Source organism: Rhinolophus ferrumequinum, chromosome 6, assembly GCF_004115265.2.
Source record: "Rhinolophus ferrumequinum isolate MPI-CBG mRhiFer1 chromosome 6, mRhiFer1_v1.p, whole genome shotgun sequence".
Taxonomy (NCBI): Eukaryota; Metazoa; Chordata; class Mammalia; order Chiroptera; family Rhinolophidae; genus Rhinolophus; species Rhinolophus ferrumequinum.
In genome coordinates this window covers 73,787,892-73,922,006 of record NC_046289.1, presented here as the reverse complement: position 1 = coordinate 73,922,006, position 134,115 = coordinate 73,787,892, and the positions used below count along the sequence as shown (strand labels likewise).

At 50.8% G+C, this 134,115-nt stretch overlaps 7 protein-coding genes and 1 pseudogene across 9 annotated transcripts; 4 read left to right on the top strand and 4 right to left on the bottom strand.

Moving 5' to 3' along the window:
- Positions 1-15,033: 15,033 nt before the first annotated feature.
- NGDN (neuroguidin) lies at positions 15,034-23,758 on the bottom strand. The gene is made up of 11 exons (XM_033107013.1): positions 23,729-23,758; positions 23,339-23,398; positions 21,939-22,010; positions 17,865-18,002; positions 17,555-17,639; positions 17,416-17,468; positions 17,048-17,171; positions 16,784-16,952; positions 15,866-16,022; positions 15,662-15,719; positions 15,034-15,219 (listed from the first exon to the last, which is right to left on the bottom strand). The coding sequence occupies exons 1-11, from the start codon at positions 23,738-23,740 to the stop codon at positions 15,200-15,202; spliced, it is 948 nt and encodes a 315-aa protein (XP_032962904.1). The 5' UTR covers positions 23,741-23,758; the 3' UTR covers positions 15,034-15,199.
- LOC117022839 (60S ribosomal protein L7-like) lies at positions 20,737-21,918 on the bottom strand (annotated as a pseudogene).
- A 20,312-nt stretch (positions 23,759-44,070) lies between the features above and the next one.
- On the top strand, positions 44,071-66,166 carry MYH7 (myosin heavy chain 7). The gene is made up of 40 exons (XM_033107211.1): positions 44,071-44,163; positions 45,507-45,560; positions 45,995-46,203; positions 46,493-46,636; positions 46,928-47,084; positions 47,182-47,209; positions 47,816-47,924; positions 48,001-48,093; positions 48,197-48,260; positions 48,712-48,810; positions 49,011-49,114; positions 49,765-49,903; positions 50,006-50,124; positions 50,233-50,382; positions 50,670-50,840; positions 51,445-51,754; positions 52,036-52,103; positions 52,478-52,565; positions 53,197-53,314; positions 53,460-53,583; positions 54,278-54,414; positions 54,657-54,912; positions 55,569-55,811; positions 55,955-56,131; positions 56,918-57,063; positions 58,184-58,274; positions 59,014-59,403; positions 59,628-59,754; positions 59,944-60,062; positions 60,751-60,947; positions 61,499-61,682; positions 61,873-62,038; positions 62,172-62,296; positions 62,858-63,166; positions 63,381-63,584; positions 63,691-63,816; positions 63,919-64,194; positions 65,076-65,171; positions 65,298-65,432; positions 66,036-66,166. The coding sequence occupies exons 3-40, from the start codon at positions 46,003-46,005 to the stop codon at positions 66,051-66,053; spliced, it is 5,808 nt and encodes a 1,935-aa protein (XP_032963102.1). The 5' UTR covers positions 44,071-44,163; positions 45,507-45,560; positions 45,995-46,002; the 3' UTR covers positions 66,054-66,166.
- A 4,676-nt stretch (positions 66,167-70,842) lies between these two features.
- Positions 70,843-95,771, top strand: MYH6 (myosin heavy chain 6). The gene is made up of 38 exons (XM_033107210.1): positions 70,843-70,958; positions 71,296-71,514; positions 72,709-72,852; positions 73,017-73,173; positions 73,272-73,299; positions 73,583-73,694; positions 73,971-74,063; positions 74,742-74,805; positions 75,077-75,175; positions 75,615-75,718; positions 75,804-75,942; positions 77,391-77,659; positions 77,947-78,117; positions 79,304-79,613; positions 80,278-80,348; positions 80,637-80,724; positions 80,812-80,929; positions 81,075-81,198; positions 81,913-82,049; positions 83,357-83,612; positions 83,739-83,981; positions 84,127-84,303; positions 84,590-84,735; positions 84,962-85,052; positions 87,099-87,488; positions 87,896-88,022; positions 88,114-88,232; positions 88,582-88,778; positions 89,309-89,492; positions 89,687-89,852; positions 89,951-90,075; positions 90,995-91,303; positions 91,518-91,721; positions 92,579-92,704; positions 92,909-93,184; positions 94,365-94,460; positions 95,185-95,319; positions 95,695-95,771. Exons 2-38 carry the CDS (start codon positions 71,314-71,316, stop codon positions 95,716-95,718), a joined length of 5,820 nt encoding a protein of 1,939 aa, XP_032963101.1. The 5' UTR covers positions 70,843-70,958; positions 71,296-71,313; the 3' UTR covers positions 95,719-95,771.
- Positions 95,772-97,974: 2,203 nt separating this feature from the next.
- Positions 97,975-100,701, bottom strand: CMTM5 (CKLF like MARVEL transmembrane domain containing 5). The gene is made up of 5 exons (XM_033108696.1): positions 100,321-100,701; positions 99,252-99,404; positions 98,601-98,693; positions 98,330-98,414; positions 97,975-98,231 (listed from the first exon to the last, which is right to left on the bottom strand). The coding sequence occupies exons 1-5, from the start codon at positions 100,444-100,446 to the stop codon at positions 98,218-98,220; spliced, it is 471 nt and encodes a 156-aa protein (XP_032964587.1). The 5' UTR covers positions 100,447-100,701; the 3' UTR covers positions 97,975-98,217.
- A 661-nt stretch (positions 100,702-101,362) lies between these two features.
- Positions 101,363-105,905, bottom strand: IL25 (interleukin 25). The gene is made up of 4 exons (XM_033109039.1): positions 105,819-105,905; positions 104,447-104,620; positions 104,006-104,250; positions 101,363-102,099 (listed from the first exon to the last, which is right to left on the bottom strand). Exons 2-4 carry the CDS (start codon positions 104,453-104,455, stop codon positions 101,844-101,846), a joined length of 510 nt encoding a protein of 169 aa, XP_032964930.1. The 5' UTR covers positions 104,456-104,620; positions 105,819-105,905; the 3' UTR covers positions 101,363-101,843.
- A 5,280-nt stretch (positions 105,906-111,185) lies between these two features.
- Positions 111,186-120,367, top strand: EFS (embryonal Fyn-associated substrate). Of its 3 annotated transcripts, none has more exons than XM_033109644.1 (6): positions 111,186-112,944; positions 116,275-116,553; positions 116,774-116,908; positions 117,103-117,726; positions 118,111-118,200; positions 119,395-120,367. In XM_033109644.1, the coding sequence occupies exons 1-6, from the start codon at positions 112,927-112,929 to the stop codon at positions 119,827-119,829; spliced, it is 1,581 nt and encodes a 526-aa protein (XP_032965535.1). In that variant the 5' UTR covers positions 111,186-112,926; the 3' UTR covers positions 119,830-120,367. The 3 variants fall into 3 exon arrangements, with proteins under 3 accessions (XP_032965535.1, XP_032965537.1, XP_032965534.1); XM_033109643.1 differs by having other exon boundaries at positions 111,188-112,944; positions 117,004-117,726; XM_033109646.1 differs by lacking the exon at positions 116,275-116,553 and having other exon boundaries at positions 111,187-112,944; positions 117,004-117,726.
- Positions 120,368-123,770: 3,403 nt separating this feature from the next.
- Positions 123,771-129,993, top strand: SLC22A17 (solute carrier family 22 member 17). Its single transcript, XM_033109417.1, has 8 exons — positions 123,771-124,049; positions 124,219-124,722; positions 124,816-124,919; positions 126,961-127,115; positions 127,661-127,826; positions 128,026-128,171; positions 129,109-129,220; positions 129,371-129,993. The coding sequence occupies exons 4-8, from the start codon at positions 127,052-127,054 to the stop codon at positions 129,657-129,659; spliced, it is 777 nt and encodes a 258-aa protein (XP_032965308.1). The 5' UTR covers positions 123,771-124,049; positions 124,219-124,722; positions 124,816-124,919; positions 126,961-127,051; the 3' UTR covers positions 129,660-129,993.
- The last annotated feature ends 4,122 nt before the right edge of the window (positions 129,994-134,115 follow it).

The following is a 134,115-nucleotide window of genomic DNA, read 5'->3' as shown; positions in this document are numbered from 1 at the left end:
TTGTGTTTTATCCCAGCACCCAGCAGTGCCTAATACACAAAGCGTATCAGAAAGTTAGAGCATGCCTACAAATGCTACCTGTTGCAGACACCGTGCTGCTCAAATCACCCATGCCTAGATGTGCTTCTCTTACTTCAGGCATTAGTCACCTCGAAGGATACCATGAGAAATCAAACTAATTAGCAGGGATTAGCTGATTTCATTTACTCACTGTCTCCTGACAGAAATAAGGCTTTTGGGAATGAGAGTGGAAAAAGATCAAATCTGATCAAGAAAGGCAGGTAAAGGTCCAGAGCACAGGGTACGACAGTGACGGGAGCTGGCAGCCTAGTCAGCACAGGATGTAACAACAGTCCCTGACAGAAAGCTCAGGAAGGAGTGGGTAAACGTGGCCCACTTCATCCATCCAGGGCGGTCTCTGCACGGAATTTAACAATAAGGGAGCCAAGGATTCCCAGACATTTGTATCTCTTTGATGAGGCTAGACTCTCAGCCTTGGACCTTCCAGTTTCACCTCCTCCTCCCTTCTTCCTGCTGCAGATTACAGAAAAATTCCAAAGGCCAACCATTTTCCTCTCTCAACAGCTCCTGGTTAGGAGGAAACAGAGTTGGCCAATAGGATGCTGGCTCAAATCAGCCTCATCCATTTGGAAGTGCTGGCCAACCAGAGCCTGCAAGCACAGTAGGAAATAAGGGGTAGCGAGTGGAGGAGCTCCAAGCATAGTCCTCACTGCTTACAGCCAGAGCTGTACCCAGAATCACTGGTTCACTGCCAGCTTGGCAAGACCTTCTGATAAGCTGGTCAGTGAAGTCTCTCCAACAGAATACCTCCTCCTATCCTGTATCTGTAGGGTTCCCGTCCCACTTATCTCCGTGTACACAAAGAACAATGTGTATGGGGGCGGGGGAGGAGGTGGAGGGGTGGTGGCGGCATGACTTTTCTTTATTCTTTTTTGAATAAAGAATGAATGAAAAATAACTGCATTTGTGGGGTGGTAGAAAGAAAACTGGGCTGCAAGCCAAGAAATCTAAATCCAGGGCCTGGCTCTGTTCCTCACAAGCTCATGAGCTTGGGCTGCCCACTTCACTTCCCTGAGCTGGTTTCCTCATGCAAAGGATGGTGCTGTCCCATGTGTTAACCACATGTAATAAGTATCTTCTATATGCTAGGCACTACGATAAATGCTTACTAGTTATTTCTATTCTTCATAAAACTCCTACAAAGTAGTTATTACCTTCATTTTGCAAATGAAGTAACTGAGGCTCAGAGATGATTAGGTGACTTGCCAAAAGCTACACAGCTAGAAAGTGGTTCAATTTCAAGGTCAGTTTTTTTCTTCAGATTCCAAAACCCATTAAGCCATGTGTCGTTGTTAAACAACTTCCATACTCCCTTTCAGCTCAGATGCTCTGGAATTTCTTGAATGATCCCTCACTCTCACTCTTTTCTTCCTTCATCAGTTCATGGCATTAAGATCTGGAAGCTAAATTACTCAACTTGCACTTTATATGGCCACAGAAGCAAACACTCCAAATTATTCAAGGAACCTAGATCCCCAGGGCCGGAAGAGGCCTCTTACCCCCTTCACATATTTACTCTTCCGTTACTCACACAGGAGAAAAATCAATGAATAAAAAAGGCTTCCTGAATTCACCTATCTCCTTTCTTTTTTCTCGAGTAACTATTAAAGCAACTGAACCTCTTAATGTAGCAAACAATGTTTATTTCTTCTTGTGAAATATTAGTGTTACTTTTCTTTGTTGTTTACTTACTCCTCTCTATGTGATCCAAAAGTCTGTAGGGCTTGAAGTTGCCTGCGCCCCTTCATCATTAGGGCAGGCCCATTTTCACTCTGGATGCAGCCAACGCTGCCCCTACCATCAAGAGGCCTCTCGACGAACTGGTGATCACCCTACCTCAAGGTAGTCTGACACACATTCTAAACAGACCGCAAAGAGGGGAAAACAATACCTACTAAACAAAGTGTTAAAACAGAAAATAAGCAATTGGTTAAAACAAACTCTTATCTAATTCTTCAACTTGCCTCTCTCTCTGTGTCAGTAAGAAATTGAGAAAAGTCATTCTGGCTGTAAGTAGGGTTATGCCTAAACCATCCCAGGCATACTGGCGACTACAAAAGGAAGATGTAGACGGGCATGAGGATGTTCCAGAAGAGACACAAGATTTAGACAATTAGACTCTAAAAAAAAAAAAAAAAAGTCTATGTATCTCAGAGAACAGGCCCAGGACAGAGGTCAGAAATAATAGGGGAAAAGTTACCCTAGAGTTTAATCAAAAGAGATCTGTCAATATTTGGCTTGCTCTGTAAGAGACCATCCAGAAGAAGCAATTAACATAAAGCAAATTCAGGGGAAGAGCTGCAGTGTGTCTGTGCTGGCAAGGGAAATGGCACTCATACACGCTGGGGGAAGAATAAACTGGCTTAGCCTTGTGGAGGGCAACTTCAGTCTCCATTAATATTCAAAACTTCTATCTAGCAATTCTACTTCTAGGCATTTATGAGAAAAATAATTCAACATTCTTTACAGTAGCACTGTTTATAATAATTCCTATCATTAGGGAAATAGTTACATTTAACTGCTACATAGACGTTATATAGCAGTTAAAAAATTGAGGAAGATAGTCAGAGACAAGGCAAGATTTTTAAGATATATTAAGATAAAAGAGCGAGTTACAAATCTCTATGTATAGTGTCCTCCCGTTATCGTAAAAATAAAACAACTACAAATACTCACAAAACCACCTATTTCTGTACATATCTAAATTTGCATGAAAACAGGTCCAGAAGGTACACGTGAATTTGGTAATACTGGTTATGAGAATTGGGGACGTAAGGATCAACGGGGTTTCCCTTATCTGTACTGTTTGAAATTTGTTTCAGAAATGTATTCATGTGCAGTGAATAATGACAAAAAAAACCCAAACCCTAAAAATGGACTAAAATATAAAGGCCACCTTTCTATGTGAAATGAAAGTTGTTTAAAATATGCTTTCAATGAAAAAAAGCAAACACCAGGCATAGTATAATCTCATGATGGGGGTGGGGGGAGGAAGGGAATGAGTATTAGCCTGGAGTGAGAGGCCCGAGTTATAATCTTTATTCTGCCACTTAATGGCCCCTTGACCGTGGGCTCGCTGCTTAATCTTTCCAAAGGCTCGGTTTAAGAATTACATAGTACACAGGTGCTATTGAGTTTCAGTGAGAATGTATAATGTACTTTCCACAGACCCTGGCACAGATAAACACTCAATAAATGGTAGCCATTATTTGTATTAATAACAATAAATTTAGTATCAAAAATTGGATCCCTGAGATCATTTCAAAGGGAATCTTTATGATACCTGATTATGATTTAGTTGTAACACTAATCATTATTATTTTTTAAATTACTAATTCTGTAAGTTTCTGTCATTAAATTTTAGAGCTGGAAAGGATCCCAAGAGTTCATCTAACTTGGTGGTTCCCAATCTGGCTTCACAGTAGAATTAGCTAGAAAGCTTTAGGGGGCGTAAAATAGGCATTCCCAGGCTCCATCTCAGACTACATTCGATTTTCTGGGAGGTGGGATCAAATGAGCTCTATTTTTCACAAACATTCTGTATCTACACCTGTGCTTATACATGCATAGTACACCTCTGGGGAGGGGAAAAGAGGGACAAAGGTGGGAGGAAATGTCATTGGAGTCCCTTTGTAGTGTTTACATTTTCTACCTATTCAAAAAATACATTCTTTTAAGAAATTAAATAATAGTAATAAGCTTCCCCAGGTGAATCGAACGCAGTCAACCCACAGACCAGAAATGGGGGCCTTCATCCTTTCCCCAGAAATTCTATTTCAGAAAATTATGAAGATTTACATACAAAGATGTGGGTATCCATCATACAAGGGAAAAGCTACGGCAAAAAAACTTGGAAACACCTTAAATGTCTAACAAAAACAAAACAATGGCTTTATAATTATGGTATATCCATAATGAAATATTACATGTTTATTAAGCATCTTTTAATCTGATTTTTAACGGCATAGGAAAGTATGACACAATATTAAGTGAATAAAACAGGACATAAATGGGTATAAATAGCCTAAACATAATCGTGGAGTGTGAAGATGGTGGAAAATGGCTCTAAAAAAGTTACAGGAAATACAGCACATATAAAAGCAAGCCTGTGCCCTTTGCTCGAGATTCCTCTCCCTCTCCTCAGCCCTGGCCCCTCTTTAGGAACTGGCTACAGATCCCACTGGGAGCCTAAGCACTCTTACCCTGTTTAGTGACCCACCTTACCCATCACATAATTACCTTACTCTGCATCATGCTTTTTGTAACTTTCAAAAATAAGTTGCTCCCTTCAGAGGACAAATATTTGCCATAGCGAAGAATGTCACAGACTCTAAAGCAACATTTACCCCCTGACGTATGGTTGCATGGTAACCAACATATTTACTGAATACCTTTGAGTGTGTAAGGCTTTAGGCTAGTGCTCTGGGCACCTCACTCTAAAGAACTGGGTTTCTGCCCCCAAGGAGCTACCATCTCTGTGGACAGACAGGACAGAAAGTTAAGAAAGAGTAAGTAACAATGTAGGAGGACACAAAAGCCGCACAATAGGTGCTGTAGCTCACACACATTTGCACACATACACACAGTGAGTCACTGCACTGTATTGTATACGTTCCCCGCTGGCCCCCTGAACTAAAATATAAACCCCTCAGGTGTGGTAGTTCTATTTCATTCCTTATTTTTATATCTAAACCTATGCCTAGTGTCTGGCAGATAGTAGGTGCTTAATAAATGTTCTTAAATTAATGATAGTCTATGCTCTGCACGGTTAATATACGACTATTTTTTGAGTGAATTAATTACTCCAATATGAATAACAGCAGGGAATGCCATCCAAGTGAACAGTGGTTAAGGGTGCAGACAAAATAGTACTTGCTTCTGGTTTATTTCAGACTGAAAAAGGTTGGGGAACACTGGGGGAGCTGCCATCAGGAGACTGCTCCCAGACATCAGTTCTTGGTGGGGGACTAGAGAGAGAGAGTTTAGATCTGTACCGAATCTAGTTTTCCTAACTTTTCAGGGGAGGAAAGCAATGACAAGCAAGCCGTCCCTCTTTTTTCAGGTTGGGCCACAGTCAGGACCTTAATGGAATCCAGCGTGCCAACCATACTCTTGGCGATCCACTCCCCAAGTTCCATTCTTCTGATCCATATAGAACCCTAGCCACCCTTCTGTCTCCTCATCCCTTAGGCGAGGACAGAAGCCATGCTAGCCACCAGGCAGTCACCTTTCTGAAGTCCTAGCTAGAAATCAGTGCTCTAAACCTCCCAGGGAGCAATTATCTGATTGAACAGAAGGTTCATCCCTAAAAAGGTGACAGGACCACAAAGAGCAAACTCCAAGTTCACCCGGAATACAGTGAAGAATGGGAACTGCAAATGAATCCCGAATTTTTCCATCGTGGATTTTCTTGGTTCTCCAGGACACAGTACACACTTAAGGATTAATATTTGTCTAGCTAGAAAAAAACCTTCACAGTTCATCACCTCCCGTGATTTGGGGCAAACTTGAACCATTCTAGACAGATAAGGATTTATCTCCCGAAGAGTTCCTCCAGGAGAGATGCCACAGCCCTCTAGGAGGAAGTTCTCCTTCATTTCTAACCTAAAGCTCTACTATTAAACTTGAGATTGCTTTCTTTAGAAGCCATTCAAGGCAGCAAATTAGCATCCTCTGTATCATTATTTCTCAGGTTATTCAAGCATGCTAATGTTGGAGACCCACAGCTCTCTACCTCTACCATTTGGAGGCTTCAAGACACTTTCATTTCTCCAATGTGAATAAGTCTAATTATTTCCCTTTTTAACAGGTTCCACTCATCAACCCCTAATTTCCCTTGCCCACGACCTCCCCATCCCTAAATCTCCTATCCTAAACGGACAGAAGCCTTGCTTTACCACCCCCTACTTTTCTGACCTGGCATTCTTCCCTGTAGGAATGTTAATTAGCATGTGGGATTTAATTAATTCAGCAGCTAATTAAAAATGGGAGCGGAAGAGTGGGAGAGGAGGAGGGCGGGAGAGAGAGCCCGCCTCAGTGCAGAAGGCACCGCAGATGGTTCTGGGTTGGCTGGCACCATGCCACCGCCCTCCACGCCCCCAACAGCACGCACACAGAGGTGGGAGGGGCAAAAGTGAGGGGCATAGACTGGCAGAGCCTTTAGACAGACTCACTCAGTCCTGCCGCTGCTTTGTACTGGGGAGAAACAGGAAGAGGGAGCAAATGAGATAAAGGGAGGAAGAAACACGGACAGACCCACACTCAGGAAGAGTGAAAGAAGGGGGCATCGGAACTGAATAACTCCTCTCCTCTTCAACACTGGAAGAAGTGAAGAGGAGAGCTTTTTCATCCCAAAAGAAAGCCAGCATCTTGCGGTTCCCTGGCTCCTAAGGACCACTGAGGACAAGACGGGAAAAGATAACCACTGATCCTCTGGAGAAAAAGGGACAGCTTCCTCTGACACCAGGGACCCACTCTGCAGCCCTTCTTCCCATACCACGCTGCTTCCTCAGCATGAGCAGGCGATGAGGAAGACAGCTATTGAAAATGAAAGATGGGGGTGGCGGGAGAGGGCACAGATGGGTGACGGTGAGGAAAAGCACAAGAAGGAGATTCAAAGGAAGAAGAATGAAGGGTATATGTGAGAAGGGAAGGGAGAAATGGGAGAAGGCGAAGGAGAAGAAATAAACACTGGAGAAGAAAGAGGAGGAAGTCAGGAGCAGAGCCATGCTTTGTTTGCCAAGACGACAGAGGGCTGGAGAGTCTGTGCAGAGGACTTCCGCATATTGATCCCGCCTAGCCTAGGCCAGGCAGAGGGGGAATGGCAGCACTACAGGGAGGAGACAGGAGCAGATCCCTCTGAGGGTCAACTAAGGTGCCGGAGACAGGGAATTCATCCCGCAGGATCTTCCTTAAGACTGGATATTTCTGCCAAACGGGGAATTTATCAAAAGCAAAGGAAAGCAGCTTCCAAATGAACAGAAAAGGAGGCTAGGATGACAGGAGGCTGCAGAATCCGGTTCCAGGAGCTCCAGCAGGGAGATGGGTGAGGAATGGGATTTTTAGCAGCACCCAGATGGCTCTCAAAGGGTGTCAGCTGATACGCTGAGGGAAATACATCCATTAGGAGACTGACTTGAGAATTTGAGGGATGAGAAAGAGAGAAAAGGCTGGGTTTCAGAAAGCACCCCTTTGCAGGGAGGCACCTAGGAAACTTCGGAGCTTAAGGCCTTGAGAAGGAATAAGGGAGGGCAAGAAGTCTGCCATCACTGATTACATAAGACGTGACTGAAAGAAACTGAGAAGGAGGGTGTAAAGCCAGATGAAGCTTTTCTGGTATGAACTGCCATAGAGCTGAATGCGACGGCAGACAAGGGTCATTGTAGCTAAGAGACAGGGTTTTCCTGGCTAGGAATTCTGATTTGATCTCTTTACCACCTAGGGCTTCCTGTAAAAGCTAGCAGTGAGTGAATCAAAATTGGGAGAGAGGATGTAGAAACTCAGGGGCTTTTTATTCTCCAGAGCTAACCCGTGAGGCTAAACCCAAGGCTGGCAGGTGAGACAAAGCGGTTCTCAGGGTAAGTCGCTACAGGCTCAAAGTGGGAATACATGAATGCTTTTTGAGTTTATTTTCAAGCCTAGGTTTTAATTAACAATAAAAACTGCAAGAACATTTATTAACATAGCCACAGTGAGAAATTCTGTAAGATTTAGGATTATCAGTGCTAGGAAGACGAAGTAGGTCCATAGAGCCTTTGTTAATTTTCGTGGACCTGGGACTGAAGAGTTAGTTGCAAACGAGCAGAATCCAGAGTTTCCAGCATCCACAACCATGTGCTGTCCAACCCCAAGATATTTTTGAGAGGAACAGGCTTAGGGGAGGGGTATACTAGTTAGCAGTAATGTCACACTAAATCTGGAATGGGAGAGAGAAGCCAGGGCTCTGGAAATTCCCTACTGTGGCACTGTGGTGGCCCCTCCAATAGGCTGGACTGTGTAACACCTGAGGGGAATGCCAGCACCTTCCTGGCAAGCCAGGTACCCTCACCGACACCCCTCCCCCACAGCTGATGCTTTCCCTCCGCAGGCCACGCAAGGCCGGCTTAGACACAGAACCTGACTTGCAGCTGGCTGCAAGGCTGTCGGTGACCCCGAGGATGGAATGGGAACATTGGTTTCCAAGAAGTAGTCAACAAAAAGTGAGACGTAGATGTCCAAGATGGTACAGATTCTAATGCCTGTTCTGCTAATAAATTATTTCTACAGTTTTGGACAAATCACTCCCCCAATAGGGCCTGAGTGGAAGAAAACAAAAACCAACCAATTTTAGCTATAGCACCAATAAGCACCTAGCAAAGAAATAGCTAAAATTTCATTTATAACCTCTGTAGAAAAATATGAATACTAAAGCTAAAAAGCCCCTACCATTTACTGCAACAAATATTGAGCCTTGCTTTTAGAGAGGAACCTTAAAAGGGACCACTGTTCCTACTACATGAGCCCACAACTCTAACTAGAGTACCCTGAAGAGGACAAGAGAGGTCTCTGAAAAGGGCAGTAGGAAAATCAGCTGAGGAAACAAAGAGGCCACTGGCCCATGTGACTCCACAATATATACACGTTGGGAAGGCAAGAGAGGTTTCCACAAGCACCTCCAAAGCTCAGATAACAAAATAAAGTGAAGGGTGTGGTGTCCTAGGCCATTTTTCACTGTGGCTCTTTCCAGGGCTTGCTAGGCAGCCAACTCTGCCTCTTTCCACAGTCCAGAAGTCAACCTTGACCCACACATGCCAGGGACATGGAAGCCAGTCATTCTGGGGCTGCCACTTAAGCTAAAAAAAATCTCTGTCCACCAGGGAATGAAGGAAAGAGACCACACTGTCCACCTTGTGGACAATTCCTAGGGCATACACAAGGCTAAGACTCAGCATGTTATCCAGGGAGTTACTAGGATACTATTAATCCATAAAAATAAGAAGGGAAAATTAGCCGTCTTAAGACATTAATAACTTTACAATCAACAACCTGCTGAGTTAGCTGAGGGCTCATACTGGTCACACAATGAGCGGTCCCCAGACAGACATAGCAGCAAGGTGGGGCAAGAGCTAGAGTAACGGTCTGATGAGTCTGGGCTACATTCTGGAAAGACTGTAACAATAAAGAGAGCTATGGCTGAGTGGGGCAACCATGTAAAGTTGGCTGAGTGAAAGGAGAGACGACGACCAGAAGGAAGAAGCTACAAGAGCAAACTGAGCTGTGCTCGCAGTGACCAGCCAGCCAGGGTGCCCGTCCAATAGGCTTCACAGCTGCCCTGGCAAGGACCTTCTGAGGACTCAAAAATCAGGAACAGGAATTTCCTAAGGGACCACAGAACAGATTTTAGAGCATGATTTTCCTCCAGAGTCTTCAAAATACAGGATAACAAAAGCACAGCTATCCTTTGCCATCTAAATCAGAAGTTTCTGGATGAAACCCTTATTTGAATTCTTGTGACTCTCTCTCTCTCATTTCCCAGCACATGAGACCAAATTCTATAAATTCAGATAAAAACATAGTGTTCCCTGCCAGCTGAACTCTCACTATCCAAATCTAGGAACTAAATAGATTTAGACAGCAAAGGATACCTTTCCTTCCCCATCTCCATTCATTCCGCTCAGAGCCTTGTCATTCTCCCGACCTAACCCTTAACACGGATCCCTTAGCTCCCCTCACCCTGTTCTCTTCTAACCCATCTCACCCACAGCCCCCTTTCATTAGGAGAGCCATCTGTAAGATGCCAAAGGGAGAAGACATAAAGAGAAAGAAAGGCAGTAAGGAAGAGTGTATGTAGATTTTTAGATTGGGGAGTGAGATGGAAATCCTGCAGTGAGAAAGAGGGAGAAATAGAAAATGCAAGAAAGCTGGAGCAGGGGGGGAGGGAAAGAAGATGGCACTGCAGAAAAAAAGAACGCCACAAAATTAATTTGAGGAAGGGAACAGTAGAGAAGACGTTGGTGGAATAACAATCAGGCAGTAGAGGGCTGGGGACAGGGGGAGGGTGCCAGGGAGTGGGAGGAATGGTGTTGGAGAGGAGGACCCTGCAAGCAGAGCACCAGCAGCACCACCTACGGGCATGGCAAAGGGTTACAGACAGTAACAAAAGAGGCCCCCCGCCTGAGCATGGGCGTGTGGGGTGCAGGTGGGGAGGGAGAAGCCATGGCTTCTGCCCTTCAAACCTCTCAGTAACACAACACACAGGCTAGAAGAATAAATTCTATATGGCTCTCCTGGGAAGAAAGGGACTTAACAAGGTAAAGGAGGGAGGGCAGAGAACTCCTGGCTTTTTCCATTCTAAGGGGGTTTCCCCCTCACAATTCAGGCAGTAGAAAGGAAAACGGTACTAAAGGGGAGGAATGCCAAGTACGAAAAGGAGTGTGTGTGTCTCTTTCTTCTTTCGTTAGCTGGAGAAAGGATTTCATCTTTATTTCCAAGCGATTTCCTTTCCCCACTGGATGTTGGAGTGCAGCTCCCTCCCTGGGGCCATGGATGCCCTCACTGGCTGCTACCTCCCAGCACTGCCTTGTAACTCCCAACCATCATTAGAAACCCCCGGGGAGCCACCAAGCTCAGAGAAGGAAAGGGAAGAGTCCTGCCAACAGTCAAGCAGACCTGGGGATGGGCGGCGTAGGGTGGAAAGAAGGAGAGAGAGAATGCAAAAGCTCTGCAGAGGGAGGGGAGAGAGAAATGCGATCAGTGGTATTTGTTGTGCTTCTAGGGAGGGAGGATCCTTCACATTTTTAATAATAATAAATACATGAAGACAGACTTGCCAGCATTGCTCTGGCTCCTTGGGAAGTGTGGGGGAGGGGAGCCAATGCAGCAGCACAGACCAGTATCTCCCTCTCCCCTCCTCCACTAGATAAGCTCAGGATTGCAGCAGCCACCCCTCCCCCTCTAACCGCAGTCCTCCCCCTCACAGCCCACCCTCTCCATGGTGCCTTCACACAGCTCTGCCCCTCCCTCCTCCACCTCCCTCTCCACTCCCCTCAACCTTAGACTCTATCCTTTCAGGACTGGTCCTCCTTTCACAGTCTGACTCTAGCCCTCGGAAGCCCCAGCACCCACACAGCACTCCCCCAATCCTGAGGCCCTGCTCCTTCCTACCAGTGCCCCTCCCAGCTGACAGCAATCCATACCACATCCCCAGAGGTAATCCAGTACATTTCAGCATTTCCTGGATTCCAACAAAAAGCATTGCTTTACTCCCCATTTTTATTTCAATGTGACCTCCTTTCTCATAACCTTAAGTATAATGGCCATCAAATGTGCTGGTGTTCAGGGGGTGTCAGGGCCTCGGGACTAGGTGACTACTGCCACCTATTGACCCAAATTTGTTCCAGATAGACCTTTAATACACTTCTTACACAGCGACGCTCTGTTATTTCAAAAGCATCAATAGCTTAAACATGCAAAGGCATGGCTCTTGGGGTTTCTCGGAGACCCTCTGAACAATGAGATCAAAGAAACACAAAAGCAAGACTGGGCAGAGAGCCAGCGCAGTGATGCCTTTCTCCATGCAGAGGCAGAAAAAGAGGCAGAGCCCAAGGAATGAAAAAGCAACTTTAAGTCTTCTCAAGGGTCTGTAAGCAAAGAGTAGGAGACAGAGAGTTTTTCTCAAGGACTGTTAAAAAACTTTGTGCATCACAATATGAATGTTACCAAAAGAGCAGAAGACAGGATTCACTCATGTCTCTGTCAAGTTGGCCAAATCCTTGGGTAAGTCTAAACATGAATCTGAGGTTTGCACTCCTACTAGATCCCAGGGAGGATAGGGAGACTCAGGACTGCAGCTGACTCCCACTGAATCTGGACCAATCAGAACTGGGGACTGGACAGATAAATGTAACTGCAAAAGGGGAGGTCTAGACCATCCAGCTCTGTGGACTGATTTAGCTCTGTACCTTCCACCAACCCCAAACAAGGAATGAGCTTGAACTCTCCGTGGTGCTGAAAATGGACGCAATCAGGTTATTCATTCCTTATACACAAAACTTATTTTTCTAGTAAGATACCCATGAAGACTGCTGTGAACTCCTGACAGACACTTCCCCAAGCCTTCATAAAATCATAACAAAAGCCTGACAGGCAAAAACAGACCTTGTTCAAACATTCTTCCCCACCCCCAGATGAAAATACTAAGGCAGAGATGCGAAATTACTTGTCCAGAACAAAGCCAAGACTCTCTTTACCATCACTTGATAAAATTGAACAGATGCTCATGTGCATTAAATGACAGACGTTACTTAATGAGCACTGGGAATGAATGATCCACTGTTAGCACTGCACTGAGGAAATCTGACATTCACGTGGTCTGAGCGATAAGAGAACTGAATCTCTGTGTAGGAATAAGAGAAAGAGGCAAACAACAGCAATAAAGAAACCCTGAATACCGAGGTCTTAGTGCCCTTGTCCTACTACTGTAACAGTGTTTTTCAAACTATATTCTATGGAGTTCTACAGGTTCCTTGGAGTTCCTCAGAAATCTCGGGGAAAGCAGGCCATGAGAACATGGAGCTCCAGGACCCCTCCTCACCCCCACTTTAACGAAAGTAACTTCACTTATACCTGTTTTACGCATTGAGAATCCATGTAAAACTTTGTACAACAATGAACTCTAAACATTGTTTGATGACTCTGGTGCAGATATTCTTGGAAATTACTTAACTTTTTGTTGAAAGCCTTTCAAATAATGCTTGTCATGTAGAAGGCCAGGGATAACAAGATGTTCTGAGATTAACGACTAGATTGAATTAATATAAGATCTACAAAGACAGGGGTTTTTGTCTGTTCAGTTCACTGCTGTACCACCAAGAGGCCAGAGAGTGTCTGGAACTTGTGGTTTCTTTGAAGGCGGGGCCTCGAATAGAAATGGGACAGTATGGAGGGAGGAGCAAGGTACTTGAGGTCCTCCATCCTGTGTTCCCAGACCACTGGCTCTCTAACTTATCAACCGTGTAACCTTGGGCAAATAACCTAAGTGTCTCAGTTTCCTCACTAGCAATCTAGAGATGACACGTATTTTCTAAGGATTAAGTGTAAAGTACTTGGATCAGTATGTAACAAAGTAAGATCTTTAAAAATAAATAAATAAATACATAAATACATAAATAAGCATCATGGTGTAAGGGTTAGATACCTGGACTCTGATCCAGGCAGCCTGGGTTTGAATTCCAGCTCTGCCACTTACTTGTGTACTTGACAAAAGCATTGGGCCTGAAGCGGGCTGGGTTGGCCTGTGGTGCAGAGGGTTGGGTGGACCTGCACGAGCTGAGGGAGCCTCTGCCTAGAGACTGATGTGTCTGTACCTCTTGGCTCAGTTTCCCTGTGCCCCAGGACTCTTGCATCTCCTGTCTTCTCATTGGTTTGGAATTGTCCCTATGGTTGGAGCCTCTGTGGGAAGGGCCTAGGCCCAGGAGGAAGGGGACGGGTGGCTGACTGTGGGTCTGAGCAGTAGTCTGAGGTTTTGGGGGGACAGCCCTCACCCCAGTCCTGGTGCCAGTCATCTTCCAGTAAAAAATGGGGGGGTGGGGGAGAGAAAAAAAGCACCTCCTATCCCTTGGCAGTTCCCATAATCCAAAAATCTTAATAAACTAGAAGCAAATGCAATAGTTAGTCCTAAGAAGCAAATGTAGTGGTCCTAACTAAAGCATTTTTTAACTGAACCTCTTGTCCAGTTAGTTCAGCCAGAAAGCGGCACACCTTGGTGTCAACCATGAGAAACAGCTCTAGGCTCTTTGGTTTGGAGGGAATCTCAGAGATTTGGTCTAACACGTTTATTTTTCAGCTGAGGAAAATGAAAAGACCAGAGATGTTAAGTGATTTGCCCAAGATCACCTAGTTAACAGAAAACGGCACGAGGCTGTCTCCTTACTACTTTCTACCAGGCTGCAGCTGACCGAAAACAGACCCTACCCTAATCAGACAGATCAGTATAAATCCAGATTCACAGGAATCAGAATCAACAAGGTTTTAGTGATGTAATGACCCAAATCATATCCTTCTCCATGGCACTGCCCAGGAATGCCAGACTCGAAAATTAGGTGTTCATGAGACTCTTAAACTCCAATGAATTCTACAGACTCCTCAACTTCTACCTCTTTCTATTCCTCTTTTCCCTTTCTCTATTATCCAAGGCCTGAGAGATTTCTCACTAACAGAGGTCATTCTCTGAACAGAAATAAAGATCTCAGATATGTAACTCTCACCAGCCTCCTTACTTGGGTTGATATTCATTCTTTTGGTCTTTAAGCTAGGAATTTTCTGTCTGCTGCTTGCTGGCACTTTTCTGCAAGCTCTTTGTAAAAGGTCTGGCCTTTACCGACAAGTAAACTGAGGCCTTAGGTGAAGGAGGGTCAAAGAGGCTGAAAAACACAAGACTATACCGATTCTTCACACTCTAGCCTTTTCCTTCACTCTACTATCTCTCCAGATACACTAACTTTCAATAACTGACCTAAAAGTAGCCCAATGTTCATGCTATTTTAAAAACAAAAGAAAAACATTCAGGGAAGTGGAGACAAGAGTAACTCGCTGATGAGGAAAGGTTCTCTCTTGCTTTTGATTAGTCAAGCACCACAAGTTTTCTGAACTACTAACGCCACCTGGTGGCCAGCAAGATACATTAATAAAACTTAAAATCCACGTGTTTCAGATTATCTATATTGTAACAAATGCAGGAATTTGGGGCAACTGTAGGTTGAACAGTTGATGATAGTCCTCTAATCTCCTGACTTTTGTTGTTGTTGTTGTTGTTAAATAGCCAATTTCTAGTTTCTATTATCAAAGAAAACTATATAAAGCCAAACTTTTCCCACTCTCCCCAAAATCTCATCTTTCCCTATTATGGCCCTCTCCCCAAAAATACCCCACACACAGTGACTGAGTCATACAATACATGTGTAAAAGGGGCTTCAATTCATTAGTAAAATCAATTTTATTAATAAAGCTCTTTCCACATGTCCAGAGGAAACATATTCCAAGGGGGGAAAAAACTATAATACAGTGATATTAGAAGTATCCCAGGATGACCAAAAAAAAAAATTTTACATATATATGTATGTGTGTATATATATATCCATAATCACCGCCGCCTCCGAAAACCTGAAAGGAAGGGAAACCAAGAATGAGGCAAAGGACAGCTGGAAAAGCTGAAGGGACAGAACAAAAAGACATCTAGAGAGAAGGGCTCAATAAGGGTGCGTCCCCAGGCAGTACTCTATATTCTCCCAGGACAAAAGACTAGAAGTAGATGGAAACTGAAATGGGACAACGGTTCCTTCAAGTGACATGTTTACAGTGTTTATAATTCTATTTAAGGAAGCCTGAACAGGATCTGTGGGACCTTAGAGAAAGAATCCAGAAATCTCTTCTGTGAATGATGATGATTTTCAGGTTGGGAAAGAAGAAAAATAACAGGCCACCTCTAAAGAGATTAATGCCCACTATGGACGAAATACTAAGGGGTTGGTAAGACCTACGATGGCATCCCAATTCGTCCTCCCCACCCTGCTCTTGATCACCTCCGTCCTAGCCATTCACTGACCTTTTTTCTTTCGACTGTTCTTAGGTATCTTCTTCCGCTTCTTAATAGGATTCTGATCCTGGAGACAGATGGAGAAGTGAAGGAATGGCAGTGCACTTCCAAGTGTTAGTATTCCTTCCCAAGTTCCTCATGGTAACAAAAGCGCCATGTACATTTGGCTGAAAGCATGAAAGTCACCTCCCCCCCAATGTATCATAACCTCACCTCATCAAGATGAGGGGTTCCTCCTGTCAAGGCACTGATGTCGCTGAAGTGTGTGAGGGAATGAAGTTGTGAGCTCATGACATTTGCTCGTTTTCGCCGTCCTTTTTCTCGCTTACTGACACTTAAACGCACCATCATGCTCTCCTCATAGTTAATCCTGCCAGAGAAACACAGACAGTTTCCAGCATGCTCGGTCCGTAAGATAGAAAGCTGCAGCCAAGAAGCTGGGCCCAGGTATTTACTCACTCCTTATTCAAACAGTTGTCAAGAAATTTCATAGCTGGTCAATATAATATTCAGTAAGGACATACTGAATGCTCAATACTGAGCTTCCTCAAGGAAATGCTATTTGTGCTAGAACTCCCCTCCTCCCTAGAACTCACAGCGCATCCATAGAAATATTTCAAGCATTTTATCAGAAAATTCTAAAATTTCAGCTCTATAAATAGGATTCTCTACATGGGCCTTTTCACTCAAACCTATCAACTGTAGAGATTGCCACACGGGCAAAGTTGATGATTCTGCATTCAAGTTGCAATCACTTGTCTACTTCCCTTCCCTAAACTTATCTAGTCCTCTTGATGCTATTAAAAACCAGCCTATACTGCCTTCTGCACAAAAGCAAGAGCTGTGATAGCGACATACAGAATGTTAAAGCCCTACTAGGTAGAACTGGATATATCCCTCTTCACATAGCATTTATTCTGCCTGAATAGCTGGGGGGAAAACACTTTGATTTTTTCCTGGTTCTTATTCTGTACTTTCAAACCTCTAATTCTTAAACTGTTGTCCCACATTTTCACTCCGTTTTCTATATAATGTGGGTTCTCTTGGTACCAGACTTGATCCTATTCACCCAAAGCAGAAAGACAAGTCTCTACAGCGTCGGAAACAACGTCTAACTGCAGGGCCTCAGACCTGTGTTGATCCTCCTGACTCTGGCGAGTAACATGTGGGTGCCGAGCATCACGGATTTCTTCAGGAGCATCTGAGTACTGCTCCTTAAGTTCACGAATGACAGAGCTGCTCAATGCCCGCCTCTTGGCTCGATCTAGGCGCTTCTTCTCCCGCTCAGCCTCTGTTTCATCTACGTGATAAAAATTAGCAAGAGTTATCCCAGAACAGAGAAAAGGAGAAGAGAAACACAACTTGTGCTGAGGAAGCAGTAGCCACAGTTCATACCGTAATGTACCGGAACCAAGCGTGGTGGAACATATTTCTTAACTGTTCCATTTGCAGATTTCTTCCCTGAAGCTCCAGACTGGCCTTCCTCAGCTTCAACTTCCTCCTCATCCTCAGAGCTCAACTACAAAAAGAATACAGTGTCTGCAAACTTAGGAAGTGTTAGTCAGACAAGCGACTGAAAACAAAACAAAACCTAGAAAGGCGGAAATACAAGCAAAAGGGAGAAGAGGGAATCTCATACTCAACATTCTAAAGCACGAGGTGGGAATCAAAAGTAATAAAAGAATCCCAGAAGATCCAGAATCACCATGAGGTTCATCCAGGCTTAGATTCTTCAGAAAAATCAGGATAAGAGCACCCCCTACCTTGCTCATCATATTGCTGGGATGAGGCTTAAAACGGAGTGGGTCATTCTCACCTGAAACATTAAAAAAACCAAGAGATTTTATAAGATTTTGGACTTTATGATGGTTGCCGCGTAACCTTCCAGCTTCCCCCACTTACTGAGGCTGCCTGTCACTGCAGTCTTAACTAGTTTGTCAATTTGATACTTCAGTTTTTGGTCCAAGGGACGTAGTTTTTCCAAAACCTATAACATGGTTAAAAAGGACACATCAGAGTCCCTACATAAAATTGCCAGATAAAGCACCTAAAATATGCACAAAGCTGAGCAAATAAAGAGAAGATTACTTTTTTTTCCATTTGGTTTCTTCACTCAAACATGAAAAATCCACTTAAATGAGAGCTGGTGTGTTCCAGTCCTGGAGTTCAGGATTTGGAAACCTAGAACTCTAAGATGCCAAATGTTTCATACCGTGCGAATTTCCACCAGTCTCAAAACTGCAGCATGTCCCTGAAGAGACCCTCCTGAGGCTTTTTCCAGGATGAGATGGCTCAAATCCATAAGGTACATGAGCAGCAGCTGGTCTTTCACTTCCAAGAGGCTGAGACCCTGAGTTGAACAAAACAGTAAGACATGCAAATTCAGTTTTAGCCAAAGATTCAGAAGGAGAGTCTGGAACAAACAGGATAATTTTTTCCAAGTTCCAGTTTTTCCCCATCAGTTCATATAAGGTATCTGGAGTAGTCTCAAGGCAGTGACTGTACCTAAAATGGCCAGAGAAAATTATGCTAACATAACATAAGCTAAGCTCAGAGCAGTACTGGAATACAATAAGAGCAAGAAAATCAATAAAGTAGCCCCCAGAATGACTACAGCAGCGTCTCTCAACCTCAGAGCACTGCCCTTTCGGGACAACTAATTCTTTGTTGTGGAGCGCTGTCCCGGCACTGGGGGATGCTCTGCAGCATTCTTGGCTTCTACCCACTGATGGCCCCGCAAGTGTGACAATCAAAAATGGTCCCCACCACTTCATGGACCTGACTGCTGCAGTGCACACCTGAAGCTGAATAATGAATGTCTACTAGAATTTAATATATATACATATATATATTATGTCACAGGATGTGGAGTACAGCATAAGGAATAGTCAGTGGAATTGTAACAGCTATATACGATGTCAGAGGGGTAGAAGATTGGGGGAGGGGGTTATCACTTCGTGAGGGGTATAAATGTCTAACTATTACTGTTTTGTACACCTGAAACTAAAAAAAAAAAAAAAGAAAGTCTCCAGTGTTGAACTTTAATCTAATTTAATCAAAATAATTACTGATTTTATTCCCATATAATGGAATTATAGGATACAGGTAAACACAATGATCTATACATAATTCCTGTGATACTAACTTAATTCCATGTCAACACACTTTCTACAGTATGTAAAGTATGTGTAATATGGTTCCAACCAATGGGGGGGGTGGTGTATGATGCATACATTTTATATGTAGAGAAAAATGTCTGGAGAATAACACACAATTAACAACTGCTAACCCTGGAGATCGAGATGAGGAAAAGGAAAAAATGGAGTGCTTGTGCTGTGAGACTGTTTTTCCATCAAGCATGTATTACTTTTATAACGAAATCTTCAAAACATGTACCCTAGTGGTTATCTCAGAATCGTGATTATATTGGTTTTTAATTTTCTTGTGTTTTTATGTATATTCCAAACTTCGTAAAATTAAAAGTTAATTATATTTATAGGCAGAGAAATCAAACATTATGTTTATTCTTTTAAATAAAAGAAAGTGACATGTGTGAACAATGACTTAAGTTATAGTTACTTTTTAAAAAATGAGTCACTGTTGCATAACGAAACTGAAAAAGTCCACCAGGCTGGGAAGACCTACTATGTCTGACAGGTTAAATTCTCTGCCTAAGATAACACTGTAATAGGAGTAAAGCTGGTATTCAAACTCAGTCTGACTCCAACACCTAAGCCCTGGGTATCTTTAAACCAACACGCTAAGCTCTTAAGACCAGCACTAGTGTAGTACAGGAGGATAAGCAAAGGATTAAAAGACAGACAAATTGAGTTTCAGTTTTGAATCAGGCATTTAGTAGTCAAATATTGGGTAAGTCACTTAACCTTGTAACATCAGTCTCCTCATCTGTAATATGTTTAGTATTTCTTTCTCTATGAGGCTCAAATAAGGTAACATGAAAGCACTTTGTAACCTATAAATCACCTAGATTGGTCATGAAAGTTTGGTCATGAAAGCTAGTAAAGATTTGTTCAACGAATAAACAAATATATAGTGATCTAAGACACATGCTGGCAGCCCACCTCAAAAAGCCATTAAAATGGAGCAAAGCATAATGCCCAAAATAAAGACAGCCAAGAATTTGAGAAGTAAGCTCTTCTGACAGGCCTGGGCACTGTCCAGTACAAACTGAGTTACAAACACATGACAGAAACGCAAAGGAAGAGAAAGCAAAGATAAAAAAAATCAGAGAATATAAAAATAGACAAGAACAAAACTGAACGATGAGAAAGAAAAGGTAAAAAGAGAATGTATTAAAAATGCTGTTAGCTATGTTTCTAAAGCACAAACCTGCTGTAAACCCCATGTTTAAAAATCCTTATTATCCTACTGCAATGATTTTCATTCTTTTGTTGACCTACGGAACATTCTGCTTTCATAACATCTTAGCACAAAAGCTCAATATATAAAACAGGTAACACCAAAGTTTTCCAGTTCAAGTATGAGTGATCCGTAGCCGTCTATACTGCCCCACACTCAATGATCTGAGAAGGTTCTACAAGACCTTAATATCAAAACTACCACATTCAATTTTAAGATGCACATCATTTTCGTATTTTGACATCTCTGAAATCAGGATGCCTCTCTTTTTTTTTTAACTTTTATTTATTTTAAGTGTGTTTTTCCAGGACCCATCAGCTCCAAGTCAAGTAGTTGTTTCAGTCTAGTTGTGGAGGGCTCAGCTCACAGTGGCCCATGTGGGGATCGAACCGGCAACCTTGTTAAGAGCACACGCTCTAACCAACTGAGCTAACTGGCCACCCCAGGATGTATCTTTTAATCAATGGTGTCTTAGCATTATGTCACAGATTAACAGACAGCATTTTTTTTCTTAGTAAAAATGAGTGGTATGTCGCCACTCACCATCATCTTAGATTAGATGAAATACAACAGTTAACTACTCAGCTGACAAGGCTTTTCACAGAATGACTCCTTTCCCAATCATATTTTCTATCCCTAACACATACACACACACGAAATATACATCCAACCACACTAAATGACTTACCTCCTTCCCCAAAATATCACCATGCTTTCAGACCTTTGTGCCTTTGCACATTGTTTTTCTTTTTCAATTTGAAAACAGTCGCTGTTTATTTTATTAACTGACCAGATTACAAAAATACCCATGGTAGATACCTTAGTTCATCCTCCTAATAAGCCTGTTGATCTGGTCTTCCCTGTTGCCAGCATCTCCCCCTTCTACAAAGTGGGTGGTCTTTTTCTTCATTCCACCTCGTGGAGAAGATAATTTGAAGGGCCACAAGAAGTTGTTTGCTTGTTTGAAGCATTTTCCAACAGTATAGATCTCATGAATCAGGTCCTCCATGCAGATGTTGCCATATTTACCAAGAGATTGAGCAATCAATGTGTTATCTGTCAGGGCAATTCGCTGTTTGATTTTGCCATAACCACGCTTGCAGATCAATTCATTTAATGATTTCAGGTTTGGGTACCCCCATGCGATGTTATGGTTCCACAATCCTCAGCATGTTAATGGAAGTCTTGTTGAGCTTGACAAAGGTGTCACTGAAGATCTGGCGAAGGCGAAGAAGCTGCAGCACCTTCCGGACCTTTGGGCTCACACCATGGATGCCTGATCCTGATGACAAATGCCAATTTGGGTTCCGCAGGTACATAGAAGTTGCCGGCTTTTCTTGCCATCCTTGCCATCTGAATCTCAGTCCTGTACATCTACCTATATTCTTTGTGGTAGTGCTTCGCTTTTTCATAGATAAGTTTCCTTCTCACCTTCCGAAGCATCTTTTGAGCAAACTTCTTTCTCAGGCACTTGATCTTCAGCTCTGCGAAATTCCTTCGGTTTTTCTTAAGGGTTTCTGGCATAGCAGGAACCTTCTTCTCTTCTGCACCCTCCATGTTCCAACCGGAAAAAATACACATTCTGTTTATGTCCCTCTCCTATTTATTCGTCACAATCCTGTTACCTCTTCTGAGAAGACTTCCCTGACTTCCTCTGCTCCTCTGCCAATTATTTCCCTCTCTTCTTGGCTACTACAGCGCTCATTATGACTCTGCAACATCTCTGCTACTGCTTATACCTACTGGTTTAATCTGTCTTCTCCACTACATCTCAACACAGAAACTGGATTGTATTCATCTTTGAAGGTCCAGCACTTAGGACATACAAGACACTCAATATATCTATGATGAAAGAACTGTTGAGAACGTCAAGTCAGAGGATGCTTACTCTTCAAGTATGTCTTACCTTCTCTGTAAGATAGGCTCCAGCTCGAACTTTTTTGGTCAGAGCTTGAACTTGTGCAGTTACAGCCATCACCTGAAATTAGTCCAAATAAAACAGCTGACTGGAATACATCAAGTGATCTCTGTGGGCTGTGAAGGGTAAAAGCTAACCAATGCCACCTAAAAATTATCTGAAACACTGCCCAACGTACAATACTATCTTCTTTTCAATTCTGGGGAAGTATAGAAGGGATGATTTCTGATACTTCTTCAAAAGGTAGAAAAAACTTTTCACTTCTTATTAAAGCTAAAGAAACCATCTTAGGGGCCGGCCCGGTGCCTCAGGCGGTTAGAGCTCCATGCTCCTAACTCCGAAGGCTGCATCCGAAGGCTGCCGGTTCAATTCCCACATGGGCCAGTGGGCTCTCAACCACAAGGTTGCCAGTTCAATTCCTCAAGTCCCGCAAGGGATGGTGGGCTTCGCCCCCTGCAACTAAGATTGAACACGGCACCTTGAGCTGAGCTGCCTCCCGAATGGCTCAGTTGGTTGGAGCACGGGGTCTCAACCACAAGGTTGCCAGTTAGATTCCTCGACTCCCTCAAGGGATGGTGGGCAGCCCTGCAACTAAGATTGAACACGGCACCTTGAGCTGAGCTGCCGCTGAGCTCCCGGATGGCTCAGTTGGTTGGAGTGCATCCTCTCAACCACAAGGTTGCCGGTTCAACTCCCGCAAGGGATGGTGGGCTGTGCCCCCTGCAACTAGCAACGGCAACTGGACCTGGAGCTGAGGCAACTGGACCTGGAGCTGAGCTGCGCCCTCCACAACTAAGACTGAAAAGGACAACAACTTGAAGCTGAACGGAACCCTCCACAACTAAGACTGAAAGGACAACAACTTGACTTGGAAAACAGGCCTGGAAGTACACATTGTTCCCCAATAAAGTCCTGTTCCCCTTCCCCAATAAAATCTTAAAAAAAAAAAAAAAGAAAAAAGAAACCATCTTACCAAACCATGAAGAGGTCATGGAGCCTGGGACAGATTGGAGGGACTGTAAGTTTATCTGTACTAGTTGAACTTGCAATGCATAGAACTATATAAATGGATGGATATTAGCTGGGCACCCAAAGGGCAAATCACATCACCTTTCCCTGGCATTGATTTCCTTAGTTATAAAAACAAAGGAAACTGATTCCAATTACTTCTTTTTTGAGCTTTCTGTGTTCCTTTGGATGCAAAAACCAATTACTTTTACTAAAATTACTACTTCTGTAGCCTGAAAGTTTTCATCAAATCATTTCGCTCTTATGGTATTTGGTAGCATTCAAATATATGCCCCCAAATCACCAAAGTTTGTGGGTGAGGCACACGAAGTCAAAGCCAATCAGTGATTAATTTATTTCAAAGGAATGATATTACTCACCTGCTCCTGGAGGTTTTTCAAAAGTGCCACGGCACTTGGCAGGTCTGACTCCAGCACCTCCTAGAAAAGAGAGTAAAGAAAAGCCACTGTTTCCTTAGGAATATGAGAAAACAGGACGTTTGAGATGGAAAAGCCCCCACTTTTCCTTCGAACCTTCCTACTCCAGTGAACAAGCAGCCTCGCCTCATACCCCGCCAGCCCCTCAGGTTACTGAAGAGTGGTAACTCCACCCCCGTCTCCCTACTGTTGCTTTTACCCCGCTGTGCCAGGAAGGTCCCTGAAGCTACTTTCATCACCACCCTTCCTTCGGCCAATAATTTCCCTCAAGCTACTTAGGGGAAAGGAAATGTTCACGATAGCAAGCCAAGAAAGAAGGCACACCATACTCACCGGCGCCGCCATTTTCACAAAACCCGCCCCTTCCGGGACCGTACTTCCTGTTGATAGGCTAATAGACAACTGCCCCCTTGCAAATCTAAGCCAATAGGAATAGAGGCTGTCTCACTTCCTCCCAAACAGGATGTACGAGAGGAGAGGCCGGGTCCAGCCAATGGAATAGAAGAGCTGACTAAATTTATCAGGCTTAGAGGACAGCTAATGACGTAAAGATACTCTTGGAAAGAAGCATGTGATTGAGGTTGAATAGAATGATTGAAGCTAAACCAATAAAAACTTGGCAAATGATTGATTGACAATTAGAGAAGCCCAATGGAAAAAAGAAGCCAGTGGAGCAAACTGAGAGTGTATTGGCTCCAGGTTGCCGCAGTCTTTCCTCGAGGTTTCCCTTGCGGGACCTCAACCGGCTGCTAGGTGGCAGGTCTTGACTTCGTTCAGAGGAGGTGACCACGTTGTGCAGCCGCCATGTCCGGCTGTTGCTCCAAGGCGAGCCGCGCCAGATTCTTCAAAGACCCCAAGGCTCTTGGATCTGTTTTCTGACAGTATTCCTGTGTGATCATGGAGAAGTCACTCGGTCTCTGCACTTTCTTTATCTGTATATAAGAGAGTTGGACCAGAGAAGCCCAGAGCCAAGGTTTAGATGCGGACAACCAGGACACTCGTCGTGCGCACCTGGGGGCGCTACGGAAAGACCCCCAGATGCTGCCCCAACACTCCTCACTCCTACCGTGTTTCCCCCGAAAAATGAGACCTAGAGGGGCAATCAGCTCTAATGCGCCTTTTGGAGCAAAAATTAATATAAGACCCGGTCTTATTTTGGAGCAAAAATTTATTTAAGACCCGGTCTTATTTTAATATAAGACAGGATCTTTATAAAATAACATAATGTAATGTAATATAAGACCGGGTCTTAAATAAATTTTTGCTCCAAAAGGCGCATTAGAGTTGATTGTCCCGCTAGGTCTCATTTTCCAGGGAACACGGTACCAGTTTGGGGACATGAAAGGGAGTACAGTTTTACAAATTAAGGAAGTGGGTTCTGTTTTGCCTGACTTGCCCCTGTCACACAGTCCACTGTAGAACTTGATTTAAACCCAGCTTATGCATATTTCATTATGCCATACCTCAAATTTTCTGAATACTCTCAAATATGTCAGCTCACTCCTGCTTCTCACCGGTAGAGAAAATTTGATGGGTATAATTGTTCCCATCATCTGCCTTAGGAAATAAGCACTGCAAGGACAAAATGATGGTCTTGAGTTTGTCCCGCAACTGCAGAGTGGACCTAGGACTAGAAATCAGATCTGACTTGGAGCTGCCTTTTGGAATTAAGCAATAACCCCCGTATTTCAGTAGCCAGGGTGGGGGAAATTCTGGTTTCTAAATCTTGCTAGACTCAGGAAGAGGGCAGGGGGTATCCAGTCCCCATGCTTCTGCTTCTAATATTTATTAGCTGTTTCAGGCCCAGCATGGAAGCTCAGTGTGCTTTAACTGCCTACTCAGTCATTTAACAAAAACTTTTTGTCCTGTTTATCAGGATTTGTATTATGAAATGTTTCCATTTCAACATAAATTCTCATACTTGTCTAGTGAGGTTACAGGTAAGTTTTTCCTTTCCTTGGAACTTGAAATTTAGTCTGTTCATACGCATTTATATCAATGACAAAACAAATTACACTGCCTTATTTTTTTTTTCCCCTGGCCTTTGAGAGTTTTTTGACCAACAGAATGTAGCAGAAGGGATTGCTAAGATTAGGTCACAAAAATCCTTGATGCTTCCAGTAGATTTATTTTAAAACTCTTAGGGGGCTCTGAGTCTCCATGTAAGTAGTTTGACTACCCTGAGTCTGCCAGCTATAATGGTCACGTGTAGGACCTCTAGCCAACTGTCCCAGCTGAGTCCAGCTTTCTAGTCATCCTCGCCAATATGTCAGCCATGTGAGTGAAGCCATCTTGGACTCCTCAGATCAGCTCATTTGTCAGTTGAAAACCACAGCTTGACCTCAGTTGATGTTACGTGGAACAGAAGAATTGCCCAGCTGAGTCCTGCTTGAATTTATGACCCAGGAATTCATGAGCTCCTTGGTCATCTTGCCTCCTCCTCTTCTGTGTGTGTCAAATCTCCTATTTTGTTTATGATTATTAAGTACTTGTTATCCATTTTGTTACAAGAAAATCTTGCCGTTAACAGTATAGTAAATCTTTGCAAAACTCTTCCAGGACTCAACCAACAATTATTGGCAAAGAACACAAGTTTATTAACTTTATTGTTTTCTATTTCTTTCAACAGTTCCATAACATCATTCATAACATTTGCACATACATACTGAGTAAATTTTTTAACAGTTTTATTAAGATTTACGTACTATATACACTATACCATACCATATAAATCATACCATGTAATTAATCCATTTAAAGCATACAATTCAGAGATTTTTAGTATATTCACTGAGTTGGGCAAATATCACCACAATCAACTTTAGAACAGTTTTATCACCTCCTAAAAGGATGTACCCATTAGCAGTTACTCTCCTTTTTTCCCCAACGCCCACCCCCACGTCCAGTTTTAGGCAACCATTACTCTTTGTGGTCCTATAGATTTGCTTATTCTGGGCATTTCATTAAAATGGAATCATATAATATGCAGTCTTTTGTGACTGGCACTGTCACTTACGATTGCTGAATAATATTTCATTACATGGATATACTACATTTTATTTGTCTATTCATCAGTTGATGGACATTTGGGTTGTTTCCACTTTTTGGCTATTGTGAATAGTGCTATAAACATTTGTATACAAGTTTTTGTGGAGACTAATATTTTCGTTTGTCTTGGGTATATACCTGGGAGTGGAGTTGCTTGGCCATATGGTAACTCTGTTAAATCATTTGAGAAACTGCTAGACTGTTTTCCAAATAGGACCCAGCATTCTACAATCCTATTAGCAATGAATGAGGGTTTCGACTTCTCCATAGCTTTGCCAACACTTGTTATAATCTGTCTACTTAATTATAACCACCCTAGTGAGTATGTGGTTGTGATATTGATTTGCATTTCCCTAACGGCTAATGATGTTGAGCTTCTTTTCATGTGCTCATGAGCAATTTGTATATCTTCTTTGAAGAAATGTCTATTCAGATCGTTTGTTCATTTTTTAATTGGATTATTTGTCTTTTTATTATTGGTTGTAAAAATTATTTGTGTATTCTAGATCCAAGTCCCTTATCAGGTATAAGATTTGCAAGTATTTTTCCCAGTCTGTGGCTTGTCTCTTAACTTGCTTAATGTGTATCATTTATATCATTTAAAGCACAAAAGTTTCTAATTTTGATGAAGTCCAATTTATCTAATTTTTCTTTGGTTTTTTGTGGTTTTGGTGTCATATCTAAGAAACCATTGCTTTATACAAGATTATGAAGGACCAGCCTGGTGTCTCAGGCAGCTGGAGCTCTGTGCTCCTAACTCCGAAGGCTGCCAGTTCGATTCCCACATGGGCCAGTGGGCTCTCAACCACAAGGTTGCCAGTTCCGACTCTGACAAGGGATGGTGGGCTGCGCCCCTGCAACTGACAACGGCAACTGGACCTGGAGCTGAGCTGTGCCCTCCACAACCAAGATTGAAAGGACAACAATTTGACTTGGAAAAAGTCCTGGAAGTACACACTGTTCCCCTTCCCTAATAAAATCTTAAAAAAAAAAAAGATTATGAAAATTTATGCTTATGTTTTATACTAAGAATTTAGCTATGTCTTCAATCCATGTTGAGTTAATTTTTGTGTATGATGTGATATAGGGGTCCACCTTTATTCTTTTGCATTTTCATATCCAGTTGCCCCTGCACCATTTGTTGAAAAAACTTTTCTTTACCCATTGGATTGTCTTGCACCCTTTTGGAAAATGAATTGACCATAAATGTATGGGTTTATTTCTGGACTCTCAATTCTATTTCATTGATCTATATGTTTGTCCTTATACCAGTACCATACTATCTTAGTTACTGTACCTTTATAATAAATTTTGAAATTAGGAAGTGTGAGTCCTCCAAGATTGGCTATTCTGGATCCCTTGCATTTCCATGTGAATTGTAGGATCAGTTTGTCAGTTTCTGCAAAAAAACCAGCTGGAATTTTCAGAGGGATTGTGTTGAAGCTGTAGGTCAATTTGAAGAATACTGCCATGTTAACCATATTAAGGTTTTTAATCCATGAGCAGGAGGTGTCTATTTGTTTATGTCTTTTAAATTTTTTTTCAACAGTTTTTTCTAGTTTTCAGACCATAAGTTTTGCACTTATTTTGTTAAATTCATTCTTAAGATTTATATTCTTTTTGATGTTGTATTAGTTTTCAATGTCTGCTTTTACAAATTACCACAAACCTGGTGGCTTAAAACAACATAAATTTATTCTCTCACTGTTCGGAAGACCAGAAGTTCAAAATCACTTTCACTGGTCCGAAATCATGGTGTTGGCAAGGCTATGCTCCCTTGGAGGTTCAAGGTGATAATCCATTCCTTGCTTTTTCAAGCTGGTAGTTCCAATCTCCGCCTCCTTGGTCACACTGCTTCCTCTTCTCTGTGTGTTCAATCTTCCTCTGCCTCTGTATTATGAGGACACTTGTGATTGGGGCCTTGCATTGTGATTTTAAAGAAAGAATGGAAAAGAAGGGAGGAGGCAGAACACGTTGAAGGTGTAATCTACAGAATCATAGAAATGATATTGGGTGCCTTTCTCCTGAGCCCCTTTCCCTTTCTCATCTCTAATTCCCAGCACTTCTAGAAAGTTCTCTTTGTTACCTACTTGTCACCACAAATCTAGAATCCCCTATACAAATGAATCAGAAAAGTTCGTGTCACTTTTCCCAAGAATAACTTGTTACACTACCTATTCTTAAAATCAGATAGCACCACTTCTCCCTCTTAAAACACATTAATGGCTGCCCAGTGCCTGTAGGTTAAAGTGTTACACTTTAACCTATAAACTCCCTTAACTTGGTTCAGAAGGTCCTTCATGAGCAGCACTCACTTGCCTTCCAGACTTTTCTCTTGTCATACTTCCCCTGATTACTTCCATCCTTTCGTCACACTGAACTCATTTCATTTTCTCTCAGACCTTTGGACATGCGGATCTCTCTACTCAGCTCCTTCCTTTTTTGACCTCTTCCAGCTCACCCTTCAAGTCTCACCTTAAAAGTCATTTCCTCCAGGGAGCCTTCCCTTTCCTCCAGATTAGACAGCTTTTGCTTTGTGCTCCAGGACTTCTTCCATCATAGCACCTGGTACTTCTTCCATCATAGGACCTATCACGCTGTACTGTCACTGCCTTTCTGCTTATCTGCCCCTCACAGTCATCTGTGAGTTCCTGAAGTCAGGGCTGGGCCTGCCACATAGTTGGTGTTTGATCAGTACTGGTGGAATGAGTATTCATTCCTGGGCTTTGGTGAGGCAGGCTCCCATTAACATGGTTGGGCCCGTGAACAGTAGCTGAACAGTCAGACTGGAAGGAGCTGGGATCTGGAATGATTAGACAGGGCCCACTGACATGGGGCAGATCCTAGAGGACATTGTCATTGCAGCTGCTGGAAGGAAGTCCAGACCAGCCTGGCAGCAGATAAAAGAAGTTAGTCTATTAAAGCAGTCAGAATCAGGAAGATATTCTAACAAGAGGACACTGGAACAAGTTTGAAAAGCCAAGCAGGAAAGTGACAATAATAGTTACCACTTATTGTGCATTCACTGTGTTGGGAACTGGGTCTGTAATTTCTTTGTTTTTCATCTCTATGGAGGTATATTTGATAAATAAAAATTGCATTTATTTAAGATGTACAACATCATTTTGATATATGTATATATTGTGAAATAATACTACCTGTGATCAAAGTGATCAGGTCGTTATACTTCATCTTAGCCAAAAGGCCCAGAAGCCACATAATCAAGCTAGTTAATATATCTATCAACTCATATAGTTACCATTTCCTTCCTTCCTTCCTTCCTTCCTTCCTTCCTTCCTTCCTTCCTTCCTTCCTTCCTTCCTTCCTTCCTTCCTTTCTTTCTTTCTTTCTTTCTTTCTTTCTTTCTTTTTTGGTGAGATCAATTAAGATCTACTGTCTTAGCAAATGTCTGATACCCAATACAGCCCTGCTAACTAGTCACCATGCTGTACATCAGATCACCAGAACCTATTCATGCTTCATATCTGAAACTTTGTACCCTTTGAACAACATTTCCCTCGTCTCCCAGTCACTGGGAACCACCATTCTACTCTCTGCTTCTAAGAGTTCAACTTTTTTAGATTCTACCTATAAGTGATATCATGCAGTATTTGTCTTCCTGTGACTGGCATATTTCACTCAGCATAATGTCCTCCAGGTTCATCCATGTTGTCACAAATGACAAGAGTCCCTTCTTTTTAAAGGCTGAACAATATTTCATTATATATGTGTGTGTGTGTGTGTGTGTGTATTTTTTTTTGTTGTTGTTGTTGTTGTTTTTGTTTTTCTTTATCAATTTATCTGTCAGTGGACATTTAGGTTGTTTCCATGTCTTGACTATTGTAAACAACGTTGCAGTGAACATGGGGTGTGGATATCGCTTCAAGATAGTGATTTCGTTTCCACTGGATATGTACCAGCAGTGGGATTGCTGGATCACATGTTAGTTCTGTTTTAATTTTTTGAGGATCTTTCATACTGTTTTTCATAGTGGCTGTGCCACTTTTTTAAAAAAATAACATCATATACACCATCTTAAAGCCAAATATATGGGGTAGGCATTACCATCCACATCTGACAGGTAAGGCTCAGGTTTAATGCTGGGATTCAAAGCAAGACCTTCCAGGAAAGCCTGTGCTCTTTCCTTTACATTAGTGCTTCTCAAATTTTAAATCACCTGGATGGTCTTATTAAAATGCAGATTCTGTTTCAATACATCTGGGTTGGGGCCTGAGATTCTGCAGTTCTAACGAGTGAGTTTCCACTGACGTGGATAGATCACACTTTGCGTCACAAGACTCTGCATGATACTTCACTTTTTCTCAGAGAGGTTAAGTAACTCAGCCAGGTCATACAGCTGGTCTGTTCTAGAACCAGTGTTTTTGAACACAGGTCTATTTGATGTCAGAAGCTACTCTCTTGGTCATTAAGATATGCTGTCTCCCTCTATCGGCAGAAAACAGGGCCCCCAGCCTCCATTTGGGGATTAAAGGAAAAACCTAATCCCTGGTCAATAGTCAGGAGCCAGAAAAACTAAGAGGATTACAAAGACAGGGCGTCTGGCAGAGGGAACAAGACCAAGTCTCAGTTACCAGACTGGGGCACAGGGTGGGGCCCAAGTCTTGGGAACAAGATAGAAGCTGAGTTTCTAGAACAAGCAAGGGCACAGCAGCAAGGATAACTTGATGCTGAGACCCCAACTGTAGACAAGAGCTCAATCTATCCCTCCTGCCTGGGGCCTGAAATGGGGCCACATTTGGGAGCAGGACTGACCCTACAGGTATGACAAGACATGGGAGAGGAGAAAAAAAGTGCAGGGTGGGAGCCAGGCCACCCTTCATACCCTCCTCCCCAGAATCCTTGGCTAGGCCTTCCTAAGGCTGCCAGTATCCTCTGGGGCTGTAGGCCCCATCCCCTGCATTCTCTTTTACTTCCCTCTGTTCTCTTGATTTCAAGCCTTCCTCCACCCCAGTCCCCCACATGCACATTCCCTGTTTGCACGAAAGGACGGTTTCATTTTTCAGGCCCGTATCCTACTGACCTTGCTCTGTCAGAATCTATAATAATTGCCTTAGAATTTTTTTCTTTCCTTTTTTCCATCCTGACTTGTTCCCTTTGATTGGCCAGGACATAGGTCTCTGGGAAGTGGCAGAACTCAGAAATGCTAGTATTGACTCAGTCTGGGGGAGCGGGGGACCCATGGGAGCAGCACAGAGTAGGATGACAGTAGGGAACAGAGTATTTCAGATACTTCTGGGCTTATGCTCTCGCATCAGGAATCCAGCCATCCACGCTATACCAGCTGTCAGCTCAAGGTCTGCATCAGCGTCATCAACTATATTAGGAGCTTGGTCAGAACTTTTGATTGACTTTTAGCTAAAGGCCACTTCAGGACTTCCACAACAATGGACAGGTACAAATGTGACCGAAAGGATAAGTTACAGAGCCCCAAACCAAAAAAATGACCAGTAATTTTCCGAGCATGAAAAATGTGACAATTCAGAACTGGCTTTGCAAAACAAATGATCAGGCATCATTATGTTAGTGTTACTGTTGTGAGAGAAAACGAACGAACAAACAAACAAACAAAAACCTCTTTTTCACAACAGAGACAGATAATAGCCTCTGCTATCTTACAATAATTTCCCATGATCTGAGAGCCCACCATGTACCTACAATCGCTTCTTTCCCCAGGCAGAGTGTCTCCATCCAAATGACCCCTACTCCTGAAAGGAGAATGTCAAGGGGCAAAGAGAAGCTGAGACAGAAAGGGAGTGTTTGCCGGCATCCTCTTACGGATTCTTCCTCAACCTCTCTGATTCATTTTTCAATTCATTTTGGTTCATTTTTGAAAGCTGATTACTATTTAGCCTCTGGAGACTCTGGTAAAGGAGGCACCCTTGGAATCATTCATGACTTGAGAAGCCTCCAAAAACTACAAACATTTCATTTTTGTATATCCCAGTTAAAAAAAAAAATCCCAATATGAATTTTATACATTACATAAAAGGGTCTAGATGGGTATATTCCAGCTACTGACCATGGTTACCTTTGCAGATTGGGACTATGAATAGTAGAAGGGGCTTCATTTCTTTTGCCTTTAGAACATTCACTGTTTGAATTTTTAAAGTAATGAACATTACGTTTTTAAAACTTATTTTTAATTATAGTTAACATACATTATATTAGTTTCAGGTGCACCACATAGTGATTCAACATTTATATACCTTATAAAGTGGTCACCGCAATAAGTCTAGTAACCACCTATCAAGGTATATAATCGTTATATTATTGACTCTCTTCCCTATGCTATACATTACATCCCCGTGAGCATTGCTTTATAACTTGGGAGGAGGAAAAGAGGAGGAAGGGAGAGAGGAAGGAAGGAGAAAGAGATTTGAGAAAGAGAAGAAAAGACAGAAAGACAAAAAAGCACAGAGAGGGAGAGAGGGAGGGAAGGAGGGAAGGGGAGAGAGGGGGAGAGAGAGAGAGAGAGAGAGAGAGAGAGAGAGAGAGAGAGAGAGAGAGAGGAGCTACCTCCACCCTCTCCCTGAATAAAGTCCAGGGAATCTCATCTATGTCCCATATCCTGCAGGAACAATTGGAGCCCTCATAGGAACAGAGAACAGCAGCTGTTCACGCTCTTTGGTACATTATTCATCATGTATTTTATTTAGATTTGTCAGAGTTGAAAGAGCTCAAGATAAAAATATACATAATAAATTTTGGCCATTTAAAATTTCAAAACAATGAACAATATTTAAGGAGACTAGAGGGAGGGCAGGGGGCAAACATAAAAAGAATGTATTGGGCCAGAAAGAAACAGTAGTTTCATACCAGCCTGCTTAACAACGCTGGGGGCTGCTACTCCATGTTTGAGCTAGTATGACAGCCTTGCTTCCTTAGAGGCTGGGCCAGAAAGGTCGGCACAGAGCCTTTGTCTCCCTTATTTCCTCCAGAATGCTGACCGCATTGGCCATGGATGGGGCTGCTCGAGACCCAGCCCTTTCAGAATCCACCTCCCGCTTACCTTCCACAGAAATCTCCCTAATTGCCCTCTCCCCTTGCTGCCCTGCCATCAGTGATAGCGCCTCTGCATTCCTATATTTATACTCAAAAATTCATTTATTTTGCACATGTTAACTGTTTTCACTCTGGACCTGTGATCATGTTGGCCGTGCGTTCATTGATCTGAAACCTCTTTAAGGACAAAGAATCCTTGGACCTGCGTCTTTACCCCTCGCAGTGTCTAGGTGCTGCCTGGTCCAAAGAGGGTGCACAGTGACCTTCTCATCCCCTCCAGTCACCTCTCCACACTCTTCTCCAGTGACATTGCCAGAAAGACCATTGTTAGCAGATGACCACGCAGGCACGTCTGTCTAATTCTAGCCAAGGTCATGGGGGAAAGGACAGAGCCTGGGGAACTGTGGCCTCTTCTCTGAAAGGACGCAGAGCTAATAATAGGAGGAAAGATTAGGGAGGGATTTGAACTGCATTGTTATCTCACAGGAATGGCTTTTGAGAGCTTTTTTTCCAAGCTCTTCCAAGAGCTGCACCACTCCCTCCTCTGCCCAATGTCTGTAGGAGTGCTCACCATCTTCACTTCTCTTTCCATCTGCTCTTCTCTGTTAAAGCCCATCCGTCTTCCTCCTCCTGTCCCCCTCCCCACCTTCCTCTCCAGTCTTGCTAATTCCTCATCCCTTTTTTCTTCCTATGCTCCTGTCTCCTGCACTTATTCTTCCTACTTCTCTGCCTTGCTCTGCTTCCTCCTACCACTTTCTACAGGTCCTTCCCACTTATCCTTCTTTCCACTTATTACATCTCCCTCCTGCCACTTTGCCCCACTCCCTCTCTTCCCAGCTTTAGGAGCCAGATTTGGTTGTCAGGCTGGTGGCTTTTGTCTCCCTTTCCTAAGACATTTAGTCCCATTTCTTGTCAGCTCCTCCCTCTGCCCTGTTGCTATGCCATCCCTCACAGCTGAGCTGGACAAGCGCAAGTACCAGAGGTCAAGGTGGGCTGACAGCCTCCTCCCCTAATAACTAGCAATCATCACCACCAGACGCCAGGCATAGGGACACCTCTGAAAACAAGACCCAGGATGTGCAGCCCATGGGAGACACCTCCCCAAGCCCAACCAGAGCTATTCTTAGGAACCTAGTACCACAAAAGGGCTTTTTGCTTTGTTTCACACCACCCCCATGGAGTTGCTCTTGACAGCCAGGGTTGTAATCTCAGAGACAAGGGGCCCAGGCACGGAGAGGCTGGGCTGGAACTTGTACCCCCTGCCCTGACTTCTCAGAGCCACGAGACTCTACCCTTGGAGCAAGGTCACCTCCCCTCACAACACACATAGACACACTGTACACAGCTCTGTCACTTTCTGCAGTCTTGGACTATTCATTCCTCAGCTGAACCTTCACTCTGCCAGCCCCACTTTCTGCTCCTCTGCTGTACCTCCTGGTGTGCCCCTCTCTCCATTTCCCCACGGACTCTTTCCTGGCTCTCCCCCACCCCAACAAGCCAACTACCTCACCATCTTGCTTCCTTCCCACTCTTCCTGCTCAGAATGAGTTGGGCTCTTTTTATCTAGTATATCCAAAGCCCTTTGATAAAGGCCTTTCTTTCCTTGCTGCAGGTGGGGAAACTAAGACCCCAGCTCTGGTCCCTTCAGACACCAAGGAGCCTGACCAGCTCTCGGTCCCTAGTCCAGTCCATGGTTCTGAGGCCATCTGGCAGTCAGGCTGCCTGCTGCCCCTGAGAAGCTCCCACAAGAGAAAACAGCAGCCAGTTCCCCAGGATCCCCCATTCCAAATCAGATCCAAGGAGGTCACTTTGCACCACCATGGCTGGGAGGACCTGCATAATGTGTGCGTCTCTGTGCATTCTTAATTAGTTTCTAATATTTGTGTAGAACTTTGAGGCACGTGTAGCAAACGACTGGATTTAAAGAGCTGCACGAACCCAGGTTTGCACACCCAGCAGCAGGAACATCAGAGAAGGGTCAGCCTTCCTGCCACCTTCTCTCCTCTTTGAACACCAGCAAGAGCCCCACTCCCAGAGACAGCAGTTACCCCATGGCCCAGCTGTGGGTTGGGGCAGGGAGAGGCACCTGTACTGTCAAACCAGTAAACTTCAAAATACTGAGGCATAAGCAAGCAGAAGGAGCCAAGTCACTGGTGCTGACTGTGTTTCCAGATCACTCTCCAGGGCTACTCCCTGCCCTCCAGCACTGCGTTAGTTAGTCTTCAGAATGCAGGAGGCCAAGACCTGTCTCAGGCCAGCTGAGAGCCAAAGGATGAGGGCCAGGGCCGCCCTGACCTCTGCTCTGAGCTCCCTACATGTGTGTTGCGCTCGTGTTTGTGTATTTGTATCTGGAGATGAGGAGAGAACCGGCTGATCCTCCCATTTATAAGCGCACTTTATGGTGCTGAGCTCGACTCTCCAGGTACTCCCAAACCACCGCTCAGGCTTCCAGAAAGAGAGATGGGGATAAGAAAACAGAACCAGAACATGTAAAAGAGAATGAGGAAAAAAACAAGGGCACCTTTTATCACTCCCTCTTCATGTGTTCGGGATTGCCTGCTCTCAAAAACAAAACACACCATGTTACTTGGCTCTCTTCCCATTCTAGTTGCCATCTAATCTCTTTTGTGTCACTGCCAAGCTCCTCACAGGCACAGTGTACACCCACTGCCTCCACTTCCTGTTCACTCATCCTTTTCTTAATACCTCACTGCAGCCTGGCTCTGCCTTCCGACTCTACAGAAGGCACTTGCTCCGAGATCATTCAAGCTCCTCTTCTCTGTCTCCCTGACACGCTGTCTTTCTTTGGCCTCTGACACTACAGCCACCTGTTGTCCTTCTTGAAACACTTCTGGCTTCTAGGAAACTGCCCTTTCCTCATGCTCCTTGGCTGTCTTTGAGTCGCCTTCTTGTTCTCAGTGGGCTTCTCTTCCTACTCCCGTCTTAGTACCATGCATATCTCCTGAAGCTTTTCCTCTTCTCTCCAATCTTATGGCATCTTCCACTGTCCCCGAGGCAGTTGATCTCGTTTGCCAGCCCTATCTGCCAGTTTCATAATTCCAACTTCCTACAGAAATGCAAAACATCTTTTGTCAGCATGCGCAAGGAGAAGCACGTCTACAGCCACTGCGAGGTCTTCTGCAAAAAGGAGGAGGCCGGCAGCCCAGGGGGAGGGAGGGCCTAGCAGAGGAGGACACCAGGGACAGCAAGGTGGGGAAGTTCATGCCCAAGCTTCTGGGTATGTTCAAAAGCAAGCAGGGAAGCTCCTGGCCCACCAGCCCAGGCTGGGGTGCCACATCACTGCCACGCGCCAGGTAGAGCACCTGGCCCTCACGCCACAGCAGTTTGGAACCTGGCTGAGCACAGCCAGAGCTCAGCTCTACTTGGGACTCAACCAGTGGACACCCTGCCTCTCGCCCCTGGCCCCTCCTCCCTTGTGGCTGCAGCCCCTCACTGCCCCATGCCTTACTCCCCCAACTCCCATCTCAATTTCTGGGCCCCCGTCTCCCCTTCTTGTGCATCTACCTCCAGCATCTCTTTCGCTTCAGTTACCCTTCAAGACTTCATTCCGCTCAGGGACCCATCTCTTTTTGCCTCAGTCCCCGTTGTTTCGGGGCCTGTTTCTCAGGGCTTCTGTGTCTCAGGGCTCCCCTCTGCTCACAGCCTCCTGGCTACACCGTCTCTTTGCCGTCTCCTGGCAGCCCAATCCTCTCTCTCTGGGCTTCCCACCGCCTCAGGGCCGCTGTCTCCATCTCATCTCAGGTCACTGGGGGCTCGCTACCTACCCTGCCCATCTCCCGCTCCTGACACTTTTCTGGTGGCCCATCCTTTCACTGTGGGGAGGGGCAGAGGACCCCAGAGGGACTTACTTGACCCAGAGAACTGAAGCTGACCTGGCCACCTCTCCAGCAAGACCCCTGGTGAGGAGTAAGGGCACCAGGCTTCAGTGGTGGAAGATGTGTGGCCCCAGCCTCATGAAGGGTCCCCGCACACCCTGCCAGAAACCTTTACAGCTGAAACGGGGCTAGATGTGGAGTGTTGGACTTGGAGTAGGTGAGGGCAGAGGACTCATCCCCCTGGTCCGAGGGGTCCTGGTGCCCCAGGAGCGCGCGTGGGCCTTACCCTGCAGGTGCCCAGCTCCATCCTGTCCTGCCTTCTTTCCTCTGTCACCAATCCACAAGCTTATCTTTCTTGTATCTTTCTCACCTCCAGAGGGCAACTTTGATTTGGAATAACACATTCTGGCACCAAATACTTGGAAAGCCCCCCACCCCAGGTGCTAGAGTTGTGAAATTAGCATTTCTGCTATTTGTTCAGTTTTGTTTTGTTTTTTTAAGGATAAGAAATCCCAATCACTCGGAGTGAGAAAGGGTTTAAGAAACAAGGCCACTGAGCAAAGGCAGCAGTTCCGATTCAGGGGTCACTCTCCGGTTACCAAAGCCCCAGCCCAGGTAGGGGTGACCCCTGGGACTTTCGATCAGGTGGAAAAGGTCGTGGGAGTCCAGGTGAACTGGAGCATTTCTTGGCCTTGATGTGCTTGCTGTCAAGTGCATTTCTGCATGGCCTGGGGCTGCTTGGAGCAGGCCGGTGCAGGCCTGGGGCTTAAGGGGAGCCCTTGCGGGAAGTGGAGAGTTCCGATCACCAGAGGCCAGTGGCTGGGACTTTTGGAGCCTCCTGTCTGCATCCCCCACGTGCTGAATAAGATAGCTCCTCAAATGTGATTCTGCGCATTTTGGTACGAACAATGCAACACAAGCACAAGATAAAAATTACAAACAAGACAACAAGAAAATCACCTTCCGTCAGATGCCCCATTGTTACCTCCAACTTCCCTGACCACTTAGTCCTTCCTCCTGCCTGCCGAACAGTTGGCTTCTTTTTGGCTCTGTCCCCGTCCTTGCCAAACATCATGTAGTCATGAGTCTTCCTTCCTCATTTCCCGTGTCCATCTGTCAGCAAGGCATTTTATTTCTTCCTTAGAAATCCTTCCAGCTTTGCCCTTTTCTCCTCATGTCTGCTGGCCGTGCCTCCTTCCGACCTTGCCAGCTCTGTCCTCCTCTCTAGTCTCCTTGCCTCCAGCCTCTTCTCCCTCAAAGCCCCAATAATAACTTATGATGTCACATTGTCTGTGGTCACAGTGTCACAGTGATTGCCCCTGGTCCAGAGCTTTAGTCATGCTTCATTGCCTCCAGGATGCTGTCCATTTTGCTGGGCTGGGAAATATGGTAGTGTCGTAGAAAGTGCCGTGTAGCAAGACAGACCTGGGCGTAAATCCCAGCACCACACTTGCTGCTTGATCTTGAATAAACATCTTAGCCTCTCTGAACCCCATTGCTCAACCATAAAATGCAACTTGTAACAGGCACATGTGGGCATGAAGGGAGATGACGTCCATCAAACACCACGCGTGGTGCCCGGGAGGCACACCATGCGCGAACAGCCCTTTTTCCTCTTCTACAATATGGCCCCACCTGAAATCTCCGGACCCCTCGCGTATCCTATGGGTCCTTACTACCTCACCATACCACCCCCTGCCATGGCTTGGGGCACGCTGTGATTCTCACCACCTAGACCACACCCCCATTCCCTCCCTCCAGGCCCCAGTTTCAGGCCACCACCTTGAAACTTTTGACTGTTCCAGCCCACACTGAACTAGAGTTTCTCTGCCTCTGGGTTGCTCTGGATGTGAATCATACTGTTTAGCCCTGAACCATCCTTCCTTGGTTTCCAGTGTGTTCCTCGTGGTTTCCCGACCTGGTTGGAATGCCTGTGAGTCAGAGGTCATGGGATCCTCCTGTGGCCCCCGCAGAGCTGGGTGTATAGCAGGGTTAGCAGGGCGTCTGAGTCAGTGACTGACAACCCAGCTGGGAGATGGAAGGAAGAATGAGATAGGTTGGAAGCTGGGAGGGAGACACTCCTGGCCAGTTCATCAAACACCAGTGCTCCTTAACATTGCTCCAGCAGGTACTTCAGACCCTGTGCCATAGGCATTGGTGCAGACGTGTATGCATATGCACATATATGTGTCCTCATCTGCATTTATGGTGGGGAGACAGGCGATGGTCCCAGGAGGCCTGCTTAAGGAAGTGGGACTTCTGACAAAAGGAATGAAGTACAGAATCCCCTCTCTCCCCGGAAAGGGGGCTGCTGATTACCCAGCCTCTGGCTCCTCACTGAGCAATTACCATGCACTCCGAGTAAATCCCATGGTTTCTCCATATCCTGGGCTGATCCAGGCCTAGCAGCCACAGGATGCTGCCCATGGGGTGCCTGGGAGCAGAGCAGAGGTCCTCAGGTAGAGGAGCAGGGAAGTGTGCTGGGTCCCTAGCTGGGGCCCCAACATAGAGAAAGCAGTGTTCAGGGCTCCAGGTCTACACACCAGACTGTCCATCCAGGATGCCGTTTTCAGTTTGTCCAATTATTTCACATCACAATACCCTGGCCATTCTCCTTCCTGAGCCCCACTGCATCCTAAGTCTGGCTCCAGCCCAGGGGGGGCTGGGACGGCTGAAGGAACCTGGGTCACCCCCATCTCTGGGGGCCTCAGTTTCCTCTGCCTTCCCTCCACACTCCAACTCCCATCCCCTAGGGCCAGTGCAGCTCCACAGGCAGCACCACCCAGGATCCCTAAGATCTTAGGGAGGACACCCCCCCCCGCCCGCAAATCCAGTTGATGGTCGCCTCTAATGGCCACACAGCCTCTACCTCAGAGCCTCTGATCCTCGCAGGTGTCCTTGGCCAATGTCACCCCTCGGCCTGGGCCACTCTGGGTGGGTTTCAGCTCAGCACATTGGCCTGTCATGAGGACCAGACTGTGCAGTCAGGCCTCTGGTGCCTCTCCCAGCCTCAGGGCTGGGCTCTGAGCCTGGACTGAGCCTGTGTCCTGGTCATGATGTGTCCCAAGGGCAGCCACAACCTGGGTGGAAGAGACCACAGGATCGCTGGGTCTCTGATCCCCCGGGCCCAGACCATCCCTGGAACCCAAATGGCTTAGTGGAGCATAAGGGAGGTGTGGAGCAGAGAAGCTATGGCGGGGTAACGGCCCTACCTACCTGCAGTCGAGTCTGTGTTCCTAACGATAAAAGCTGCCACTTAGTGAGAATCCGCTGTGTGTGGGAGGCTGTGCTGGATGCTTACCTGTGCGCGCCAGTGGTCTTAACAGCCCTGGAAGAGAAATGTGACTATCCCCATGTTACAGACGACAAAACTGACTCAAAGAGTTTCTGTGACTAACTTCAACCACACAGTGAGAAAATGGAGTGAATCTTTGTGACTCACCCCAAAGCTCCCCAGGCTGCCCCTTGCATGCACTCTGAGGCCTCAAGCCCTGGATTCAGACTGGCCACACTCACAAAGCCACCCTTTGGGTGACTTATACCCCTCCAAACAATCCCTGATGGCAAGATCCACCTTCCCAAACACCTCAAACGGAACTGGGCCAGCCCCAGTCCCTGCCCCCCTCCCTTTTCCAGTTGTCCACTGTCTATTGTAAAGCAGAGACTCTGGACTTGGAAGGCGGGCGGGGTGCAGAAGGGGACAAAAGCTTTTGGAGCCAGGAGGAAGACAAAAGAATGACCAGGAGGAGCAGCTGTTTGTAAAGGGAAATCTGAGACAGGCAGAAAGCTCAGGCCATAATCCTAGGCTCATGTGGAGCCCGGGTAAGGGTGCCCCCAAGGTCAGGGAACCTAGGGGCAGGCAGATAGGAGCACGCATCCCGACTCCAGGGTGGGTCCCTTTTCTCATGTGCGCAAACTGGGGCCTCATTCCTCTTCTTGGGCCAACCTCCCTGCTTCTTTCTGCCCCTCTCCTGTTCCCGTCCCTTTGGGTTTGGGGGTCCCTTTCTGATTTCCATCTTTCTACATTGGGGTCTCCTGTAATTCGCCCTAGAGCACCCCTCGTTTCCCCATTCCTCATAGTAATTTTAGCAATTTTTCCTCTGAACTCCCGCTGGCATGTTCATAGCAAGTGGCCTCTGTTTGGGTCTGATACTTGATCAGGGTGGTGACAGAGCCCAGACAAAGCAGGCACAAGGCCGGGGAGGGGAGGGGAGAGAAGGGCCGGGGAGACAGATCACCTTCCTTCCAGTCCAGGCCTTATTTGGTCTACCTTGGTGAAGCAGCCCTCCCTCCAACCCCTCTTTATTTATAGCATTTTGCTCTGCTCTCCTTTGTCTTGTCTGCTATCACTCTGTAGGGCACGCTGTGCGATCCCCACCCACCCCCACCCAGTGGGGCCCTGGGCCCCTCTCTCCTCCCCACCAGGAATGTGCATGTGAGCAAAGACACTGACTATAAGCCCAGGCTTGGATTTCAATTCTGCAAACAGTTGGATAGAGCTGCCCAAAGGAGGGGTCTTTATTTTGGTCACCATTAGATCCTCATCGATTAGAGCAATGCCTGGTACTCAGAGGAGCCACTCAGTAAATACTTGTTGAGTGAAAGAATCAGCACAGCTGCTCCGTCTTCAGACAATAGGGTGCAGAAGGAAGACAATCATGATGGAACCAAGAGCAGGTGCCAAAGGGCTGGGGAACGAGTAGGGGTCTTTAAGGACATCAGGCCCTCTAATCTGTTTCCAGATTAGATCTCTGAGGCAGAGAGCCTAGAGGCAGGGATGTGAGTTCTATTCTGCAATGGGGAGTAGACAATAGGAACACTGTACCAGTGCCCCGCAAACCCGCCAAGAGGGAAACAAAGTATGATCGATTAATTTGTTAAAGGTAGAAAAGGCTCCCCCACGCTGCGGCCACAGAGGCTGGCCCATGGTGAAGACACTGACTTTGAAATGGCCCAGTCGTGTCCTAAGCATCCTTGGTGCCTCTCAATTGCCTGCTTCTGTGCCTGAGCCCTGGGAAATCAGGGAGGGGCAGCAGCTTTGAGCTTGGAAAGCTGGAAAGGGTGGATGAAGAGAGATGTTGCCCTTCATTGTGAGCCCTTGGGCCTAATTCCTCAGTACCTGGCAGGGCCCAGGAGGGACACGCAAAGTTTGTTTTGTGGGACATCTTAGCAGCTGGGCCCCAGCAGCTGTGTACCACAGCACTGCAGAGCTGTGGCTGCACTGGACCAGGCATCTGCATTTGTGGTCCACACCCCAGTTGCCTGCACCCCCTCCACAGATGCTCAATGCCCTCAGGCTGTGCCGTGGTTACCAAGCAGCCCCCACTGAGGCTGTCACCTGGACTTGGCCGTCCCTGCAGTGCCCACCCCACTGTTAAAGTGTACCTGCTCTACCCCCATCCCTGAGGCCTGTGGCTCTCCTTCCAAGCGGACAGGACTGCTAATCAGATGGGTTAACCCACATGCACTGAAGAGCTGCGTTTGGGAAGGAGGGGGGATTTCAAACCAAACCACGCAATGGTTGCCTGGACACGGAGCCAGTGAGGCTTGCACCCACGCCCCCCCATTGCTGGAAGAGCGTGGCATTGGCTACGGCCTGTGCTCACAGACTGAGCCCCAGCTCCCTTTCCCCACCTCCTCTGTGCTGGCTCCTGAGGTCTGCAGGAAAGGGGGAGATCTTCCCTGTGCTTCTGCTCCACCTGCCAGAATACCAGTCGCACCAGGTCTGGACAGAGACGGCCCCACAGAACACAAGAGGGTGGATGGCCAGCTGATGACTGTCTTGGTTACAGGTCTCCGTCTACAGGAGCGGTGTTATCTGTGGTTCTGAGAATGTATGGATATGGGCTAGGTGTTTAGTACCTGTGGGCAGAGCCAGGAAAAGGAGTCAGGCAAAGGTTCCAACAGGTAGGACCAGCTGGCAGCCGGGCCCGCTCTCTGTACAAAGTGGGTTCTTGCCTCCTTACACTCCCAGCTCTCCTCCACAGACTGGGTTCCATCCCCAGTCTGCTGAGTTTTCTCCCCACCCTTGAATTTTGCTGCCCTGACTGACTAGCTGGCCTTAAAGAAGGCACTTCCTTTCTCCATCAAATGGAGGGCTTCGACCCATCACCTAGACCTGTCTGGCTCTGACGCTCAGTGACATCAACATATCACCTGGCTGGTCCAAGGAAATCACCAGTACCTGAGTCAGAGACCCCATCTCCAAGCTCCCTGGTTGTTATTCTTGTCGCGTGGGTGCGAAACCTCCTTCCAGCTGCCCCAGTCTAGCCCATACCTTGTTGCCAGGCCCCCAACTCTGCCCTACCCCTCTGCTGCTGACACTCAGCCCCCTCCCATCTCACAGTTGGCTGCAGGACCCAAGCCAGGGAGCAGGGAGGACACTGTGCAAGTGGGGCCAGACCAGTGCTGGGGGCAAGGGGCTGAGGGGCAGCAGTGTCAGGGGCCCGGAGAGCCCTGGGGGAGGGCCAGGGCCCTGCCTGCCTGAGGTGACGGTGGTCTGGTCAGTTGTGGTCAGTTCCCTCCTCTGCTAGCTGTGGAATGTGAGGCCTGGCCTGGGAGATATTTTGGCTGCACTTTGAGCCATCTCCACCCCCTGGAACTCAGACCCTGCACACTCCATGCCATAACAATGACGACCACTTCCAATTGTTTCCTAGCTAGAGGGGGGAGGGGAGCACTGTTTAGGAAAGGGGGGGAGACTGGGGGAAATGCTTCTAGTGACAACAGCCCTTTCTAAATCCGGCTGGGGACTGGGTGCAAGTGGGGGTGGGGGTGCCCTGCTGCCCCATATATACAGCCCCTGACCTGGTCAGGCTCCACAACTCTCTCCAGCACTCTATCTGTCCTGGCTGCTCTCAGGTAGGAGTGCGGAGCTGGAGGCCTTCTCCTAGGATAAGGGGGCCCCAGGTTTAGGAAGGGGCTCCTCTAGGAACAGCAAGCTGCCTGCAGGGCTTCATGCAGAGTAGTGGGTCTGGGCACTGAGCACACATGTACAGGTCTAAACATGCATGTATGTGCCCCAGGAGAAGTGGGGGGGCATGTGTCGCAGGGGGATATCTGTATCTGAGTATATGGGATCAGAATGCATTAGAGGGTGTGTGTGTGTGTGTGTGTGTGTGTGTGTGTGTGTGTGTGGTGTACACAAGTAGGCATGGTCTGAATGTATGGTGAGAAAGGGTGTGTACCTCACTGACTAGCATATGGAAATATCAAGTGAGAAAGGTGTGTTTATAATCATGCCTAAGGACAAGCAGGTCCATTTGGGGGAGGAGGAGGGGATGAAGATGGCAGAGAAGAATTAGAAAGCGTGTGTGCTTAAAAGATAGTTCTGTGAGGTCTGCAATGTGCCACTACCCATGTCCACGCACATGGAGGCATTCGTGTGCGCATCCAGAAGTCGAGACTGCTGCAGTGTGTGTACAGCCTGCAAAAGGAGCTCATGGGCACGCGGTGTGGCTGTGCCAGGTCTCTGTATACTCGAGAGTGTACAGTGACGTGAGCCTATTTCTGCTGTACACAGGTTCCACATGTGTGTCTGTTGCTGAGGTGTAATGGCACACTGGGGGCGGTGTGTGTGTGCCAAGTTTTAGGAAGGAAGCAGGTCTGTGTGAGGCATGAGCAGTGTACAGCCGAGGACATGTGGAATGTGTTCAGCTGTGTGATGTGTGGGTTCATGAAAGAATGCCCACAGGGTGTCCTATCTGAGAATGTCCACCAAGACTGACAATCAGATGGGGACAGGATAGACGAGAACCGGCTTTAGAGTCATGAGACTTGGGTTCAAGTGCTGGCTCCACTGCTTACTGCTTTGTGTTTTGGACAAGCAAGCCCCTTAACCTTGATTTCCTCATCTGTACAATGGGGTGAGGGTTGAGTAAGAGAATGTGCATAAAAGTGCTTTGAAGGCTGTAAAGCTCTGAACAAATGTGACCTCAAAGAAGGCAAATTTCATGAGATAGGATTTAGACAAGGGTGGGACCATCTCCTAGGAGGAAAGGGGATTAGGGCTCAGAAAACTGTTAGGACTAGTGCTCAGGGGGGAAAAGGGAATAGCTTAGAAAGCAAGAGAGAGGACAGGACCAGAGAAGCTGACTACCACCTCCCACCTGTTTTCAGGCCTGGGGGAGGGTTGGGTGGGTGCTGAAGGGCAGAGCCAGGGAGCAGCAGGGAGGTGGCCCTGACATAGCCTTCCCTCTCTCCAGATCTCCTGCAGGCTTGAGACACTTTCCTCTCATAGACATATTTGAGAAGCCAAGGTAAGGAAAGCCGAAGATGGGATGTGAGGGAATTTGGGAAGATGCGGAACTCGGGTTTCTGCCTTGCCTTGGGGGAGAATGCCTTGGCAACCAGGAGTCCTTATCTGTGACTAGTGAGGGGGCCAGGGTGGGACAGGGTTGGAGATGGATACAGTCAGCTCCCTGCTTCCACAGAAGCTTAGGGCGCTCTTCCCTTTTTTAGCATAGCCCCAGGCTGAACAAAAGTTCGCCTTCCCTCTGCCCAATGGATTTTGCTAGGCATCTCAGGTTCAGGGACAAGCTCAAGGAACAAGGGACTTGCAGGTGATCCCTCCTGACTCCTGAGCATAGGCCTAGGCTCTGGGGTCCCACTGAAGAGGAGAGCCCAGGGAGGAGAGCAGAGGGGAAGGAAGGTAAATGGGAGGGCAGCCAACTCCTTCTTCTGTACACTGCAGGTGCAGTCATGGGGGATGCAGAGATGGCAGCATATGGGGCCGCCGCCCCCTTCCTGCGCAAGTCCGAGAAGGAGCGGCTGGAAGCCCAGACCAGGCCTTTTGACCTCAAAAAGGATGTCTTCGTGCCTGATGACAAAGAAGAGTTCATCAAGGCTAAGATTGTGTCTCGAGAGGGTGGCAAAGTCACTGCTGAGACCCAGAATGGCAAGGTGAGTAGCAGGGCTGCCATAAGAGGCCGTCCTGACACCCCTCAACCCTTGGGTGCAGAATGGGATGCCACCAAGATTCACTCACACAGATCTGAGGACAGTCCAATTTTCCCTTCCTTTGGGTAGGGATCCACGCCCTCCAAAGAGCCCTTCCTGCTCCCAATATCCAGTCTATCTTCTCCGTGATCCTGGCTCCTTCTCTCTTGAACACCATTATCCTGTACCTTGCCCAACTCCTATCCCTGCTGAGGGAGGGTTGACAGGAGGGCCTGCATGTGGGCTGTTGCAGACGGTGACCGTGAAGGAGGACCAGGTGTTGCAGCAGAACCCACCCAAGTTCGACAAGATCGAGGACATGGCCATGCTGACCTTCCTGAACGAGCCCGCGGTGCTCTACAACCTCAAGGAGCGCTATGCGGCCTGGATGATCTACGTGAGTGCGTCACCTGGGAAATGCCTCTGAATCTGGTCGCTTCCTGATCCCTGCATAGCCACCACCTGGAGACAAGAGATGCTGTTCTTTGTGCCCAGGCAGTACTGTACTCTGCCCTAGTCCCTACATCATTTGATTCAGTTTTAATAACCGAGGGCAGGCATCATTCAGATTTTGCGCACTCATAGGTTTTCCGTTCTCTTCTTCCTCTCCCGGGATCTTTTCTAACTCTGAAAACTGCCGTCCCCCCTCTTTATCCCTGGCAACTCACTGCTCCTTTTCTATACCTAGACCTACTCAGGCCTCTTCTGTGTCACCATCAACCCCTACAAGTGGCTGCCGGTGTACAACGCTGAGGTCGTGGCCGCCTACCGGGGCAAGAAGAGGAGTGAGGCGCCACCCCACATCTTCTCCATCTCTGACAACGCCTATCAGTACATGCTGACAGGTGAGCCGAGAGCAAGGCAGCGGATGAGGGGTGCGGGGCACCAAACAAGAGCATCCTGTGTGGCTCCTGACTATTCCTCCCCATTTTCTCTCCACAGACAGAGAAAACCAGTCCATCCTGATCACGTGAGTATGGCTCCTACCCTATTTCCTTGCAGAATCTCCCTGATCCCAGCCCCCATCAGGGCCCCCAGTCTCTATGCACACCCCACTCCTTACCCTCTCCAGCTCCACGCCAGCTCCTCTTTCTTCTCTGGCCTTTCCCCTTACCTTCTCTTTGCTCTCTCCCTTCCCTCTCTTATTTTTCCTTTCCCATCTCCTTCACTCACTTTCCCCCAACTCATCATTTATCCTTAAGCCTCGTATCAGCGTGTCTTCTTCACCTTTTCACGTTCTTTCATCTTTCCCTTCAGAAACCTTCCCCAGTCTTCCAGCCCCACCCATTCTTATTCAAAGCAGTCCAGGCCCACGTCTTCTGATTGCCTTTGACCAGCTAAGAGCAGGTTCCATCTGCCCAAATCCATCACCTTCTTGTGGCATCCTTCCTGGCTGCTACCCCTGACCCTGTGTATGTCAGAGTACAGCTGTGTGTTTGGGATGCATTGTACCTGCCAGCTGCCTGCGTCAGGGCTCCCACTGTCCATAGGACCAGGCACTCTCTCCTGACTTGAGGCTTGTTGGCTTCAAGCAGTGTTTGTGCACTGCTTAATGAGCCCCTGAATGTCCTGACAGCGGAGAATCCGGGGCTGGGAAGACAGTCAACACCAAGAGGGTCATTCAGTACTTTGCTGTTATCGCCGCCATTGGGGATCGCAGCAAGAAGGACCAGAACCCAGGCAAGGTAGGCCTACTGTCCCTCAAGGGACCAAACGGCAAAAAGCGAGCCCTCTAACATGGCATCTTCCTGACCTTCACAGGGCACCCTGGAGGACCAGATCATCCAGGCCAACCCCGCCCTGGAGGCCTTCGGCAACGCCAAGACCTTACGGAATGACAACTCCTCCCGCTTCGTGAGTGGTCCCTGACCTTGGACTTGGGATTTGGGCTGGTCAAGGAATGGTATCAAATATGAGCCTTCCTTCAGCTCATCACTACATTGCTCCATCTCTCCAGGGAAAATTCATTCGAATCCATTTTGGGGCAACCGGAAAGTTGGCATCTGCAGACATAGAGACCTGTGAGTGCCATGAATCTGCTAGGGCTCAGTCTGAACTCACCCTCATTCTAACCATCTCGATCCCAACCTCTCTCTCCTCTCTCTCTGTCTCTTTTCTCTCTAGGTCTCTGGCTCTCAGTCTCTCTCCCTCTCTTTTTGTCTCTCTCTCTCTCTGTATCTCTGTGTCTCTAGGTCTGTATAACCATCTCTCTCTCAGACTTCCTATGGTCTTTCTCCATCTCTGTCTCTGCAGGTCTGTGTGTCTTTCTCTGAGACTATTTCTCTCCTCCTCGGTCTCGGTCTCCATCTCCATCTCTGTGTGTCTATGTGTGAGTCTCTCACTTTCTCTCTTCTTCTTCCTCTCCCTCTGCCTTCTGCTTGCTAGCTACATTTATGATTCATTTTCCTCCATTTCCTTGTACCTAACTCCCAACCTTTTCTTTCTCTCTTTCTTCTCCCTTACTGTTCACAGACCTTCTGGAAAAATCCAGAGTTATTTTCCAGCTGAAATCAGAGAGAGATTATCACATTTTTTACCAAATCCTGTCTAACAAAAAGCCTGAACTGCTGGGTGAGTCAGAGCTACCAACTGAGACCAACTATCTCCATGACAACCTGGTCCCGTCTGCTCGTGGCTGACTGTTGGCATGCTCTGGGTTTATGGCACTGCCGGATTCAGGTCTGGGGAATGTGAGCCCTGCCCTGTGTCATGTGCTGTGGCAGGCAGCCCCAGTGACAACCAGGGTTTATGCCACATCTTCTCCCCGCCAGACATGCTGCTGATCACCAACAATCCCTATGATTACGCATTCATCTCGCAAGGAGAGACCACTGTGGCCTCGATTGATGACTCTGAGGAGCTCCTAGCCACTGATGTAAGTGTCTAAGGACTTAATCGAGAGGTGACGGGAGTGGCAGTAAGGGGCAAATGGGGCCATTCCACGGCCCAGGAGTGGAGCTGACATTGGCTGTCTGTTGTTCACAGTCGTATGGCCCCTCCCTTAGGGCAGCATGTCCCTCTGACCAGGCTGTACTGAGGTATGGGTGTCATGAGACAAGGCTGGCCAATATTTGGTCAAACCAGAGAGGGCTGGGAGCCATGGGATAGAGAAGTAGACAAGGCAAGAAATAAGGCGTCACCAAGGGAGAAGGGAGGGGATGACCTTTCATATCTGTCCATGTAGACACCCTGGCCTGGGTATGCTAGGTAAAGAACAGATATGGACAGGTATGGAAGGTCTAGGCAGCAAGGCAAGTGTAGGGCTTAGAAAAGGGGCAATAGTAGGAAACACGAGTGGGTAACCAAGAGGACCTCCAGAGAATAGCTGTGACCACTGACACTGGGGCTGAGGCAGCCTGCACTCCACTCTTCACTCATACCTTTGTTTTGGAGTCCCCTCTGGATATGGGAGTCTCAGAACCCACAGGGATTCAGGAGATGAGCTCTCTCTACCACAGAAGAGGAAGCTCATTTACCTGCCTTGCTTCCTTTCCTATGGTCCACCAATACGGGGCCTGTCTACAGAATGCCTTTGACGTTCTGGGCTTCACTCCAGAGGAGAAGAACTCCATTTACAAGCTGACGGGCGCCATCATGCACTTTGGAAATATGAAGTTCAAACAGAAGCAGCGAGAGGAGCAGGCTGAGCCAGATGGCACTGAAGGTGGGAGTCTGGGATGCTGGGGACACATGTAGTGTCACTGAGGGCCGCATCTGCAGAGGAGTCATCTCTTTAACAACTTTGTTACCTGCCCTTTCCTTCCAGAGGCTGACAAGTCTGCCTACCTCATGGGGCTGAACTCAGCTGACCTACTGAAGGGGCTGTGCCACCCTCGGGTGAAAGTGGGCAATGAGTACGTCACCAAGGGGCAGAATGTCCAGCAGGTGGGTCATCTTTGAAAGACAAATGGTGGCGGGGAATGGCATGGTGCAGTGGGAGCTCTAGAATTCCCCCTACCCAAACACTCTGCTTACTTGGGTCTCTCCTTCCAGGTTTCATATGCCATCGGGGCACTGGCCAAATCAGTGTACGAGAAGATGTTCAACTGGATGGTGACGCGGATCAACGCCACCCTGGAGACCAAGCAGCCACGCCAGTACTTCATCGGAGTCCTGGACATCGCCGGCTTCGAGATCTTCGATGTGAGTGGGGAGAGCCCTGGGAGTGGGGAGAAAAATAACTCACTCGTTGGCACATGCAACAACCCTTTGTTGAGTGCCAGCCATAGGCTAGGCGTGGGGAATCAGTGGGGTTCAGCAGTGACAGAGGCAGTCATCATCCTGACTTCAGGGGCAGCGCTCCCTTCCTGCCCTGACCGGGGAGGGGACCAGCCACACCCCTCGCTGGGCTGGACACAGCCCTGGGCTGACCCCACCGGCCACTCGGCCGCCGGCCTAGCTGACCGGCTCCTGCCCTCACTCCCCTGCAGTTCAACAGCTTCGAGCAGCTCTGCATCAACTTCACCAACGAGAAGCTGCAGCAGTTCTTCAACCACCACATGTTCGTGCTGGAGCAGGAGGAGTACAAGAAGGAGGGCATCGAGTGGGAGTTCATTGACTTCGGCATGGACCTGCAGGCCTGCATCGACCTCATCGAGAAGGTGCTGCTTGGCTCCACCTGAGCTTTCTACTTTCATAAGTATTCTACTTATACCCACATAAACTCCCCAGACAAAATGGCAGCCCCATCCCTTCTGGGGAAAATATCTGGATAACAGAAGGATCTGAAGCCTAGTTTCCAGAGCCCTGTGTTGTCTTAGCCACTCAGGACATGGTGGCACCTGGGAGACTCAAGTTCCCAGGGGCTTGAAAGTGGACACGCAAGGGAGCGCACATCCAGGATGGCCTCCCACACCAGTGTGTTTATCACCCCTGCTTTAGCTTTTGAGGGCAGGGTAGGGGATTGTAAGAGAGCACCTATTTTTCAACCCCAACATCTCAGGGACCTGGGTGATAGAGTGGTGTGTAAAGCACCTATAGCATCCACATTCCCAGACTTTCAAAAAAGTCCCTCTGACATCAAACAAAGTCTTCCACCTGGGGAAGGCTTTAACAGGTGTCACTCAAGAGATAACTGTAATCAGAACGGAGCCTGTTACCTTAATATCCAAAGGAGCATCTCCAAAAGCAAATAATGACCCTAGAGAAGGATCTGTCTCCATTTGCATGAGGTGTGCTCAGTGATGCTCTCCCCTGTCCCCTCAGCCCATGGGCATCATGTCCATCCTGGAGGAGGAGTGCATGTTCCCCAAGGCCACTGACATGACCTTCAAGGCCAAACTGTACGACAACCACCTGGGCAAGTCCAACAACTTCCAGAAGCCACGCAATGTCAAGGGGAAACAGGAAGCCCACTTCGCCCTGATCCACTATGCCGGCACCGTGGACTACAACATCCTGGGATGGCTGCAGAAGAACAAAGACCCGCTGAATGAGACGGTGGTGGGCTTGTACCAGAAGTCTTCTCTCAAGCTGCTCAGCAACCTGTTTGCCAACTATGCTGGGGCTGATGCACGTAAGTGGAGACTGGGACCCAGGGGATTAAGGAGCAGGGTTTCTGCCCTGGATCTGAAGCAGGTCAATTGCTACACCCCACCATTTCCATGTCAGGCTGTGCCCAAGGGTTACAGGCTCGGTGAGATAGAATTGGGTGGAGAAACTGAGGCAACCACAACGAAGACCCTTACCTGGAGGCCAAATGCCAACAAGGATATGAAGAGAGGCTGCGACTCTTTACCCCTACTCTAGCCTCCCCACACGCCCACTTGTGCTCCTTTTTTTGACTCTTTCCCACAGCTGTTGAGAAGGGCAAAAGCAAGGGCAAGAAAGGCTCATCCTTTCAGACCGTGTCAGCTCTCCACAGGGTGAGTGTGTGACACCAGTCCCAGCCCAACATGGCTCCTTCCCTGCCTTATTCATCCTGACTCCTCCCACTACCCGCCATCCCCACACCTCATTTCATTCATGATCCTTTCCACTCTTTGTCTTCTCATTTCTTCATCTCCATTCTCTTCTCCTTCATCTGCTGGCCTCTTTCTTTATTCAGTTCCCATCTCACCTTTCTTTTCTTTCCCTCCTGCCTTCCATCCTCTATCTCTTCCTCCATGTCTTCCCCTAGCATTCCTTCATTCTCTTTAGCTCCATGCATTCTATCTCTCTTTCCCTTCCTCCTTTCTTCTCTCTTTTGTTACTTCTCTTTCATTTTCTTTACTTTTCCCTTTTGTTTCTTGACCCACAGGAAAATCTGAACAAGCTGATGACCAACTTGCGCTGCACACATCCCCACTTCGTGCGTTGCATCATCCCCAATGAGACCAAGTCTCCTGGTGAGCCCCTGAACTCAGGCTCAGACCACAGCTGGAGATACACGACCCTGGGGACAGGACCTTCTAAGTCATCTCCTAACCTCTCATCGCAGTGCTTTCCAAATCACATTCTTCTCCTTCCAACCCCATGAGGACCCACAGACCACCCCCACCCCAGTACCTTACATTTGGAATGTGTAACTCAGGGTAATATGTAAGGCACTTAGAAGGACATTATCTCACAAATGCTTTACGACCCCCAATGAGACATGTAAGGGTTGTTTATCCCTTTTTGACTGATAAGGAGATAGAGGGTCAGGGGCCTGGGTTCAAGGCCTGGCTCTGTTCTGATCAGCTTAGTGACCTTGGCCAGGTCCCTTACCAATCTGGGCTTAGTTTATTCTCTAGGAAATGGGATGTATCTGCCATAGCTACCACCGATGATAATAGGCATAAACCATATAAAATAAGAAATGTGAAATCCTTTTGGTTACTCTTAAAAGTGAGCTAGAAAAAAAATTGAGGATCATTATTAACTGACTTGCTAACGTTACCAGCTAATAAGTGGCAGAGCCAGGATCAGAACCCTGGACTTTTTGGCTCTCAGTCCAGGCCTCTGTCCACATGCTCCTCTCCCCTCCCTCCGCCACAGGGGTGATGGACAACCCCCTGGTCATGCACCAGCTGCGCTGCAACGGCGTGCTGGAGGGCATCCGCATCTGCAGGAAGGGCTTCCCAAACCGCATCCTCTATGGGGACTTCCGGCAGAGGTGGGTACAAGGCCCCCCAGGGCTCAGGGAACAGGGGAGAACCCCAGTGGCCTTGGTAGGGAGGGAAGTCTGCAGGGGTCCCCGAGTTCTGAGGGCAGAGCAGATGGGCGAAGAACGTGGGTGACTCCGGGCAACTCCCTCCCAGGTATCGCATCCTGAACCCAGCAGCCATCCCCGAAGGACAGTTCATTGACAGCAGGAAAGGGGCAGAGAAGCTGCTGGGCTCCCTGGACATTGATCAAAACCAGTACAAGTTCGGCCACACCAAGGTGAGTCTAGAGTCCCATCGGGTGGAATTACAGGCTGTGTGGCTGTCATGCAGAGCGTCATGCGGGGTCTCTGGTCCCGCTTCCCGCACAAGAATGCAAGATATGGTGAGGCCAAACAGGAACACCCAGGGAGCCATAGATGGGGGAGTCATACCACTATATTCTCGCTGGAGGCTGGGCTGGAGACACAGGAAGCAGGAGCCACATGATCCGCAACCTGCCGTCCGCTTCTCTGCCAACCAACCCCACTTGCTACCTGCAATCCGCTGTGCTGACTGCAATCCACGCTTGCTAGCTCAGCCATGGCAGTTATAGCAGTGGCTAATGGCTAACTGGTAACAGCTGATGGCCAACCAGTTACAGCTGATGGCCGTCTACTACCCGAGCCAGCACCGTTCCACGTGAGGCCGAGAGCCTGGAAACTGCTCTCTGGGACTCTGTCCCCACAGCAGCCATGTTGAGTGGAGCAGCTGGGAGTTTGGAAGGCAGACCCTTGATTCCTGGCTTCCTGTATCAACCCAAGTGCTGGAAGCCAGGCCTTCTTTCTGTCTTGTCTTTCACATTTCGCTCCCAGGTCTAGGATGAGCAGGTGTTGGGTCCCCTGGGAGCTCAGCCAGAGTCTCCCACCCTCTTCCTGCACCCTGGATACCCTTCTCTGAGCTGTGGCCCCCTTGGCTCTTCCCCTTGCCCCCAGGTGTTCTTCAAGGCGGGACTGCTGGGGCTGCTGGAAGAGATGCGAGACGAGAAGCTGAGCCGCATCATCACCCGTATCCAGGCCCAGTCCAGGGGTGTGCTCTCCAGAATGGAGTTCAAGAAGCTGCTGGAACGCAGGTGAGAGATCTCAGGAAGGTTCCTAGTCATGAGGTTCAGGCTGGTTCAAGGGCAGTGTCCACAAAAAGATCACTGGTTCTTCAAACAACAGGACTGGCAGGAGGGGTTCATACAGACACAGGGTGGGCCTCAGACTCAGAGAGCAGAACGGATGAAGGAAAGGGCCGTTACCTACTAGTCGGCCTCAGGGCAGGAAGGAGGGAGGAGAGCGCTTTCACCACCCCGGTCACTGGCCCCTGCAGAGACTCCCTGCTGATAATCCAGTGGAACATTCGAGCCTTCATGGGAGTCAAGAACTGGCCCTGGATGAAGCTCTACTTCAAGATCAAGCCACTGCTAAAGAGTGCAGAGACAGAGAAGGAGATGGCCAACATGAAGGAGGAATTTGGGCGCCTCAAAGAGGCACTAGAGAAGTCCGAGGCTCGCCGCAAGGAGCTGGAGGAGAAGATGGTGTCCCTGCTGCAGGAGAAGAACGACCTACAGCTCCAAGTGCAGGCGGTGAGGCTCTGGGCCTTTGGTGGCTCTTCCACCCTGTTCTGCCTACATCTCCCACACACCTTGCACCTCTCCACCCAGGGGCTCATGATCTTTCCCCTCACAGGCAGAGGATTCTGGGGTTAACACTTCAAAGACCTCCAAAGAGATCCTTCAAGAGAAGGAAAGGGAAGGGGGAAAAGAACTAACTTTTAAAACACAGGCTTTCCACCTGGATTCATTCTGGATCCACAGCTCAATAATTTCATGACCTTGGGCAAACCATGCATTGTCTTTGAATCTCAATGTCCTCATCTCTAGATAGGGAATAAAGCTGCCCATCTCACTAGATTATAAATATGTAAAGTTCTGGCATTCGGCAAATGTAGTTCTCTCTTTTCAATGTGAGGGGGGCATTGGAGGGCCAGGAGCAGAGTGGAGGAGACCAGAGCAAGAGAGCCAGATAGAGACTTCTGGTTTCCTTCCCTTGTTGCTGGCCCTCCAACGCCCCCCTCACATTGCCCTAAAATTATTCCCTCCCCCATCCTTCTGAGGTTCTTCTCAGCAGTAGATATCCTGGAGCTCCCCTCCTATAGTGAGGGCTGAGCCTCTCCCTCCCTCCACCTGCCACGCGAGGACTCCACCCACTGGACAGCCTGTCCTCTGTGCCTCACCCTCAGGAACAAGACAACTTAGCTGATGCGGAGGAGCGCTGCGACCAGCTGATCAAGAACAAGATCCAGCTGGAGGCCAAGGTGAAGGAGATGAACGAGAGGCTGGAGGATGAGGAGGAGATGAACGCTGAGCTCACCGCCAAGAAGCGCAAGCTGGAAGACGAGTGCTCTGAGCTCAAAAGGGACATTGATGACCTGGAGCTGACGTTGGCCAAGGTGGAGAAAGAGAAGCACGCAACAGAGAACAAGGTGAGGGCAGCTCCCTCTGGCTCCAGCCCAGGTCTCCTCGGGATTCCGAGTGTGGTCCTGGTCCTTGGTAATGGAGGTCTCTATAGATGTCTCCAGGCTGGTTACCTTTGACGTTGATGGTGGTTGGGGTTCTTGGTCGGCAGGTGAAGAACCTGACAGAGGAGATGGCTGGGCTGGATGAAATCATCGTCAAGCTGACCAAGGAGAAGAAAGCTCTGCAAGAGGCCCACCAGCAGGCCCTGGATGACCTTCAGGCCGAGGAGGACAAGGTCAACACACTGACCAAGTCTAAGGTCAAGCTGGAGCAGCAGGTGGACGATGTGAGTAGATTGTCACAGGGCCTGGATACACCATGTCCACCTGTGCTTTGTGTGCGTGCGTGCGTGCATGTATGTTTGGAGGGTGGTGTTAGAAAGTGCTCCCTTCCCTGAAACTTTTCTGCAAGGGAGTTTGGGGATGGAAAGAGGAAAGCTTGATCAAATATGTATCTCATCTCACTGATATGTTCCACAGTGGAGATGGGCTTCCTTATTTCAATTTAGGTTCTAGCTTATACATCTCTATCTTTAATCACAGGATTTAGAGGGTTATCTCATAAGAACATATATTTCTTGGAATTTTGTGAGGCTCCTCAAAGAGGATCTTTAGACTTTTAATATTTTAGGCAGGAACTGGTCCTCAGTGATCACTGTTCCCACAGATAGTTCTTTGTGCCCCTCTATCGAGTCACTTATCACTCTGAGTTATCTTTATTGAAGTACCTGTCTCGGCCATAAGACTGAGCTTCCTTTAGGTGGAAACTGGATTTATTCAATTTTGTGTCTGCAGTGCTTAGCCTGAAACCCAGTAGGTACTTAAAGGATGCAGAATGAATGAATGCAGTTTTGGGGTTTCATCCCATAGTCATTCATTCAATCATTTATCAGCTACTGAGCATCCCTACATGCTAGGCACACTCACAGCCTCCTGGTAACATTTGGCCCCCTCTGGGGAAGCTTTCCCAAGTCCTGGACATCTCTTGGGGTCCCCCTGGAGTGACTGAGCTTCCAAATCACCAAGTCAGCATGCTTGGCCTCACGGGTCATGCTGGTCCTTCTCTCCATCAGCTGGAAGGGTCCCTGGAGCAAGAAAAGAAGGTGCGTATGGACCTGGAGCGAGCAAAGCGGAAGCTGGAGGGCGATCTAAAATTGACTCAGGAGAGCATCATGGACCTGGAGAACGACAAGCAGCAGCTGGATGAGCGACTGAAAAAGTAGCGTATTCCCCTCACTGTCACCTTTCCTCGTCCCTAGCCCAGCAGCCTATTCTGCCAATGTCAGTCCAAGATGACCCAAGACATCCATCCTCAGGCAACAGCCTCATGCAGCCTCAAAAAGTGGGTGCAAAACTGTGGACAAAGCCTCCAGGCAAAGGACTTTCCTCCCCCAGACATGTACATCAGGGCCCAGCAAAGAGTCTAACTTGGATCCCTCAAGTCCTTTCTTCCTGTTGGGCACTCAAAAGGGATGGAAAATAACAGCTCGCCCCCTTTATACACAAGTCCCTTTAGAGACCAGTTGCCTAACATGGAGGAAGGCTCCACACAAAACCTTTCAAGAAAGTTCTTTTAGGTCCTTTACAGAGCGCACAAGGCCACAGAGAAATGGATCAGCTGTCACACTTAAGCAATGCAGGGTCTGGGCCATTTCTTTGTTCTTATAAACTTGTGGTTCTAATTCTTATTGCAAGTGCTTCCAAAATATATAGCTCCATTTTCCAGCTTGGTAAACAGTTTCCTGCAGAACATATTTGGATAATCGAAGATATTATGGTACTTTAGGGTCAGGACTTTGAAAGGCTCTGAGGATCACCATGAGTCACATCTCCATCAGGCTCTCTGCCCAGGAGTCTTCACACTTCCCCAGGCACAATGTTTATTGAAGGAATGAATAAATATATGATCCCTTTGATCCTCAAACCATCTTTTAAAGAGGGTATTTTTAGCCTCAATTTACCGAAGAGGAAACAAAGGCTCAGAAAGCTGAACCAAATTCAAAGTAACAATGACAGAATTAAAGATCGTTGGAGCTTAAAGGGACCTTTGAAACAATCTAATTGAACCCGTTCATTTTACAGACCAAAGAAGTAGAGTCCCTTAGAGCCCAGGTCTTATCACTCCACCTACAGTGTTTTTCCCATTACACTTCCTGTTGGACTTCAGTCTTTCAGCAGGTGGACCACTCTCTGCACCTCCCCCCACCATTGGCCCTGGAAGCTTTTTTTTTCTGATGAAATCCTGCTTTCCATTTGTTTAATTATCATTTCCAACAACTGGTGGGCACTCCTGGAACCGAAACAGCGTCCCTTGCCTCACCCTCCCTCCTTCCCCACAGGAAGGACTTTGAGGTGAATGCCCTGAATGCAAGGATTGAGGATGAGCAGGCCCTGGGAATCCAGCTGCAGAAGAAGCTAAAAGAGCTTCAGGTGAGATCTGGGATGCCCAAAGTGGGTGCTGGAGTCTCTGGGGGTGGTTCTCAGCTTCTCCAGCTCCCTCCTCCAGGCTGTCCTCTCCCAGCATTATAGGTGCTCGCTATGTGTGCATGAAGGGAGACACCGAGCTATCCTGGTTCCCCTGTGGAGAACCTTCAGGAGGGGCTGAGTGATCCAAGGATGGCATAGGAAGAGACCTTGTAAAGCTCACAGGTCTGGGAGCGGCACAGAAATCTTGGCTTTCTGTCTCAGCTCTGGTTTAGCCAGTGATCATAGGGGAGCTCACTCCAGATCTCTGGGTCTCCCCTGTTACCCGGTAACTTTTAAGGTCCCTTGGGCCCTGATGATCTGTGACTTTGGTTCTTATTTCTAGAGCAGACGCTGTTAGGTCTTTAGTTGTCTGGTCAGACAAACATGGCTCTGTCATTCTGACTTTTATTATTTTTTTGCCACTAAACTGCTTAAAATATCCCTAGAACACTTTGTCCCTCTTCAAGAGCAACCTTCAACCTCTTTCCTTCCAGTAAAGACAATGTATAATGTTTTGGCCTAAAGAAAGGCTAACTTGGCTGTCTAAACCATCACCCACAAATCCTTTTATTTCCATACCTCCAATGGTAGAACTAAACTGACTTGCTGTTCCAGTCAAGCCAGGAGTCTTCTAGAGGCTGAGGAAGGGTCTCCCATGGAGGGTACCAGGCGGTGGGTCTGAGCCCTTTGTGTCCCGGTTCAGGCTCGCATTGAGGAGCTAGAGGAGGAGCTGGAGGCCGAGCGCACCGCCCGCGCCAAGGTGGAGAAGCTGCGCTCAGACCTGTCCCGGGAGCTGGAGGAGATCAGTGAGCGGCTGGAAGAGGCTGGCGGGGCCACGTCTGTGCAGATTGAGATGAACAAGAAGCGTGAGGCCGAGTTCCAGAAGATGAGGCGGGACCTGGAGGAGGCCACACTGCAGCATGAGGCCACGGCAGCGGCCCTGCGCAAGAAGCATGCTGACAGTGTGGCTGAGCTGGGCGAGCAGATCGACAACCTGCAGCGTGTGAAGCAGAAGCTGGAGAAGGAGAAGAGCGAGTTCAAGCTGGAGCTGGATGATGTCACCTCCAACATGGAGCAGATCATCAAGGCCAAGGTACTCAGCCTCTCCCCTCCTCCCATTCCCTCCACCCACCTCCAACATCTGCCCATGTCTCCTCTCTTCTTTGCTGGTTCAGTTTCCCACTTTCTTTCTTCTACCCAGTTCTCTGATCCTCTCCTTCCTTCCATGCCTTCCCTCTTCCTTCTCCTTTAATAGCACCCCTTATATCCCTTTCAGTGACCCCTACAACCATTGTATGACTCTCCTTCCTCTCTCAGGCTAACCTGGAAAAGATGTGCCGGACGCTGGAAGACCAGATGAATGAGCATCGCTGCAAAGCTGAGGAGACCCAGCGTTCTGTCAATGACCTCACCAGCCAGCGGGCCAAGCTTCAAACTGAGAATGGTGAGCCCCAGCCCAGCCTCCCCTGACTTTCTGAACCAACCCAGCCTTGGGTAGACGCACACACACACACACACACACACACACACACACCTCCAGACAATGGGGCCCAAGGGTTAGGAGAGGGGTTGTGGGGAGAGAGGAGAGGAGTGTCTGGCCTTGAAGAGTTGAGTGTGTCTTGCTCCTGTTCAGGTGAGCTGTCCCGACAGCTGGATGAGAAGGAGGCCCTGATCTCCCAGCTGACCCGAGGCAAGCTCACCTACACCCAGCAGCTGGAGGACCTCAAGAGGCAGCTGGAGGAGGAGGTTAAGGTGAGGCCTAGACTGAGGTCCCTTAGCCCACCCCAGGAACACAGCAGCTGGCCTTTCATCCACATCATTTCCTTGAGGCTTACTGTCCATACGTTATTCTCCCAGAATTCCAAAAGGAACTATAGCCTAGACCCCTCCACATGTCTCCTAAGTCTATCCCCCAGGCTGAGCCCTTTCTGTTGCCATCCCTGGAGGGGGTGGGGGATGGCACGAGCTAAGGGTGCCTGTGGGCCCTGGGTTAGCAATCTGAAATTAGAGAAAGAAACTCACTGGAGCCTCTTTTTAGCATTTTGAGGGGCTCATGAAAAAGAAAAGAATATGACTTTTAAAAAAGGTCAGGGCTCAAATCCTAATCTGCCTCTGACAGCTTGGTGATGTTGGGGAAATCACCTAACCTCTGTGAGCCTCTGTCTCCTCCCCTCAAAATGGGGGTGAGATGGTAATACCTGCTGCAGTGGGGAGCACAGGAGCGATGGGCATAAAGTGTTTCATAAATAGTGCCGTGCTGTTTGGGCATTCTTTCTTACTGGTACTCAGCAGACCATTCCAGGTCTACTGGGGATTTAGAGATAGGTGAGTCTTGGGGTGGGGGTGGGGGGTGCTGTTGAAAATAGGGTGAAAAGACAGGAAAGGCTGGGATGGCGTTATGGAGAAAGCTGAGCTCACCTCCTGGTGCCCACGTCCCCAGGCGAAGAACGCCCTGGCCCACGCACTACAGTCGGCCAGGCATGACTGTGACCTGCTGCGGGAGCAGTATGAGGAGGAGACAGAGGCCAAGGCCGAGCTGCAGCGGGTCCTGTCCAAGGCCAACTCAGAGGTGGCCCAGTGGAGGACCAAGTACGAGACAGACGCCATCCAGCGGACTGAGGAGCTCGAGGAGGCCAAGTGAGTCCCCAGTGCCCGCCTCTGGCTGAGGGCCTTTTGCAGGCAGGACGCAGCCCGGTCCCCAGTCCTCGGTCCCTCGTAGATTCATGACACGAAACAGAACTCAGCTACGCTGTGACCACACAGAAGGACCCTGCCCTGGCCCCACCTCCTTCTCCTCTCAGGAAAGCTTTTTGCTCGCGTTATGTTTCTTATCCAAATATAAGACGAACAAAAGGTTTGTCTGAGGGCAGAATGCTCCCATCTGGGGCAGGGTGCTGTGGCAGGAGGAACTGAGGTGGGCTGTAGAAGCCCATGCTTCCTCCATGTCTGCAGCCTAAAGGCTGGCCCAGGCTCAGAGGCTTGCCACCCAGAAGGCCCTCCTGGGTGCTGTGGGTCTTCACACCCTGCCATCAAGACCCTCTGCCTGCCAGTTCTCAGCCACTTAGGGCCCAGGCTTCTCCCACAACGCTTCTGAGTTTTTACAGATTGTTTTCCAGAAGACTCATGTTGTTTCCCCTTGTCCAAATCCACACCCTTCATCCTCCCCACTCCCACCTCCCCACTGGCAGGAAGAAGCTGGCCCAGCGGCTACAGGAGGCTGAGGAGGCCGTGGAGGCCGTCAATGCCAAGTGCTCATCGCTAGAGAAGACCAAGCACCGGCTGCAGAACGAGATTGAGGACCTGATGGTGGACGTGGAGCGCTCCAACGCGGCCGCTGCGGCCCTGGACAAGAAACAGAGGAACTTCGACAAGGTGGCCCCTGGTGGGGGACACAGCCAGGGGGCAGAGCAGGGGGACTGGCATCAGTGTGAGGCCAGGGACATCGTCCTTGGAGGCGGGGAGGAGGCTGAGCCCAGGCGAAGGGCCTGGACAACCCTGGAGGTGGGGGCGGGGCTGGGCTGGGGCTGCGGCTGCGCAGTGAGCCCTAACCCTGTTCCCACAGATCCTGGCCGAGTGGAAGCAGAAGTATGAGGAGTCGCAGTCAGAGCTGGAGTCCTCGCAGAAGGAGGCGCGCTCCCTCAGCACCGAGCTCTTCAAGCTCAAGAACGCCTACGAGGAGTCCCTGGAGCACCTGGAGACCTTCAAGCGGGAGAACAAGAACCTTCAGGGTGCGCTGGGGCCTGAGGCCGGGAGGCATGGGGAGAGTGCCCACTTGTGGTGCCACACAGGGGTTCCAAGAAGCATGCCCTCCCCTAATGGACCATGGCATCCCCCAACTGAGTCGCCCGGCCCCTCCCACAGAGGAGATCACTGACCTGACTGAGCAGTTGGGTTCCAGCGGAAAGAGTATACACGAGCTGGAGAAGATCCGCAAGCAGCTGGAGGCGGAGAAGCTGGAGCTACAGTCAGCTCTTGAGGAGGCTGAGGTGTGTGTTTTGCCGGGAGGTGCAGGGGGAAGGTGAGCTCTGGGCTGTGGTCCCTATTCTCATCTCCCTTTTGTCTGATTTGTTCACTGATCCACTCTCGTAGCCTAGAACAGTGCCTGGCACAGAGTGGGCACTCAACAAATATTGTGGAATGAATGAACAATTCACTCGATTCCCTGCACACAAATGTTTTACCTATTACATTTTAGACAAGATTTCCTGTTTCCACACTCCTCCCCTTTCCGCCTCAGCCTCCCTCTTTGGGTTTTTTGCATTCTGTGCCTGATTGCCTGTTTCCTTGGCAACACCTTTCTCTTCATTTTCCTCTTTGTCTTCATTGCTCACTCTCCTCTTTGAGGGCCTGAATCACCTTCTATGAGGCCTATTTTTTTTTTCTTTTGAATTCTCTTTTATTCTTCCTTCTTCTGATTCTTTGAGTGAACCACTTACACCACTGTCAAACTCACTTTGTGTCCACAATTCATGGACAGACCCCTATCCCTGCCTGGTGCCCCAACTCTCTGCCTCAGACCCTCTCTCCCTGCCCTCTGCCCCCACTAGGCCTCCCTGGAGCACGAGGAGGGCAAGATCCTCCGGGCCCAGCTGGAGTTCAACCAGATCAAGGCAGAGATTGAGCGGAAGCTGGCCGAGAAGGACGAGGAGATGGAGCAGGCCAAGCGCAACCACCTGCGAGTGGTGGACTCGCTGCAGACCTCCCTGGACGCCGAGACGCGCAGCCGCAACGAGGCCCTGAGGGTGAAGAAGAAGATGGAGGGTGACCTCAATGAGATGGAGATCCAGCTCAGCCATGCCAACCGCGTGGCCGCTGAGGCCCAGAAGCAAGTCAAGAGCCTCCAGAGCTTGCTCAAGGTACATGGAGACTCTTGGGTACAGGAAGGCAGCTCCCCAGACAGGGGACATCTTCCACGTGGCCAAGTTGGCCGATGGTGTCCCATCACAGCTCCAGATCCCTCCTGCCCCGGGGCCGTTGCAGCGACAGCCCATGGGCTCCTCCTGAGCCACTGTGGTGGGCTTCCCGCCAGCATCCTCTTCCATCTCTCATGCCCGTCATCCTGATGCACAGGACACCCAGATCCATCTGGACGATGCGGTCCGGGCCAACGATGACCTGAAGGAGAACATCGCCATCGTGGAGCGGCGCAACAACCTGCTGCAGGCCGAGCTGGAGGAGCTGCGGGCCGTGGTGGAGCAGACGGAGCGGTCTCGGAAGCTGGCGGAGCAGGAGCTGATCGAGACCAGCGAGCGGGTGCAGCTGCTGCACTCCCAGGTGAGCGGCTCCCCTGGGTGTTCCTGGGGGGAAGCGCCAGCTGGAAGGAGACATTGGGTGAGGTTTGGGAGCCACTCATGGATGCTCTGCCCACCCTGGTCCTCAGAACACCAGCCTCATCAACCAGAAGAAAAAGATGGACGCAGACCTGTCCCAGCTTCAGACTGAAGTGGAGGAGGCGGTGCAGGAGTGCAGGAACGCCGAGGAGAAGGCCAAGAAGGCCATCACAGATGTGAGTTCCCCTGCTCCACCTTCCTACTCCAGGGTCTCCTTGCCAGGCAGTGAGTGTGTGAGGACTGAGCCAGACCACATGTCACCTCTCTCCTCTCCGCAGGCCGCCATGATGGCGGAGGAGCTGAAGAAGGAGCAGGACACCAGCGCCCACCTGGAGCGCATGAAGAAGAACATGGAGCAGACCATTAAGGACCTGCAGCACCGGCTGGATGAGGCTGAGCAGATCGCCCTCAAGGGTGGCAAGAAGCAGCTGCAGAAGCTGGAGGCCCGGGTGCGGGAGCTGGAGAATGAGCTGGAGGCCGAGCAGAAGCGCAATGCTGAGTCAATCAAGGGCATGAGGAAGAGTGAGCGTCGCATCAAGGAGCTCACCTACCAGGTGTGGGCCCTGCGGCTGCTCTGGGGCTGGGCCTTCTGCACCAAGGCCTGAAGCCAGGCTGACAACCACCCAAAAGGGATGAAGTGTTCTCTGTGAGCCTCTTCCAGTATAAGGGGTGGGAGTGCAACCCCTGGATGTCCATTTCCACATCGCCAAGCCCTGTCCTATCCTGAGTGTCCCCTGGCTCAGAGGTCAGTCTCTGAGCCTCCTGGCTGAGAGTGCCCCCTCAGCATTTAACCTCAGCCTATCCCCTGGTGACACACAGAGAGCTCCAGACAGAAACCTGCACAGGTTATCAGAAAGCAACTATGTAGCCAAGCTTTGACCTGGTGACATCTCCACCAAAATACACCAAAAGTATATCAAAGCCATTCAAACAAATCTCATAACTTTCCAGTTACACCAGGAGGTGTAGACTTTAGCTCTACGGAGTTTTCTAGAATCATATTGTCAATTAGATTTTGTTTCTGTTCTAATCCATAAAGTCACCATCCCTCTATGCACACTTGTTCTTAACCTCAGTCAAGTCTATGTAATTTCCTTGCAGCCCAGGAGATCCCATCAAACCGTGGGATTTGTCCTTCATGGGGCTCCAGGATCTTGAAGGGCCTGCTTTCCAGGACAGTGCACACAGACTTTTGTGCACAATTTCAGGAGACCTATCAGCTCCCTAGACCCTTTTCTGATATAAAACATTAAAAATATTCATACTTTTTTTGGAGGGGGTAAAAAATTATAAGGAGCGCACAAGTGTTTGATGAAGATCAGAAAGTGTAATAGAATTGAGTCAGGATGTTACATTCAGAATAAAGACAAGTGAGGGGAGGGGCATACCTCCTACAACTGTGTGGTCCTCACTCCTGACCACCCTTGACCCTCAGACAGAGGAAGACAGGAAGAACCTGCTGCGACTGCAGGACCTGGTGGACAAGCTGCAGCTGAAGGTCAAGGCCTACAAGCGCCAGGCCGAGGAAGCTGTGAGTGACCCTGCTGGGCACTGAGCCTGAAGGAGGGACATGGGGGAGCTGGTGCTCTAGCCTGGGAGGCTGAGCACCCGGGGCTCCCTCTCACCTCATCCTCTCACCCCTCTGACCCCCCTGCAGGAAGAGCAGGCCAACACCAACCTGTCTAAGTTCCGCAAGGTGCAGCATGAGCTAGATGAGGCAGAGGAGCGGGCGGACATCGCTGAGTCACAGGTCAACAAGCTGCGGGCCAAGAGCCGCGACATTGGCACCAAGGTGGGTGCCTCACCCCCACTCCCAGGACTCTTTAATTGCCCCATAGCAGTGCTCCCCCCGACATCAGTGCCCTTTGGACAGAGGACCCTGTACGAGGGATGCCTCTTCTCCATTCATCCCCTACAACTGAACCACAGGCCCGAGAGGGTGAGCTGATTCAGTCCTCTGTGATTTCTAAGGTTCTTCCAGCTTTTACTTTCAATGATTTTGTGAACCACAGCCCTAGGGGGGTCAGCAACCCTAGAAGAACCCACTTTATATACACCTAGTATGTCCCAATTTCCCGCAATCTCTAGTCTCCAGTTCTCTCCACCTAGTTTTGGCCTACAGCCTTGTAACACAAACCTAAAATGGACATCCCAGAGGACCACTTGTCCTCAACCCGATAGCTGCCCTCTGACTGACCCCAGAGCCCTACGCTCCAGAACTTACCCTCTACACTGATCCCTAGGACACATCTCCCACCACCATGGGGGCCCCTGTCAGGCCACATAGCAGTCCCCCACCCCACCATGTGCCCCATCTCCCCTCTGTTTTCTGTGCCCATCCCTGCGCAACACCCAGCTATCTGGAGCTAAGTTGGACTTTGTTTCCTTTCAAAAGGGCTTGAATGAAGAGTAGCGTTGCCACATCTTCTGGATCTGCCTGTCCCTGAGGGTGCCAACGGAGCTCCCGGTCCCGGAGCCTATCGAGCAGCCCTCTTGGAGGAAGCAGAATAAAGCAATTTTCCTCGATGTGAGAGCCTGCCCTGGACTCTTTTTCACTGCCTGCCAGCCACAGGAACACGGGGCCATGGACACGGGGGAAGGGCACAGAGGTGAGGGGAGGTGGGACTCCAAAGGAGGAAGGGCAGCTTCACGGGCCAGACCAAGGAGGCCTCCCTGGGGAGTCTGTGGGGCTCTGAGCATCCCCAGTGCTGCACTGTCTGTGCTCCCCTTCAGCTCCTCCTCAGCCGCAGATACCTCTTCTCCCAGCCTTCTCCCTGGCCCAGAGACGCTCAGCGTTAAAGGAGATTTAGGGAAACCTTTAAGGATTACCTAGAGCACAGAGCACCTCTGTTATAGACGTATACCCCAGCTCTGATCAGTTCTACTCCCACCACCACCAAACAACACTGGGACTGGACCATGGGGCGGAGGGTTAGTGTGTAGGAGTGCTCTCTGAGGTGTGATGCACTTTGGCACTGGGGTAATGACCCCAAGCCCTGGTCCAAGGCAGGTCTTTGAGAGGGTACAAGGATTTGCAGCTACAGCCCCCTGTCCTTCCAGACACAGCCACCACTGTCTCCAACCACCCCCAGAGGCCAGTGCCCCTCTCTCCACCAAACCAAGAGACATGTACCCTCAGCCCACCTTCATCTCCTCTTCATCTGCCAGGGCCTGGTTCCCTCCATCCAGGGCACTCCTTTCTTCTTCCTCGTTTCTTCCCACTGTTAATTCTGTCCCCAAGACCCTCCTCATCTGGGCTTCCTGGAAAATGGGGGATCTTTGGCCCATTGATGGCAGGCCATCTCAAAAGGAGGCAGACAGAGGAGGGACTGGGGAGAGTCACATGTGAGCATGACTCTGGGGAAGAGAAGGAGGGAATGGGTCACTGGAGGGCTGGGAAGAAGGAGCAAGCCCCCTCCAGCTAAATAAGCCTAGCCCCCCTGGAGTCATTGCCAGACCTGGGCTGCTTAGCAAAGGCCTGAGACTGTGTGCCATAGAGGGCAGGGGCCTGGGAGGCAGTGGGGCTCCTGAAGCCCTGGTTCAGCCCTGGACTGAATCTCCCCCACCCCACCACACACAGCCATTCCTAGCCAAGTTCCCACTCCATCCCCCACTCTGAGCTCTGAGCTCCAAATGTAGCAGCCACAGTGAGGGTCTGTCCCAGCAAGAAGGGATACCAGCATTAGAAAACAGGAGAGGAAGGGAGAAGGGAGAGAAGGAATAATGAAGGAAGAAGGAAAGACCTGAGGAGTGTGGCAGTGGAGAGAGAGGGAGGGAGCTCAAGAAATTGGGGATGGGGCGGGGGGCGGAGGGGCAGAGAAACCAACAAAGAGAAAAGATCCACAGGCCGTCCCACCTTTCCCCTCACACCCTTCTCCATTCTCCCACACTAGGACTACTCCTCTTCTTAGGAAGGACTTGTAGAATAATAAGGAGAACAGTAAAGAAAAGAGAGGGACACACTTGAAAAGGGAGGTGCAGGGGACACCAGCAAATCTAAGCTCCCAGAGCAGAAGATCTGGATGGTGAGAGAATGGCAGGAGCCAGTGGGTGCGAGAGAATAAGGGCAGTGGAGTCACAAGAGAGGAGGGTGCTGAGAGGGGATGGAAGAGGAGAAAGGGAAGGTGAGTCTTGGATAGAGGAGCTGGAAGAGTTGAGGGGGGCAATCCTGGAAAGAATCCCGGGTCAGCTTCAGATGCAAGAAAATACAGGAAAGCAAAGAACAATGAGATTAGAGAGAGGTGGACAAAGCCCCTAGACCAAGATGTGGAGGCAGAGATGAGACAGGCAGAGGGTAAGCAGAGGTCAGGCTTAGAGAGGCAGAGACTCATGGAAATGTTGGCATGTCAGACCCTGAGATGGGCAGAACCATGGCGCCAGGGAGAATCAGAGGCCAGGTCCTACTTTGAGAAAGGGAATCAGGCAGAGGGAAAGGGAAGGCAAACACAGAGACAGACAGAGAAATACATGGAACCAGGCAAAGAGAGGCGACCTGGTGCCAAGGAAGTTGGCTCACCTATAGCAGGAGTCCCCATCCCATGCCCTTGCACTCCAGGGCTCCCAGCAGAATGAGGAGCTGCTTTGCAAGGCAGCTGAGAGAGGATGGAGAGCAGGTTTGGATGTGAGCGCCAGGGGAATGGAGGGGCCTCGGAAAGGAAGAGGAGGGCAAACCAGATCAGAAAGGGGGCAGAGCCCTGGAACCAAGTTAGCCCTTTCCCTCCTCCTCTTTCCATAGGGGACAGTGGGAGCTGCCTGCCACCCCCCTCACCCCCCACTCCACTTACACTGAGTCTGGCCTGCGCAGAACACAGGGTTCCCTGAGGACAAAGCCTAGTCTTTGTCACCTGGACCTGACCCAGCCTGACCTGGTGTTCTCGGCCCCTTATCGTGTCCCCAAGCAATAGGAACCAAGCAGTGACGCACTGGACCATGGGCTAACCCCCAGCTTGCACACTGGGGCCTCAAGTGACCTAGAGCTGGGGACAGGTGGCCTGTATCCCATGGGGGTAACCATTTGACGTTTGCACCTGCAGGAGATGGGGTGGACTCAGGTCCCCCCAAGGACACTGGATACAGGGTATGAGTCCTCTGGAGACAGATGTATATTCTTGAGTCCAGTAATGGGGCAGCGGAAGGTCCTAGGGAGTTGGAGACCTTGGGGGAGAAGCCACATATTTAATGAAAAGCTCTCTTATTCTGAGAAGCTGACCCCTGTCTGTCCTACCCACCTCCATACTCTAGAGCTATATTGAGAAGTGACAGTAGATAGGATAGGAGGGGGAACTGGGGGAATGTTCCTGGGTGTGAGGGTGTTGGGGGAAAGCCAGAGCAGGGGAGTCTGGCTTTGTTTCCTGAACACAATGTCCACTTAGTCATAACAGGCACGGCTGCTGAAGACCTGACACCTCCTGCCTCTGAGTGGTGGCATCAGTGGAGGTTGGGAAGGGGGCCCTTGAGGGCCTGGGGCACTTGGGGACACCCATGAAGAAAGGCATGTGAGCAGGAACCCCAGGAAGTTTGGGTGGGGACACCAGAGTTCTACCTGGGCAGGGGGGAGCAGACTGCAGAGCCCCACCCCCACCCCATGCAATGCCAGCTGAGCCTGGGGCCCAGCTGGTGTAAATCCCCAGGCCTGCCAGGACCCAGGCAGCCTCAACAGCACCTGCATCCTCTGGCAGCCCAGAGAGGCGGGAGGGAGCAGCCCCCCACTCCCAACCCTCTTCCTTCAGGCCCTGGGAATGAATATCTCCTGCCTCTCCCCATCCCCACGCTGTCCCCCCACCAGGAGCAGAGGGTGGCAGTGGGAGGGTAAAAGCTTACGTATGAAAATGTGGGTGTGCAAATGTGTGTGTCAGTGTGCATAACAGCAAGTAGGAAAATCCACAAGCGTAAGTGTGTAAGTAAAAACTCTGCATGTGTGTAGCTAAAAATGGGCACAGAGGTGTGGTGGTCAAGCCCGTACACGAGAGCACTGGACCGTGGGTCTGAGTGCAGATCTGCTGGGGGAACAGGAGGAACCCCTTCCCCATTTGAGAGGCTGGCTACTGTATCAGGAGCATCAGGGGATACAGAGGGAAGGCTCCAGATGTGTCCCCAAGGCAGTGCAGTCTCAAGTCCCTAGGAGGACACCTTTTGGAGATTTGGGGAACAGAAGGAAACCAGCCATGGCCTTTGTGCTGAAAGAGGGTAGCACAGAAATTATTTTCCTAAGAAAGGGAAACGCAGTCATGCAGTAGACCCCCTCCCTGGTCATCCTAGCTCCAGTTTCCAGGCCCTATCACTGTGAGACTCCGGGGAGATGCTCCCAGCCTGAGACTGTGTGAGGACAGACTGGAGTGGAAAGAAAAGGGTGGGGACGTCCATGGTTGGGGGGGCAGAGGACAAGCATCTGACCTGTGGGAGAAGGTGACCCTCACCCAGTGTGCTCAACTCACCCTTCAGGTTAAAAATAACCAAGGTAAGGGCCTAGCGGGGCAGGGGAGGTGGTGTGAGAAGGCCCTGTCTTCCCACTATCTGCCCATCAGTCCTTTGGAGGGGAGGAATGTGCCCAAGGACTAAAAAAAGGCCCTGGAGCCAGAGGGGCTAGGGCAACAGACCTTTCATGGGCAAATCTGGAGGCCCTGTTGTCCTCCTGTCACCTCCAGAGCCAAGGGATCAAGGGAGGAGGAGCTGGCAGGGGAGAGAGGTGGGAGGGAGGGTCCCTCCGGAAGGACTCCAAATTTAGGCAGGGGGTGGGGGCAGCGGGATATAAAAGGAGCAGACTGCAAGGACAGACAGATTGTCCTCTGAACCAGGTAAGAGGGGGTTTGGCTGGGGACTCTGTGGCGAGCTCTCACCTTGAGGGACTCTGCCTGCACAGGGAATGGGCTGCAGGGCTGTCGGAAGCACAAGGGTACTGCCTGAAATGCCTTTCTCCAGCCCCGGAAAGTTCCCACTGACAGAGGGGAGGTTTTTCTTTTCTCCCATCTGCATTTGTTTCCTGCATCCGTCATTGCCCACTTTCTGTGTCCTCGGAGGATCGTCTCCATCTTTCTCTCTCCTCTCATGACTTCCCTCTCTTTGTCTGGTTTAATTTTGCCTCTTGGTTTTTGTCAACACTCGGCATCCTACTTGTCTGTCTCTCCCCCTTGCCCTTCCTTCTTGGCTCTGTTCTCATCTTTTTGCCTCTATCTGTTTCCAACTCTGATCCCAATCCGCCCCTCACTTCTCCCGGTCGGCCTGCTTCCATGGTTCTTCTTCCTGCTTGTCTGTCCTTCTGTCTGCCTGACTGCACCTCTGTGGCTCCACCCATGGTCCAGACTCCTCAGGATTCTGTGAAGTAAGTGATAACCAGGTGAAAACCACCCCAGTTTTCTCCTGGGAGCCAGCTTGCTGAAGGGTTCACTGTCTCTCCTCCGAGCGGCTCATCACCTCCCCTCAGCAAACTCCAGCCAATTCCACCCCCTGCCCCACAGACCCCTCACAGAGAGGCGCCTTCAGCATCACGTCAGAGAGCAAGGGAAAGAGAACCTGAGCAGGGAGGGCGGGACCTAGGCCAGTGCTTCTCAAGGGTGGTACAGGAAGAGAATGATAAGACCCAGGTGGTGAGGAGGTGAGGCGGGGGTGGGGTGCAGAGGGCAGGGCCACCCACTGAAGCCTCGGCCTTCCTGCCTCAGCCCCAAAGGAGCGGCGAGATGAGCGATGCCCAGATGGCTGACTTTGGGGCTGCAGCCCAGTACCTCCGCAAGTCAGAAAAGGAGCGTCTGGAGGCCCAGACCCGGCCCTTCGACATCCGCACTGAGTGCTTCGTCCCCGATGACAAGGAAGAGTTTGTCAAGGCCAAGATCGTGTCCCGGGAGGGGGGCAAGGTCACTGCTGAGACCGAGAACGGCAAGGTGCGTGAGGCGCGGGGTCAGGGGAAGGCAAGGAAAGGTCTTTTGTGGGGTGCAGGGGTGAGGCAACTGGCCGTGGGAGCTGATGGGACCTGGAGAATTGCCAAAACCAGTGGGGTTGCAGGACATGTGCCCTTAAGAAATCCAGTACCTGAGTGAGAATTCTGACAGTGTTCAGAGGGACCTGAGCAGGTACGACAGGACGCCATCCCAGTGTCGCACGGAGAGGATGCTGGTGCGGGAACCTCAGCCGCTTTATTCTTCAGAAGGGTGTTATAGATAGCAGGCCCAGTCACAGCATCAAATGAAGCTCCCTTCTCAAACTTGTACCTCTCCTCTCTGTGCCTCAGTTTCCTCCACAAACAGACTCTCCCAAATTCCCCTCACCCAAACCAAGAGCAAACTCTTAGACCTAAATAAATACAAACAGCAGGAACACTCGAGCTGAATGCTCAGTCCTGGGGCTGGTGACCGACACTCAGAAGCCCCCGGTCCCTGGTCCCTTGCGCCATCCATGAGAATTGCCATTGGTCACCAGCAGCAGCTCAGAACCATGCGCCTTGCAGACGCTCTGACTGAATGCGATGTCCCATCAAGGTGTGGAAGCCCCTCCACTGGAGGCTTTGATTCTGATGCCAGCTCTGCCACCAGCTAGCCACCATGCCAGAAAATGGTTTAATTATTCGAGCCACAGCTTCCCCCACTGTAAAAAATGCTGGAATACCTACCTGCCTGCAGGATCTTAGGGCATGGCAAACTGACCAGTGCCCATCAAACCACAGTGACAATGACCAATGGGGAGGTCGGGTAGATGGGCGAGATGTTCCCGTAGAGGCAAAGGTTTGCCTTAAGCCCTGCCCCTAGGAGTCAGGGTAAGAGCACAGATGGCAGAGCTGCCCGTTCCTCTGAGTTTGCTCCTGGACACTTGAAGCAGGGACTGAACCATAATATTCATGAGCGGAAGGTCGGAGTACTGACAAGACACAGAGACTCTAGGATGGTCCCTAGGGTGGGAGAGACAGTGGGTGGGAAAATTATCTGGAGAGCTCTGGGGAATGATCTGGACACTGGTCAGAGAAGAGCTGGGGTTGTGAGGCCAGGTGGTGGCCTGTGTTCTGGGAGGAGGTAAGGGGGCAAAGCCAATGACCAGACTGGGAGTGTACACCTCCTGTCCTACTGCCCATGCTTCCTCCTCAGACGGTGACCCTGAAGGAGGACCAGGTGTTGCAGCAGAACCCACCCAAGTTCGACAAGATCGAGGACATGGCCATGCTGACCTTCCTGCACGAGCCCGCGGTGCTCTTCAACCTCAAGGAGCGCTATGCGGCCTGGATGATCTACGTGAGTACATCCTGCAGGGAGAAGGTCAGAACTCTCCAGCCCTCTTCCTGCCCCTGATCAGCTGCAGGAAGAGAGGAGCCAGCTGGGGTGACCAGGGATCCACCTGTCTGCCGCCACCCCTTGTCTGGGCTCTCCCCTCCAGCCTGCCTTGTCTCCTGCTCCAGACCTACTCAGGCCTCTTCTGTGTCACCGTCAACCCCTACAAGTGGCTGCCGGTATATAACTCTGAGGTGGTGACCGCCTACCGGGGCAAGAAGAGGAGTGAGGCACCGCCCCACATCTTCTCCATCTCTGACAACGCCTATCAGTACATGCTGACAGGTGAGCCTAGTGGCCCCGACCTGTGCCCCCTCAGCCCCACACCCATGGACCTGGACCCGCAGCTCCGACCCCATTGCCTCTCCTCTTTTCTCTTCCAGATCGGGAGAACCAGTCCATCCTCATCACGTGAGTGAGCAGCAGCCCACCACAGAGGGGCTTGGGGGAGAGGCAGGTTGATTCCTGGGGGTACAGGGGGAAGAAAATGTTTAAGACTATGATTGCAAGGAGTGTGGGGTGCTGGACTCTGAAAGGAGTGCCAAAGTGACCAATGGTGGGGCAAATTCTGCAGGGAGCTGGGCGCTGAGGAGGAGTGCAGGTGGCCAGGACCTGAGAGAGGAGAGGGTAGTGTTGAGCCCTGAATAGAGAACAAGGGGAATCCTGGGTTCTGATGGGTCCCTCTTGCCTCCAGCGGAGAATCTGGGGCAGGAAAGACTGTGAACACGAAACGTGTCATCCAGTATTTTGCCAGCATCGCAGCCATAGGTGACCGTAGCAAGAAGGACAATGCCAATGCAAACAAGGTACGGGGCGGGGCACAGGCTCAGCAGAGGGGGTCTGGGGAAGACTGACTCAGGTGACCACAGCCCTGCCCTGAATAGTGGTGACAGCACCACTGAGCCCAGTGCCCAAGACCTTCCTGGCAAAAGACATACACTGAGGTCCAAATCGGCCCTTTGGAGCTACAGACCCCCCAGCAGTCCACCCAGCCCTAGCCGCATTCCCCAGGACCAGAGCAGCGCCCTGCACTTCCCACCGCCACCTAGAGGAGGACCCCCAAGGTTCTGCTCCCTCTGCAGGGCACCCTGGAGGACCAGATCATCCAGGCCAACCCCGCCCTGGAGGCCTTCGGCAACGCCAAGACCGTGCGGAATGACAACTCCTCCCGCTTCGTGAGTGCCCTTGACGGTTGACGACTGACCTCGTTGGCCTTGACCAAAAAAAGGGGGTACTGTTTTGCCAACAGTAACCAAACGCAGTTGCTTGCCCTATGTTTGGCTTTGGGATATCAACAAGTGTGCTTGCGCACGCGCCCGTGTACACACACACACACACTTCAAACCTTCCCGACTCAGCCTGGCTCCATGAGTTCTGGGAACTCAAGAAAAGAAACCCAGAGTCACCACAGCTATTCCGTAGCCAAGCAATGGAACGGATTTGGTCACATTCTAGATTTCCTTATAACTATTCCCAAAGCTCTTCCACATGAGAGTAGGAAGAGAGTATAGGCACTAGAGCCAACTCCAGGACTTTCCACTTGCCCAGCAAGTCCCCACACCTCTCTGAGCCCCAGGCCCTTCATGTGTGAAACAGAGGTAATAATAGTTACCCTGTAGGTAAGGAGAGGATTACATGAGGTCATATCAGAGGTAGAAACAGGACACAATCTTTCCGTGTTCATCCCTGGGTAGTGTGTGGGGGTGGACAGCCTTTCTGTTTTACTGATACTAAACCGGGACCCCAAGTAGGTCATTTACAATTCTAGGGCATTGTAGGTTGCGTTGAGATCTAAGATCTCCATTCTGTCGCTTCTGGCCAGTCCCCTCACTCTTTGTCCCCTCTGTCCCCAGGGGAAATTTATCAGGATCCACTTTGGGGCCACTGGAAAGCTGGCTTCTGCAGACATAGAGACCTGTGAGTACACAGGCAGCTCACCCACCCCTCCCAAGTCCTCCTCCCCTGCCTTCTTTCCCAGTGGGGCGCCCCTATCTCATCATTTCCCCTCCATCTTCAGTCTGTCTACATCTGTATCTTGGCTTTAGTATTCTTTTTCCCTCAATTCTGTGGCTTTTCCCCTAGCTTTCTCCATCTTGCTGTAGGAGCCCTTCTCCTCTGATCTCCACCCTTTTGCTACATCGACTTTCTCTCCTTCCTTACCTGCCTTGCTCTCCTCTCCTCACTTCAGATCTCCTGGAGAAGTCCCGGGTGATCTTCCAGCTCAAGTCTGAGAGGAACTACCACATCTTCTACCAGATCCTGTCCAACAAGAAGCCAGAGCTGCTGGGTGAGCCAGGCCCCATGTCCCTGCTGCACAACTGCCCTCCTCTAGCAGGGCAGGTGCCCTCCTTCCGCTCACCCTGCCTCACCACCCAGCTCCCTCCATCTGCTCAGTGACTTTCTTTTCCTGCTCCACCTTGGGCCTCCCTGCATCTCCTCTTGCCTCCCTTTCCACACTTTCCTTGTCACATTTTTCTCCTTTTCCTTGTTGGTTTTCTCTTTCTCCTCTTTACTTGCTTCCCATTGTCCACGGTGTCATTCCCCCAATGTCCTCCCTCTCTGGGTCCCCCCACCTACTTTTTCATTTCTTTTGGAGTCTCTCCATGGTCCTTGCTGACTCTCCTCTCTCCCTGTTCTCGGGCCTCTCCCATTCTCCCAACCTCTCTCTGCCCGTCCCCTGACCTCTCCCGCCCCCTTGGCCCCTGCCCTGCCCCTTACCTGGACAGACATGCTGCTGATCACCAACAACCCCTACGACTACGCCTTCGTGTCTCAGGGAGAGGTGACGGTGGCCTCCATCGATGACTCCGAGGAGCTCATGGCCACAGATGTGAGTGAAGAGGCAGTGCGAGGGCTCCTGAGGGCTCCTGAGCCACCCGCTCAAACCACCTATTTGCCTCGCTTGCTCTATGCAGAGCGCCTTTGACGTGCTGGGCTTCACTCCTGAGGAGAAAGCTGGCGTTTACAAGCTGACGGGCGCCATCATGCACTATGGAAACATGAAGTTCAAGCAGAAGCAGCGAGAGGAGCAGGCCGAGCCCGACGGCACCGAAGGTGTGAGGGACAGGAGGGCAGGTGCTGGGAAGGCCTGAGGTGCTGGGTATTCATCTGTCAGGAGGAGACAGTCCTCTGGGAGCAGGATCGCCCAGGCTGTGTCCAAAAGTGGTGACTTTAACAATTCTTAAGGAGGTAGGTTGACAACAGCATTGTTAGGACATGATGGAGAAGGTGGGAGGAAACCAGAAGTATGGGAAGCAGGTGGTCAGAGGTAGGTAGCACTTTTTCCCAGGGGCAGGCTCTGCCTCCATCCCCTCCCCATAGGGCCCCGCCTCCAGGCTTTCTCTTCTGTTACAGCTTAGCCAGGGACCTGAGGCTTATGGGGTGGATGGGTGTGGTGAGAGCTGGGGATGGGGGCAGGGACGTGGGAGAGGTGGACAGACAGGGAGGCCCCCCACAATCCTGCGAACTTCTCAACCCCAGCTGCCTGGACCAGAAGCAAGCTGGGGATGTTTCCTCCTGTGCCCAAGTCTCACTGAAGCCCAGGAAATCCCAGGGTCTGAGCTCTGCATCACTGATGCAGCGTGAATGTGGGGGAGCCCTTGGATGAGCCCCTGGTGGGCTCTATGCCACGTGGTGTGGGAGGCAGCAGGCCAGAGGTCAGGACACAGTTCAGAACATTGGCATGTCATCTACCTCTCTGGGCTCAGTTTCTTCCCCAATGAAGTGGAGTGACAATCCTTCCTAGCTCCCTCCAGGGCTGTTGCAAGAATCCTTGAGAAGGCGAAGTGAAGGTGTGAATCGTGCTATACAAACACCTGAGAACATTCCTCTTGGCTTGCCTTTGAGGACCTCTTCTCTGTATCTGTTCAGATCAAAATGCCAAGCCTGGGTGTCATGATAACCATGTCACCAGTTACCACAAAGTGCTTGAAATTAAACCAAATAAACGCCCTCTAAATGGAGATGGTATGTTGGACGGCACATTGGAGAGCTGGAAGTTCAGGGAGAGGCTGTCCAACATGCTACTAGGAGCTTGAATTCCCAGCGAGTCAAGTTGGTCAATGCATGGATTGAGTAGAGTGTGTCCAATCCTGGGCCAGGCCTGGCATGGGCACAAACGAGGCAGGGAGCAGAGCACATCTCCTGCCATCAGCCACAGTCCTTGCCCTGGAGAGATGAGGGTGTGCAATGAAGGCAGGAGACATGCTAATAGCAGTGCTGGTGAAGGGCCTGGCCCAGAGACACCCAGCAGAGATAGTCATAGGCCATCGGGGTTGCTGTGTGAGGGGAGGCCGTAGGGTGAATGCAGGAGCCTAGACTTCAGCCTGACTCAGGCATGGACTGGCTGTGTGACCCAGGAAAGCTTTGTGCCCTTCCAGGCCTCCACTTGCAGCTCTTTAGTGAGAGGGGATTGGACCGGATGCTTCAGAAAGGCTCTGGTCCTGGAGCAGGGAAGGAAGGTCTGTTCAAAGTTCTTGCTTACTCCTTTCCTTCTCAACCAGATGCCGACAAGTCCGCCTACCTCATGGGGCTAAACTCAGCCGACCTGCTCAAGGGGCTGTGCCACCCTCGGGTGAAAGTGGGCAACGAGTACGTCACCAAGGGGCAGAGCGTGCAGCAGGTATACTACTCCATCGGGGCACTGGCCAAATCAGTGTACGAGAAGATGTTCAACTGGATGGTGACGCGGATCAATGCCACCCTGGAGACCAAGCAGCCACGCCAGTACTTCATCGGAGTCCTGGACATCGCCGGCTTCGAGATCTTCGACGTGAGTGGGGAGAGCCCTGGGAGTGGGGAGAACAATAACTCACTCGTTGGCACATGCAACAACCCTTTGTTGAGTGCCAGCCATAGGCTAGGCGTGGGGAATCAGTGGGGTTCAGCAGTGACAGAGGCAGTCATCATCCTGACTTCAGGGGCAGCGCTCCCTTCCTGCCCTGACCGGGGAGGGGACCAGCCACACCCCTCGCTGGGCTGGACACAGCCCTGGGCTGACCCCACCGGCCACTCGGCCGCCGGCCTAGCTGACCGGCTCCTGCCCTCACTCCCCTGCAGTTCAACAGCTTCGAGCAGCTCTGCATCAACTTCACCAACGAGAAGCTGCAGCAGTTCTTCAACCACCACATGTTCGTGCTGGAGCAGGAGGAGTACAAGAAGGAGGGCATCGAGTGGGAGTTCATTGACTTCGGCATGGACCTGCAGGCCTGCATCGACCTCATCGAGAAGGTGCTGCCCCACCACCTGCGTCCCCTTTCCCGGCCATCCCAGACAATGTGATAACCCCATCCCTTCTACACTCAAGAAACTACAGTCCCCAGCATCCCAAACCTCTCTCAGGCCCCACTATGAAGTCACAGGCAAACACAGGACAAGCCTCTTCCTTCTGTCCTCAGGACCTAAGACATTGTACTGTACACTGGCCACCTCCCAGTGTCTTAAGAGGGGGCTATAGTGAAGGAGAGGACTCCTGGCCCCTCTGACACTCCATGAGATGCGTCATTCATGGAAAAATCCTAGGCTGTAACTAGAGACGTTGGCTTCCCATGCCCTTCCTGTTCACTGAGAATAAGCCCATCTTCAGCCCCTCTTGTCTGAAGACTCAGGAGACAAGGACAGAGCTGGTGGGAGGCTCTCAGTGTTGACTTACTCTCAGGGCACCTTTGGGTTTTGATGATACAGGCCAGAGTCCAGAGAAAGTGACCCTCACCCAGCCCAGCCACTGCCCTTGAGGGAGTGGGAGCTTCCCACTGGCTTTGTGTGGTTATCCAGGGTGCTGCTCTTCCAGAGGCCTTAGAATCCCCTGAAACTGTATGGAAAAGTATGTGAGTGAGCGTGTGTGTGCGTGTGTGCGTGTGTGTGTGTGTGTGTGTACACATTTTTCTGGGAAGGCAGTCTTGGCTTCATCAAATTTTAGTAAGATTCCTACCCCAATAAAAGTCAAGAACCGCCATGCTTATGAAGAGCAGAATGTTGTGCAAAAACTGGATCCCTCTTGCCATCCCTGGATGAATTCTCACCTGTACTATAGACAGGGGTCTGGCCAGCCCTGCAGCCTGGCATCTCTGACAGGCATCTGTCCCTGCGCTCATCCCTCTCTATGGCAGGGAGCCATCCAGGAAGGAAGGGCTGTGCTGAACGGCCTCGGGAGCCTCGGGGGATGATTGAGGGTACATGGCTCTTCACTGGATCGTCTGGGCCAGAAAGAAGTTATATGGTCTAGATTTGAATGTTAATATAATTGGATTTAGTTTAATTCGAAGAGCATTGGCTTCTTATATGGATACAAGAAGTGCCAGCAGGCTCTCTGTGGCCTGGCAGCTATATTGGGGTTGATGCTCTGTCGGGGTGTAGGACTCTGGAAGCCTGACATGTACTCAGTGATGTTCTGTCCACCTCCCCACCCTGCTATTAGCCCATGGGCATCATGTCCATCCTGGAGGAGGAGTGCATGTTCCCCAAGGCCACTGACATGACCTTCAAGTCCAAGCTGTACGACAACCACCTGGGCAAGTCCAACAACTTCCAGAAGCCACGCAATGTCAAGGGGAAGCAGGAAGCCCACTTCTCCCTGGTCCACTATGCCGGCACCGTGGACTACAACATCCTGGGATGGCTGGAGAAGAACAAAGACCCGCTGAATGAGACGGTGGTGGGCTTGTACCAGAAGTCCTCCCTCAAGCTCATGGCCACACTCTTCTCCTCATATGCTGCTGCTGATGCTGGTAAGAGGGCAGCCCCTGAACTGGGCCAGAGCAGTTCTGGAGGTACAAGGCACGAGGGTCCTGCTGCTTCAGAGCACAAGACTCTGCAGGCAGGAGGGAGCCTGCGTGCCACAGGATGGGGGTCAGGAGATCCTGCAGCAAGCAGTCCCTCTGCACCCCTTCTGTAAAAGTGCAATGTTCCACTTTACGTTATGGATATCAGTGTACATGTCATGTGTCTCCTCAAGACTGTGAGCACCTGGAAGTCAGTGAGGGTGGCACACGCAGCATTGTACCAGGCCCAGCATAGGTCTCGGGAAACGTTGAGAAGATCACTAAACAAATGAGCCTCTAGGTCAGAAAAGGAAGAGGAAGGGTGTGGACGGAAATGAGGAGGATGAAATACAGAAGAAAAGTAGAAAGTGGAAAGATGCAAGCATGAAGGGTGGGGTTAGAAAAGCGTTTGAGGAGAGCACTGATACTATTTCAGCACCTGCTGGTGACCTGCTTACATGCTGATCTTATCTAATCTTCTTCATACCTTTAGAGTAGTTACTATCCTCCACCTGGAAAAACTGAGACTAGGAGAATAAGAGTCACTGCAGCTAGTGACACGGAGCCCTGTCCCCACCCAAGGGCTCCTCTGTTCAAACCTCTTGCTCATTATTCCTTCTCTTGTTATTAGGGGATAGCAGTAAAGGCAAAGGAGGCAAGAAAAAGGGCTCATCCTTTCAGACAGTGTCGGCCCTCCACCGGGTAAGAATGGTCAAAGTTGCCAGGAGACCTGTGGTACGCAGGCCCAGCCCAGAGCCTTTGGGCTGTAGCTTAACCTGATGCTCTGAGTTTTGGGGAGGAAAGAACCTCCCCAAAATGTTTTCATTTTGGGTGTGTAAATTCTACACAAGGCTGAGTTCATGTCATAAATTATGTGTCAGCTCCCTGTCCCTTTGAGGGTATTGGTGACAGACTGTCTGGGGCCCAGGACTCAGGTACCAAAAGGATGGTCCCTGTGGTTTCTGACTCCCCCCTCTCATCCACCCATAGGAGAATCTGAACAAGCTGATGACTAACCTGAAGACCACCCACCCTCACTTTGTGCGCTGCATCATCCCGAACGAACGGAAGGCTCCGGGTGAGCAATGAGGAAAGGTCTAGTTTGGGGAGGGCACTTGGCATCACTTGCCCCAAGGCTGACTCCTCTGTCCGCCCCCCACCACAGGGGTGATGGACAACCCCCTGGTCATGCACCAGCTGCGCTGCAACGGCGTGCTGGAGGGCATCCGCATCTGCAGGAAGGGCTTCCCAAACCGCATCCTCTACGGGGACTTCCGGCAGAGGTGGGTACAAGGCCCCCCAGGGCTCAGGGAACAGGGGAGAATCCCAGTGGCCTTGGTAGGGAGGGAAGTCTGCAGGGGTCCCCGAGTTCTGAGGGCAGAGCAGATGGGCAAAGAACGTGGGTGACTCCGGGCAACTCCCTCCCAGGTATCGCATCCTGAACCCAGCAGCCATCCCCGAAGGACAGTTCATTGACAGCAGGAAAGGGGCAGAGAAGCTGCTGGGCTCCCTGGACATTGACCACAACCAGTACAAGTTTGGCCACACCAAGGTGAGTCTAGAGTCCCATCGGGTGGAATTGCAGGCTGTGTGGCTGTCATACAGAGTGTCATGCGGGGTCTCTGGTCCCGCTTCCCGCACAAGAATGCAAGATATGGTGAGGCCAAACAGGAACACCCAGGGAGACATAGATGGGGGAGTCATACCACTATATTCTCGCTGGAGGCTGGGCTGGAGACACAGGAAGCAGGAGCCACATGATCCGCAACCTGCCGTCCGCTTCTCTGCCAATCAACCCCACATACTACCTGCAATCCGCCGTGCTGACTGCAATCCACGCTTGCTAGCTCAGCCATGGCAGTTATAGCAGTGGCTAATGGCTAACTGGTAACAGCTGATGGCCAACCAGTTACAGCTGATGGCCGTCTACTACCCGAGCCAGCACCGTTCCACGTGAGGCCGAGAGCCTGGAAACTGCTCTCTGGGACTCTGTCCCCACAGCGGCCATGTTGAGTGGAGCAGCTGGGAGTTTAGAAGGCAGACCCTTGATTCCTGGCTTCCTGTATCAACCCAAGTGCTGGAAGCCAGGCCTTCTTTCTGTCTTGTCTTTCACATTTCGCTCCCAGGTCTAGAATGAGCAGGCGTTGGGTCCCCTGGGAGCTCAGCCAGAGTCTCCCACCCTCTTCCTGCACCCTGGATACCCTTCTCTGAGCTGTGGCCCCCTTGGCTCTCCCCTTTGCCCACAGGCTCTCCCCTTTGCCCACAGGTGTTCTTCAAGGCGGGGCTGCTGGGGCTGCTGGAAGAGATGCGAGACGAGAGGCTGAGCCGCATCATCACCCGTATCCAGGCCCAGTCCAGGGGCCAGCTCATGCGCATTGAGTTCAAAAAGATCGTGGAGCGCAGGTGAGGCACAAGGGAAAGGGAGAGGGGCTCCTGGAGATGTAAGAAACAGACAAGTAGTGTCAACTGGCATGGGCCAGGAGACCTGGGTTCAAATCCTGGCTCCACCACTTACCAGCTGGCTTGGCTAAGTAAGTGATTTTACCACTGTGGGTCTCATTTTGAATTCTTTTAAAAAAGAAAATTTCCATAAGGAATCGCCAGTTAAGACTCTGATGATGTAAAATTTTAAAACACTAAATTGATAAACATCAAGAAGTCTGACCTACTGCTTACAGTGTGTAAATTACTGCAACCTCTTTGGAGAACAATGTGTTATCTTTTAAAAATGAAAATTTGCTCACCTTTCCATTCTACCCCCGAGTACATGCCCACAGAGAAACTCCCGCACCTGTACAATACAACATAAGACAAAAAAATGAATCTTCACAACACCCTTGGTCAAAATAGCAAAGATCTGGAAACAGTAACTCAGTGTTGCATCCACTGAGGGGAATTTATCCAGGGGATGGGTAAACAGTATACTGGTTTGGTGGAATATTACAAAGCAATGAAAAGTAGGGAACTACAGCTACATGATGCAGTAAGTTTGGATCTTAAAAGTATATTCTTGAGTAAACAAAAGCAAGTCACAGAAAGATACTACAGTGTGATACACTTTTTATAAAGCTCAGAAAGAATAAAAAGAGTGGCATATTTTTTAAAAAGATATATATATATATATATATATATATATATATATATATATATATATATTTAAAGTATTTTTGAAATAGCTAGGAAATGAGAAACACAAGATTGAGGGTAGTGGCTGCTTCTGGTGGGGGGACCAGGAAAGCGGGTGGGGAGGAATACACAGGTAGACCCACTGCTGGCAATGCTCTAATTCTTGTTTGGATGATAAATTCATGGATAGTCATTTTGTTTCATGCTTCATAACTTATATATTATAGATATTCTATGTGCAAAATATAATTTTAACATATTTGAGGTTCTTATAAGATTATAAGTACTGAACATAGTAGATACTCTATAAGTGGTAGCATCCATTACTCCTAATGCCCCGGTAAGAAAGATGTAAACTGTGCTTTCATTTAATTGGTAAATTAATAAATGTTTATTGAGCAACTCCATGTTCAGTGTGGAATAGCGCTCTGGGGTGGGGGTGCTTACCAAGGCTACAAGACAGGGCTCCTGCCCACAGGTACCTACAAGCTTGCTTAGGTGGCCTGGGAGCCAAGTACAATTGGTCTCATGATTGAGAAGTGCTCTTTCATAGTTTCCCGCCTTTCCTCCATGTTTTTTACCAGGGATGCCCTGCTGGTAATCCAGTGGAACATTCGGGCCTTCATGGGAGTCAAGAACTGGCCCTGGATGAAGCTCTACTTCAAGATCAAGCCACTGCTAAAGAGTGCAGAGACAGAGAAGGAGATGGCCAACATAAAGGAGGAATTTGGGCGCATCAAAGAGACGCTGGATAAGTCCGAGGCTCGCCGCAAGGAGCTGGAGGAGAAGATGGTGTCCCTGCTGCAGGAGAAGAACGACCTACAGCTCCAAGTGCAGGCGGTGAGAACACGTGATTGTCTCTTCATCTCTCTCTTCTCCCCTAAGTTATAACCCATCTCATCATCAGGGACCAAGGCCCTGGATCTCTCCTCCTTTTAATCACCAGCTCTCCTCTCTGTCTCTCAGGAACAAGACAACCTCAATGATGCAGAGGAGCGCTGCGACCAGCTGATCAAGAACAAGATCCAGCTAGAGGCCAAGGTGAAGGAGATGAACGAGAGGCTGGAGGATGAGGAGGAGATGAACGCTGAGCTCACCGCCAAGAAGCGCAAGCTGGAAGACGAGTGCTCTGAGCTCAAGAAGGACATTGATGACCTGGAGCTGACGTTGGCCAAGGTGGAGAAAGAGAAGCACGCAACAGAGAACAAGGTGAAGGCAGCTCCCTCTGGCTCCAGCCCAGGTCTCCTCGGGATTCCCAGAGTGTGGTCCTGGTCCTTGGTAATGGAGGTCTCTATAGATGTCTCCAGGCTGGTTACCTTTGACATTGATGGTGGTTGGGGTTCTTGGTCGGCAGGTGAAGAACCTGACAGAGGAGATGGCTGGGCTGGATGAAATCATCGCCAAGCTGACCAAGGAGAAGAAAGCTCTGCAAGAGGCCCACCAGCAGGCCCTGGATGACCTTCAGGCCGAGGAGGACAAGGTCAACACACTGACCAAGTCTAAGGTCAAGCTGGAGCAGCAGGTGGACGATGTGAGTAGTAAGAACCATGCTCCATCTCTCTCAGGTCAGGATTTTGCCGATGACACCAATGGCCCAGGGGTTCCTGATCCCAAGAAGTAACTTCTATGATCCCTGGGTCCTCTTTGCTCTCTGTAGTTCCTCCCTAGGCTCAGTCTCTAAATCCTTTGTGCCTTCAGGGATTTCCCTGCTGCTTTGACTTCCAATCAACTGGACTTTGAGTTTAGGAGGGAGCAGACAAGCAGACACTGTGGATCTCAGGTTTTCTGCACCCTGTTTGTTTTCTTCTCTCCACCAGCTGGAGGGGTCCCTGGAGCAGGAGAAGAAAGTTCGAATGGACCTGGAGCGAGCAAAGCGGAAGCTGGAGGGTGACCTGAAACTGACCCAGGAGAGCATCATGGACCTGGAGAACGACAAGTTGCAGCTGGAAGAAAAGCTCAAGAAGTAGGAGCCTACAGTGGCCAGGATGGGCTAATGGAGGGGTCTGGCCAAAGGGTTAGAGCACCTCTACTGGCCAGGGTTGTTCTGGGCACAGTGAGGCTTCAATCACAGTCCTCCCTCCTACATCCTCTGGGCCAGTGGGAGGGAACTGGTCCTAGCATGCCGAGGCAAGAGAAAAGAATGGGCACAGAGGAAGGAAGACCACCTCTCAACCCCTCTTCTCCTCTAGGAAGGAGTTTGACATTAGTCAGCAGAACAGTAAGATTGAGGATGAGCAGGCACTGGCCCTTCAGCTGCAGAAGAAACTGAAGGAAAACCAGGTGAAGTTCTTCCCGGTGTAGCCAAAGGGGCGCTCAGTGGCCCTGAGGTGGCTGAGGGTTCTAGACAGTATCTAGAACTCCAGGCCACCCCAAAGATCCCACCAGTCTTGATTTACAGGCACTTGAGAACACCGCCCTTCCCCCATTAGTGCAATAATGTTTTATTGCAGGAAGGCTATTGGGTGGGGGTGGGGACAGGATACAGGAGAGAATCATACCTACCAAAAGGGCTTCTCTTTCTGAGCTATGCTCTGTCTCATGGGTTTTCTGCTCTGGGACAAATGCTAGTATTCAATTCTTCTCTAACTCTCCCTTTAGTGCTTCTCCCCCTGCATGGGTGTATGAAGGGCCGTCATGGAGCATCTTCCCATGGGCTGCTTTGTTCATACTCTTCCCGGGTACTGACCCCAGCCACTAACCCAGGCTGAATCCCCATAAAGCACCCATGATATGGGGTCAACTCTTAGAACCTTGAGCAAGTCAATTCCCCTCCCTAAGCCTCAGAGTCTCTTCTCATCTGTCAAATGGGACTAGTAACCTCTGGCTTACAGAGGGCCAGAGGAGAAAGTGTATATGAAACCACTCTGCCTACTAGAAGTCAATCAGCCACTAGCAAGAAGGGGTTCTTTTAATATTCCAATGGCCTTCTCATCCCTCTGCAGTAGGAGATTAAATTAATAGCCACAGTCTCCCTTAGCTTTAAAAATGCACCCAGAATTTTAATGTGCTTTTAGTCCTGTGTTTGTCAGAAGAGCCCCGGAAACAAGGAAGGCAGGTACTGTCATATGAAGGCAGGTACTGACATAGTGACCCCAAAGGCAACCAGCACTCAGCTACAGGGTGCTGAGAGGGCCTTATCCTCTCATTTTCTGGTCAGACGGCAGCTAGTGTACAGAGTTTATCTCCCCTTGGCATTCAGGACCCATGGCCCAGTCTGCAAGTGACACATGAACACAATTCCACTCCTCTGGGGGCTGCTCAAGAGCTGGTGATAATTTGTCCTCCCATCTTTTTGGGTGCTTGTTCTGGGCGGTAGCCAGAAAATCAGGATGTCCTCAGGTTCTTTTACCATGAGTCTGGGCAACTTCTTTGACTCTTGGACCCGAAACAATAGTACTATTGTCTTCATCAGTTCTTGGCAACGGGCTGTGGCTCCTCCTTCTTCCCGCCCAAGCTCTTGCACATGGTCCTACCTTTTCCATCCTGGGAGCAGAAGCATGGTGGTCCTCTCTTTCTCTTGCTCCCAGGACCCACCCATGCATGTTCCATTAACACTCTCCATAATCACACAGGAAGGGATCCCACTGATCTTCCTGGCTGCTCAGGCAACGGATCAAAATGGTGGATGGGACTTTCTCCCAATTTAGTCAAGGACAACGCTAAGGCCAGAGGCAGAGGAAGGCACACTGCTAACAGTCAACTGGTCTAGAACGAAACAATAAAGCTGGAGCCCAGCCTTGGGCATAAATAAAACCATGGGGAGTGAGGAATATGGTTGACTGGACTTTGTGGTCAACTCAGATTACAAAAATGTTTTATTGTTGTGAGGTGTATTGTTGCAAATATTTGTAAAATACAAACACTTGGTTTCCTGCCTTAGGGTTAGCAGAGCAGAGCCTAGTGAGTGCATCTGTGGAATCTTTGAGATTCAGGATCTCACAGGATCTTAAGATCCACTTCCAAATACAGATACTCAGGATTCAGGGCTGTATATTCTCAGACTGGGTCTCAGATGCCCCTGAAAAGTACCTTGAAGCTTTGGCTTCAACCAAATTCCTACTGATGGCCTATGCATAATAGGATCTTTAGCAGCACCCCTGACGTCTGCCTTCTAGATGCCAGTAGCAACTTCACTCCCCCGTCATAACAATCAAAAATGTCTCCAGACATTGCTAACTGACCCCTGGGGCATGAAATCTCCCCTGATTGAGAACCACTGCTCTATAGGACCTGAGTGCTTGGGCCAGGAGTCTTCTAGAGCCTGGGGAGGGGTCTCCCATGGAGGATGCCAGGCGGTGGGTCTGAGCCCTTTGTGTCCCGGTTCAGGCTCGCATAGAGGAGCTAGAGGAGGAGCTGGAGGCTGAGCGCACCGCCCGCGCCAAGGTGGAGAAGCTGCGCTCAGACCTGTCCCGGGAGCTGGAGGAGATCAGTGAGCGGCTGGAAGAGGCTGGCGGGGCCACGTCTGTGCAGATTGAGATGAACAAGAAGCGTGAAGCCGAGTTCCAGAAGATGAGGCGGGACCTGGAGGAGGCCACACTGCAGCATGAGGCCACGGCAGCGGCCCTGCGCAAGAAGCATGCTGACAGTGTGGCTGAGCTGGGCGAGCAGATCGACAACCTGCAGCGTGTGAAGCAGAAACTGGAGAAGGAGAAGAGCGAGTTCAAGCTGGAGCTGGATGATGTCACCTCCAACATGGAGCAGATCATCAAGTCCAAGGTGGTCCTGTGCTCAGCCTCTCCTCACCCTCTTCTCCCTTACAGCTTGTACCTTCCTTCCACTTTTGCTATCTGCTATCTCTCTTATCATTCTCGCTCTCTCCATCACCCTTTTCTCTCTGCCTCTCTCTCTCTCTCTCTCTCTCTCTCTCTCTCTCTCTCTCTGTCTCTCCCCCTGGCCCTTCCCTCACCCTCTATCCACATCTCCATCTCCTCACCACTCTTCCTTTTTAATTCATGCACCCTCTTCAGATTGCGCCCCTCCAACACAGCCCCATTTCAGCATCCTGCACTCTATGCTCTCCCCACCGTGGCCTTCCCTTCCTTCTTCTAGTCCACCCAGCCTCTTCCCCTGACAACTCCAGCCCCTCCCACATTCACCCTTCCCATATTCCTTACTGTCTGAAGGCAAACCTGGAGAAGGTGTCCAGGACGCTGGAGGACCAGGCCAACGAGTACCGTACAAAGCTGGAAGAGGCCCAACGCTCCCTCAATGACTTCACCACCCAGCGAGCCAAGCTACAGACTGAGAACGGTGGGTACCCCTAACCAGCCGTGCCCCTGGCCCAGGATAAGACATCATTTGCCCTCTTCGATGGCCCACAAACCTACATTCCCACTTCCAGGTGAACTATCCAGGCAACTGGAAGAAAAGGAGGCCCTGATCTCCCAGCTGACCCGAGGGAAGCTCTCCTACACCCAGCAAATGGAGGACCTGAAGAGGCAGCTGGAGGAGGAGGTTAAGGTGAGGCTTGATGGCAGCCCTGGGGCAATTAATATCAACACCAGAGCTGGCGCCTGGAGAGTGGAATGAGGCCTCTGTAATTGAAAGACCTCCAGTCTAGTTTCTTCTATTCTTCACCTAAGTCATACCCAACATCATCAAATGCCTCTTCTCTTATTTGTAAGGGGGGGGGGGGGGGGCAAACTGAAAAGCTACTTCAGGACATTGAGATTCCACACCAGCCCTCACCCTGAATGAGGCTGAGGCTTAGTTGAAGTTCATAGATATAAAAAGGTCTGGAGAATGGGGGGAGGGCTTTCCTCCCACCTTCTTAAGAGGTGAGCTCACCTCCAGGCGCCCACATCCCCAGGCGAAGAACGCCCTGGCCCACGCACTACAGTCGGCCAGGCATGACTGCGACCTGCTGCGGGAGCAGTATGAGGAGGAGACAGAGGCCAAGGCCGAGCTGCAGCGCGTCCTGTCCAAGGCCAACTCAGAGGTGGCCCAGTGGAGGACCAAGTACGAGACAGACGCCATCCAGCGGACTGAGGAGCTCGAGGAGGCCAAGTGAGTCCTGGGCGGTCCCTCACCCTGAATCTAAGAGGTGAGGGAGTCCGAGGATATGGGGTAAAGCAGGTAGAGTGGGAAGGAGATTTGAGGTGGGAGAGACAGGAGGCTGGGGGAAATGTGGTGGGCAGAAGTGCTCGAAAGGGAGCCTGCATCCTACACTCTGAGTGAACCTCGCCTGGCCCTGACTTCCTGTGACGGGCGAGCTTTTGGCCCGGGTTATACCTGATGCTCACGTATAAGACGAGCAAAAAGCTTGTTGGTCAAAGGAGCTACCATCGATCAGCCTGGCAGGGGGATGGGTGTGGGCTGCCACCAAAATGCCACTGCATGTGAAGAGACTATTCTAGGCACCCGTAGCCTTGGCGCCCTTAAGGCTGGGGTCCCGGAGCCTAAAGGGGCTGCTCATCGTCCCAAGGAGCAATGGGGACAGGGTGGTTCCTCCTCAAGTGGCAGTCCAGAGGAGGGGGTGGTACCAAGGACCTGCTGTTCTTGGATAGAGTCATACACACACCCAACCAACCTGGCAGGAAGAAGCTGGCCCAGCGGCTACAAGATGCTGAGGAGGCCGTGGAGGCCGTCAATGCCAAGTGCTCATCGCTAGAGAAGACCAAGCACCGGCTGCAGAACGAGATTGAGGACCTGATGGTGGACGTGGAGCGCTCCAACGCGGCCGCTGCGGCCCTGGACAAGAAGCAGAGGAACTTCGACAAGGTGGCCCCTGGTGGGGGACACAGCCAGGGGGCAGAGCAGGGGGACTGGCATCAGTGTGAGGCCAGGGACATCGTCCTTGGAGGCGGGGAGGAGGCTGAGCCCAGGCGAAGGGCCTGGACAACCCTGGAGGTGGGGGCGGGGCTGGGCTGGGGCTGCGGCTGGCTGCGCAGTGAGCCCTAACCCTGTTCCCACAGATCCTGGCCGAGTGGAAGCAGAAGTATGAGGAGTCGCAGTCAGAGCTGGAGTCCTCGCAGAAGGAGGCGCGCTCCCTCAGCACCGAGCTCTTCAAGCTCAAGAACGCCTACGAGGAGTCCCTGGAGCACCTGGAGACCTTCAAGCGGGAGAACAAGAACCTTCAGGGTGCGCTGGGGCCTGAGGCCGGGAGGGGTAGGGGCACAGTGGGCCACTCTGGTACGGGAGAATACAGGGTTCAAGCTTTCTGGCTCTCTGACCCCCAGAGGAAATCTCCGACCTGACTGAGCAGCTGGGAGAAGGAGGAAAGAATGTGCATGAGCTGGAGAAGGTCCGAAAGCAGCTGGAGGTGGAGAAGCTGGAGCTGCAGTCAGCCCTGGAGGAGGCCGAAGTGAGGGCCTGGCTCTGCCTGCACCCCTGCCTTGGAGCCTTCCATGTTCCTCCCAACCCTGCTGTCTCTGACCCCAAGTCTTCCTCGCCTGGGGGTGACCCTGACACCAAAACAAAGCTATTAGCTCCTTATTCTTAGGTCGTCTACCCACTAGCTATGACTACCTCCAAAACCAAAGTCTGCACAAAGGAAATGTCACACTCTGATCACAGGCCATGAGGTTTGGTTTCCCACCGGGTTTATAAAGTTGAAGCCTAGTCATCATAATAACCCCTCAGACAGTGGGTGGCAGCATGAGCTGCAGAGTCAAACAGGCTTGAGTTTGAAGGTTGGCTTCAGGACCGCCAGTGTGTTGTTGGGCAAGTTCCTTAACTTCTCTGTACCTCAGTTTTCTCACCTGTGAAATGAAATTAATTGTATATACCTCGTAACATGCATGATTATTATGAAGATTAAATGAGGTAACACACTTGAGCATTTAATATATATTAGCTATTCTTACTGTTCATTTTTAAGAACCTAGGGATAGCCCTGAGTTTTTGAGCTACTAACTTTTTTCACTAAAGGGCTCAGGACCTAGGAAACAAAGGTAAAGGATTGAATTTGAGGTTATAAAATTTTTTTCTTTTTCCATGATATTTTAGATAAGTCAGGATCATATAGTGTTGGTGCTGGGGGGTCTTGGCAATCGCGAGGTCCAAACACCTTGTCAGAAGAAGCCCAGGGCATCCTGCACCTCCTTTCCCAGAGTACCCAGGTGGCCTGGGAGGCAGGTCCCACCTCCCTGTCTCTTCCCAGCTCTTCCTCTCTGGGCCATAGTCCTGGTGATACCCAAATCCTCTCATCCTCCCTCCCTACCCCGTGCTATACCCTCACTCTCTGCCTCAGACCCTCTCTCCCTGTCCTCTACCCCCACTAGGCCTCCCTGGAGCACGAGGAAGGCAAGATCCTCCGGGCCCAGCTGGAGTTCAACCAGATCAAGGCAGAGATTGAGCGGAAGCTGGCCGAGAAGGATGAGGAGATGGAGCAGGCCAAGCGCAACCACCTGCGGGTGGTGGACTCGCTGCAGACCTCCCTGGACGCAGAGACACGCAGCCGCAACGAGGCCCTGAGGGTGAAGAAGAAGATGGAGGGTGACCTCAACGAGATGGAGATCCAGCTCAGCCATGCCAACCGCATGGCCGCTGAGGCCCAGAAGCAGGTCAAGAGCCTCCAGAGCTTGCTCAAGGTACATGGAGACTCTTGTGTACAGGAAGGCAGCTCCCCAGACGGGGGACGTCTTCCATGTGGCCACGTTGGCCGATGGTGTCCCATCACAGCTCCAGATCCCTCCTGCCCTGGGGCCGTTGCAGCGACAGCCCATGGGCTCCTCCTGAGCCACTGTGGTGGGCTTCCCGCCAGCATCCTCTTCCGTCTCTCATACCCGTCCTCCTGATGCACAGGACACCCAGATCCAGCTGGACGATGCGGTCCGGGCCAACGATGACCTGAAGGAGAACATCGCCATCGTGGAGCGGCGCAACAACCTGCTGCAGGCCGAGCTGGAGGAGCTGCGGGCCGTGGTGGAGCAGACGGAGCGGTCTCGGAAGCTGGCGGAGCAGGAGCTGATCGAGACCAGCGAGCGGGTGCAGCTGCTGCACTCCCAGGTGAGGAGGTCAGGGGCTGCCAGGGGGGAACCTGCTGAGTGGCAGAGTCCAGGACACTATAGATGTTCTGAACCAGAGGCTGTAAGTGAGCATGTCCAACCAGAATCACAAATTATTTCATCTCTTGGGCCAAATCTCATCTGTTAGTCGTGGCTGCAGAACCACGAGGACTAGAAGAGGGCTGAACTTAAAAGCTAAGAGAGTCATGATTGATTGGTGATACCTGCCCAAGTCACAAATCTGGGAGTAGTGGAATGCGTGCTGTTATTTGATATCCTTGATCTAGAAGACACCTCCATCCTGTTCTGTAAAGATGGGGCTTTGGACTTTAAAGGAGCATACTGCATCTACATGCAAACCAATTCTTGACAGAACACCATTTTTCTGCAATCTTATACAAACTGTTTTCAATTATATTCTTCATTTTATTGTAGTGCTCTGTGGAGCTTTGTTTTATCATCTAGTATGTGTGGGAATGACATCATGCACTGGCCTTGTCCTTTCTTCTTTACCCTATTACATTCTTCCTATAACTGTAATTATTTCCAGGATATTGTCCTGGTAACAAAGTTATTTCCATTTTCCTTGGAATATTTTCATGCTTTTGCATAGACATGTTACTGAAGAGCTCAGGAGTAGAACTGCAGACCCTTTGCTGCCTGAAGTCATTCTTCAGAGCTGGTAATTTTAGATGTAACATCCAGAACAAATCTATATTCATAGGGAAAGGGAAAGAGGTAAAAACAAGGAATATACTAAAGGCAAGACATGTGTTTTTACAATGACCAGTTTTAATTCTCTCTGGATAAAGATGTAGAATCAGTATCCATTCAACAGTTTTCTCTGCCCATATCTAGAACACCAGCCTCATCAATCAGAAAAAGAAGATGGAGTCGGATCTGACCCAGCTGCAGTCAGAAGTGGAGGAGGCGGTGCAGGAGTGCAGGAACGCTGAGGAGAAGGCCAAGAAGGCCATCACAGATGTGAGTGACCCCTCACCTCCTCACCTCCCCAAGGACATAACAAGGGCTCCGGGTCCAGGCCAGGCCTCTGTGCTATAACAATTTGACTCTGCAGTTCCGTGGGTTTGAGGGCCTGGGAGAGAAAGCACCAGGAAAAAAAGAGGTGATCCTTGAGGGGTGAGAAGACTGGGCCCCAATTCTTTTACACCTCTCTCCTCTCCACAGGCCGCCATGATGGCGGAGGAGCTGAAGAAGGAGCAGGATACCAGCGCCCACCTGGAGCGCATGAAGAAGAACATGGAGCAGACCATTAAGGACCTGCAGCACCGGCTGGACGAGGCTGAGCAGATCGCCCTCAAGGGTGGCAAGAAGCAGCTGCAGAAGCTGGAGGCCCGGGTGCGGGAGCTGGAGAATGAGCTGGAGGCCGAGCAGAAGCGCAACGTGGAGTCTGTCAAGGGCATGAGGAAGAGTGAGCGTCGCATCAAGGAGCTCACCTACCAGGTGTGGGCCCTGCGGCTGCTCTGGGGCTGGGCCACCAGGAGTGGATGTGGAAGCACTTTCCTAGCCCCACCTCCTGGCCTCTCACGCAGAGCCACTGTCCAGGAATTCCACCTGGCCCTCCTGGCACCTACTCTTTGAGAAGCTGTCTTCAAATTAATTTTCTTTCACATTCTCCAGAGTCGGTTTGGATTAAGTCCATGAATTTTTCTAGCAAATAGAGGAAAATCCACTTCTGCTTCCTGAAAGCTCTTTTAACCAGCATTTCCCCAGGTTTTTGTAAAACCTGAAGGTCTACCATGAAGGCTTCAAGATAGTGCAAGGAATCTTTCCACTTTCTACTGGCCTGAGTGGGCGGGACATTGTGTGGCACTTTAGGGATAAAAGTTGGAGATGGGATAAGGCTCAGATCTTCCATGGAGCTTCTTGGACAACAGATAGAAGGCCTTAGAGTAAGAAGATCCCAGAATGTTCTGAGACCTCTGAGCTATCTGCATAGCTCAGAGCCTTTGCCCTTGACCTGGTATTTTCACAGTGTGCCGAGGAATGAAAGACAGAGAAAGGGGTATTAGTCTATTCGACACCTAGGTATGAGGCACAGAAAGACATACAGATGTAGAACTGCAGGTATGTTGTAGACATAAGTGGATATGTCTGCCTAACACATACAAGGATGTAGCGATAGGAAGGATCGAGTGACATTGGAGTCAGCGATCTTTATGTCCAAAATCTGGCCCAGTACGTTATATTAGAATATTGGGTTATGAGAGACTGGAATAATCCGGACTATGATAATACCCCTTTCTTTCTGCATTCCTCATTATTCCTTTCTGATCACTCTAAAACAAGAGCATCTATGGTAGAACTGATAGGTTAGAGCTGAAACAGCCAATGTCACCATATTATCAGACGAAGAAATTGTTTTGTTCTGAGCCCCTGCCCCCACTTCCAGCGGTAAGGCCACAGGCCTCACTGCTTTTTGGATCCTGAACTGAGGACCTTGCCTTTGCCATTTGACCGACAAGTAGCGTCAAAAATGGACTCTCCCCACTACCTCTTTGACCTAGCCCATTGGAGGGAGGGGCAACTAAAGCATGGGGAGAAGAGTGGAACGGTGAGGGAGGGAAAGATGACTACACTTGTTCCTCCCCAAAACTGACTTATCCTGCCCATCCACCCCCAGACGGAGGAGGACAAGAAGAACCTGCTGCGGCTGCAGGACCTGGTAGACAAACTGCAACTGAAGGTCAAGGCCTACAAGCGCCAGGCTGAGGAAGCAGTGAGTTCATGGTTTTCTCCACTCTTTCAACACACCTCCTATGTGTGAGAACCAGTGAGTGTCCACCCCAGCACGGGACCTGGACAAAGAGTTTGCTATTCACTTTAACTCTCAAACATTTGTTACATGTGTCCCGTGTGCTCAGAGTTGTGTCAGGCATTCTGATTTAACAAAAGGAATGCTTATTTGACCCAGGACCTGCCCACAAGCTGCTTATAATCCATATACCAGTAAGCCCAAGAGAAGGCAGTGTAGCTTCTAATGCAGGGCGGAGGCCAGAGAGTGCTGGAGGCTGGAAGGTGGCAGTGGAATTGAGCATGGAAGGGGACCTGACCTGGCATAGCACAGTGAGGAAGACATCTGGGTGGGCAGAAAAGTGTGGATGTGAGGTGTTGATAAGCTGCCTGTGCAGCAAACCCCTAGTCAGGGAGCATCTGTCAGAGTCACAGTTGGACAGGTACAGTAAAGCTGGATTTAAGCGGGGTCAGACCAGGCAGCATGGGATTCCTCTTGGGCCATGGGTGGCCATGAAGGGTTCTGAGTGCTGGACAACTTTGAGGAGGGTGCCAAGCCAGGAACAGGATGCCCTTGGCAAGACTGTGGCAGAAACATGGATGAGGGGTGAGAGCACTGAACCCAGCTCAGGGACAGGCAGTCCCCCAGACTAGGAGGCTGAGAACCCCGGGCTGGCACCTCATCCTCCCACTTCCCTGACCCCCCACAGGAAGAGCAGGCCAACACCAACCTGTCCAAGTTCCGCAAGGTGCAGCATGAGTTAGATGAGGCAGAGGAGCGGGCGGACATCGCTGAGTCACAGGTCAACAAGCTGCGGGCCAAGAGCCGCGACATTGGCACCAAGGTAGGTCCCTCCCCTGGGCCTGGCTAGTCGCCCCCGCAGCAGTGCACCCTCCCACATCAGTGCCCCTCTGAGTAGGCACTCCTCACCCTATGTTAGGATAGTTCTAAGGTTCCCATAGCACCTATACCTGAGAACCCCCCTCCTGCTCAGAGCACCTCTGCAGATTGGACCCTCTACAGACTGGAACCTCTACAGAAAGCCCAGTTATATGCCCCTAAACCACAAGGACCCCTAAATGGGACCCCAAGATCCTGAGGTCCAAGCCCCTCCCTCTAAGGGGATCTCCCTTAGGCACCTGGAAACCTTAGAGATTCCTCCCCATACTTTTCCTCCCTCTGGCCAACTGCCCCCTCGCACCTTTTATTCTTCTCTCAGCAAAAAATGCACGACGAGGAGTGATGCTGCCTTCGGGACCTTGCTCTTGCTAACCTATAATAAATATGAGTGCCAGACTCTGCCTGAGCCCCTGTCCTTTCTATCTGAAGCTCCTGGGAGGAGGGCGGCCACATCCTGTCTGAGCTGTGGGAGCCAAGGTTTCCCATATCTATAGAGGAGGAAACTGAGGCCATGAGAAGTGAAGTGTCCTCCCCAAGGTGACAGAGCCCTGAGTCCCAGTTCTGCTCAGTCAACCAGACAAGGGACAAGAGGGAAAAATTTCAGAAATGGAGAAAACAAGGGTGAGCCAATTCTAGACACGAGGAGACAGAATTTTAGTGCTGAAGCTGAAGCCGTCTTCCACCTACCCCACCTCTGAGGCCACGGGGGTTAAAAGTGTCCTGGGATACCCGTTTCCTCCAAAATGAATTTCCCACTGATGCCAGGAGAGACTCAGAGTTGGCTGGGGATGGAGAAGCAGATAAAGAGGTTGGGACAGGTCCCATTGCGGTCAGAAGCCCCTTAGAAGTAACCCGCAGGGAGTCCCTCTCCCCATCATCCCCAGGGACAGTCAGCGGAGGCCCAGGGCAGACCCCAGCCTCTAAGGGTCAGGGCCTCACCAGGAGGGCAGCCTGAGGCTGGGGTCAGCAGATGCTAAGCCCGAACTGATACTCAGTGTGGAGCAAACCTGGGTACTGCTTTTCTCATTTTGACCTCTCACAGGGACACAGACGCAGATGGGCATGGGTACACAGGCAAGTACACACTGTAGATGGCACTTCTGCTCTCTCTGAACTCCCACCAGGGATAATTTGGCCCAGGTCACATAGCTGCTCAGGGGACAGGGCTGGTCCTGACCCCTTTCTGCTCCTAGCAAGTCTCTGCTTCCTGCTGGGCTTTATGGCCAGGCTTTCCTGACCACCTTCTCGTCACCTCACGTTGGCACCTCATCTCCTGGACTCCCCTGGCTAAGCCCCTGCTACGCCTCCTCTGCGGCCTTTACACCCCCCACCCTTGCCCCGCCAAGATGGGTCACCAGTCTTGAGAATGGGCTGTGCATAAAGCCCTGAGAACTGTGAGCGGAGACCAGAGAAACACAAAAATGTTGGTTCCACCTCTGGTGAGGAGCTAGGACATGAAGCTAGGAGAACAGGAAGCAGGAGGCAGGAGAACTCAGACCAAGAGAGATTCGTGGCTCTCATCAAGGGGAGCAAAACACCTCTACCAGAGTTCCAGGTTTCCATCAGGGCTCGGGGTCTGGGGCCTACAACTGGAATTAGTACCCCAGAAAAAGGAGGCATTTCAGGACTGGAGCAAACAAGCATTAGAGAGAAGGGATCGCAAGTCAGCTTGGCTAAGCTGGGCTCTGTAGGGCTGGTCAGGGCAGCCTGTCATGGGCCAGGCAAGGCTAATTCTGGGCTGTGGCAGTACCTGCTCCAAATTCCCCCTGAGCTGAGTGCTCCCAGAGCATTCATTGTGCGGAATCATGACTGTCCTTCACTAGCCTGTGAGACCTCAAGGAGGGGCCCCGCCTACCACCTCTGAATCCCTGGGGCCCAGCCCAGGGTCTGAACACAACAGGAGTTGTTCAGGAAATGTTTGGTGAGTGCTGGTGAGCTGGAAAGGTAGACCTCCTGGTGGAGGGAGCTCGAGCTGAGGCTGGGCCTTTTTTTCTGAGCTATGAGGGGGCTCTGTACAGTACGTAGAACACTGTTTGAGGTATTAGGAACACTGGGTTCTAGTTCCAGCTCTGTCACAAATAAGAATGTCACTTCTTCTAACTGGGCCTGTTTTCTCTTATGTGGAATGAGTGCATTGGACCAGCTGATATTTAAGGGCTCTTCCAGTGCCTGCCTTTTGGGAACCTCTGCCCTCATCTGATGCCACAGGTTGACCTTTCCCCTGCTGCCTGCAAGCCACGTCCTCCCCATACCACAAGGGGGAGCGCTATACAAGCCCCAGGCAAGCACCTCACCGCAAACCCACTAACAAACCTGTGTGGGTAAGAGTGGCAGGTGGGTACCTGCTCACATCCGCAGGCTGTGCCTTCTCAGACACAGAACTCCAGGTGCCTAGCCATCAGTCACACCACAAAGTAGCCTTGCACCCAGAGAGCTGTGGCGTGGACATTTTGAGCTGAAGGATGTCTATCCCCACTTCCTCAATGCTCAGAGCTGGTCTCAGAGAAGGAACCGTGACCTACCTGCTCAAGGAAACATTTCTGTGAATACTCCTTGGATTCCTCATTTCTGGGGAAGAAAAAGTCTGACCAGTAGGATTTGAATCTTTTAATTTGAGAACAGCCAGCTTCTTCCCGCCCTTCCTCCCTCCAAAATATTCCTCCCCAGCTCAGCTTCGTCAAGAGCCAGGTCTCAGAGCACCAAGCCCACAGACACGTCTCCATGATTTCTCAGGACAGGCTCCATCTCTGTAGACCAGGGTGGGAGATGGTGCGCCGGGGGACTAGTGAATCCAAGAGAGATGTGTCTCCACTGTCCCCTTTGTCTGGCTGTAGCCCTGGGGTCACTGCTGGTCCCCTGTGAAGATGGAGCCAGGCAGGGAAGGGAATGTCAGGCTGGGGCAGCGGGAGCGGCGGCCAGAAGAGCGTCTCCCCTCCCAGAGCACAGGCACTCACCCTGCGTAGCCCTGGGCACCATCTCAGTCCGGTAGATCTTGAAGGCATCGTAGGCAAAGACAGAAACCAAGATGATGCCAAAAACCTGTGGAGCAAGAGTGGGGATGGCACCACAAAGGCCATCGGTGTTGGGAAAGCGGAGATAGGTGTACAGGCAGGGGGTTAGCCAGAGCCCCACACACTGACTTGGGCTTGGGCGGAGGCACAGGAAGTGGGTGGCCACCAGCCAGAGGACCTTGGGAGCTGGAAAGCTCTAGGGGTCTGGACTCACAAAAGCAGCAATGGCAGCTCCATCTCGGGAGGTCACGGCCGCAATGGAGACCACCAGGAAGATGATGATGGCGCTGACACAACGAAGGAAGTCCTGGGGGTCAGGGTGTAGGGTCAAAGGGAAGTCAGAGGGCAGGGGCATCCCCCTGAAGTGTTCCAGGCTAGTTGGCACTTGGCCCTCCGGCCCTGAATCCCTGCATGGAGATACCCCTGGACACTATTATATAAATCACTTAGAGAGAAAGAGGGAAGGAGGGAGCTCATGCTCTGTCCAGGGGAGGGATGCAGGTGAATGCAGGACGACCAGGACAGGAGGCCAGGGGCCTGGGGGTGGGGTTGACCCAGTCTCAGCAGCTGAGGCCGAGGGCCACTGCTGCGGCTGCGGCTGGGGCTGGGGCGAGACCTTGGGTGAGTGGGAGAACAGGTCTAAAGGATGTGTACCCCTGTTGTCGTGACCCAGCAGCTGTGAATCAGTGTGGGACAAAGCAGTTTTTGAGTGCAGGGCACAGCTTGGGGCAAAGCCCAGCTGGGGTTGGGGGCCAGACCCCAACTGACCCAGGAAAAAGAGAGAGGCTGGGAGAGGAAAGGAATACCCTGAGTTCAGAGGAGAAGAAAGGGACCAGAATGGGGTGGGGGAGGCAGGGTCCCTCACCAAACAGGGCCAATTCAGCCGATCGAAGCGCTGGTAGTACTGGGTGGCGTAGAGGAAGAGGAAGGCGAGTGTAATGAAGAACTCAAGCAGCGCCGCAGCCATGTAGGCGGAGATGGAGGCCGTGAAGCAGATGAAGATGATGAAGGCCAGGGCCTGCAGGACCGAGTATGTGGACTCACCAGAAAGGGGACCCAGGCATGGCCTGGCCCTGGCCTTCCCCTCCTGGGGAGCTCCCCAGGACCACCCCCCCACACACATATCTTTGGAAATCTCCCCATTCCTGTCAGCAGGAGCCACGTTCCAGGGCGTTTGCCCATGGAGGGCAGTTTCAGCCTCCCACCTCTGCCAGCCCAGGAAGGTTTGAGTCTTTTAATTTGGGGATGACCAGCTGCCTCCTGCCCCAGCATCCCAGCAGCCCGAGCAGTTTGGTGTCCTGCTGTGGCACAGCGCACAATGTAAATGCAGCCTCTGCAGCAGCCTGCACCCCCGGAGGCACACCGTAGCCCACCATTTTTTCCCCCGCTCCAGGATGCCATTCATCTAACAAACCCCAGAGCCTGCGGCTCCATGGCAAAAGACAAGGTTTAGAAGACAGATGTCCCATGGTGGATTCTGGGGTGGTCCTTTCAGCTCTAACACTGGAAGGTAGCATATGTGCAGAAGACTTGCCTTGTTAAGTGACTAGGGGAAGAGCCTTTCCTGAGAACAGACAACAGATACAGCGGGGCTGCAGGAAGTCTGCTCTTTTTAATAGTTAGACTTCTTGGACATGCCAAGAAGTGGTCATCTTAGAGCTAGGGAAGACAGGCTGGAGTCACTCTTGTCCCATCCCTGTGCCTTGCACTCCCTCAATGCCCCAGAAAGCTGTCCTGTCTAACTTCAGTCCTTCCTGTCGCCACTGAAACCTGCTGTAACTGCCTCCAGATGCAGCAGGAAGGCAGGGAGATGAGGGAGGGGCAGCTGGGGGTAGGAGGGGTGTCCAGAAAGCCTGGGAAGGGGGGTGGGGGGCGGGGCAGGGGGGCCAGGGCTAGGAGACACGGAGATGCCAGGTTGGGGTGGCTGCTGTTACCAGCTCAGTTTCCAGCAGGATGCCTTTGAGGGAGGAGAGGAAGGTCTTGTCCACAGCGAAGCCCTGGAGCCCCGCAGCTGCCCCCTCTTCAGGGGGCCGGTCCCGGCGATCCAGAGCACTGAGCATCTCCTCGGGACTCACTGGGTACAACCCCTCACTGCCACCAGCCCAGGAAGGGAAACAGGAAGACCAAAATGTGGCAGGATGGGGAAGCAGATCGGAGAAAGAAGGTACTGCAAGAAACCTGAAAGTGAAGCGTTCAGGCCTGCTGTGGGGTCCTAGGAGAAGGCGGCCACCAGGGGAGGCCTGCCCAGCTGCCCAGAGTAGCCCTGCTGGTGCCTGCACCGGCCCCCAGGAGGCACATGGGGAGGGGAGAAGAGGGGAGGGGCTGGGGAGGAGTGGCCAACCCTCCCCTTACTTGGAGAAGGGAGGAGGGGGTAAGGAGGAGGTCCATGGAGACCGGGAGGAGACGGGAGGGGAGCCAAGAAACGGGAGGGGAGCCAAGAAACGGGCTGGAGTAGGAGCCCCCAAGAACCTAAGCCTGGAGACGTTTGTGCCCCTTCCTCTAACCTTAACCCTCTTCCTTGGCCCATTCTTTCTCCTTTTTCCTTTTAGGGAGGGTGGGAGCTGGAGCTGGCAGGGCAGCTCCCCCAGGATCCAGCTGTAGCAGCCAAGACGGAGGACAAAGGCAGATTGTTGGGGGACAAGGGGGTGCTGTGTGCCTTCTGCAGTGCCTCAATGGGCCTCTGTCTCTCCAGCACACCAGAAGGGTGGCCTGACCCCCACCCTGGTGTTCAGGGCTGGGCCAGGGAGCCAGAGAAGGGGAAGGCTAAGAGGCCACAGTGGAAGCTCTGGAAGGCTGAGGGAGAGGGCTGCCTGTGGGGCAGAGAAAGGACCAGGCTGGGGACCACAGGGATGTTCAGGCACCAGGATGCCAAAGACAAATTAGGCCACTTTAGAATACAGATCATTTATTTGGATCAGTTTCTCCATGCTCAATGACAGCCTCTTCCTCAGAGTGACCCATGTCAGAAGACTCGGAACTACACCAGGATGTGTGCAAAGTAGATGCTCACTGACTGTTTGATGAATGAATGAATGAATGAATGAATGAATGAACAAAGAAATGGAATGAGGGGCTCTCTGTTGGCAAGGGGTAAAATGTCAAGAAAGTGCCTATGCTGCACCAGGTCAGCTGGGGCTGGGAGGAAAGGAAGAGGCAGAGTGGTGGCCTCCAACAATGGGCAGAGCTTTGAAGACGTTTCTGAGAGGAAGTGCCAGCACACCAGCTTCCATCGGCCACAAGCAACTGCTGCTCCCTTCACTTTACCCTGCATTTTCTGTCCACTCCAAAAAGTGCAAAGTGCAGACCCCCGCAAAGGCCCCATCCTGTCCCACAGTCCTGCTGCTCCGGGTGCTGCTTTGGAGGGGCTGAGCCCTCGGCGTCCGGTTCAGTGAGGCAGGTAATTAGTTGTACACCCAGCTCCAGTGTTCTGACAGGGGACCAGCCACGGGCAGCATGACTAGGCCATCACACGGGGCCGCACACACACACAAGCCAAGGAGACGCGGTAGAGCCTGCGTTCTAGGCAGTAGCCACCTTGGGTGCCCTGTTCTCCAGGGCACGGTCGCCGGTAGAAGACGGTCTGGTTGTGGTAGAGCAGCTCTGAATTGCCCCGGGGGTCCATGTGGGAGCCTGTGTGTAGGCTGACACAGTGTGGACACAGGCAGCGGGCGTGGTACAGGTCCTGGGGGAGCCGGTTCAAGTCCCTGTCCAACCTGTGGGGGTGGCACATGTTAGTCAGGCCCTGGAAGGGGAGGCTGGCTGGGCAGACGGGCTGGGCCAGAAGGAGGGAGTGCCCAGGGTGGGTGGAAATGCCAGAGGAAGGAAATGGTGTGGTCAGGAGTCCTGGCTTCTTGCCCTAGCTCTGGCACCCACTTGCCGGGTGACTTTGAACAAGTCACCTGTGAGGGTCGGGATGGAACGGTGGCTTTCCAACTGGTCCTGAAACCCTTAGGGAGGCAGGGGAAGGTGAGCAAGCTCTTGCCTCAGTCTCCGCCAGACCAGCTCCATTTCCATCTGATATACACTGGCCTCTGGTATAAGGTTTCTCTTTATAATTGTTATTACATTTTTAGGGTTTTTCTTAATTATTATTATAAATGTAAAAACTGCTCTTACATAAAAAAAGTATAAAATGAAGACTAACATTCCGCCTCCCCACCAGTCCCACTCCCCAGAGGGCGCCACTGCCAACCACTGCCTGCATGTCTTCCAGACACCGTCTGTGCATATATTATAAGCACATCTAAGATTACCCAGTGAGACGTATTTAGTTATTCTGAAAGGATCTCATGGCCAAAAAAAGACTTGAAAAGTAGGTGTTCCAAAGGTCTGGGACTCCAGAAATCTAGCAGGAAACAGCTGCTAGGTTGTAAGACCATTCTCCACGCAGAGAAGCCCTGCCAGCTGGGACTCAGCTAGCACAGCATATCACAAAGTGGATTCCCCAATAAGTACCCTGCAAGAGAGGGGTCGGTGGCCAAATGATTTTAATGGTTTCTTTTCTGTGGATTTCTTGCAGACTTTAATGTGCTGAGCACGTTAAAGGGGTCGGGGCTGGAGCAGCTTTTCCCACACTTACTTAATCTTATCACTTTTTTCTGAGTAGTAGCTTGTGGGATGACTGTTACAAAGAACCCATTTTGGGGAAGACCAGTTGAGTGGTTATCAGGACTTCACAGCCTCCCAATGAAGGCCTGGACCCCCGCTGAGTCAGCCATCTGGCACCTAGCCTCCCCAAAGGGGTTCTCACCCTTCACATTTAGCCCAGGACCTGACCAGCTCCTGAGACCACTTCAAAACATGGTGACCTGAAGTCTCTACCCTGGATCTAGTCTCAATCAGAGCTGACCCTCTCCCTACTCACTGAACTTCTCCATCCATCCCCAAAGCCAAGGCTAAGCCAGAACCAGACTTACGGAGAGGGGGAACAGACACCCCATGAGGACAAGACAGAAGGAGAAAGATGTTTGGGACCCTAAAGTCCTAATTTTTTAGTATTTTGCTTCATTACCCCTATTTCAGTGCTTCTTAATATTTTTCACGTCATGGCACAAATCGAGAATTATAGTATTTGTGTGGCACACTGAGCGAGACACTAAGACTCTTCATGATCCAAAGCAGGGAGCTTGGGTCTCCCGCCACCACCCAGCTGCTTCCTGAGTTGAGGGTTTCATTATCCTGGAAGATTTATAACCCAGGGCAGAGCATTTCGTATTGGGATGCTCATGCCTGTATCATACAATGATTCCCTGATATTCTAGTTAGAAAAGCATGGCCGTTGTAGGAATGAAAGAGAAGGGAGAGGAGGAGAAAAGGAGAGACATTTTATGTACTAAGAATCGATTTTGCTAAGTTGTTTCATAAGATCTGCACGTTACCCTATGCAATATTATCTCATTTTACAGATGAAAAATAACCTGAGCCTTGAACCCTTGAGTAATTGGCCCAGGGCCGCCCAATAAGAGTCAGAACTAGGACCCAAACTAGGCCTTGTCTAACACCCAAACCTTTATGACCTCTCTGAGATCATAGGCTGGAACTGGGTAGAACTCTCTTGACCCATTACACACACCCTGCCTGGCACACACGCAAGCATTCGGGAGGGGACAGCAGACTCACTCGTATCTCCAGGGGGAGATGGACCTGCTGTTGAGGGATCCGTCCTCGCTGGCCCTGCAGGATTCTGGGTGATGGGTGAGGCTAGCGGTCTCTGGGGGAGGCATGAACACAGTGTTCCACTTCAGCCACTCCTCAGTGGGGTCCTGAATTTTGTTGGGGCAGCAGCTGGGCCAGTGGGTGCAGTCCTTCTGAAGCGGCAAACTGACGGTGTGGGTTCCCATGACTATTGCTAAGAAGGCAACCACCTGTAGGAAAAGGACAGTGAGAGAAGTGCTCCTGTCTAGTCTGGGTGCCCCTCCCCCAGCCATTCCCTGAGCTCTGGTTTCTAGCTCCACCGGACCCTCAGCCCCAAACCTGGGAGCCCAGCCTCCCTTCACCCCCAGCCACATCTCTGCCCCTTTCCTGCTCAGCGATGTCCCAGCCAAGCCTCTGTCCACTCACCTGGTACATGCCGGATGCCAGATGCTGCTCTCCCAGCCGAGGTGCTGTACAGGCTGACAGGCAGGGCCCTGTGGAAATAGGCTGGCTGGAGCAGTTTAGGAGTCCTGGTTTTATTTTCAGCAAACCTGTTTTGTTTATTCAAATTTATTTCCACTACCTTTTGAAGGGAGTGACCTGAGATTAAAAAACAAAACAAAACAAAAGAAAACCTGACAGTGTTTCCAAAAGCTGCTTAAAATGCTGTACTCATGGAAGTTGTGATAAACATGTTTGTAAGCCTGGAAGCCTATTGGGTAAACTTTGTTCTTTGCATGTATCTAGGCATGGGATCAAAGCAGTAGTATTCTTCTACTCTGAGCCTCTGAGAACTGGCATTATGGGGAGTTCCCTGCTTGGCTTGGTACCCAACGTTAGGGAACATCATCTGGCCTCTCTTCAGGAGGCCTCATCTCCATTATCTCTTCTGCTCCCACCCAGGGTCTTGTCTCCACCATTCCCTTTTTTCTTGGAAATACTCCTGATCACCCCCATCTTAGTGAATATATCCGCCCTATCTCCTGTTCTATCTCTTATTGTTTTCTGACGCCTTCCTCATCTTTAATGACCCCAATTTCTACGACCCCCATCATCTATGACTCCTCCCCATTGTCCATTACACACTCCCTAACTTCCCCTGGCCCCCTCCAGTGGCCACTCAAACTCCTAGCCCTGCCCTTTCTCTAACTTCCTCTGGGCTTTCCCTAATTCCACAGAACTGCCAAGAAGGCCCCTACCCCATTAGTTTGTTGACTGAATGTGCAAGGTCTGATGGAAGGAGCTGTGGGTGACTGTTCCCGTTGCATAAATGAGAAGGTAAAGCCAGGCAGAGGAGGGGCCTGGTAATAGCCTCACCTAAGACCCAACAGGAGGTCCTAGTTCCAGGGACCAGTCTACCCCTCACCCCCACTCACAGGGCAGTGGGGACAAGGTCATGGCAGGGGTAGCTGAAGCTCTCAGGCCGTGAGGTGAACCCACCCAGCCTCAGTGTCCCCAGATGCATGGGCCACTGTCAGCTGGGTGTGTGGGGGCGGTATGTGTGTTCCACGGTGGCTCAAGCTGGGCCTGACCCCGAAGACACAGGTCAGCCAGGAGCCACCCCGCCTGAGGGGCACCATTCTGGGAGCAGGCCAGAGCCTACTTCCCTCCAGGACTTTCTCTTCATTCTTGCCGACACCCACACCACGACCCCCCACCTCCACCCCCAACAGACACCATACACTAACATTGTCTCTAGAATAAGGTTTCCTGATTTGCATGTGCTTTCCCTTAGAAAATACTCCTCTGGTAACCAAGGACTCCGGAACTAAACAAAGGGAACCAGGAATAACTTTACCTGCACAGTAAGGAGGAATCCCTCAAACGCTTTAAGGCAAAGCAGTCCAAAGCAGAGGCATGACGAGGTCAGGGGACATTCTAGAAGACTGAGAGAAGGTGCTCTGGTGAGGACCCTGGATCTGGGGTGGGGCAGGGCTTAGGGGAAACAAGTGATGGCTGGGAGAGCAGGGGCACTTAGGGAGAGCACTGAGGCAGGAGTCCACCACCCTGCTCCCACTGCCCCACTCTCTGGCTCTGTGCGTTCAGACACTCTCACTTCCACATTCCACTGGTCTCAGCTCCTGTGCATCAGCTCATCTTAACCTTTCGATAAAACCACAAGTGGAAGCTATTATCCCTATTAGCTGATATTAAGATGAGGAAACTGAGACCCGAAGAAATTTAGTAACCTCCCCAAGTTCACATAAGTAGGAAGGGACAGCGCTGGTTTTCCACTCCAGCCCTAACCAACTCCAAATCTAAGCGCCTTGCATGGAGGTGCTGACTGAGCCCTGGCTGGCAAAGGGAAGGGGTCTCACAGTAAGTGCTTTCCTGCTCACCTGGGCTTGGGCGGGGACAGGTCCCAACTGAACGTGCCTGAGGCCACAGGGCATTCCTGCCCACTCAGGCATTCATTCCTGTTGGCTGGGACCCACGGCTCCCACTTCTTATTCCCCAGCCTTTGGTCTGGCACGTGGCCCCCCGTGTGGTTCTTGGTGTTCCTGAGCAAACACCAACCCTAGGAAAGCCTTTGAGGGGCAGTGCTCTTCCAGAAGAGCTAGATCCCTATGGGTCTAGACCAAACTAATCAGAGCCTGAGCCTGACCTTGGCCCAGACAGACCTCCTGATCTTGCCCCTACCCCACCCCCATCCAGGAGGGGGCGCTGGAAAGATCTGAAGTGATCCTAGCTACCTGTTTTACTTGCTGATGCTGCAAAGGACCCACATTGACTTTCAGGAAAGGCCCCTGGAGTGATCCTTGCCTGTACCAGGACCTCCTCTGAGAAAAGCCCTGACAGGCAGCGGGAGGGCCCCTCCAAGCACAGTGCCCCCCAGTGCTGCTCAGGCCAGACGGAACCTGTGCTCTGAGCCACACGCCCCCGCTCCGCTCTGGCTTGCTCAGCCTGTGCACATGTCTCACTAGCATCTCGGTGGGACTCCTTAGGGTGACTGCCTGTCATGAGAAATATTTTCCAGAGGGTTCTCCTCCTGGGTGACTAGTTTTGGAATCCCTGAGTCACTTCAGCTTCCAGGGAATCCTTGGAGGTGTGGCGAGATGGGGGTGGCAATGGGGAGAATGCTGGAGGTGGGACCAAAGGAAAGTTTGCCCAGCACCTAACATCAAGGGTGCCTCCCAATGTGCCCTCACCTGCCAAGGCCTGACCTGGCAGCCAGAGGGGACCTGCTGGGAGTCCCACCCTTGTGCCCCTGGGAAGAGAGATCACATCTGACAGGAAAGGGAAGGGAAGAGGTGACGGCATACATCCTCACCCTTGGCCAAGAAATGCTCTTGGGGTTTGCAGAAGGCTAGACGATGGCTGTCCTGCCCTTCCTCAGAAAGACATTCAAATCCTCACCTGCTACCTTGAAGTCCTGACCCTGCCTTTGATCAGCTCGTGACCTTGGGCCCTCTCTGGGTTCTTTCTCCTTCTTTGTAGAAGTGTGCATGTGTTGGAGGTGGGGGGCAGAGGGAGGTTAACCTGGATGGCCACAAAAGCACCAACCAGCTTAGCTGCTCTAGACCTCAGCTCCTGAATTCAGCGGAGTTCACTGAAACTCATGTGCACTCACGTGATGTGAGGTGGGGCACTGAGGGTTAAAATGTTGAAATACGTCTGCCCTTGCTGGTCAGTAGATGATATCCTAAGCCCTGGGGCACCCCTGCCACAACCTCCCTGTGATCCCGCAACTAAGGCTTGCTCAGATAGGGGCCTCCAGAACATAGCTCCCATGTCCTGATTGGTAGGTGAGAATGATACTGGTTGCTAATGATTTTTAGTGTCACCTTTAGTTACTAAAATGCTGAGGCTCAGGAGCACGCCTTCACACACAGAGAGCCCAGTCTAGCTTGGGAGACAACACTGGGGAATCAGAGCGCACAGGACTAGACACTCCATAACTCCCTCCTCAGCCCAGTGCTGGTGGCTCCCCACAGAGGTCCCATGCCTTACTCAGCTTTGTCCTACAGTCATGGCTGCCCCTGTTCATTCATCCATTTGCCAAATATTTATTGAGCACCTATTATACACCAGGCACTCTTCTAAATGCTAGGAATGCAGAGAAGGACAAGCCAGATAAAGTCCCTCCCTCGCGAAGCCTCTGTCTTAGGAGACAGATGATAAACAAGGAAACGAGATAATTTCTGATAATAATAATAAGTGCTATGAAGAAAATGAAACAGTGTTATGAGATAGGGAGTTATGGGGGGAGGGGAGCTGCTTTAACTTGGAAAGTCAGGGAAGGCCTTTCTGAGCACTCAGAATTTGACATAAGGATGGGGAGGGTCTGGGGGATGAGTGGTCCAGGCGGTGGAAGACAGACATGCAAAATCCGAGAGGTGGGAAAGAGCTGGGCATATCTGAGGAACAGAAAAGACAGTGTGGATGGAAAACAAAGGATGAGGGAAAGAGTGGGATGTGATGAGGCGGAAGAGTTGGGCAGAGACCAGATCACATAGGGTTCCAGCCCACAGGCTGTGGTGAAGCATTTGGATTTTATTTCAAGGTCTGTGGGGAGGCATTGACTGGATTCAGACAATATCTACTTGATGTGAGTTTCCCAAGCATGAGTACCTAGTCCTTGATATTATGCTACCCCCAGGGCTGGCATCAAATAAGAGTTGCTTTTATCCGACATGTACACACCATGGGCCAGGACTGTCCTCAGGATTCTTTTAATCCTCACAACAAGCTGATGCTATCAGTTCCCTTATTATCTCACTGTACCAACAGAAAACCAGAGGCTCCAAGATGTCATGTAGCTTGCCAAGGTCACTAGCTAGTGTTGGAACCAGGATTAGAACCCAGGCAATCTGGATGCTGAGGGGTTCCAAAGGGAGAACTGGAAGAGTCTGTGAGCACCTGAGAAGTTTTGAGTAGCAGGAGAAACAAGAATAGGTCAAGAAAGTCATGGGGAGGGGATGAGGAAGAGACCAGCTGGCTTGCCCTGCTGGGAAGGCGAGAGAAGACTGGGACCCAGAAAGCCCGATGGGGAAATTCCTTCCTTTTATACTGCTGAATATAGCAAAGGCAAGCCACAAAGCTGAGGGCCTGGCTGCCTGAGGCATCACCCACCCCTCACCCAGGGTCTTAGCTGCTCACCTAACCTGGGCTTCCTCCAACTTTACCTGGAGCCCACAGCTCTCCCTGAACAAGTTAGAATCACCTTAAACCTCCGCAAAGGAGAGGGCAGGGATGAGGCTTAATAACAGGGAAAAGGCTCCTCCTGCCCTCAGCAAAAACAAACAAACAAACAAACAAACAAAAACCCTTTCAGCTTTCATAAAAGCACAAATTGTCGGGGGAGCCAAGGTGAAGAGGAAAAGTGGAGGGAGATCGCTGCGCTGGGCACTTTGCACATATTCACTCTTCACCAATGTCACTGTTACAGATGAGGAACCTCAGAGATGATATATAACCTGACCAAGGTCACACAGCTTAATAAACCAGGATTCACTCCTGAGTCTGTCTCCATTCAGTGCCCAGGCCCTCCAGAAACAGTCTCACTTTCAGGCAGGTTTGCACTCTGCTGCCCTCACCTACATTTCCCCAGGCACTGAGCCCCATGACCCACTTCGCAAACAACCCTTTTGCCTGGTCCTAGAGCTTCCTTCCTGCTTAGCCTTTTCTGGCCTCCATCTATTTCCCCTGTGCCAATCAGAGCGTTCATCTTTGGGAGCTGGGTTTCCTAATCACCTCCTTCATGGGCCCCAGCTTGCCTTGGGAGTCCCTTGGACTGAGACCATGTTGTCACTCTCCTGAGTGTCTGTGTTCTAGACAGCCAGGTCCCCCCAGGCCTGGGGTCTGTTGGAAGTTGGACCAGGGTGGAGCGGGGATGGGGGAGCTCTTCCTTCAGATGCATCTGAAAATTTAAAAATTCCCCTACCATCCTGTTCAGGATTTCCAGCCCCACGCCCAGGTCTGCACTCCATCTCTGAGCCAAGACCCAGCACCAATATTGTCCATCCCCACGTTTACCCCAGAATCTCTCCCTTATCCACCTGTAGGTTCCACTCCTCCCCTCTGCAGAGGGTTCTTCATAGGTGCCCAGGCAATAAGGATGGGAAGGAGCCAAAGCAGGTATTCTCACCTCACCTCCTGGAAAATGCTTGGATGCGTGGGCCTGTGGAATGTGGAGAGGGGAGCATCTATCTGTCCCAGGCCTGAAGTCCACAAAGGGCCTTAAATTAGACTTTTGATGTTATTCTCAAATGAAGTTATACATAGAGTCTATTTTTTTTATGTGGACAAAAGGGAGTTATGTACAACAAGTTCAGTGAATGAAAATAGTCTCACAGGGTGATCTAATCCTAAATTCCCAACTGGGCAGATCATGGTGGGTGGTCACGCCCCAGGCATATAACTTCTTTAGTAAAAGGTTTACCTTTGCCTTAAGCAAGCCCTGCCCATTGTTCTTGTGCATCTAGGTTAACATACCTTTGAAACACCAGAAGTAATCATCTTTCCCAGACCCCTGGAAGGCGTAAGCACCCTCAAGGGAGCACATAATCTTGCTAACTATCCTATACTTTGCTTTCTTCTACCTTCCTGTAATCTGCCTTACCTTCTCTCCTTAGTTCCAAATGCACAGAAGAAACTGCAAAACTGTCTTTCTCTGGAGCGTTTGAGATCTTGTTTTCCTCAGTCTGCCTCAAACAAACTCATAAAAATTCTCTACAGGTTTGGACGTTTCTTACATTGACAGTTTAAAGTGTTAATTTGCTAAATGTAAATATTGAAAATAGACTACAGCTTTTCAATCCTTTTTGGCACCTCACTTTTTAAATACCAGGAACCTCAAAAACGGAAGAAGGAAGGCCTCTGTCCCCCCAGCAACTGTCAGGCCTTGATGTGTGCCCCAAAAGGAAGAACCAGGAGAGGGGTGTAACTGGAGGGAGACAGTGTACACACTAAGGGGTAGTTAGTTGTATGGCAGGAGAGAGGTGGGAACCCCAAAGCCGGGTCCTCTCAGCTGAAACTCCTGGGAGGCCAGATCGCAGCTTTCCTGAAAGCTGGCCCTTTTGTGCCTGCACTCCTCAGTCCTGCCCTTCGTGGCAGCAGGAGTGTGCCAGGGCAAGGGCCAGGGACAGGCCCAGACTGGCAGAAGAGTGTAAGAGGCGGCACAACTCGCCCTCCTGCAGCTCTGGGACCAGACGCTTAGGCTTCACGTTCTCTCGCCAGGGCCAGAATCCACGTCCAGCCCCAGACAGACCCCCGACTCCAGTCCAGCCCCACTTCCCCGCAGGAACCGCGGCTAGCCTTGCCACCCCTGCAAAGGCAACGCCAAGAGAGAAGAGAGACTCCGCTGAGGACCCAAGCAAGGCGGAAGGAGCGCCCTCCCTCCCACGGGAAAGACAGATGTAGGGCTAATGAAAGGGAGGCAGAGAGAGGCGCGGGGCTGGCGGGGGAGCGCGGGGGCGTGGCGGGGAAAGGCGAGCTCCGAGCGGGGAGCTGACCAGACCACCCGGAGGGCCACCGCGACGTCGGGAAGAGGGAGCCAGGGAGAGGGGCCGGGAGGGGGCGTGCAGTGTGGCCCGAGGGTCCTGAGCTGAAACTCAACACCCGCCTTTGGAGGGATCGTCCTCCTTTCTCCTCCGCCCCTTCCCTTTCCCTCCCTTTTCCCCTCCCTCCTTTCTCTTAATCCCCAGGACCGAGCCCCGAGCCGGAGCGGAGAGGGCCTGAGGGGAGGAGAAAGGAACTGCCCTGAAAGGGGTCCGGGAGCCTGGGAAGGGGAGGGAAAGGGCGCCGCCAGCGGGGGTGAGCCTGAAGGCCACGCGCGACCCCCGGAGCCTTCCCAGCCCTCTTAGTGTCCACCCCACCACCAGGCGAGTCCCCAGGCCCCTGCCCTTCCTTTTTCTCTTTGCTCCTTTTGCTTTGTGGCCTTTCTCTGGGTTCCCAGAGATACCTGGGTACTGCCTCGAGCCCTGGGAGCGCCGAGGGGCCCTGCCCAGGGTGCGCGTGAGAGGGGCGGCGCGCTTGCGCCGGGTGCTGGGGACCAAGGGTGGGAGCTGGAGCGGGTGGCCCTGCGCGCTGCGGCCGAGGAGCGGAGGAGGGCGGGTGGGCCCCTCTGCGGCTGTGGAAGGCCATCCCGCCCCTTCGAGTCTGGCCGCGTGTTATCGCGGCGCCCCCAGACCGCGGAGGTGCTGAGAGCGAGTGTGAGTGAGTGCGAACCGCCTCATCCAGAAGTTGCGAGTGTCTGGGCGGAAAGCAGCCACTCGGGCAACGCAGCCCCACGGTCACGCTCTCGCAGGCCTTTGGTGTAAGCCTGGCCTCCTTTCGCCAAGATGGGCGAGTTTGAAGGGGGACCGATGGCTCAGTTCTAGCTCTCTCCCTCCCCGGCAGCGGGGCCGCTACAGCACCCGGATCGCCCCGAACACAGCCCTGGGATCCCCGCTCTTCGGCCCCGGGTGGGGTTGGGTTGGCCCCTAAACTCGCTTGTCCAGCCTAACCGCCCAGGCGGCTTCTCCCAGCCCTCAGGGCTGTCTTGAGCGGCCTGTTGAGTCGTCGAGCGCAGCCTTAGCTTCCGCCTCCCCGCCAGCCCCGGCCCTAGAAGGGAACTTTAGGTCCATGCGGACCTGGGGTGCCTCGGCGGCCTAGGGCAGGCATCTCCGGGGGCCTGGCCAAACCGGCGGCCCCCGGGAGGCTGTGGGGACAGTGCAGAGCTCGCGCCCTTGGATGAGGTCCCGCAGCGACGCCCCGGCCCGCCCTGCTCCTCCTCCTGCCCGACCAAGCTGCCTCCCATTTGGGGAGTTTTGTGGGTTTTCTTTCTCCTCCTCCAACGTCCTCGTCCTCGGAGGCCACGACTCAGGCGCCGCAGCCGTGGGCCGCCTCCATGGTGCGGGGCAGCCGCTGCTGAAGTCAGCGAAACCGAGCCTGGCCTGGAGCAGGCCGCACCGAAGGCCAGGGCCATGGCCGTAGCCACGTCGGTGAGTCCACCAGGGAAAGGAGGCTGTGGGGCAGAGACCTTCACAGCTGCCCTGCACTCCTGTCACTTTTATTTCTGCCGTCTCTTTGTCTCTCTCCTTGGTCCCTTTCTTCTCCAGGAGGCTGTCCCTTTTCTCTCACTTCTGTTTCCCTTTCTCCTCACTGCTCATCCCTAGCTCCTTGTGGGTGTAGGTTCCCCTTTTCCCCCTCCTCTCCCCATTCTCCCCTTTTTCTTTCTAGAGGCTGCCCAGGGATGGAGGGAAGGGGGCAAGTCTAGCCCGAGTTTTATCTGCTCTTTTATGGGCGGAACAGATGGCCACTGGTGGCTGGCAGGGGCTTGTGATTGGGAGGCAAGTAAAAGGTTGGGAGGGGGCTGAAAGAATGGAGGTGGCTCCGGGAAAATGGGAGAGGCTGGAGGGCCCAAGGAGGCCCTTCTGTAGAGGAGGGATGGAGGAAAGGGGGGAAACGAAGCAAAAGCGGGAGATCGGGCAGGGAGAAAGAGAAAATAGAGGGAGGAAGGGAGGTGATGTCAGCCAGCCTCTGGCCACTTTCTGGGGACTGGGGACAAAGGGAGGAGACAGCTGGCATGATGGGACAGTGGGAGGAGGCCTCCCGGAGTATGCTGTGGTCCGCTGCCACCCCCCATTAAGTCAGCCCCTCCCTCACTAGTCAGCCAGGTCCCTGAGGAGGGGATAGAGGTGGCTACACCCATCATCAATCAGGTTATCAGCAGCTCTGGCCTGGGTTCCCCACAACTGCAAGGCCCAGAGGTTTGGCCCCATTGGACAGAATTCAAACCTAGCACTGGGAGGAGCTGTCCTCAGCCCCGCCTCTGCTTTCTGTCTTGCACTCCAAGCAACTCTGTCCCCTTTTCCACCTTCCCTAGGCCCTAGGATTCCCAGGGAAAGCCAGGCTGCCACCTGCTTTCTGGTCCCCTCTGAATGGGTACTCTGGGCAGGAGGATTGTGAGGCCGGAAAGAGAAGCATGGTTCTTCACGTCCTCCCATTTCCTTCTAGGATAAGTTCAAGTTTCACTGTTCAAACCAAATTCCTTTTAGTTCCTCCATCTGTATGATGGTGAGAAAAATCATCATAGTTTTCAGAGCCAGGAGAGGGGAGGGAAGAAGCTGGTCAACTGTAGTCCCAGGAGGAAGATTTTTCTTTTTACCCAGAGGTGTGTGGGGTGGGGGGGGAGGGCTGGTATTTATGATCGTCAAACTTACAGGATCCTGATAACAGCTAGTATTTATTGAACATTTACTGGCCCTAAGCTTTGTCCTGGTTTGTCCTGGTTGTTTGACACATTATCTCATCCAACCTTCACAACATTCCTGTGAGGATAGTACTATTTTATCCAAAAATAGATATTTGGATATGGACATAGAATTCTACAAAGGAGGAAACTGAGGCTCCGAAAGGTTTGACAACCTGCCCATAGCCACCCAGGTAGAAAGGGATAGAGCCAAGGCTCAAAACCAGTTCTGTCTGCCTCAGAACTGTGCTCTTAACCCTTGGCTAAATCCAAAACATCAATTGAAAATTTATAATTAGAAAGAAAAGTGCCACGCTAACCAGGAATTTGTATCACCTGGTTAGCATGTTTTCTTTCTATGGGACAACATCCTTTAGAAACCAACATAATCAGAAAATGGTTTGATAAGTTTGGAATCAGGCAAGAGGAGAAGTCAGTTTGCTGTTGAAATCACCCAGTGATGAAGGGCTGCCAACCTCTCCACCTGAGGGAAACACCAGCCAAGAGAAACATGCACTCATGCTGGCTGAGCAGGGCATCCTTCTCCCCATGGCCCGGGGGCCAAATACAACCTGCCAGAGATCTTTAGCTTGAGATTTTTTACTGAATTAGCCCCGATGGATCACCTGCTCAGTAATGCTTAACTCCCTTTCTCCACCACCACTGTGTGAGCCATCATTGCCTGGGATCCTGCCTGCAGCTGCAGTCATTTAGCAAAAACTGAAGCAGAATATATTTTGATATCCTGAGTGGTTTAAGCTTGATTCTACCAAAGGACATTGTGGAACCAGAGCCCTATGAAGGGTGACTAGCAAAGGGAAATTGGGTATAATGAAGACTTTATATGCGTTTGAGTCATGTTTGAGTCATGGACCTTCTTGACTTAACCTGTGCTCCTAATATAAGAAGGAAAAGGTAGATCCATGTGTTTGTGATTATGGAGAGGCAGTAGAGGAGTGATTAAGAGTGCAGGCCCTAGGATCAAGCAGCCAGGGGTTCACATATGTTCCCAGCTGCACCAGTTGTATGTCGTTGGGCAGTGTACTAGCCTCTCTGTTTCAGTTTCCTTCCCAGATGGGGATAATGACGGCTCCTCCCTCCTTAGGTTGCTGTGAGGATTAAATGAGATGAGATGATTAGAGCAAAAACTTTCAAAGTGTCTGGATACGTAATTTGCACTTAGTATCTGTGACTTACTACCTGAGTGTGTGGATCTTCAAAGGAAAAGTTTAGATGTCCCACCAGAGAGGACTGGAAACAGGCTGATAAATGCTTGCTCTTGGTTGGTCCACCAGCCCCTTACACACACACACACACACACACACACACACACACACGAGTGTGTACTTTTTCCATTTCTCCATGGTAACCTCAGCCTCTTCTGAGAACCTTATTTGCTCAGACTGAGAATAAAACAATTGCTTCGGTTTCCGTTTTCCTCCTTTTTATGCCTAGGCACTGTCTGGGCTGAGCCAGTCCCAGTCCCTCTCAGAATGAGGGGTCTCTGCAGCTGCTTCATCTAACCTTTTGTTTGTGGGGGATGTTGATGGGAAACGGGAGGTAAAGGACATTCTGTGGGAGACCTTAGCAGGACTTCCTTGTGTATGCAAGGCTTTGGAGGAAATTCATTCAGCACATGTTTATTGAGGACTGATTCCAGGTCAGGCCTTATTGCAGAGGCTAAGGAATATAGGAGTCCCTGTTCTCACAGGGCTTACAGTATAAGGGAAGAAATCGATAATACAAATAAATAGACAAATATTATAAAGTATTATGAAGGAAACAATGAGTGGACACAGACACAGAATGGGGTAGGAAAAAAGTGAAGAAAAGACCTCTTAACAGCAAGTGCCAAGGCCCTGAGGTGGGAAAGAGCTTGTCTAGTTCAAGGAATAGAAAGGAAGAGGGAAGTCCAGGGAATGAAGCTGGAGACACGGCAGAGCCCAGTGAGGAAGGTCTGAGTCAGGAGGTCAGATTCTTAGCTTGAAGGAAATGGGAGCTCTAAAGGGTTTTGAGCAGGAGGTAACATGACCTGGTATGTGTATGAAGACCCTCTCCCCACTCCCACCTCACCCACCAGGCCCAGCTGGCCCGGGCACTCTACGACAACACGGCCGAGTCCCCCCAGGAGCTGTCCTTCCGCCGAGGGGATGTTCTACGGGTACTGCAGAGGGAGGGCGCTGGTGGGCTGAACGGCTGGTGCCTCTGCTCCCTGCACGGCCAGCAGGGCATAGTGCCTGCCAACAGAGTGAAGCTCCTTCCTCCTGGCCCAGCACCCAAGCCCAGCCTCTCCCAGGTGCCCCCAGCCGAGCCTGGCTCACCATATCCAGCCCCAGAGCGCAGCAATGAGGACCAGGAGGTGAGAGCTGGAGCCCTCCCAACCCCGGGGCAGGGAGAGCCCTGAGACCACACGCAGTTCTTCAGGGCTCTGCTCTAAGAAGCCTGTCAACCTTTTCTGGGTTCTAGTTCCCCGTGGGACAGGGAGGAGGTTGGAAAGTGTCTACACTCCTCCAAGGCACACACGTGACCTGATTCCCTGGTCCCCACTCCTGACCCACCCACCCGTCTTGATCCCCCAGGTGTATGTGGTGCCACCCCCAGCTCGTCCCTGTCTGACCTCAGGATCACCTTCCTGCCCACCTTCCCCTGACCCCATCTACAAGGTTCCCAGAGGCGGTGGGACTCAACTGGCTGCCTCTGGAGACGCCTTGGAGGTGAGGGCTAGAGGTCTGTGTATGTCGGGCTGGGAATAGACAGCTGTGGAGGGAGGGAGTCAATTGCTGAGAGTAACTAGCTGCTCCCTCTCCAGGTCTATGATGTGCCCCCCGCTGCCCTCCGAGTTCCTTCCAGTGGCCCTTATGACTCCCCTGCCTCCTTTTCCCGCCCTCTGGCCCGGGTCGCCCCACAGCCCCCTGGAGAAGACGAAGCTCCCTATGACGTGCCTCTGGCCCCGAAGCCACCATCAGAGCTGGAGCCAGATCTGGAGTGGGAGGGGGGCCGAGAACCAGGTCCCCCCCTCTACGCTGCCCCTTCCAACCTGAAACGGGCATCAGCCCTGCTCAACCTGTATGAAGCACCTGAGGAACTGCAAGCAGATGGGGAAGGTGGGGACACTGACGAAGGCATCTACGACGTGCCCCTACTGGGGCCAGAGACACCCCCTTCTCCAGAACCCCTGGGAGCCTTGGCCTCCAATGATGCGGACTCCCTGGCCCTGCTCCTGGCCAGAAGTCCTCCACCCTCACACAGGCCCCGGTTGCCCTCGGCTGAGAGCCTGTCCCGCCGCCCTCTGCCTGCCCTGCCTATCCCTGAGGCCCCCAGCCCTTCCCCGGCCCCCTCTCCTGCTCCAGGCCGGAAGGGCAGCATCCAGGACAGGCCTCTGCCCCCACCCCCACCCCGCCTGCCTGGCTATGGAACCCCTAAGGTTGAGGGGGATTCAGAGGGCGGAGAGTTGGAGGACGATCCAGCAGGACACCACAATGAGTATGAGGGCATCCCGATGTCTGAGGAGTACGACTATGTCCACCTGAAGGTGAGCTCACCTCCAGCCAGCCCCTCCCGAGGTGCCCCTGGGTTTTGAGCAGGAGGTAACATGACCAGGACATGAGCAGGAGGTAATAGTCCCTGGAGAACTGGGGGGGCGTGAGGAGGCCTGGGCCCACACACGGACTCGCCTTCCTTCCCTTCCTCTGGCCTGGGACTCCAGTACTTGGCCACACTTGTACCAGTACCACATCCCCCCCTAAACCCAGGCTGGGATCCCTGAGCCCTCTGACTCGCCACCAGAGCTCTCCCAGACCTGGAGTCCAGGAACTGCAACCTCTGATGGCAGGAGAGACCTCAGGGAGGAAGGGGGAGTGGGGAGGGCCAGGAAGGCTACCCAATCCCTGCCTGAGACTCTGACCCCTTCTTGCAGGGCATGGATAAAACTCAGGGATCTAGGCCCTTGGATAAGGCCTTCCCAGATGGTCCTGAACTGCTGGAGAGGGGGCCACCGGAGCAGCAGGTAACCCTGTGGTGGTGGTACTAGAGAAGGGGGACCGGGGAAGGAGGAGCAGGAACATGGAAGAGAGTATTAACTGAACCATCAAGAGAACTACATTAGGATGGGGTGAAAGTTCAGTGAAGTGGAACAGTTGGAGTAGACAGGAGTTAAAATTCAACAGGAAGGAGATGGAATTTAGAAAAGGATATCAGGAATTCAGAAAGAGGGGAAAGAATGTGTTGGAGAGGAATCAGAAAACTGAGCATTGAGGAGCAGAAAGTTTCTGGGCTGTGGGTGAGAGCTGGGCCAGGTTACTTCTGGGGCTCCTTCCAACTGATTTCCTGGGTTTTAAGAGACCTGGCTCCTAATCCTGGCTCCACCATGAAAAAACCAGGGGCTCTAACGTGGCCAGTTCATGTCTCTGGGCCTCAGGAAAGTGAGGTGGTCTCCTTGACTCTGGTTTTAATCACAATCGCTACCATTTTTCAGGTATTCACCAAGAGCCAGACTCTGTGCTAAGCACATTGCGTGCGTCAACACTAATCCTAGCCAGTTGGTACTCCTACGGGGCTTAGTGTGCAATGCTCTCTTCTGAGCCCTTTCTATATACTGTAGCAACTCACACTCATCTTCACCGCAGCCTTAGGAGGCAGATACTAGACGTGCGCTAGCCGATGTGGTAACCACTAGCCAGACACGTGGCGATCGCGTACTTGAAACGTGGCTGGTCTGAACTGAAATGTGCTGCAATGTAAAATGCATACGAGAATTTCTAGACTTAGTGTGAAAAAACATCTCAATAATTTTTATATTGATTATATGTTGAAATTACAACATTTTTAGGTTTGGGATTTTAAAATACACCAGTTTTTTTTTTACTCTTCTTGACGTGACTACTAGCAATGTTCAAATCACACGTGTGATTTGCATTGTTAATATTGAACAGTGCAGGACTTCGATTCCCCAGTGTAGAGATACGGAAAGAAGCTCAGAGACTTGTGTGAGGTTGTTTGAATCCAGATGTATCTGACACCAGCTCTGAGCACTTTCCTGCCACTCACTATGAGGATCTAAATTTTCTGATGGGCAAAGATAAGAGCTAAAGGGATTGAACTAGGACGAAAGGACTGAGGAACAAAGAAGGGAGGAGGAAGGAAGTGAGAGCAGGAGTGACACTAACAGAGCTTTCCCACTGACCACTCCTTTTGCCCTCAGGACGCCCTGTCCCCAGGGGAGCCACTGGTTCTGCCCACCGGAGATCTACAGCTCCTGCACTTCTACGCAGGGCAGTGCCAGAACCATTACTCAGCACTGCGGGCAGCCGTGGCAGCCCTGATGTCCAGCACCAGGGCCAACCAGCCCCCACGCCTTTTCGTGCCCCATGGCAAGCGGGTGGTGGTGGCCGCTCACCGCCTGGTATTTGTTGGGGATACCCTGAACCGGCTGGCAGCCTCCACCCCTCTCCGAGCTCAGGTTGGGGCTGCAGGTACAGCGTTGGGCCAGGCATTACGGGCCACTGTGCTGGCTGTCAAGGCAGCTGCCCTGGGCTACCCATCCAGCCCTGCGACCGAAGAGATGGCACAGTGTGTGGCAGAGCTGGCAGGGCATGCCCTGCAATTCACCAACCTGCTCACAAGCCTCGCCCCCTGAGGGTTCCAATCTGCCCCTCCCCTCCCTGCCAGAGACACCCCTCCAGACACTGGGCAACTGGAAGGCTCTTTTAGGGACTAGGAGAGGTGGGGATCCCCATCCCCCCCTTCAGTCATCTCCGTCTCTCACAGAGACGTCTCCACCCCCTACCCTGCAGCTTTTTGTACAAGCCATTTTGTATAAATTATTTTTATTTAATATTATTCCCTGTTTTGTCAGGGGCAAGTGCCAGGTCCTCTGGAGCAGGAGGACTCTTCCTCTTTCCTCAGCCTGGGGTGGAGGGTCTTGTCACTACACTGCCACCCACCTCTGGAAGCTCAGCCCCACAGAGAATCAGGTGGCTGAAACCCGGGCCACCTGCATGTCCTGTTTCTTGGCTCTAGAACATCAGTGCCTCACTGTTAGTTAGAATGAGGGCAGGACAATGACCACCCAGAATATGAAGGTCTGGGAGAGGCCCGGGGCTCCTCTCCACAGGATGTGGGAGAGCTGGGCCTCTGGCACTGGGCATGCACCTCAATAAACCGTACTGTCTGGCTCCGTGACTCTGCTTCTTAGGAGCCTGGGGTTGGGTCTGGTGCCCCTTGGCCAAACCTATGGGACACACTATGGACAGGATGGGTGCCTTTAGGATTTGGGGTGAAATTTTGCTGTTTCGTCAACAACTATTCATTCTGCGGGTTCTTAGCTCCCATGATGTGCCAGGCACATACATTGTGGGGTGGAATGGACATAAACAAGTCAGTCAGTTGCTGATAATGGAAATAAACAGGGTGATACGAAGGACTAACCAGATGAGAGGAGAAACCATGGAAGGAGACTATAGACAGGATGGTTGGAAGGTGATATCTGAGCTGAGACCCCAAGGATGAGAGAACCAGCATTCCAGGAAGACAGACACTGACTACTGACCTGTGGCCTCCAACACCTCATTGTCAAATGATGTCATTAGAAAGGAGACATGTGGAGGCCATTTAAGGCCACACGAGAGCCTTAAAAGGTGCTGTGCTGCAGAGGTCACCCCAACTATCTTCAGCTTTGTGCTGCAGGATAGCTCTGGCCAGCTGGAGAGTGCTGCTGGCTGGCCTTGGTGCTCGCTTCCTTAGGTTAACCCAAGAGGGTCTGACCCCTGAAACTCCCCTGCCCAGGCTTCCTGCTGAGCCTCCTGGACACAGCATCTTTTAGAGTTGCTGACGAGCAGATGAATGTATGTTAGAAGTCCATAGTCTTCAGGGCTTTGGTGAAATAGATGAGCCATGGCTTGGATGGGGAATCGCTCCAGCCATTTGCCACAAGGGAAGAAGTCCAAGCCACAAATCCGTTTCCCAAGATGCTGCCCTGGCACAGTGACTGGATTGGAGGCACCTCAAACTTCAGTCACAATCCTAGTGTCTTGGCACCTCCTATGCATTTGCCTCCATTATGGGTTTCTTGTTCCTCATTTCACTCTCAAAACAAAACTCATTTCCAGAATCTGGGGCCACCAAAATTCACCCCTATGTGTTCAAGACATAATGGGCCATCCCCCATCGTCTTCCAGAAAGAATTTTAAGAGGTCAGCCTGGAATTAGAGTCAGAGGTCTCAGTGCGAGTCCCAGAACCACATGTACCTTTGTGTCTGTGGGTAAATCCTGTCAGTCCCTCGGAATCCCAGTTTCGTCTGTGATATGAGGACGATCATAATGGTCTCACAGGGTTGTGAGGACCTAACAAGACAACGCATGTCAACAGCGCACATAAAGTCAAGGGACTAGAATTCCAGGACAGACACAAAGACACAGACAAATCCCCCAGGAATGTTGGCTATGACAGCACTGAAGTAAATCCTGAAGGGGTGCTGACACGAGCTGGGGGAGGGGAAGTGATGGGAGGCTGCTAACCGCTTTAGAAGAGTTTCCATATTTGGAAAATTTTTCAACAGGAGACAAATTAGAAGCGTGTTTCAGTGGAGAGAAGAGGGAATGGATTTCCTGGTTGGGACTGACAGGACACTCCTTTCCAGCCCTTACCTGAGATTAGAGAATAAAGGATCTGTTAGGTATCGAATCTCTTAGAGAAGTGGTTCTCTAATGTAGTACACCTGGGGATCTGGTGAAAAGGCCTGCAATGCTGCATTTCTAATAAGCTCCCAGGTGAAGTGGGAGCTACTCACTTTGAGTAGCAATTCTAGGAGTTAGGGAAGGCTTCTCTGAGACAAATATGCTCGAGCTGACAGCTGAAGGATGAGAACCAAGGAGGAGGAGAAGACGTCTACGTATAAAGACGAGCTTATGCAAGGGTACTATGGTATGGAAAAAAGACAAAAGGCCAGTGTAGCTGCAGTGCAGCGTTTGAGAAGTGAGATGGAGCTGCAGAGCGCATGGGGCCAGGCATGCAGGGCCATGTGTGAGGTGTCTGGAGAATATTAGTCTCTCTATCTTGATGGTGAGGAGAAGCCATTGAAGGCCGTTAGGCATGAGAGAGACATGAACAGATCTGCATTTTGAAAAGATCACTCCATCTGCACTATACATAACAGATGGGGGAAAGGGATGGAAACAGCATACACGGAGTACCAGTTAGGCATGAGGAAGCTAAAGCCGTCTGTGCAACAAGTGGCTTGACTAATGGTAGAGATGGAGAGAAGGGGAATATCAGAGAACTGTATAGGAAGTAAAGTATACAGGATTTTGTAAAGGATTGATGGGGATGGGGGAAGACGGCACGCTAAGGGCTGTCACCTGAGCATTTGGCCACAATTGGATGATGAGGTTGCCATTCACTGAGGAAAGAAGCACTAGAAGACAACCAGGTTACAGGGGGAAGAGCATGAGTTTGATCTTGGACACACTGAGTTTGAGATCCCTATGAGTCATCCAATGTAAGAGGTCAAAGAAGAGGTGGCTGCAAGGGTCTGGTGATCAGAAGAGAGATGGTAGCTGGAGATGTAAATCTGGAAACCAGGGGTGTCCAGTTGGCTCAGCTGGTTAGAACGCGGTGCTCACAACACCAAGGTTGCCGGTTCGATTCCCACATGGGCCCAGTGAGCTGCTCCCTCCACAACTAGATTGAAAACAAGAACTTGACTTGGAACTGATGGGTCCTGGAAAAATACACGGTTCCCCAATATTCCCCAATAAAAAAAACAAAACAATTTTTTAAAACAAAACAATAAATCTGGGAACCAGGCTTGTATTAGTTCATATTGTTTATACTGAGGGGGAAGCCTTAGGCATGGATGAGATCCCCAGGTGCAGAGAACAGTGTGAGATGAGAGGAGGACCTAGTACTAAGCCTCTGAAGTTCGCAGACACTGAGTGACGGTGAGGAAGAGAAGGATGAGCCTGCAGTGGACAAAAGAGGAGCAAAAAGAAAACCAGGGGAGTGTGGGACTTAGCCAAGGAAGAAAGTATTTAGAGGAAGGGGTGGTCCACAATGCCAAATGCTGTTGAGAAATGATGGAGACTCAACCAGAGTGGGGCTGGTTGAAGCCCAGAGAAGTGGTCTGGTAGAGGAGCACAGCCAGGGCTGAGTACAGTGCGGAACCCAGCCCTCCATATCGCTTGCCCTGTACTGTAATTGCCAGGATACGGTCTGTCTCCCCAGTAAGCTACTCCAAGGTGGGTCTTGTCCATCCTATTATTCCCAAAGCCTGGCACAAGGCCAGGCACGGAGTACACGCTTCATAAATTGTACTGATGAATGAATGAGTGGTTGGATGGATGGGCGGGTGGATGGATGAGGAGGAAGAATTGGAAGCAAAGAAGGAATCTCTGGTATCGGCCTGAGCTACTAGCTACTATCCTTCAGCTTTTTTTCCTTTTTACCGCAATGGCCCTCAGACCCAGCGACCAGAGTGAGACAGAACCCCATCTCCTCCCTCCCCTGGGGCCCTGGCCCCCCTTCCTCTCCCTGACGAGGAGTCTGGACCAAAGGATCTGCTGACGTGGGAAGGGGAGGAGAGTCTGGAGGAAGGGGAGGGGAAAGCAGTGCAAAGATCGCAGAGACCTAGGAGGCGCCCGCAGCTGCATAGCTGCAAAGCGGGGTCTCTCCGGCCTCCGTGTCCCGGCACCCGGCGCGCCACTGGGCCAGAGGGCCAGCGCATCCTTTCTGTGAGGCCCGGCAGGGCCCCTGCGGTCGGCAAGCTGGCTCCCCGGGTGGCCACCGGGACCTCCGAGCCCAATGGCGGGGGCAGCAGCAAAATCGACAACACTGTAGACATCACCCCCAGCCCCAACGGAGTAAGTGCCTGCGCCCTAGAGGCTACGCCATCACCTCCCCGCCAAGCCCCTGGCGTTTCCCCCCGTGCATCCCGACTGCCTTCCTCGCGCGCGCGCCCGCCCTCTTCCCTTGGTCTGCGTGTTTCTCCGATTCACCCTTCTCCTGCCATCACCCCACCACCACCACCAGCAGGTCGGGACCCTCGGCGATGAGGCGCCCACGGAGCAGCTGCAGGGTGAGCGCGAGCGCGAGCGGGAGGGGGAGGGCGACGCGGGTGGCGACGGTCTGGGCAGCAGCCTGTCGCTAGCCGTGCCCCCCGGCCCCCTCAGCTTCGAGGCGCTGCTCGCCCAGGTGGGGGCGCTGGGCGGGGGCCAGCAGCTGCAGCTCGGCCTCTGCTGTTTGCCGGTGCTCTTCGTGGCGCTGGGCCTGGCCTCAGACCCCATCTTCACGCTGGCGCCCCCACTGCATTGCCACTACGGCGGCTTCTCCCCCAACGCCTCTGGCTGGGAGCAGTCGCCCAACGCCAGCGGCGTGGGCGTCGCCAGCGCTGCCCTAGCAGCCAGCGCCGCCAGCCGCGTCTCCACCAGTACGGACCCCTCGTGCAGCGGCTTTGCGCCCCCGGACTTCAACCACTGCCTCAAGGACTGGGACTACAACGGCCTGCCAGTGCTCACCACCAATGCCATCGGCCAGGTGAGGCGCCCGGGTGAGCCGCGCGGGTCCGGGGCGGGCGGAGAACCACCAGCGCGGAGCCTCACACCCGCTCCATCCCTCTCACATCCCCAGTGGGATCTGGTGTGTGACCTGGGCTGGCAGGTGATCCTGGAGCAGATCCTCTTCATCTTGGGCTTTGCCTCCGGCTACTTGTTCCTGGGCTACCCCGCGGACAGGTGAGGGCTGCCAGGGACAGGGCGAGCAGAGAGGAGGGGCCGCTAGGGAGGCTAGCCCAGGCAGCTGGCGTTGGCAAGAGGCGGAAGAGCAGTCGCTGGACTCTGCAGCCTTCTCTGAACTTCTTCTGTTCCATGACATGCAGCCCACCCCTGTCTCAGCTGCACTCCCCATCAAGAAATATTCCTTCCACACCTCTTCTGCGCAGGGCAATAACTCCACCCCCAGTTCCACATTCCCCAAGTCCACGGATCAACGGCTTCATCTCCAAAGATAATAGCCCATCGCCACTGACCAAAAACCCTATTTCTACAGATCAAAGCCCTAGCTCCTGTATTGTCCCAGTCACCACTGACCACCTCCCCGACGGGCTTCACCTTAATCGGCACATACATCCTCACTAACAGCCCCACCCACACGGACTGTTAGCTCTGTAGCCTCATTCCTAAAGATCATGATGTTCATTCATTCCTGTGGACAGCCCCATTCCCATTGACCAATAGTTCAACTCTACAAATGACTGCACCCTCCTGGGTCAATAGGCCAGCCCCATGGATCCAGGATCACAGTAGCACCCTCCCCGACCCAGTCCCCTCCTCCTGGATCTTCAGTGCTCTCAGATCCTCTCAGACCAAAAGCCCCATTTCTATGAATCAGGGGTCTCATCTCGAAGAGCAACAGCTCATCCCCACCAGCCGGTCGCTTTCCCCACGGATCAAAACTCCCCTCTCTGATTCTTGACACCATCACCACTAACCAGGTGCTCCATCTCCACTGACCATCCCCATTGATTATTAGACTCATCTTCACTGATTTACAGTCCCGTCCAAATGGATTAATAGCTCAGCTCCCGTGGATCAAAGGCAACCCAACATTCAATAATCTAATTCCCTAAAATCAATATCTGTCCTCACTGCCCAGTAGTCACACATCCCTGTCGGCAAATGATCCTAAAGCCACAGCTTAATAACCCATCTGCCTGCATTCGTGGCCTCATTCCCATAGGCCAACAGCATCTTTCCTATGGAAGCCTCGTGTCATCCCGTAGGACCAATAATTCAGTCTCTTAGATTCAGCAGCCTTAGTCTCATTAACCAGTAAGTTCATCCTCGTGGAAATAAGGCCCCGTTCTATTGGGTCAATAACTTCACTCTTAGGGATCAGAGCCCCCTTCTTAATGCCCAGTGATCCCAGTCTTCATCCTCATAGATCACTTGCCCTGTCCTCACTGACCAGTAGTCTCATTTCTCCTGGTCTGTGACCCCTTCCTTCCTGATTGTCCCCATGGATTAATAGATTCATCCCCACTGACCAATAGCCCCATCGACATGGACTAACATACCCAACCCATGAATCGATGGCTCTATCCCCAGAGAACAATTGTCCGATCTTCAAGATTAGGGATTATCCCCACTGATCTTTAGTCCTATCCCACCCATGGATGAATAGCTCCATTTCCATGGATCAGTGGCTCTGTCTTCTGGCCAGTAGCCCCAACCCCATGGGACAAGGGCCTCATCCCCCCAAAATCAATTACTCAGTCCCCTAAAGTCAATAGGTCCATCTTCACTGACCAATACTATCCCCGTGCACAGTGGCTAATGGCCCCGCCTCTAGGTCAGTAGCTCCGACCCCATATATCAATGACCCCATCTCCTCTGATCAGTCTGAGCAAGACAAGTCCATCCCCACTGACCTCTATCCCCCAAGAATCACTGGTTCCAAGTCCCCTACGCAATATTGCATCCCCTCTGATGGTTGGTCTCATAAACATGGAGAAATGCCCTCACCTCTGACACACAGCCCCAGTCCCAAGAGTCAGTGGTCCTATCCCCACAGAACATAGCCATGCCCCCGTGCCTCATTGCCAGATGTCACTTACCCATGGTCCCCCATCCTTTCCCACCTTCTGTAACCTCAGTTGAACTCTTGCTCCCAAGGCCTCATCCTTATACCTTCAGCTTTGAAGTGGGCAGCTGGGCCCCACCCAGCAATAACTCCCCCAGGGAGTCTGGGTGACCAGAGATCCTCCCCGCTTTCCAGGTTTGGCCGACGTGGGATTGTGCTGCTGACCTTGGGATTGGTGGGCCCCTGCGGAGTGGGAGGGGCTGCTGCAGGCTCCTCCACAGGTGTCATGGCCCTGCGATTCCTCCTGGGCTTTCTGCTGGCCGGTGTTGACCTTGGTGTATACCTAATGCGTGAGTAGTAGCTTCCATGAGGTCCTTCCCTTGGGGCTCACCCGTGCCTGTCTGCATTCCCCAGGTCGTTCTCACTCCCACTTAGGGTCTCCTCAGTCCCTTCTTCAGCCCCAAATTTCAGCTGTCTTTCTGCCCAGGCCTTTGAAGGATCCAGGGGCGTTGCTTCTATGTTCCTTTCCCTCCACTGATTTAAAAACCTTCCTTGCCCTAAACTTACTGCTGTCAGGGAATAAAGTCTTATTTAAAAAAATGAATTCCTGATTAGCTGTGTGACCTTGAACAAGGGTTGATATGAAGGTCAAAGTCAGATGTGAAAGAGCCTGTAAATTGGGAATGCTGAACACCCCCAAGGACTCCTTGAGCCCTGCCAGCTTTGAGCAGGAGAGGAGAGAGGACTGAACAATCTCTCCACTCTTTGCCATTCAGAGGTTAATATGTGGGAGGCCACAGCCACAGCCTCCACTCAGTGTCTGACCTTGCTGTCCTCCTCCCTCCCTCTCTTCTTTCCCACACCTCCTTCCTCCCTGTCCCTGCTGTATCTCCAGGCCTGGAGCTGTGCGACCCAACCCAGAGGCTCCGGGTGGCCCTGGCAGGGGAGTTGGTGGGGGTGGGGGGGCACTTCCTGTTCCTGGGCCTGGCCCTTGTCTCTAAGGACTGGCGATTTCTGCAGCGAATGATCACCGCTCCCTGCATCCTCTTCCTGTTTTATGGGTCAGTATCACCCTTCATCTGCCATCTGGCCATTCCCGTCTCTCCCTCCAGCCTAGCTCTAGCCTGGAGACCCCCCTCTTCTCCACTGCCCTTAGTCCGGGCCTGTCCCAGCTTTAGCCCCTCAGAGGAGGTAGTTTCCCATCCCTGGGTCGGGAGATGGGAGGATTCACAATATACCTCTGCCGCCCCCCACACCCAGCTGGCCTGGTCTGTTTCTGGAGTCTGCACGGTGGCTGATAGTGAAACGACAGATTGAGGAGGCCCAATCGGTGCTGAGGATCCTGGCTGAGAGGAACCGGCCCCATGGGCAGATGCTGGGAGAGGAGGCCCAGGAGGCCCTGCAGGGTAAGAGATGGGTCACTGCAGGTGATCCCTCACATGCACATATGACGGTGCCCTCTGCATGGTTGTAGCTATGCCACCTTCTCCCAGGGTTCCCACCACCCATGTGGGAGGACCCTGGGATCTCAGCTGCTCCTTCTAACAGATAGCTCCTCCCTCTCTCTCTCCCAAAGACCTGGAGAACACCTGCCCTCTCCCTGCAACATCCTCCTTTTCCTTCGCGTCCCTCCTCAACTACCGCAACATCTGGAAAAATCTGCTTATCCTGGGCTTCACCAAGTGAGCCTGAGTGTCTGAGCTAAGGGCCAGGCCAGTCGCTGGGATAGGGGCTGGCTGGGTGGGGAAGGCCTGAGACCCCCGCAGAGAGGGGGTTGTGGAAGGCTGCGGATGGGGATGCAGACACCCTTCTTTGCTTTTCCACCCCTTCTCACAGCTTTATTGCCCATGCCATACGCCACTGCTACCAGCCTGTGGGCGGAGGAGGGAGCCCATCAGACTTCTACCTGTGCTCCCTACTGGCCAGCGGCACAGCGGCCCTGGCCTGTGTCTTCCTGGGAGTCACCGTGGACCGATTTGGCCGCCGGGGCATCCTGCTTCTCTTGATGACCCTCACTGGCATTGCATCCCTGGTCCTGCTGGGCCTGTGGGACTGTGAGCACCCTCCCTTCCCCACCATGTGGGCTCAGCAAAGGAACTCCAGCAGAAGGGCTTCAGACAGGCTCAGCCACTGCTTCTGGCACCGGCTTCCCAAGATCAGCCCGTGCCGAGACATCTCCACAGTCCTCCTGACCACACACCCTATCTGTTCTCCCCATCAATTAGTGAATGCCCAGGGGCCCCCCAGCTAGAGCCATAGGATCAAAGAGCAAGGGTATGAAGCCAGGGACTAGGCGCAGCAGGATCTCCCGCCTCCATTCACACCTCCCTCTTGGTCCTCCAGATCTGAACGAGGCCGCCATCACCACCTTCTCTGTCCTCGGCCTCTTCTCCTCCCAAGCTGCTGGCATCCTCAGCACCCTGCTTGCTGCTGAAGTCATTCCTACCACTGTCCGGTGAGAGCAGGGGTGCTGCCAGGGGCAGGGTCAGGCCTCCCAGCCTCCTGCCCAGGACAGGGTCTGAGGGATGAAGGAGGGAAGGCTGCTGGAGAAGGATTGGGGTGAGGCCCACAACTGGAGGCTAAGTGCCTCCTCCATCTCTCCCAGGGGCCGAGGCCTCGGCCTGATCATGGCGCTGGGGGCACTCGGAGGTCTGAGTGGCCCAGCCCAGCGCCTCCACATGGGCCATGGAGCCTTCCTGCAGCATGTGGTGCTGGCGGCCTGTGCCCTCCTCTGCATCCTCAGCATCATGCTTCTGCCGGAGACCAAGCGCAAGCCGCTGCCTGAGGTGCTCCGGGATGGGGAGCTGTGCCGCCGGCCTTCCCTGCTGCGGCAGCCACCCCCTAACCGCTGTGACCATGTCCCACTGCTTGCCACCCCCAACCCTGCCCTCTGAGTGGCCTCTGAGCACCTTTGCAGGAGGCTGGCCCGTACAGAAAGGTGACATTAGGCCCTGGCAGTGAGATCAGGAGGATTGAGGGAGGGAAGGCAGGGCTGCCTAGAAGGTTCAGGCACCTCACGCCAGCCTTTGAGGAGAGCTCAGAGGGCTGTCCCTACCCCCATGTGCTCTCTGCTGATCTGTGTTCACGTCCTTGGCAAGAGTTGGGACAGGGAGAGAGGTCCGCACTGTAACCCTCGGCCTGGGCTCCATCCTGTGCCCAGGCATCCTCCCGGACCTCATTCTTGCTCTGTCATTCTGTTTCAATAAAGACATTTTGAATAAATGAGCATACCATAGCCTGGACTTCCCTCCCTTCTGTTTTCCTTATGATTATCTCTTGGGGGAAGGCTTCTCAGTGGAACCAAAACCAGTAACAATCTCCCTCCCCTCCCCATGCTCTGCCCCCCCAGCCTCCCATCTCCCCGCTTCCCCTCAGTGTTAACTTACAACTACCACCCATTGCCGACTGCTTGCTATGCTGCTAGAAGTGGGCTAGGCAATTGACAAACTTCATCTAATCATTTAATCCTTACAACACTGCAAGGTAGGTGTCGCGATCAAGTCAAGTTTTTTGTTGTCGCAAGCAATGAACACTGACTGACTGAATCTAATGAACTTAAACAAAAAGGAAATTTACTAGCGGGATGCTGTGGGGCAGACTGTGGTAGGGAGCTAAGAGAATGGAAGGAGAAGAACTAGTCAAAAAAGGGCAGGAACCAGTCATTTTGTCGGGGCTTCACCTGGATCAATGAACTCCAGTGGGATTCAGTCTTTGGGTCACCCCACTGAAAATTCATCTCCAGAGACCAAGTGACTGGCTAGCCTAAGTAACGTGCCACCCCCAGCCATATTACTGACAACCAGGGAGAGGGAAAGCAATACCCAAGGGCTGTTAGCAGAAGTAAGACTGGATGTTGTACCAGTAAAAACAATGGATGCCCACTACCCTGTTTCCCTGAAAATAAGACCTAGCCAGACAATCAGCTATGGTCTTATGTTAATTTTATATTAAGTTTTGCTCCAAAAGATGCATTAGAGCTGACTGTCCGGCTAGGTCTCATTTTCGGGGAAACACGATATTCTTCTTTCACCGATGAGAAAACTGGAGCTCAGACTCAGTAACTCGCCCGAGGTTACAAAGCTAATGAGTGACAGCTGGGATATGATTAGCTCCAAGAGCTGTAGCTCTTCATTGCTGCACACTGTGGCCACCTTCCCGGCTCCTTCCACTCTTGGGCACGACCCTTGGAAATGAGGGGAGTCTCTTGGCACCCTGGGAGGTGGCAGGAGACTAGGACTTCCACTTCTGCATGTGCCTCAGACCAGCCCAGGCCTGGCTTTACCACTCTGGGAAAATCTATTAACCCCCAGCTTCCTTCAAAGGTTGCTGTGAGGATTAAACAAGATAACGTAAATGCCTCTTAATTTACCCCACTAGAAAGTAAGCTCCTTGAGGGCAAGAACTTTGTCTTACTCAACTTTGAAACACCACAAAGTCTGGGTGTTTAAAAAGTTAACATTTGTTCCTTCTTTCAGCAAATGTTCCTGTGGCTGATTTACAGACCAGTGCCATCCTGGATATTTAGGGCATAGGCCATCCTTCAAGGAACTTAAAATCTGTCTAACACTAAGCATATTGAGGAGGAAGAGAGGCCAGTGGTTTTGAGCACCAAAAGGCTGTATCCCAGAGGAGGTGAGATTTCAGAGGCAGGAAGCCCTCAGGCAAGGAAGGGCCTGGGAGACAGGTACACTGCTCCCAACTCAAAGGATATAGAGAGCAAAGGCCTGGAGGCAGGAAAGGGTGAGGTGGTCCTGGAGAGAGGGATTCTTAGGGAAATCAAAATCTTGAGGCCATTATCCAGATTCCCACAGCACCAGTATTCCTATCTCCTTCCAGCCACTCCACATCTGAGTCCCAAAGCTCTGAAGTAAGCCATACTACTGGGCTCAGTAGTCATGTCACTGGAGAACTCCTAAGAACCTTTCTCATTTGATCTTCACAACCCTCTGAAATAGGTATTATTATTTTTTTCCTGTTTAACTACTGTGGAAATGAAAGAAATTGAGGGATCTGACATTAAGTGGCATAGCCGAGGACTCAAATCTGGGCCTCTGGCTACTCTTTCTATACCACAGTTCCTTCACATTTCACACTCTGCATCACACATTCTGCAGAACAATGTCTGTGGGGTTTTGACTGACTCCAGTGTTAACTTTTTAACTTTGGATGGCTGGTGATCAAACAAGAGCTCATAGTCATCACTGTCTCCCATGATTCTGTTAGAATCAAACAGGATGGGAGATAAGAAAGCACTTGCACTTTATGGAAAAGCCCATGTAAAGCCAAGGAGTTATGATAATGACACTGTCCAATACACAGTGAAGAATGGTGTTAAAGGAGCATTTCAATGAACCCATTCTTTGCACACTGCTGGAAAAAAGTCCAGGGAAAGAAAGTAAAAACACTCAGAAAGCTAGAGCAGCTCCTGTAGGCGGCTAGTTGGAAGACAGCAAGTTTCTCTCACTTTGACGGAAGAGGTGAAGGCAAAGAACATCAACAAAGTATGGAAATGGACTCTTGTCCCCAAGCAATTCAGTCTAAGTGGAAAGGGTCAAAGGGCGTCGCTAAGACAACTAAGATCTTGTCAATTGCTCTAAACCACATGATCTCATTGGATCCTCATCAACACCCCATGAAAAAATGATGAGCACTTTTTAGGCTTTTACTAAGGTTTGGAGAGGTAACTTATTCAAGGTCATGTGACTGATAAGTAGTAATTAGACTAACCAGATCTTGAAAACTGAGAGCCTGCAGTGTCTTTATTGAATCTCAGATAGAAAGTATGTCTAAGCACCATAAAAGAAAGTATAACTTACCCTGTAATATTAAGTTTAGAAGGTACTCCACAAACTTGGAGACTTTTCAGGCAAATAAGAACATGACCACTATCCTTGGAGACGTACTGACTGAAACATGAACAGATTTTAGAAATGTTTGTTGGATGCACCACTAAGAGCCATAATGGATTATTGAGAGAAACATTAAAAGGATATACAGGGTACATTTCTAACCTTAAAAAGTTACATGAAGTGACATGAAGGCCACTCCCATTCCCCGGTCTACCTAGCCTGGCCACCATGCAACCAGTTTGTACTGATTACCCACTATGGTCTGGTGCTGCCTCAGGGATACGGTCCTTGCCTGAAAGAGCTCAGAAAGCTGAGACAAAGCATTACAATCCTGTGGGGAAAAGGCAGAGAAATGTAAAAGTGCTGCAGCAGCTCTGAGGAGGGAAGGATATACTCTATTGGAGACAGTCAAGGAAAGCATCTCAGAGATTTGGATTGAACCTCAGAGGCAAAGGCTTGAGTTTGCCACGGACAGAAAGGAGGAAGAAACAGTGCAAAGCCTAGAGGCATGACAGAACGTGGTGTGCACTGAGAACAGCAACTGCTTATTTTAAACATCTATGGAATAAAATGCATCTGTGAAAAACCCACAGCTAACATCTTATTTATCAGTGAAAGGCTGAACGCTATTCTAAAATCAGGAACAAGGCAAGGATGTCTGCTCTCACCACTTCTATTCAACATTGTACTGGGGGTTCTAGCCAGAAAAATGAGGCAAGAAAATGAAATAAAATGCACCCAGAATGGAAAAGACACTATAAAACTCTGTTTGCAGATGACATGATCTTGCATACAGAGAATCCAAAGGAATCCACAAAAAAAAACCCATTAGAACTAAATAAACAAGTTCAGCAACGTTACTAAACTGCAACTGAACTTGCAGGATACAAGATCAATATACAAAAGTCAATTGTGTCTCTACAATAACAATAAACAGTCTGAAAACAATTCAATTTAAAATAGCAAAACCAAAATACTCAGGAATAAATTTAATAAAATAAGTGCAAGACTCATACACTGAAAACTACAAAATGTTGAAAGAAATTAAAACACACACTGTGTTCATGGATTGGAAGACAATATTATCAAGATGGAAATCCTCTCACAATTTGATCTACAGATTTAATGTAATCCCTTTTCAAATCCCAGCTATTTTTTTTTTTTTGCAGAAATCGACAAGCTGATTCTAAAATTCACATGGAAATGTAAAAGACCCAGAATAGCTAAACAATCTTGAAAAAGCAAAATTGGAGGACTCAACACGTCTCATTTTCAATTCTTATTAAAAAGCTACAGTAATGAAGACAGTGTAGCACTGATATAAGGACATATAGGTCAATGGAATAAACTTGAGACTCCAGAAATAAACCCATACAATCATGGTCAATTGATTTTCAACAAGGGTGCCAAGACCGTTCAATGGGGAAAGAATAGCCTTTTTAACAAATGGTGCTGGATGAATGCATATCCGTATGCAGAAGAATGAAATTGGACCTCTACT

What these genes read in the sequence shown, in the direction of transcription:
- NGDN (XM_033107013.1), bottom strand. An exon ending in GAGCCTATCTTACAGAGAAG is followed by an intron (nt 18,003 to 21,938) that starts GTAAGACATACT and finishes TGTTCAACTCAG; the next exon opens with GGTCTCAGCCTCTTGGAAGT. An exon ending in CCAGCAATATGATGAGCAAG is followed by an intron (nt 17,172 to 17,415) that starts GTAGGGGGTGCT and finishes TTCTTTTTGTAG; the next exon opens with TTGAGCTCTGAGGATGAGGA.
- MYH7 (XM_033107211.1), top strand. Translation starts at nt 46,003, where the DNA reads ATGGGGGATGCAGAGATGGCAGCATATGGGGCCGCCGCCCCCTTCCTG. An exon ending in AGGACCAGAACCCAGGCAAG is followed by an intron (nt 47,925 to 48,000) that starts GTAGGCCTACTG and finishes TGACCTTCACAG; the next exon opens with GGCACCCTGGAGGACCAGAT. An exon ending in CAGCTCTTGAGGAGGCTGAG is followed by an intron (nt 62,297 to 62,857) that starts GTGTGTGTTTTG and finishes TGCCCCCACTAG; the next exon opens with GCCTCCCTGGAGCACGAGGA.
- MYH6 (XM_033107210.1), top strand. Translation starts at nt 71,314, where the DNA reads ATGAGCGATGCCCAGATGGCTGACTTTGGGGCTGCAGCCCAGTACCTC. An exon ending in GCATCGACCTCATCGAGAAG is followed by an intron (nt 78,118 to 79,303) that starts GTGCTGCCCCAC and finishes CCCTGCTATTAG; the next exon opens with CCCATGGGCATCATGTCCAT. An exon ending in CTGGAAGAAAAGCTCAAGAA is followed by an intron (nt 84,736 to 84,961) that starts GTAGGAGCCTAC and finishes CTTCTCCTCTAG; the next exon opens with GAAGGAGTTTGACATTAGTC.
- CMTM5 (XM_033108696.1), bottom strand. Translation starts at nt 100,446, where the DNA reads ATGCTCAGTGCTCTGGATCGCCGGGACCGGCCCCCTGAAGAGGGGGCA. An exon ending in GGCTGAATTGGCCCTGTTTG is followed by an intron (nt 98,694 to 99,251) that starts GTGAGGGACCCT and finishes CCTGACCCCCAG; the next exon opens with GACTTCCTTCGTTGTGTCAG. An exon ending in GAGCTGCCATTGCTGCTTTT is followed by an intron (nt 98,415 to 98,600) that starts GTGAGTCCAGAC and finishes CTTGCTCCACAG; the next exon opens with GTTTTTGGCATCATCTTGGT.
- IL25 (XM_033109039.1), bottom strand. An exon ending in ATCTCCCCCTGGAGATACGA is followed by an intron (nt 102,100 to 104,005) that starts GTGAGTCTGCTG and finishes CCACCCCCACAG; the next exon opens with GTTGGACAGGGACTTGAACC.
- EFS (XM_033109643.1), top strand. An exon ending in ACGACTATGTCCACCTGAAG is followed by an intron (nt 117,727 to 118,110) that starts GTGAGCTCACCT and finishes CCCTTCTTGCAG; the next exon opens with GGCATGGATAAAACTCAGGG. An exon ending in GGGGGCCACCGGAGCAGCAG is followed by an intron (nt 118,201 to 119,394) that starts GTAACCCTGTGG and finishes TTTTGCCCTCAG; the next exon opens with GACGCCCTGTCCCCAGGGGA.
- SLC22A17 (XM_033109417.1), top strand. Translation starts at nt 127,052, where the DNA reads ATGGCCCTGCGATTCCTCCTGGGCTTTCTGCTGGCCGGTGTTGACCTT. An exon ending in CCTTGGTGTATACCTAATGC is followed by an intron (nt 127,116 to 127,660) that starts GTGAGTAGTAGC and finishes CTGTATCTCCAG; the next exon opens with GCCTGGAGCTGTGCGACCCA. An exon ending in GTCATTCCTACCACTGTCCG is followed by an intron (nt 129,221 to 129,370) that starts GTGAGAGCAGGG and finishes CATCTCTCCCAG; the next exon opens with GGGCCGAGGCCTCGGCCTGA.